General features: G+C 41.7%; 2 protein-coding genes and 1 long non-coding RNA gene across 6 annotated transcripts in view; 1 reads left to right on the forward strand and 2 right to left on the reverse strand.

Annotated features, from left to right (window-relative positions):
- Nucleotides 1–4,561: 4,561 nt before the first annotated feature.
- tln2b (talin 2b) lies at nt 4,562–98,281 on the reverse strand. 4 transcript variants are annotated; one of them, XM_084363187.1, is made up of 57 exons: nt 98,023–98,281; nt 61,917–62,090; nt 61,729–61,826; nt 61,402–61,531; nt 60,581–60,736; nt 59,910–60,052; nt 53,002–53,129; nt 52,636–52,699; nt 52,320–52,424; nt 50,070–50,225; nt 49,222–49,323; nt 49,046–49,122; nt 47,782–47,965; nt 47,205–47,318; nt 46,705–46,813; nt 45,831–46,039; nt 45,516–45,614; nt 43,641–43,808; nt 43,088–43,382; nt 41,058–41,224; nt 40,148–40,276; nt 38,864–38,977; nt 38,577–38,690; nt 38,330–38,464; nt 38,019–38,147; nt 37,557–37,659; nt 36,325–36,533; nt 35,776–35,895; nt 34,933–35,130; nt 34,270–34,409; nt 33,602–33,695; nt 33,067–33,156; nt 32,834–32,956; nt 31,405–31,548; nt 31,037–31,222; nt 30,780–30,920; nt 29,713–29,894; nt 28,380–28,512; nt 28,165–28,266; nt 27,871–28,041; nt 26,083–26,229; nt 24,029–24,130; nt 23,772–23,891; nt 22,974–23,120; nt 21,255–21,421; nt 20,741–20,924; nt 20,162–20,287; nt 17,521–17,637; nt 16,251–16,436; nt 15,670–15,777; nt 13,166–13,271; nt 11,763–11,887; nt 9,169–9,291; nt 9,003–9,065; nt 8,735–8,917; nt 8,529–8,654; nt 4,562–6,781 (listed from the first exon to the last, which is right to left on the reverse strand). In XM_084363187.1, the coding sequence occupies exons 2-57, from the start codon at nt 62,050–62,052 to the stop codon at nt 6,653–6,655; spliced, it is 7,656 nt and encodes a 2,551-aa protein (XP_084219313.1). In that variant the 5' UTR covers nt 62,053–62,090; nt 98,023–98,281; the 3' UTR covers nt 4,562–6,652. The 4 variants fall into 4 exon arrangements, with proteins under 4 accessions (XP_084219313.1, XP_084219314.1, XP_084219311.1 ...); XM_084363188.1 differs by having other exon boundaries at nt 9,169–9,294; nt 31,061–31,222; nt 98,023–98,280; XM_084363185.1 differs by having other exon boundaries at nt 9,169–9,294; nt 98,023–98,280.
- Nucleotides 98,282–101,044: 2,763 nt separating this feature from the next.
- Nucleotides 101,045–102,741, forward strand: c2cd4a (C2 calcium dependent domain containing 4A). Its single transcript, XM_084363825.1, has 2 exons — nt 101,045–101,156; nt 101,269–102,741. The coding sequence occupies exon 2, from the start codon at nt 101,296–101,298 to the stop codon at nt 102,637–102,639; it is 1,344 nt and encodes a 447-aa protein (XP_084219951.1). The 5' UTR covers nt 101,045–101,156; nt 101,269–101,295; the 3' UTR covers nt 102,640–102,741.
- A 32,889-nt stretch (nt 102,742–135,630) lies between these two features.
- The window catches only part of LOC311264020, a 21,640-nt gene continuing 13,091 nt past the window's right edge, over nt 135,631–144,179 (reverse strand). The window contains exon 3 of the long non-coding RNA XR_014623428.1: nt 135,631–135,890. This is a non-coding gene — a long non-coding RNA (uncharacterized lncRNA). The remainder of the gene's footprint in view (nt 135,891–144,179) is intronic.

A 144,179-nucleotide genomic window follows, 5' to 3' on the forward strand; every position in this document is an offset into this window, starting at 1 on the left:
AGGTTTGAGTCTCAGCTGAGACCCAATATAGCCCTGCTGTCACTGCTGACTGAGAAATACTGTGCCTTCCTTACGTGATAGCTAGAGGAGCTGCTGGGCTGTGCTGTGAGAGAAATAGACAGCGAACACTGTCACTCAGCCGAGGATGGACCCTCTAAAGGTGACCACAAGTAACTCGCATATTTCACATACAGCAAAAGCACCACCCCCCTGCTATCTCCTGGAAATGGGTCATTTCTGTCTGTTACATGAGAGCCCTAATGGGCGACACTTCCTGAAATTTGACACTCGAAATATCACTCTCATGACGTTTAGCCAGCCAGTTAAAGGTGCAATGTGTGGCATATTGCTGACTGTTTGTTTAATAAATTCAAAAAAGAACCAACTTTATCGACAGGATGTGAAGAAACAACAATGTTGACGTTTTTTCAAAGATGTCTTTGTATTATGTTGCAGAGATATCTACTAAAGTCAGCATGCTAACCAGTTAGCTGCAGCCCGTCTTGTCTCGTAATACCGCTTTGTATCTCAAGAAACACATCACGTGTAAACACATAATATGAGTTTAATAGCCTTGACTGCTCATCGTAAAACACACTTCATTCAAACTCATCAGAAAGACTGATCCAACAATCACCTCTCGTCGAAACTAATCCTTCATTCACAGAGTTCGATGTAGATTTATTCTGGCTGCTTTTCCACCCTGACGAGGACCACCCATCCTCTCGCTACTCTACCACCTCATGTTTCTCCCCTTCCCTCCCTCTATGTCTTCTCGTCCCCACAGTCAGAGTCCTGGTGGGAGCTGCTGGAAATCACCTCCATACTCCATACTCTATGCCCTGTCTTCAAACTAGCCTCCGTCGGTCTGGCCGTGTAAACACCAACTGTCCAACGTTGTTAAAAGCCAGTCAGCTAACAGGGCCACTTGCCGCACGGTTAACTGAGCTAACTAGCTAACGGCAGCTAGTAGGAAGAGCTAAAGATAGCTACAGCAAGAGTTTATTGGAGAGCAGTTGGCTTGTTTGGAGTGACCTTCAACAGGTGGCCAATCTTTAAAAATGTCACCTTTAAAGGCCAAAAGAAGGGCACCGACTTTGTTTGTCATTTTACTCTTCTCATTTCATTCTACTTTTCATTGAATAATCTGCCCAAATATGTCTCAGAAATTAACCACTAAATCATTTAGAGCAATATTTCTGTAACCTCTTGGGTTTTAACTTTTTACTGACATGACAGTAGACATGGACAATAACCAGTTCTGAGTTATGAAAGCAAAGGACTCATCTCTACAGACTCTGTTTACTATTCTCATTAAATCAGAGGCTTTACAGCGGATACGTCATGGAGCCAACATGAAGGGAGATCCCCACTGATGACCTAAAATAGTCATGTGCTCCAGACCTGAGTAAAGACTCTCTTAGATCCATCAGCTGCTGTCTCCCAGGTTTATGTTAGGGAGTGCTGCTTCTCAGGACAGGCAGAGGGGCGGTATGTGAGTATGGGTAAACAACAGGTAACTTTGTAACTTTTTTTTTAACATGATGATCAAAACACTGATATATTCTACTGTGTTTCTTTTCTTCAGCCCTTTCAGGGCATTTAATTAACACTTTACACTGACTGCTTCCCTTTAACATCAACTTCCTCAGTGTCTTGTTGAAGGCAACTTGGATAAAGACGGAGACAATAGCTGGTTCAGTCATCTTTACAGAAAAGGTAACATAAACAAAAAGAAAAAAGGTGGATGGAAATTACTGTGAGGTTTTGGTTACATCCTGTGCAATTTCTTAAGTTCCTTCTACCTTCTCCCTGCCATACCATCTTTGGGTCTGGGCTATGTGAAACTTCCTGACAAAATGGACTGAAGCCAAACATTCAACCCGTGAACAATGCTGGTTTCCACTGTTTTATCAGCTTGGGCAAGCTGGGCATATCTTGGCTTAACATGGCTGCTGAAACACTGCTAAACCCCCTTCATTGTCCTTCACTACACTGAACTGTCTACGTCAATCAATCTCAGTAGAATTATAAGCAAATAAAAATGTCAGTAAACTTTCAGGTGTTTTGTTCTAGTCGAGAAAGAAATACACTGTTGGATTGAGATGTTTCAGTAGCATTCAGTAGCATGCTTTGGACAAATGGCCCAGCCCAAAACCCAAAAGCCTTTCCTGATGTGCATTTTTTCCAAACCTCACTTCCTCTTCCATCAATTTTCTCTAGAAGTGGAGAAAACTGGCTCAGGGCAGTTTCCCTCTCTGTAAAAAGACCAGATGCCCTCTCAACCTGTTTTATAATTTTAGCCTTACTTGTACTGGATCCCAAACAAAGACTACACCGACAAGTCAGTTCACATATAGATTTCTTCTATAGTGAGATTCATGCAAGTGTTTTAAATAAAACAAGGAGTCACCTTTGTTTTACTGTAGTAATGTAAAATTAAAGTCAAATTAAGAAACTGATAAACACTGAAATTTCAAGGTTTATTATTAACATGCTATTACTGGCTACATAGCTCTCCAGTGTGACATCTCTCAATTTTCACTGAGGCTGTTCTTAGTACAAGCCATGACTCTATTCCTGCACAGTATCACTTCTAAGCATACAGTAACTGGCCTGTTGTCTACACAGGAAAATATGGATTTAGGAAGCCAACAACATTTGTCAATGCTCTGCCATGGTTTATTTAACATACTGTAGATTTGTGGTGAAACGATGAAAGTGGAGAGTTGACCCAGTGTCATTTGGTTTAGCCACGGGGTTAACGTGGCTTCGTTTTTGAGAACTTGAGCATGGAACAAAGCCTGAACTAAATGACTGCCAGGCTGTGGGGATTAGGCACGGCACAAGTCACAGTGACTGCAAAACAAACCTTCCAACACAGCAAATATAACACGTTTAGGATGCCAGAGATGTGCACTGTTGAGGCTAAGTCTGTGGGGCTGGGGGAAGTTAAAGGATCAGTTCACCCAAAAAGGAAAATTCAGTCAATATCACCCCGATGCCAATGGAAAGTCGGGCGAAGTTTCAAAGTGCAAAAAACATTTCTGGAGCTTCACAGCAAAACAGTGTTGCAGCCTTCTCTTAAACAACTGTGTTAGATGGAGAATACAACGTAAGAAAACAACTCCAGACAGCTTGTCCAGTGTAATCCACGTCTAGATCTAGCTGACTGATATGAAAAGACATCATTTACACCCTCCATGCATGGCCGAGCTCATTTACCCACTTCAGATGGGGTGCATGCTACTGCTTGTAGCTTAGCAGCTAAAGATTTCAGCTTAGAAAAAGGTGACGGATTTCACAGAACAAGCTGTATGGAGCCACTTTATGTTTTTTTGCGTGCTGCAGCGCTGGTTTGCTGTGAAGCTCCAGAAATGTTTTGTTACCCACGAAACAGAAAACCAGACTTTCTATCGGCATGGGGGTGAGTAGACCATGACTAAATTATCATTTTTGGGCGAACTTATCCTTTAAGAGGCAGGCCTAGGAACATGATTTGTGACATACCAAAATATAACTATACTATTACTTAATAGTTTTGCCTCACTGATGTGTTTCCCTATCACTGATCTTTGTTTTTGGCCCGATTACCACGTTACATAACCTAAATGTCAGTCCGATATTAGTCTGACATAACCATTTTAATATCAAGCTATTACCCTGTGATTTTAGTCCACTTTTACCATGTTACCACTGAGCTGGAATGAACAGTGCTACAAACCTCAAGCCTAAAATACACTGTATGTATTGTTTTTTGAATGAAGGACCTTTGTGGAAACTTGTTGTTTACTAACTGGTCTGAAATAATTAAGAGACAAGCTCGACCAGACCACACCTCTGCTTTACATCACAGGTTTTGATAGTTCCATACAAACACCAAAGTTAACCAGATAAACATCCTCCTGGTCTGACTGAAGCGAGAGAGAGAGGGTGAGAAGTAGATGGGCACTCCCAGTTAAACACATGGCTTCAGTTTCCCCTCTCCACTGTGTGGCCTGGCCTTGCATGAGACCAAAACACTCAAACAACCAAATATGGTGTTCATTAGGACGACTCAGTGTATTGTGCTGGGCACCTCTAACCATCCTTTACACACTCTGCCCCCCTAATGCAGCTGAGAGGATCAGCTTCATTAGAAATGAAGTAATACGTTAGAAATACGTTTTGTAGCACCTGAGGAGGAAATTCAAGTTCGAATCTGATTTTCACCAGCAGCAGCACCAACTAAAAGTCAAAATGAGGTACAAAAGGGTTTGTGCTGTGAAGCTGTGTAACATGTGAACCAAAATATCTAAATGGGAATCACTGCATACTTGAAGGTCTAGTCTGTGAACCAGGAGAAAAAAAAACACATCCACTATGTCCATATTTGGTCTGGCTAACTTTGCCAATCCTTCAACTAGAACATATTTCTCCAAACATCCACTGACCCCTCTGACTGAACTATGTAGTGTAACACTGACATCTGCTGGAAAGAATGCAGGATGAGCTTTTTTTCCTCTATCGGACATCATTCACCTGCATGCACTGATATGAAAAACACTCAAATAATCTGTACTGGTTGTTTGAAACTCTTTATTTTTGGTGAATACAAAAAATACTTTTGTGACCAGATAAATATTATACATACAGCATCAAATCATAAAACTAATGCAGTCTGTTAAAGAAAGCACAACACCTATTCATAACAGAGCTAGTAACTTTTTTCTATTTCCGTTAATACTCGCACAAATCAGTTAGACAATATATTTCAGGGTAATTCTCACATTTACTGATAAAAACATATTTTTTTTTAATAGTGGTTAGACAATGAAACAAGGTAGTCCAGCTTCTTCGAGGGACTTGGCATAACGATTTCAACAATTTCTCAACTTCAAACACAAATTGCCACATGCTCATGGAATGCAGTCTAGTGTTAGTCTTCCGATATGGTCTCTAAATCCTAAGGTATCCACAGATGCCCTTTTATATCAGCATTATAACATTGTAGGCAAGTGGGCCACCAGCCAAGGCATTGTATAGTATGGCAAAGGACTCGGTGACAGTTTATTAAGACCCCGATGGGGATTAGACTGGCATAATGTTCTGATCCAGAGAGGACAAGGCTCAGGCTCCCACCACTCAGCCTGATCTTCAGCTGCTCGCAGGGCAGACTCAAGTAAGGCACTAGTACACAATGTAGTTGTGACAGACTGAGGAGATGAACTGCTTCACGTTTCCAATATATTACACATGGAAAAAAATAAAAATCATTGAATTAGTTTCCTCAGTCAGAGCGTGAATCTGTTTCCTTCTAGTTTGTTAGGAGAACGTCCTACATTTAACATAATGGAAGCTTTAAATTGCCTTCTTCAGTGCGTGTGTTTACGAGCAACTTCAGTGCATAACGTATGCTTGTTTCATTCAAGAGCCCAAAGCCAAATATCATTGCACAAAACCAATCTTCTAACCAATAACAGCGCAGCGAGTCTCATTTTGTGAGACCATTCAGTGTGATGTATTGCTATAGACAGTCGGTCTAAAGTGAAAATGCCTTTACCATGACAGGGCAGTGACTGGTGGAGAATAACTGTATCTGCGAGTGTGTTTACAGTAAGTACAGTGGTACCCAAACACAATCTGGCCAGTGTTAATGGGGAGATGACTTAAAGCATGACGACAAGTGAGAACAAACATGACAAATAAATGTAAACATATATTCCTTACACAGCTCTGTGTATGCGAGGGAGCACTGGTGGGGTTACAAGAAGTTACATGATGTCCAAGCAGCATGACATATTTGGTCACATATAGTCCAGATTCTCTAAATAATGCAGATTACACCTTTCTTGAAAAAATAAGTCAAGAATAAATATCTTTATAGCTAGTGTTGGCCAGTGGTCTGGTTGTTTTTTTTTTTTTTTTTTTGTATTTTGATGTTTACTCCAATCAGAGCCCCTCATTGTTTGGCGTCAAGCTGAAAAACACAGTTCATCAGAATCTTTGATTTCTAAAGACTTGCCAGTTAAACAGCAAAACTCCCAGTTCACATTTTTATTAGTAAAATACAAGTGCCTTTCTGCTCTACACTACTCTATTGGTTAGTAGCTTCATTGATATGTATAGACATTATGGTGCATGCAAGCCAGTGGTGAAATGAGGCCCCCCCCTCCCATGGACCCTTAGATTTGTTCTGCCAGTTGCAGATATTTCATCAGTTCATTCCTATTTGCTCTAAACCTTCAACAATTATTGAACATTCAATTGTTATAGAGGATTTCTGCATTCGCAACATCTTCGATTCATGATTGTAACAGTCAGAAATGCTCATGATGCAGCAACACTCACAAAGCAATGATACGTTTATCATACATCTTCGCCGTACTGCCTCCACTTGCTTTTAAGTGACAACTGTAACAACCTTCTCCTTGAATGTCAATGCTGTTCACTCACAAATACATACTCACATCACACACACATACACGCATACACAAATACACTACAGAGCACAGGCACTTGTTTTTTTTCTCATCAAACAGGCCTGTTTCAAGTGCTGTATATTCCTCGGTTATATGAGAGTAAAGCAGCCAATCGTGCATCGGCAACAGCTCCCCCGTGACACGAGGCGTCTCGTCAGCGCGGCGGCGCACTTCCACATCCACTCAGCCGATCAGCCCTCATCCTCCCGCAGCTCGGTGGGCAGGAACTTGTACTGCTGCTGTCGGATCTGAGCCAGCTTCTTCCGCGCTTCCTCCAGCTCGCGCTCCTTCCTCAGCATCTCCTCCTGAGCCGCGATGATCTGAGGAGAACGGGAACAGCTGACATAAAAATGCGCCTTCGACTGATCATGATCCTATTCCTGTGGATCACTTGATATGAAGAACTGCTAGCTACACAGTACTCAGCTCACCCTTTACAGCCTGCTCACTCCACGCACAACACATTAGAGAAAAACATCTTTTAGGGGGAAATTATGGCTTAAAATGAACTTGCTAAAGGTATCTCTTCTGACCCCTCACATGTTCTTAACGGAGAATACCAACTTCTGCCCTCCAATAGGTGATTCAGAGTACCTCCATTTAAATGCAACAGGCTAAAGAATTATTTCAAACATCACTCCATCCTGTTGCTAAACTAGAACCAGTGTGCTGCGAAATGACATCTGGATCTCAGGATATTATGTTATATGCTTCATGGTTATGACTGCTCATGTGCTTTTATGAATATGTGCCATATGTGTAACTGTATGTCTAGTTTTTGTGTAAACATCTTGAGCAGAGATGCCTGAGGATGCAATAAATTTAAGCATAAACTGACAATAAAGTTGTATCGTATCGTATCGTATCGTATCGTATCGTATCATAAGCACTTAAACACTACAGCAAAAAATTGAAGATACTGTATAACTTTTGGACTATATTTGCAGTATGTGTGTGTTATTATTATGTGTGCTTTCAGAGAAAAATGAATAATAGTCGTGTGCGATATGATGATATGAAGATATGTTGATTCATTTTATGCCGTCGTTAATTTTATCGTTTTGCAAATCGTCAAAAAATCATTATAGCCATAATTTAGGTTATATGGACGACATTCTTCTGCAGAGCAAAGCTGCAGGCAGGACATTTGCATGAAGACACCCAAAACAAACATGGAGGAGAGTGATGCAGTTTTTTTGATACAGAACGGGGTGATTCAGAACACAAGAAGGACTCCTCCTCGACCAGCCAAGACAAAATGTCGAGCTTGTACCTAAAAGAGGGACTACGGCTGTCACAGGGATGTGGTTTGGGTATGAGAAGTCAACACAGATCAGAAAACCACACTTTGAAAAACTATTATTTGTTGAGTGCAAAATTCTGAATGTAATACAAAAAAATCGTTATCTGGAAATGAAATGTCCCATATGGGGATGAGTTTTTGTTCATATTACACAGTCCTAATAGTAGTAATAATAATAATAAGCATTTAGTTGTGACATTTTTAAAATAATGACATTAATAATGTTATTATGTGGGCAAATCACAGTCTCAAGTAGTAAAAGAAAAACCATTGTCTAAAGCTCCCCTCAGTGCGACAATGTTTAAATATCAATGAGACAGTGAGCCTCTCTGGTCAGATAGAAAGACTGACAAGCCGACGCCCTGCTGGGGTGCACCACCGACTGAGACAGGGATTCAGTCAATCAAGATGAAAAGTAAAGCTTCCCGTAGCACTCTGGAGTTTTGAAAAAGAGACGCTCGATCTTCAATTACTGTCAATTTTTTTTTTTTTGCAGCAAAGATGAAAAGGAAGCGAGTTCTCAAGTCGTGAAGAAATGTGATGTCTTGCAGCTTTGGGTGTCTGGTAAACCTGGTAAACAGCTTTGAAATGAAGCTGATGGGCTGTTTATCCACAGCGGCTCATCACAATTTCAGAAAAACAACATTTGGCATTTTGGCATATCAGCGAGAGGTGCAAACAGTCAGTGAAAAGGGCAAACCACACAATAGGCGCGATTTCTGTTCCAGGTCTCACATAAACATTATTCAGGGTTTTTATCTCACCTGAGCTATGCCTCCGACGAATTTGGTCTTCACCACGACACTGTCATCTTCAGTCTTGTCAAACGCCGCTTTCTGAGCCGCCTTCACCAGATTGTCTGAAGCTCGCTTCACTGCGTTGCCAGCAGCCTTCAAACAGATCATCTCGAAGTTAGCACGTAATCTGCATGTGCACAGCTTCCACGGATGAATTAAAAACTCTGTGTTACCTGTAGTCTCCTCATGGCTTCAGAATCCTGGTCAGCCTTCACCTTGCAGGCCACCAGCAGCTGAGCCGTGGAGGCCGCAACCTGTTTGGCCGAACAGATGAGCTTCTCCTCGCTGGCGTGGCCCTGCACTGAGGCGTTAGCCGCCTCACACAGATTACTGGTGGCTGCTGCTACCATACGCGCCTACATCAAGTCACAAATGTTGTTGGGTTAGGCTCACATTTTTCACATTTGCACAGTCATTAAAAACAGTGTTGAAGCAACTCACAGCTGATATGAGACCCTGAGACCACTGGCCGTCATCCACTGCATTGGCTAGATTGGATCCCACCTGAGGTAGACATTGGGAAAAAAAAATATTGTATATGTTTTTTCACCTTATTAGTGTAATGTATAGTATCTTGCTGAGTGTGGGAGTAGCTGTGTTGACTGACCTTGCCTTGTGCTACCAGTTCTCTCTGAGCAGCTGATGCAGATTTAACAAGAGCGCTTGTTGCGGCAGCGATGGACTTTGCTGCTTCTAAGATCTGCTCCTCAAAATCCAGGGTCTCATCTGCCTGCTGAACGGAAAACCACATGTCAATTTAGGCTTTAGATTAAAAAAAAAATTCATGTCATTACTGTGTCACCAGGTCAACTGGGGCCTTGACTGGAATTTATACCACTTTTTAATATATTTTATCACTATATGTTTGGATTTTGCTACACGTTCCCCAAGTTAGGGCTGAACTTGTAGAGAGTGCCTTAAATTTAAATGAACCTGACTCCTGGAAAAAAAACATACAGCACCTCCTTAAATTCAATACACATATACCTTTTGGCCATTTTATGCCGTGGTATTTACTTTGCACGGTAGAACAATGACATTATGTATCTTGATCTTGAATAAAAATAAAGATTAAAAAAACCCATATAGGTTAATTATTAATGGCTCGACTGTATTGCCTATACACTGTTTTGAGGCTATTCTACACTGCCAGGAATAAATGTGCGGTGGAGAAATATTGAAATATTTATTTCTCATTTATTAGTAAGCCTCAAAAAAGTGGAATTCACACACAGATAATATTAAAAATACTGGAATCAGCCTATAAAATATCCAGTTTCAATATTGATTTTTTAAATTGCAGCTGGTCACCCCCTCGAGCTTCCTAAATCTCCATTAAATTCTGAGTTGCAAAATGTTCGACTTCATCTTTCACAAAAACCAAAATCAAAAATCAAAAAGATTTTTTGCGACATCAGAGTGGCAGCTAGATATGATCCCCGATCCCCATTTCAAAGACAATTATGAAGATCACAGTGCATCAGTTCAGAGACAGTGAACAAATGGCCGTCAGCATGTGATTGACCTCCATAAAACACATAAGGCACACGTGGCTGGAGACAGGGCGGGACACTGTAGGAATATGTTTGATATATAGTTGGACTGAATAACAACCTAATATATCAAACATATCAGACAGAGCCCTGCAGAGAAGGCTTCCAGGTCTACAACGGCTCAGAGAGGACGGGGGTGGGAGGGTGGGTGGGCAGGACAAGGAGGCATGCTGGGAGCAGGAGAGCCCTCACTCCTTGTAGGGTGGGAAGGACGAAGGAGCAGAGAGGAGAGGGAGTAAAGAGGAGGAAGAAGGAGAATCCCAGCTGCTTCAGACAAAGAATTAAAACTGTTGGTGGTGTGGTGGGCTATTTTACAAACTTTGGGGTGGCTTCATGCCTCTTGAAATTATATGTGGTAGTTAGCTCTATCTCGGTAAAAAATAACTCACGGCAGAACATTATTCTAATTAAAAATAAAAAAATCATATGTGGGAAGCTCTGAAGCTATGAAGTTGTGCAACTTCAGAGATTTTGCAATATTTGGATGAGCTTTAAGACAGAAATAAATATTCGCTCTGCACAATAATCATGTGTATTTTTGTCCGCTATATCAGAAAAAGAACACACATTATGACTGGGCAACTATTTTAGCAAGTTTCTGAATATAGTGAGGCATAGTCATAAATAAAAACAGTCCTCACATGAATTAAAAAAAATAGTGAAGCTCTGAGGTGTTCCCCTTTTTAAATGGTTTTTGGTAAGACTTGCATCCTAAGAGATCACTAGAGGGAGACACTGACACCTAAAAGAGGAAAAGCCTTTTTACTCACTAATCCCCTTTCATAATAAACATAAAGGTTCTCATAAATGCAGTCTGTAGCTGTGGAATTGATGTATGCCACAGAGCATCATATGGTCAGGGGGTAACCTACATATGCTTTCCTTTGTATCACACAGGCAGAGGGTTAAACTGACGATTGCTCTGTATACAGGAAGAGGTAAAGACAAGGGGGAAAGCACTACAGGCACAGGAAGAAGAGCACTAGGATCCAACTATCCAGTCTCCAGAGACAGATAAACAAACAACACAATCATGCAGTAGCACACCACAAACACAACCTTGTATCACATACAGGACGACACAAAAGTCATTTCACTTTCCAAAAGCACTAACATCTTTGCCTATTTTCTTTGCCTATGATGAGGTTAAGATGTTTCTGATTTTTAGGCAATAGCGCAGCGTGGGGGAGATGAATAACAGGCAGAAAAAGCCTCCCTCAGTTTAGTTTAGAAATGACTGCAATAAAACAAAGGAAATAAGTTCAATAAGACAGAGGCCCTCCCTTTCAGGAAAGGGTCACAACAGTTCATCACACATTTGAACTCATTCCAACATAAGCCTGAGGACCCAGCGGTGTAATTGCGTCTCCTGGCAACACAACTCAAAATAATGTCCAGAAGCGTCTTTGAAGAAAGTTTTTTCCAGGCATCATCAGTTAGCCCACTGGACCAGCTGTCTGGTGTATGTGACGAAGACACATTTTTTTTTCCCTTTAATGACATGACATGAGATAGCCGCTCAGTCACTGAAAAAGATGACTCCACTTCAAAGTCACCTTTTCCTACCGTCGTCTCCCTGCTGATTAATGGCAAAAAAGCTCTGCGTGGGTTTGTGTGGGTGGAAAAAGGTTGAGAGGGGCACTTATACCTTGGGCTTGGCTCTGGGTTTCAGCTGCTCTAGTTTCTTGGCTGCGGCTTCAATGGACGCTGCTGCTCCGAGGAGCTCGATCTCGGCGATGACAGTGGGGTCCTCGGGGTCCACGCACTCTGATCCTGCACGGGAACATCGCACACCCAGACCCTGGTTATCACAGGCTTTTTATTTTTTGCACAAAAGAAACACGAGGAGAATAATTCTGGTGATTTTAAAAGGTCAACATTTTTCATGCACTCATTCTCAGCCTCGCGATGCAGGCGTCACAGAGATGCTAAATCTACTTCAGCTGCAACAAAGCTCATGAGCTCAATACGGGGAAGAATTGTTTGCAGTGTGACAGTAGTGCCTCAAAGTTAAATAAACTAAAAGTTAGAAGAAATGCACATTTGATGGATCATTGTCTTTTTATAGGTTTTTAAGTGCCCATAAAACGGAGCTGTTTGGGAACAGCTTGGTAAAGCAGATGGAACCGTGTTTTCATAGATTATGTCGAGCTCTGGGGAAATCTGTTCTTCGCCCCCACCTCCCCCCGATTCGTCTAACTCCTCCACCCCCTTCTGACTCTATGAAAGGTGATCTGGAGGAACAAAACACACCATATCCCACTTACCTCCATCTGAGGCAGCGAGGAGAGAGAGAGGGGGGAGAGAGAGAGGGAGGGAGAGAGCACATGGGACATTAGAGAGGTGAAGTGGATAGCCCCGCTGGGTCTCAGGCTATACGCTGAAATCTAATTCTCATCCAAACACAATCTATTACTCCTGTCAGATGCAGCCGTGCAGCTTCTAGAGGAAGCGCTGTGCTAAGTTTGTGTCATAACCATCCTGTAGAGCTTAATTTGGAACAATTTTCACGACAATCACACGCTGGTGCGATTTTCATGACCTATATTTAATGCGGATGCAGACAGGTTTGGTGGCTTGACTCAATAACACTATAATATTATTCATTCAAGGGGATTAGGAGTCCTTTGAATAATCTCTAACATCTCTACAATCCTATCATGTTTTTTTTTACATTTTATCAAATTGAGTTGGCTCCTGTTGGGAATCCCTCTGCTTCAAACTGTATTTCTGCAATTTCAGCTTACCCAGTTTTACACTACAGTGGCTATAATGTCTCACAGTCATTTTAAAATTGAAATCAGCTGCCAACAATTTTTGGACGGAACACAAGCTCCTAATAAAATAACACTGCTTCATAAAGTACCATAAACATTTGGAGTGCTAGATAAACAGAACCTTCATGTGTGTTAAATGGGCCATATAATCCCGACATCAGTCAGAATGGGGTCCCCGCTAACTAATGGTGGTCTAGCCTGATTTTTTTTTTTGTTTGCATGCGTTGTGTAAGAGTGTGTGGACAGTGTGTGTCGGCAGCATGTGTGGCCTCACCCTTCATGGCCTCAGCTGTCTGGACGAGCTCTGTCACACAGGCCGCCACATGCTTCGAGTGCGCGGCCAGCTGCTGCTTCTGCTCGGGCATGGGCTTCTGCAGCACCTGAGAACACAAGAACCCAACGCGTGCACACACACACACACACAATTGTTAAAGAGGCACAAGTAGGTGTAATGTAAAGGAGGATTGACAATTTAAATTATACTTAAGATGTTTTAAAGAGGCAATTTACATGTATTAATCCCTTTTTATTGGCCATATGTGAGCAGATTCCAACATAAATTGAAAAATTGGACCTTCCCCATCTCTCAGTGGACGATTTCTTTAAGTTGTTTAATGCTGCTGGACTGTGGATTTCTTTGGGAAAGACGTAGGTTGGATTTTCCACAACACTCCAAAAGATTTTACTTTACACAAGTTCTCGAGTGCCTTGTCTCAATGCCTCTCCGCTAAGAGAGAGCAACATTAGCTAACATTAGTTTAGAAATGGAGAACGCTAACAGAAACTAATGACTGCCTTTCAACACAACACAGAACTTCCAAAGAGCCCCTTTAAGGTCCATTGGGTAGGATTTCAGGGATTTCAGATCTAATGCAGCTATGGAATGCAATATTAATAATTATGTTTTCATTAGAATATAATCACCTGAACTAAGAATTATTGTAGTATTGTGACCTTAGAATGAGGCTTTAATGTCTACAGTGGGAGTGGGACCATGTTTCGAACATTGAAATGGCAGCCAGTGATAGCCGACAAAAAACAAAACAGGTATAACTGTTCGCTAACTGTTTCAGCCAACCAGACAACAATTCAGATTAAACTTGTAGTTGTATGCCTCTGTGTACCAGTCATGTGGCTGTTTCTGAGCAGTGGCGTTGAATAATGGCCAGAGCATTATTTGCAGAACATAATGCCGTCACAGTGAAGTTGACCTTTGACCTTTTGGATATAAAATGTCCTAACTTCATCATTTAAACCCATTTGTGTAAAATGTTGCCATAATTAACTGAATGAATTGTTTAGTAATAGCCAAAAAAATGTGTTTTGTGAGGTGATCTTTGATCTTTGACCACAATTCATTAACAATTCATCCTTGAGTCCGACCGGACATTTGTGCCAAATTCAAAGATATTCCCTCAAGACGTTCTTGAGATGTCACATTCGCAAGAATGGGACAGACAAAAGGACAACTGGGGAAAACTGTATCTACGACCATGGCTATCACCAGCGCGGAAGCCAGAAAATAACTTGGCAAGGGCAATAAATAATAATTGACTTGATAGAAGAGTCTTCACTTCCTCCCTGTAAGTCAGTCATTGTTTCTGTATTTTTCACATGTAGTTCTTTTGTTGCTTGAGCAGCTAGTTGATTGGAAAAGTAGCGACAGCACAGCCTTCATATTAGTTCATTTTAATAGAAGGTACTTTAAGTGACCTAGTGTCCTGCCAGAATCAACATGGTGTACCCGTAACTACTGTAATTATGCCAGTGAGATAATTATTGAAGATACTTAATACATTAATTAGCAGTTGTTACATGTCAACACACTTGTCTTCATAAACACACAGGGACTCTTATTATGAACAAAGGTACTTAATGAAAATAAGTTTTGCTGATTAATATGCGGATTTATGCGACAAGGTGCTCAGAAATTAAATCTGATCTTCTGCAGAGGTACACGGTGGTGTAAGATATAAAAGATACAGACAGCAGAATGTGTGAATAAAACAATTTAAGTCTTCAGATATGTCACTCATTGGTGAAGGCTGGAGTCATTCTGTATCTTTGTTATTGACAACACGCCTCAAGAAAAGACCAACTAACAACATGTGAGACTTCCTTCCCCCTCAACCACAAGAAAATATTTTATTTAAATTTTTAGAAAAGGCTGAACTGTGCACTAGTCTTTAGCAAACATAAACCAAATTGAGTAAATAGTCCCATTTGTTAGGGACCGTTTTCAGTCGTGGATTAATATACTTTTGGTGCATTTGTGAGTATTTACCGTACAGCAGCAGGACCTAGTACAGTATGTGGTATTGGTCGTAAATAAATAACAGTGCTAAAGTAACCCACTGAAACGGCGTGGCTCATTTCATTTAATTGATTTTTAGAGGGTCTATTGCACAGAACAATAAGCTACACAATCCTTTGGATGCACGGATAGTATTTGTTAGAAGAATCAATTTATTGTTGGTTTTAATATTTTGTGCAATTGTTGACAATAAGAAAAACACACACTATCAGCAGCCTTATTTGTTTAGTGACAGTGATGCTACAGTAAATACAAGCATTATTGACAGGAAGCCAGGAAGGTTTTTTTTCCTCAAGCAGCGGAGGATTTAATCCTGCAGATAAGACCTGTGAAACCTCACTTGGTAATAGTATATCAGGATCCACTCTTCCATCCTGTTGCTACAGGCATACATACACAGACACATACAAATGAAAGTCACTTTCATCCTTTATTTATGAGACATGTGACTGTCTCATTCTAACCTGCAGCACTTGCTCCAGAAGATTGATGTATCCGGTGGTGCACTCAGAGCTGTACTGCAGGGCCTTGCTCCTCAGCTCCTCGCTTACTTCTGGGTGGAAAGCTGCTTGCTGGAAAAAGGACACAAAAATGGTTCCCAGTGGCATGTTTAGATTTAAAGCAGGTCCTGATATAAATGTGAAAAATGTGCCATGTGGGGCTTGAATAGCTTTTATACAATTCTTCATGTGGATAAGTACATTATCTAGCGCCAATAGCAGATCAAATTCATAGCTAATTAATTCATGAATTATTCCAAATAACTCTTCACTAATTAGTTTGTACTGCATTGATTTTCAGAAGCACAGCCTGCAATGCTCTCTCTGTCTCATTACAAGTGCTCTATAGTCACCGAAGGACATCCTGACTGATGCTCCGCGGCACGACTTTGAAAAGTGACTGAGTCACTACCGGCGGGAGCAGCCATAAAGTAGACTAGACTCTAATGTCCTATCTGCTCTCTGCAGGCTGGCCTCACATGTTCCCTGGCAGCCCGGTGACGTCTGTGTGAGGCCTGTTCTGGCAGGGCGGTGTGGATTAGCACCTTGCAGGCAGTCAGCATATCGGAGATGGCTTTGCGGCTCAGGTTGGCAGTGGCGATCACGTCCTCCTGCTGAGCGGAGTTGCCTGCAGCCACGGCCTTGGCTGTTGCCATGGTGATGCCCTTTGTCATGCGGATGAACTCCTCGGGTGTGGTGGACTTGTCCGGGGCGTCCTTGGAATGGAACACCTGACAAGATGGAGATCAACAGACGCAGGTTGGATACGGGCGTGGCAGGGGCTCAGATATGCTAAAGTCACCCTCCAACTAAAAATGTGTTTTCCTTTTTGTTTTAACAGACTGACATGTGAGCTTCAATGTGCATGTATGTAGCTATTTTATTTATTAACTTTTGGTTGTTTATTTACATTTTAAATCAAGTCCCCATCAACTTCCGTTGTTTAGGAGATGCTGCAGCGCTGTTTTGCCGTGAAGCTCCAGAAACATTTTGCGGACTACAAAACTTCAGCTTACTTTCCGCATGGGGGTCAGTAGATCATCACACATTTTTTATTTTTGGTTGAGCTTAAAGATGCAAACCTATAAGCATGATTTGTGAACCAGTGCACATACACTGAGAATGGTCTTTACGGTGAAGAAGGCGATCTCTTGTGTCTAGCGGGCAAACTTTAAAATTAGCATATTTATCAATTCTGTAATTTTTAACGAGGTAAAAGGAGTAGCTGCTTTTTTAAGGACGCGGAAAAAAAGGCATTGTTGCTCCAAGCAGATTATTTGTAAATGTGTCTCAATACATGTCTGAAGGGGATCTTTAATATAGAGAAGAAACAAAGAAGTCCACATGGACTTGTACAGCAGCAGAAAGTGAAAAACAAGTGAGCAGGACAGGACGTCTTGTTATGGGTAGCAGTAAAATTAGGACTTAGGTAGAATGTTGGATTTGGCTTTGGACACAGCTCTCTGTAAAGCCTCCTCTAGGGTTGGGGGTCCTCTGATAAGGATTAGCAGCAAATTACAAAAAAAAAACAAGCTCTTGAAATCTTCTTCCTTTCTCACTCTGGCTGCACCTGCTACACAGAGTCTGATAAGAGCTGTGGGAAACCTGCAGGGGCTGAGAGGCAAGGAGGAAGGAAAGGAGCTGGACAGATAATAAAGGAAAAAAAGAACAAAAAGCTCCCCTGTTTTTGTTCAGAATAATAGACACAGATATCCCTGACCCTGTTTGAGCCAGCTTTGCAGAGAGGCTGTGTCTCATCAGCTGACTCTCGAAAGACCACAAAGACGAGGTTCGGAGCCTGTGAGGCGCTCTTACTGTCAGCTCCTGCTTGATGCACTCAATGGTGGCCTCCAGTGCCCTCGTCCCGCGAGTCGCTTCATCCTCCACTGCCTTCACTGTTTTTAGAAGAGACGTCACGTTGGTCACCATGACCTGTCAAATAAAGGGAGTCATAATGAGGCTCACAGTCAAACCAGGAGGTGGAGCTCTTTCTACCCAACTGCAAAACATTACTAAAATATTTTTGCTTCCTCCTTCTTCACCGATTCCATTACAGTGAATAATGGTTACACATGTAGAGGGTGCTTATCTAATGAACATTAAAGACATCAGCTGCTGAACAAAGACAAGACTGAGGGATGTATTTCGAATTGAAAGATGGTGATTTACTACTGCTAATACAGTTCATTCACTGACACCTAGAATGAAAAAAAAAATAAAAAATCAAGCTTTATTCACAGTGACGCAGTCTGTTCTGTCTGTGCTGCGTTCAAAGTGTACATTATTAAGTTAGGAATTTGAGCAACACGATCGCCAGGAGTTTGAGAGGGTCCCATTTGGAGGTCACCATATGTTGGAGGAACAGAACCAATCTGTCAACATAACCAAGTCCATGGGTGGCCCTAATTCCATTTAGATGAGAAAACATAAGAAACCTCATGCAACAGTTGAAGTTACACGCTGTGCCAGGGATGATAGTTGAGAGGAAAAGAAATAAACAATATAAGGAAGTTTGCTGAAGACGAGCAAACCTTTGGTTCAGAGGTGTCTGAGGCTCTGCGACTGATACAAATACTTTGATCTTTGTTTCTCTGTTGCAGTGACCGCAGCTGCACCAAGGTTGGATACAAAGGGTCTGATCTCTGCTTTTTGTTCTTCAGCAGTTGGCAGGTGTGACAGCAGTCACGACGATCAAGAGTAAAACTCTCCCCTCTGGTGTGTGTATGATGCAGATTCTCGTAGCTTTCAGTGGCACCTGGAGGTTGCTCAACATCTTTTCTCTGATGCAGTTTTCACCAGAAAAAAACTTGAACTGAAACTGAAATTTTTTTCACCTGATATTTACTTTATTTTTGACTGCATTTGCTTTACATTACACTTCCTGTGTACTTATATTATAACTTTACTTTTTATTTCAGATTGTAAATTTGTAACTCCATATGCCACCTATTGCATGTCTGTTCTAAAAGAGGACTCCCTCAAGTGTTTTTTTTTCTTAAAGATTATATGATTTTTTTAATGCAGAGTTTTTCCTTACCCACACCAAGGGTATGGCGGGCCCTTTTATCATTCAATCAGCAGGGCTGACTAGCAGCAATTTAGTTTTCACTGATGTCAAAATGTCATTCTAAGTAGTTAAAATGTATTTTCACAGGTAGAAATCACATTTTTCCAAGTCAAAACTGAATAAATCTTTAATTTAATCATTGGTTTCATTAACCTGTGAGAATAACGATTGCACATATCCACAATAGTATTTTTATATGTTGAAAGAAAGGACAGTGACTAGTGGAAACCTTAAGAGGACAAATTAAATTCCTAATTAAATTAGTTTTTAATTAAAACTGTGTATGCGCCTCATGCGGCTGACCTTGACACTAAAGTGATGTTAAATTGACACCCGCTGATGTCGTCATCAGTATCAGCTGTGATCTGCATGCAGTTTCAGGACGCCAAGAGCAGAAACAGCAGTTTTTTTTCTTTACAAAGTTACTTTTCATTTGATGAAGTTTCAGCCACACACACACACACATGCACACACACACACACACACACACACACACACACACACGCACGGTTATTTGTTCTTATTTCTATTCATCCATCAACTGGACATCAAGCTGTGAGTGCCTTGCTGAAAGAACTTAACTTCAGTGACTCAAACCTTTCTGTGTTATGCAAGGCAGCACAAGAAAACCACTCTGGATACATCGCCCTCATTAATTATGGATATGTGTATTCGTACAACTGGTACAAATTCCTTTCGTTAAATCTGAAATTCAATTCTGACTAGTTTCAAAAAGAATTGAAGATATCTTACGTATCATTTTTACTAGTACGAATGTAATTTTCACTAGTAACAGTTGTATATCAGATATCTCAAATTACATTCTTGCCAGTTACAATTCCAAACCGACATATCAATAATGTGTTTTTTTTTACATTCAGAGAAAACTTAGTAAAAGTAAAGTAAAACTCATTTGGCACTACAAATAGAATTGTGAGGCTGAGCTTTATCAGATCAGATCCTGACAGTTGATTCAAAAACATGCCCTCCTGTAGTCTCAGTGGTTATAATACCATAAAAAAAGCTCTGTGGTTGCAAACAGATCTCAGTAAAGCACACCAACCCTCTCTCAGACACACACACACACACACACACACACACACACACACACACGGGCTTCATCTCAAGTGATGCATCTAGTCCACATACAGGTATGACAGAAAAAGAGAATACCTTACAAAAACTGATAAGAAGTGTCATATCATTCTTTTGAAAAGCCTTACTTTGTGCTATCAGATACGTCAAGCTGAACATAGCAATTCTACAAAGAAAGCGTTTGTGGAATCGATGTCTGCGTGCATTCCTCTGAGTGAGGAAGCATAAGCTGAATAATAAATTACAGACTTGTGTTGCTGACATCAACACTTGTGTGAAAGTCTATTCCTTTACCTTGGCGGCGCCCTTCAGCTGATACATGGACGGGTCGTCAGCTGGCTTGCCGGCTGCACATTTGGTGGCACCGATGAGTTCGGCCAGCGCCTTGGCCACATCCCGCACGGCGTTTATCAGAACCACCTGAGGGGATAGAGTTTGTATCAATACGGCACAATGGTCAGAGTACAGGTTTATCAGTAACACCCCGGGGAAAGGATTTAACACCGCAGCTGTTATCACTCCCACCTAGTCATGATACTTCAGACTTAGTGGAGGGCAGAGATAGAGGCATGCACACAGGGGGGGAGAGAAGACACAATGTGTATCTGATGAAAATGCAATTGCACAGATAATCTAACCCTGGGTGTACAGAAAGATAGAGGACATTCATTGTGGATGACTAATGTTACAGAATTGCATAATGATAATGGGTTATAATAGGCGGTTAAAGCTCTGCGCAGCTGAATTAAAAAGTCATAACTGAGCTTTGCTAGAAAATAAAAGGCGTACATCTGTGACTACATATGGCTGAAACATCTGCGGTTGCATTAGACATTCTTTGGTGGAAAATGTGTTTTGGATTTTTTTCGTCACCTGTGTCTCAGGGTCCTCAGAACCCATACTGGTCGCTCCCAGTTTGACCACCTCAGTGAGCTGGGTGATGGTCTTGGCTGAGGACTGGGCGGCCTGGGCCAGTTTCTCCTGGCTGGACGCGGCTCCAGCGACCAGCAGCTTGGTGTCCTCCACCAGCGCCTTGGCTGTCTTCAAGATGCTCTCCCTGAAGGATGACGGGACACATTGTATCACAATCTGCTCCGCAGTCGCACTCAAGTACCAGCAATATGAAAGGAAGCTGTCGCTTTTCTAATAGAGTGTGTGTTGAGTAAGTAAATTCAGCTTTGTTGACAAACTGCACTTCTGATTGAGTCATCAGAAGAAAAAGAGAGATCAGTGTCAAAACCCAGCAACCGAAATCTAGTTATATTACCCTCTTGCTCATGAAACCTCTTAATCTACTGCCCGTTTCTAACCACCATCAAATATCTCTCCTCTTTGGTGATTTGAGCTATTCATCTCACATCATTTCTTTGCTTCAAGGTCATTGTACCTGTGGTCAGCAAAAGACTCTTCATTCTCAGGGTTCAGTGTTCCAGCTGAGGCGAACATGATGGTGGTGTCCAGGTCAGCAATGATGCCAGAAACAGCGCTGGCTGCTGTGATACAGGCCTGGGTGCCTTTGTTCCCCGCCTGCAATGCTGACAGCACCAAGGACACCTGGAACATGAAGCATGCTGTCTTCAGAGGTGTAAAAACAGCTAAAAAAAATAACACCAGTTTCTGTATGCACTGCACACGTTTAATGATTAAACAGCAGCTTTTCCTCTTGCTAGGATGTTGGCAGAGCCTTTATGAAGCAGTTGAGTGAGGTTGTAAACGTGAAAGATCTGGACGAGACGGATTAAAGGAGCACGCTGGGAGCAAGAAAAGAGAGCAAGGTTAAACATGCATTCAGAGTCTGCTGCACAATCACATTAAGTCAATGAGCCTGACTCTGCAAATCACACATCCCCATTGAGGACCGCACTCTGCCCATCCCTCACAAACAAATGGAAAGCCCTGAGAGGTAGTTATCAACAAGCTTCACATATCAGCAGGCATGAGACCCCAAATTATTCAAGTTTGATATAAGCCCTGAATCAAATCACGGCCTCAGAGCGCAGAGAAATGTTAATGTGCGAGCAGCTTGGCTAGTTGCTGCCAGGGTCACAGCAGGCAGACATTTGTATTATTATTAACTGCACAGTGTGAGGTTGGTCAGGAGAGCATGCTCTCATGACCCGCATGACTGCTAAAATAATAACAATATATCAGTAAAGCACCAGTCATTTCCACCTAAAATAACATACATTGTAATAATGCATAAGTTCAAAATTAAGCTAAAGCTAAACCTTACTAAAAATAAATTGAATAATAATTGAAATGCAAAGCAATCCTGTCAGCCACAGCATAGCAAACAATTATTCAATCTGAGCTGCTTCTTCTTACATGTCCTCTACCACTTTATTTAAATAAGTGTATATACAGCAACTGTATTGAGCAATGCATGAAATATATTTTCATAAAAATGCTAATGCTGAGCTGATGCTGCTTCCCAACTTCAAACAGCAGAGATGGCAAATTATGACAGCAGAAATAGACTTCCTTTAAAAAGTCAAGTTATATATATACACTGGAATAACTGTCTGCCTCCAGCAAACAATCAAGTGCACTTCACATTCATGTCAGTCCAGACTCACATGATATATGTAGTGTAACTTTAAAGACTGTTTTTACAGAGGAATGCAGAAGAGCCTGAAGCTCAATACCAGCAAAATCAATGAGCTTGCAGCAACAAAATTGGATGCTTAACACACATAACAAACTAAAGGTAAATAAAGTAACAATCTTTGTTCTTGAGTTATAGTGTTGAAGAAGTGTCAGAGAGAGAGAGTTATTGCAGAACATTATGATCAGGCATGGGGAGTAACAGAATACAGAATACTGCTCATGAATTATCATGAATGAGTCACGCTAAAATCCTGTTTTGTGAGGTCACAGTGACCTTTGACCTTTTGTCCATTAAAATCTACTCAGTTTATCCTGGACCTCCGACTGAACGTTTGTGCCAAATTTGAAGAATTCCCTGGAGGCGGTCCATGAGATGCCGTGTTCACGAGAACGGACTGATAACCTGGAAATATAATCACTCTGGCCATGACTTTCGCAAGCACGTAGGCATTAAGAGCTTTTTTCTCAAGAGTTTAAGCTCTCTGTCCACATAGCTTACCTTCTCTGTGACTGCCCGGGCACACTCAATGAGCTCCCTCTTGGAGAAGCTGTCAGTGGGGCTGAGCTGCAGGGCGCCAGCCTTCTGGACCAGGTAGATGCAGCCATGGCCCAGCTCCTGCACCCGGGACTTTATCTGGAAGCCAACCTGAAAGCACAACCAGGCACCGACTTACGCCGCATCCATAGTCTCATTTGAGTCACTGTACCGTAGAATTGCACTCATGTCCTAAACTGGCATGCCTCTTATCCAGCAGGTGGATAAAAAATTATTTCAAGCACCCTTACAGAGGCAGTGCTGGCACTACACCTTTAATTTCCAGACTGAGATTAACGGGTGGGTGGTACTTCATTATAAGCATCACTATAGGCTTTTAGACTTGTAGAGGCACAATGTCGCTATGGCAACCAGCCGGTTTTCCGGCTGCCTGCTATATGTGCGATATTGATAAGAGCTGTGTGTTTATTAGTGCGATGTTTCCACACATTGCAGGACTACACAGCAAAGCTTTAAGAAAGGATGTGGGTCTTGAGAGTGATGGATACTGCAGGGGTTTATTTCCGTTTGATCTCACACTGTCCGGAGCAGCCTTGAGGAAGGGGTGTCATATCAAAGAACAGAAAACATCAGTGTGTGAGTGGATATATCCGAAAGCATTTTTTGCTGTAACATGCAGACCTAGGCTGATATTTCAGTCTGACGTTTCAGGGGCACAACTGCAAAGAGATATACAGCGTGTAAATCTTTCATAAGAGTGTGTAATTTTCCCCCACATGTGACAGAGTGCACAGCTCTCACCTCCTCTGGCTCTGCAGTGGCTGCAGCGAGGCGTCCTTGGTGTGCTAGCTGTCCGTAGTCCACTGTCACCTGAGAGGCAAGGCCGCCAAGCTCTTCAGGGCAGGTTACCGACTTAGTCATCTGGCAGCGGAGAGAACATACGTAGGCACATTGATGCTTCTGTAGCTCTACTGACAAATATTGTCTTAGTAGATTGGATACTTAATGGAAAACACACAGAGCCAGGCATGTACATCCCAGTGCATTAGTGCACTCACCATCTCCTGAGCAGTGATAGCGATGGCCTTGGAGAACTTCACCATGGTGGTCTGGTAGTCCACAAAGGAGCCCTCAGGTTCAGGGGGTGTTCCTTCATCCACCTGTGAAGATATCAACCTGTTAGTACTTACATAGCTATATGTGTTTTTGCACTAGGTACTCCCATTTATATAAGATTTATGATATAGTTTGATACAACTTTACAAAAAAGCATACTATAATGAGTTTTATAGGTTTCAGTAACTTATCTTATGCATTGTTAATAAATTGAAGTTAAACCTTCAATAAGAAGCTGTGAATTCCTGTATAATATTATCCTTTATTCTGTATTATACTACAAATGCTTTATAGACTAGAGTATTAGGATGTTAATGTGCTAACCGTGAGTGCTATGCTTTTGGTTTGCCAAGTTGTCAGTGCAAAATGATGTGAAGGATTATCTTGGTTGATAACCTGCCAATGGAGATTTTGTTACCTCTAATTTTTGGAAGATGACTGCAAACCAAACCATGGCGTGACCATTAAAGGAGACCTATTCAGCTTTTTGCTTTTTTCCCCTTTTCTTCTTTTTTTTATACAGGTTCTTGAGCGTGTAAAAGATCTTGACAGTTAAAAAGCTCAAAGCGTGCACCAACAGAAGCTCCTTGTCGGAAGTCTCGCCTTTAATTCTGTGACTTTGTGACATCACACCTTTTCACAGAGTCACACATTTGCATCATTAATTAGCACAGCTGCTCTGTTGTTGTTGTTGTTAGTGATGCTGCAGCAGTGTATCGAGAAAACGGATTTGTTTCTTGAGCACGTAAACCAAGTAGTAAAATACCCAAAATAAAATTATGAACCTGAAAATGAGCATAATATGTCTCCTTCAAATCAGTCAGGACATCATATCGTCCAATATAAACTTTTTACAGATAGACCGTGTCTATCTATTCGAGATGTTGGCATAAGTAACAAGAAACTGCAGTACAGAAATACCCAAGATATGATTTATAGAGTGTCTCCATTATATAGAATCTCCACCAGAGAGCACTAACAATTTTATTTTTCACCCAGCTCAGAATAAATCCTGATCACAATCCTTTAATAACCAAATTCAAGGAATCTTTATCAAAACATTTGCTAATGTTATGCGTTTATGTCAAAAATATATGAATGTACTGATAAATTGTGAACAGATTTTTGAACTCTCAGTCAGTCGGGCTACAGTCCAAACCATTTAAGTTTCTTACATTTATGACTGCAGACCTGAAAGATGTCGCTGATGAAGGACTGTGAATTTTCTTGCATTATAGTAAACTATCACGTCTGCAACTGCGGGTGTAAACAAGTCATTTATAAACGTATGGTTTCTCTAGAAGGCACATTATTGTAGGGATTCAGATGGTCCAAACTCAGGGTGATTAATTCAAGAGGCTGTTTCGAAGATAAATCGAGCTTTGCCGGCTATACCAACATTTGATGCACCCCATTTGGCAACTCAAGATCTTTTAATAGAACAACGTGTTAATTGTTGTATAATTTCAAAACAATTAAAAAGCCATTAGTGAGAACATATAAACCTTTTTTATGTATGCATTTGTGTAAAGTGTTCCACTTTATATATGCTGATGGAGTTTTAATGAAGGTTGCCCCTTTATGTTTATATTGAGGGCAAAACAAAATAAAGGAAGATTTAGGATGAAATCTGAGCCGAGCATTTCTATCTGAGAATGTGCATATCATTATCAATTATCAACCGCGCCGTCAGCCCAGCGACATGTCCCCCAGCAGGAATAAATGACAGCTGACATCACCAGTGGGCTCAGGCTGTGGATTTAAAACTTGTCATCTACTGGACTAATGAGAGTCACTGACAAGGACACACTCAGCTCACCCGCAGTGGAATAACTCTTCCAGGGGAAAGCTCATTTTGCCTTCAGACAAATAAGATAGGGAATATGTGTCAACCTGAAATCTATGTAAACCACCTAAGCAGCCTTCTCATGAGGGAACGCATACATACTGTATGAGCATCTTCTAACAAAACACAAACAAACACACCCTTACTCACCCTGCCCATGGCCTCAGCGATGGACTCCACCATACCCCCGACCATGCCTCCTTCGCTGGCCGCCTCGTTCAAAGTCACCATGATGTCGTCCACAGCCTCCTTCATCAGCTGGGCTGCTTCAGAGATGGCATCGTGGGTGTGGGACGCCTGGGGACACAGTCAGCTGATTAACGCTGGTGTGACATTGTCTTAGTCGAGCCAGGAGGAGATTTATCAGCTTGACAACAGCTCGAGTGTGTCCCTTCAGCTGGTAGCTCTCACGATAGGACACGTCACCAGGGTGGATGCTTACTGCTGTTCGGACTTGTATCACCTAAGTAACTTGCTTGTAGGTCATCAGAATGTAGTTCTACATTCATATTTGCATTGTGGTCATTTTTTGTGTATTAAACAATGGTTTAGGGCCATAAAAGGAAATAAAAAATTGAATATATTAGGTGTCAATTAATACATAAATATTGATTATTGTTGTATCATGATATTTCAGAAGTTAACAGGCTAACTGACTAACTGCTTGGCGCAATATTTCCACCTAGACTCTAGTTCCTGGAAGGCAGGTATCTGACTGATGGACATTGTATGTGAAACCAAAGATGACATCCCCTTAATTTTCCCATGAATAAAGGGAACTTTTTTTTTTTGGTTTTTGTGAACAAGTGGGCAATAAACTCAATTGAGTGAAATTTTTCATTGCCACGTTCCTTTTTAGTGTTATTTTGTCAATTTGATCTTTTTGTTTGCAAGCAGTAGCTTTCTAAATTGCTTCATTTCACCAAACTAGATTTCCTCCCTAGCTTTTCCAACACTGTGTAAGACTGAAAAATGTAATATTTCCAGGGAAACACAGACTGATTTTTATGCCTTAAAGTGAGCAAACAGACTAACCTTTCAACACTACTGTGTCTTCACCAGAGTCAGATTTGTTAGCCAGTCTGCACAATTAAAGGCTGCAAATGTTGTTTATTTATAAGGCTCTACTACAAAAACTGCCAAGTTACCTCTCTCTGGTTGACTTCAAGTTCAGTTCACTTACAATGTCAGGTCATAGAACATTTGGACATTAGCTGTACCTCTTGTTCACACTGAAATTGGCAAAAGTGGGTTCAAATACTGTGCTGCATACTGTAAATGTTTTTCTTAATTGTGAAAATGTATATTTGTTTCTGAAATTCTGTGTGTCTTTCTTAAACTGTATTTGTTCACTTTAAACACAGGTCTCTCTTAAACAAGGTCCTGATCTCAATAAGACAACCTGACACCTGTTTAAATAAAATAAAAATTCAATTACTGCACTCCACGCCACTTTTTCCTTTTTAAGTTTGCTGTCCTCAAACTGAAAAGCATCTGATTCAGCTGCATACTGTTGGAAGATAACATACAGTATATCAGAATCTAGGCAGGACATATAAGCAACAATTATGTTTGAGGAATAGCATAATCACCTGAAAATGGGATCTGAAGTTGTGCAGTTAACAGGTTTTAAAAAAAATGATCACTTAAATCTTAAAATCAATTCTAACACTAATGGAAAGCCATAAAACCGAGCGAGAACTCCTGCGGCTTTGTTCTGTATGAGTTTAATACGAGCGAATGACTTACAACTGAAAGAAGAGCATATAATAGAGAATTACAGAAGCCGAGGCAGGAGAATATTTTTCATGCTCAGCAGTAACAAATGGCTCGATTCTCGGCTTGACCTGTTGAAATGTAGCTTACTATCAGAGGTCAGACTTGAAAAAGAGATCATGGTCAGCTAGACACACTGAAGCTATATGAACTGTCTGGTACCTTTGGGTTTCCCCCGCCTTCCTTGGCAGCATAGAGCATCTGTAGGGAAGACTCTGACAGGGTCTTGGTCTGGTCTAGGATGGTCATCTGCTGCTGGTGGTCGTGCAGCTTAGAGGCCAGACCCACCGAGGCCACAATGAGTGGCTCAAAGTAACTGGCCAGCTGGGTCACCTGAGGGAATGAGTGTAAGAGAGCTGTCTGAGGAAGGATTGGATCACAAGATAGAAAACAGACGGAATGGGTTTTTCTTTCTAAATCTAGTGGGGATGAGGGGATATACGGTCAGATCGGCACCTTGTGTCCTAGTTGAGCAGCCTCGCCTCGGGCCGCGGTGGAGACAGGATCAATCAGATGACCAATCTCCTGCACAGACGATGTCAGCTGCTCCTGGAGCGCCTGGTGAGTTACAACGGCAGAGAATTACGTTATAAGTTACAACGGAAAGACTACAGATCCCATTAAGTTCTTTCTCTCGGACAAGATAGAGCTGATGGGGTATTTGAACTCACTTCCATGGAGATATCATCTCTGCAGGGCAAGGTCTGCCCAACTGCAGCTAGGGAAGCTTGCTCAATGTCCCGGATGCACTTATTGATGTTATCAATTGAGTAATCGCACTCCCTCTGTCCTGGTGCCTTGTCCCTGTTATCAGAGAGGTTGAAAACACATGTATGCTGTAAATACATCTCTACATTATTGAGCAAAGAAACATAAAAAAAACATTCACATCAACTAATAACTAATGCAAAATTTAATTGAAAGAAAAAAATTTTTTTTATAAACATGAAGCTAGAACCAGCAGCAGATGAGCTTAGCATAGCATAAACTGGCTATCGCCAAAGCCCCTTGTATGCTCACTAACTAACACATTATACTTGTTTGTTTAATCTGTCTAAGAAAGTTTTACAGGCCGTTTGTGCAGGACTATTTATTTTTTTTGACTGGGAGCAGTGACTCCCTGGATAAGTCCAGCTAATTAACTGCTGGCTTTAGTTCATATTCAGTATGCAGACATAGGGCGTATGAATCATGTCATCGAACTCTTGACAAAAGACACATTTTCTGGTGAAGCATACTATCAGTTATAATAAAATGCAATCTATTCTGGGACTTGGTTGCTGAAGGGAAAAGCCAAAGATGCTCTATAGTCAAAATCTGTGCTCATGTGGCACAGATACAGGAAGTGACTCTGTGTGCGCCGTCTTTTTTCTGATCCATCTCTGGAATAGTGTACGCATGTACAGAGGCGGGCAGGTAATAGAACAAAGAAGTTGAGCTTTAATGCAACTGACACTGTAGTACATAAAATCCAAAGTCCAAACATGTAAATCAAAAACCAGGCCAGGCAAAAAGGCTGGCCACCAAACTAAACTAAGACACAGGATCGCTGGATGAAAACAGATGAACCAACAAAGAGTGAGGGGGAAAACGGGCTTAAATACACAGGGAGTGATGAACTAATGAGCCACGGGTAAGCAGGAAAAATAGGGCTGGAGGACAGACAGTGAAGTGGAAAGTAAAACACGACACACGCGGATAAACTTTCAACATAAAACAGGAAATCAAAAAATGGATGATGAGGGTGGGGCACTCCCTTTGATAAAATGTGTCTCATCAATGCTCTACAATGCTCACTTACTGTATCTATTATAAGACAGCGGGAATCTCAGCAGATGCAAAGCAATGTGGCAATTTATTGCTTAGCTGAGCAGGTATCATTGAATAAGCCCTCTGGTTTCAGAAACAATTTTCTTTCCACCAACTGTGAGCAAACAATTATACACTTTGATTCAGTGTAATCCTGTAGAGACAGATGTGGCAGTCGGTGGGATTAATACCAACCTGATGGACGTGATGAGGCTCTTGATGGAGTCGGATACAGTTCTGGAGTGGCCGGCAAGTATGGACCAGGTGGGAGGATCTTTGGGGTTGAGGACAAGCGATCGGGCTGTTTCTAAAAGGTAAGTCGAACTATCGAGCATGGAACGGGCTGAACGCACAATAGGCTCCTGGGCTGCTGAACCCTGTGGAAATTACGAAAGGTTAGCGCAGGTGAAACAACAAGTCAGGTAACAGAGCTAGCCACATTGGTATGACAGAGCTGTTAATATTCCTTGACTACCTTGGAGAGATCAAAGGTGCAATCAAAGGGGGGGATGAGATTAGAAAGACAGCTTTACACACATGCAGGAAGAAACACCTTCAGTCTTTATGATCCGAGCCAAAGCCTCCCTCGACAATTAGATTAACAAGCTGGAGATTAGAGCAGCTGTGCTGAGAGAGAGTGCCGTTAAACACTGCCCTCCACAAGATTACAGCCATAAAGCTTTTAGAGGACTGCGCGAGAACTTGTTCCGCTTTAGATTGAAAAATAAAAATCCATCTTTCTCTTCGAGTCTTTTCTTGACTTTTAAAAGAAAAAGGAAAATTTGACCTCAATCCAATTCCCCCCATGTTCGCTGTACAAATCTGTCTGTGTTGGCTCACATAAGAGTGCTTGTTTAAAGTGGATTGAGCGCAGAAGTCACAAACATATTCATTAAATCTCTCGAAAGAGTTGTTGGAAGATCCTCCGTAGGACGAGTGGAAATACTAATAGGATGTTTTCGAGAACAGAGAACAATCTAAACGGGGCACAACAAACAAGTAGAGCTGCAGTGATTCTCTGATTCCAGCTTCTTAAATATGAATATGGTCTGGTTTCTTTAGTCCTCTATGACAATAAACTGAATATCTTCGGGTTGTGGACAAAACAAGACATTTGAGGACGTCATCTTGGGCTGTAGGAAACCTTCTCTTTTTTAAAACCATTTTCTGACATACTATAAACCTAAAGACTAACCAATTAATGAAGGAAAATAATCAATTAAGATCCAGCTCTACGAACAAGCATGAAAATGGATGAATACCTCATTGCTGATCTGAGCTGGGATGCTTGCAAACTCAGGGTTGTTGGCAAAGGTTGACAGGTTTTCAACAGCCTCAAGGAGTGGTGTCGTAGCAACACGGCACCTGTTTCTATTCTCTTCTGAAAAATCCCCATCCAAGGCCTGAAACAAGACAATGGTGTATGAATATTTTACCATGTTTTTGTGAGGACTGAATTCGACGCACATCCACAGCTTCTCACACGACGAAAAAATTCTGTAACAAATTTACACTCAACGTTTTGATCAGTTGGGGAGTTGACCTTGATGGTTTTGACAAGGTTGGCTGTGGTGTTGGCCACCTCTTTGGCTGACTGGACAAACTGTCTCCTAGCCACAGGGTTGGAGGTCTTGGAGGACGCCAGGCGGCAGGCGTTACAGAGAGCTGAGGTGTGCTTGGCAACAATTGTTGCTGCCGACAAGACCTGACATACAAAGATACACCAACAAATAGGAAGCAGAGTTGTATAGATGGAATTTTCTGTCAATTTTAAGATTTTCAAACTTAATGAGCCATTTGACTAGAGTCACAAGAGATCTATATGCACGACTGTCCCAAATGCAGTCCCCATATGCCAGGTAATCGTCCCCGCATGGACCCTCTTACCTGTGATGGACTACTGGCAGGGTCCACTAAGTTCTGACACGCCATCTGTATAGCCTGGTGGGCTCTTGCAAACTGGATGGGATCCACCAGCCCCTCGTGGCCTGATTGGCTATTGGGATCAGACACACCTACAAGATAAGAGGCCTACAAGGCAGAAAACATAAAAGTTATTTCATGAATTTCTTTTCTTCCTTAATTGACTGATTCATCAGTTTGCCCCTGGACAAGATCTTTATTGTCCCCCAAGATAGCATTTTTTGTCACACACAAGCTAATCAGCTCCACACACAGTCCAAGTGGATGAACAGATACATAGGTAGATTCAACTATAGTAATAGTTTTCATTGAAATAATTTCAAAAATATTTTTACACAACCTTTGTCATTCAAGTGCAAAGCAAAATGAAAAAATGGAAACGTGGGGGATCGTAAAGGACTATCTTATCGTACCTTATCTGATAAACTTTACGATTGCTTAGTAAATGATTTATAAAAAAATGTACCGTCTGTTAACGGTCAAATAACTGCTAATTACGTTTAATAACTATATATTTAACATTTATTAATGATGGTTACTCTACTAATTAAATCCTCTAGATGCAAATTACACCTCAAGAAATGATAGGATAGAACAGCCATGCTCAATGGCACTAAAGCATTGGGCCCATTAAATGCAATATGACTCAAACCTGCTTGCTTGCAGCTTTAAAGAAAGGGTCAATTTTTCCATTACATAAAGATCCTTCATCCTCTGATTAACAAACGCGTTTCACGCTGTAAACATTTTCTTGTTATGGTTGTCTGACTACTAAAATCATGTGTGTGGATAATCGGCCGAGGCATAACACATCAAACCTAAACATAATCTTAATATCAAGTACGCCCTCTTTTACCTTATGTAAGTCCTGCCAAAAGGAGTAAAATATATATGATATGACTGGCATTTAGAAAAAACACACTGTCTCCAGCTAGTTGAGTCCTCCGAGAAATGTTTTCTGAGCTGGTGTAATAAAGAAGATACATACATGGATTCATATTGTATTCATGGGGGAGCGTTCTGAAGGCAGGTAAGCACGAGAAGCAAAAGATCTGTCAGAGTGTGCCCTTTTCAAGACAGGGGACCTGAATGTTGTGTGGAGGCGAGAATGTTATTTTACAGCTCTAAGGTTGAAGTCTGTAAAACCTCCAATGAAACCTGACTCATCCTGCCTCTCTGTCATGACTTCCAATCGAAGTGTCCTGCTAAGGTTTAAATGCTATTTATGAATGGCTCCCACTTTGTGATGACGTTTGAACTTCTTCTCATGTATTGTTTAGAGGGCTGTAACAACCTTGAAAATGACAGACATTTTGTTTTTGCGTTATCTAAATGTAATGGCACTCGTAGCTGAGATGAGAGCAGACGAGTTGGTACCATGCGGTGGTCTCACCTGTCCTGCAGCCTCCGTCAGTCCACACAGAGCTTTGGACGCCACGCCCACGCTCTCCCCGAAGGCTACCACATCGCCCGTCTTACAGTGCTGAGAAATGCCAGCCATTGACTCTCCCAAGACCTGAGGCGTTTGGAAATGGAGGACAAATTAGATCTTCAGCTGCCTGCTACGTAAAATATCTCTGACAGTTAAAGCATACAGTTCACGCAATTATTTTTGAAAGCCTGCACCTTCGAATTCTCCATGACGCTCTCGATGCAGTCAAAGTAGGAGAGTTCGTTGACAGGCTCGTTGGGGTTATCCAGGAGGCCTCTGACAGCCTGTAGACAGACAGACATGATAATGGTATAAACTACTGTGGACACACTGAACTTTCCTGCTGTGATTTCACACTTTTATCAGCCGCTTAACTTAAGATTAGAAAAAGGAAACTCTTTAAATGTTAATCAAGCTGATTAGAATATACTGTCTTGATAAAAAACGAGTCTTAAATATGTCACTTTCAGTTACTTGAGATTAAGCGAACATAGGCTTCTGTATGCAAAATGCTCTTCTTCAACCAGTGTCACTAATTCAGTTATGGTAGCTCTGGATTGAATGTCCATTCACATATAAATCAAATGCAAAAAAGACGGAAGCAAAGGGTGAAAAAATGCACCTAGCTTCCCTGATGAAAAACATACAGGCATGTACAGGCAACAGAAAACAGGCCTGAAGAGGAGGAGGTCTGTGTGTGTGTGGTACAGTGTATGCGAGGACGGCTACCTCCAGCTCCCTCAAGGCGTTGTCACACTCCCTTTGTCCTGCTGCTTGCTGGGTACAGAGCGTGATCAGCTGGTTAATACTCTCTGTCACTGCCCTGAAACACACAGGCAGCCACACAGGCTTTTTAGCTCTCACATGTGCCCTGTGCATGCACGCACAGCCTGGCCGCACTCACACTCACACTCACTCACTCACACATGCTTTTAGCTGCCCTATTCAAGCATGCCACTGCTGGCCCCTCAGTGCGATAGGCTAACACGGCACACAGGAGTGCAGAGATTGTCTGGAGTTTGTGTTAAGCTTTGCTGAGCACAGACAGGACCTAGCCAAGGCTTCCATCTTCCTAATTAGACAGAGAGAAGTCAGTCAGGCCCAAAGCCCTGCGGGACCAGCTGCTTGGCTTTGCACTGGGGGAAGGATTCAAACTCCTTCTAGCAATGCCGCACAGATACAGCTTTAGCAGTGGAATACAGATGCAGCAGGGAGACATGTTCTGTCACATTTAAGCATAGAATCAAATTTTTTAAAACTTTCAACAGGCTTAAACTCTGGATAAGGATTCATATCGAGGACTACTGGTTCAGTTTACTGGCAAATACTGTGTGGTATTCACAAGACAAACAAAGAATACAAGATTCACATCAGGTGTTATCTGCGTCTTATCACACCTTGCTGCCACAGCTAGGAGATTCTTGGCGTTGGCTGCACCTGGATCCACAGACAGAGACTTGGCAGCCAGCAGCAGCTTGCTGGATGCCATGGAGATGTTCTTCAGATTACCGATAACTTGGATTTGGTCATCCTGGCTCTGCACATGCACAGAGGTAGAAACATACAGGTGATTTTTAAGATGGATTCAGAGTTCTGTTACATATAACAAAAAAAAGACACAGTATTCACTGTATCAGCAACAGCTGTCAAGGGATGAAGCATTGTGAATGATGTACTTAGTGTGCCCCTACTACCTATATCCTCTTACCTCACTCAGCAGGCCTCTTTGAGCTTGATAAAAGCTTGGGTGTCATGCTACATCAACTCCAATCCCACAATCTTTTCAAATTAATGAGCAAAATAACCAGAACAAGAACATCACAAGATCTCATTACATCCGACTGTGTTAGTGCTCTTGGGGACAATCATGTGCCTAAGTGAATTAGATTAAAAGCTCTAATTAACAAATGACTTAAATAGCTTAGGTAATAAAGTGACACAGAAATAGGAGCTCGGCCACTCAGCAGTTAAGACTTTTATGTTTTTGAAGGTTTGACTTCTCTTCTACCACTGAACTGCTTCAATGGAGCACACTGGGGGTGTATGATCATCAAACCTACTTGGGTGTGTCCGGCCATTTCAATGCCAGCATCCAGGAACTCATCAAAGTCTTGGCTGAACTTTCCGGAGGCCGCAGCCAGCTGGCTGCTCGTTCCACGAGAGGAGTGGACGACCTCGCCTGCAGAGTGGTTGAGTTCAGCTGCCGTGTGGTTCAGATCAGTCTGGGCCTCCTGGAATGCCTTTTTGCAGGGAGGTAGCTTCAAAGACAAGACACGCATCAATTAGGGCATACTGTAGAGCTCATATCAGAAAATGACGTCAAATGGAAATTACCTGTTCAGTTACTTTGATGTATGTGTTCAAGGGCTGCTTAGGTTAACTGGGGACTCGGTTGCCTGTAGGTTTGAATGTGAGCATAAATGGGCTCCAGCCCCCCAGCAAACCTTTTTATATTTCAATTTCAATTTCAATTTCTATATTTCACTATTCAGCCTCTGTCTGAACACCCCGTGTTAGTGCCTGTCTCTTTAAGGCCCTCCTTCTGAAAAGCCCAGTCTGCTCTGATTGGTCGGCTCTCACAGGCCTGAGCAGGTACTGACAACCGTGTTTCCGTATCAGCTCTGCCGGTGTTTTTCTGGCTGAGGGCGGAAGGCCTGCTGGCTCATTTAAAGGCACAGTTTCTGTATATGAGCTGTGCTCACTTCTCTATGGGTTGAGCGTTTTGAGGCTTACACAGCATTTAAATGGCACCTAGAGCTGCTTTATAATCAAAAAAGACATGGAAATCTAACTTTCTACAATATGGGACCTTTAATTGGTTAACGCTAATGTGTTCAGTACGGATGTTTTGGTGTAAACACAAATACACTATATGGAGGAATCCCCAGGTGACCCCGACTCACAACGTCCACCAGGAGCTTCTTGCTGGCCTCTCCGATGCTCCTGAGGGCCATGTCAACATCCTTCTGGCCTGGCAGGCAATTCACACAATTATTCAGGGAGTGCGACACTGCTTTGGCCACCTGAAACGCAGCACAACGCCCAGTCAACGGACTGCCATTAGTCATTCTAACAATGCTCTGCACTATACAAAGTCCCATAGCGAAGCTATAAGGGGAAATACATCTCAAATGCAAATTGGGCTCACAGCGGTGCACAGGAATCCGTGTCACTAATTTATGCTGCTGTCACAGATATAAGCCAAACAATATGTTTATCCCCCGAAGGGCTGCAGGAGAATGAGCAGTTTCACTCTGGCACTCCTGAGAGAGGAATACCAGGCGAGAGACAGAGCAGAGAGAAAATAGCAGCGCTTAGAGGGGATGATTGTTATGGGAAGAAAAAATGTTTACAAATCAGTAGAGGGGAGAGAGAGAGAGAGAGAGAGAGGGCCCGAGTGGAACAATGTGATCTCCACATGAATATCATTGTCCCCGGGGTATCTACCCTACCTGTGCCAGTCTCTGCTGACTCTCAGCATCTCCTGGATGTACCAGAGCCTGATGGGCCTCATGGATCAGCATGGCCGAGCCCTCCATGACATACTGGGCTGAGTCCAGCATTGCAGCTGCAGCCTGAGGCTCCCTGGTGCTGGCTGCCACTCCTCTGGCTGCTTGAGCCAACGTCCTTAAAGCCTGGGCTGTTTCTCTGGCAGCCACACCTGCAAACGAAAATAAGTAGTTTGGAAACATCACTTCTGCTTCACAGATTAAATCCTGAAGCAAAACATATTATATCAGTATGATAACAGTATCAGTAAATATAGCCTGAATGTTTCATGTGCATAACAGACATCTACTGTAGCAAAAGTGTATGTTACACAGGTAATATTCAACAGATAATGAGGGAATATGACTCTGACATTCTTATGATATTATGTAGTGACAGTAAGTAACCATGTTTCTGTAGAAATGGAAACGTTTTACTAAACTCATTAATTTCAATCTCATTATCTGTTGCAGCTGTCTGGCTTAAGCAACAGAAACAGAGGTATGTCTATTTTCTGATTTAACTATAATTGCACTAGCACTGTGCAGATCAGCTGGTAGGGGCTGGCGATACCACACGGAGACCAAACTGTGATACTGAAATGCCCTCATTGTTTAAATGAACGAGTTAATATAATAAATATGGCCCCCGCCTGGGAGGTGCCCTTAAATTATTATACACAGAGCTGAGAAGAAAAGCAGCAAATTGCGTCAAATTGCATTAACCAGCCAAGTGAAGCCATTTGCTGATGGAATGTTAAATCTGGTGAAAATAAGATTAATGAGAAACGAGCAGCACCCTGGGCCACAGCGTGAAGTGCTGCCTCGGAGCGTTCATTGTTAAAAACGCTTTTCTCTATCTGTCTTCATCTCTCCTCCCCCGAGATCCCCAATTGAGACAGAATTGACAGCCAAACAGTCGAGCCATGCTGGATTCAGAGGGTTTGGTTTAAGGCAATAGTGATGGCACAAATAAAGGAGTGATACTTCTCTCTGCCTGCTTTAATCCTCACTTGGCACAGTTTAAAGAAACAACTTTTTTTCAATACAATTACAGTCTGCCATAAATATACAGTATATTTATTATTTCTAATGGCTCGGATCATAACTATACTCTAAACACAAGTAAAATATTGAACTTAATGGCTACTTAAGCTTCAAAGACGGGCTCTCTGTGCACAATATGTCTTACTTACCTGTATAATGTTCATTGCCCTGCGCAGCACATGTGAGCAACTGCGCCATGGAGGAGCCAACGGCCTTAGATGTACTTCCCAAATCCTGTGCACACTTTTCCAGCTGCAAGCAACAGAACACACAAATAAACCACTGGATTTACAGATGTGATCTTTGGGGCGGATGCCAATGCCAACATTAAGTTCAAAATTCAGACATTGACATTGATATGGATATTTTACAGTTTAATAGTACATTTCATTTTCCAAAATGCAATTGGTGCACTTTAATAATAACAAATTACCCCCATCTTTTCTTTCTGCATTATGTTCTGAAAAAAGGTTTCATATCAGTGCATATTGGACAACATATGCGATAGCAAACCTGACAAACCGATATGTCAGGTTTGAATATCTACAGTTTGATTTCTACACTAAAATGTTTCATTTAAACTTGGACAGTTAACGTTGCTCTGTACTGACCGTTTCCCCAGGAAGAGGTCTGAGCTGGGCGTCAATGACAGACATCCTGGCATCCTGAAGCTCACTCTTGAGGGTCTGTACGGTTTTGAGGGCTGAATCGATCTCCAGAGGACCGCAAGCTTCATGGGCCTTCAAACAGCACACACGCGTAAATGTTACTCGCATGCATCCAAATATTATGCAACACGGACAGGATGTCAGCTTATATGCTGTGCTTTATATCTCTGAAGGAGATCAAAGAGCAGAGCTTTACAGCAAACAACATCCGTGAGATGAATCCTGCTATCTCTAATGTTGTTATGTAAAGATACCTTCTGGGTGGCAGTCCTGAGCTCGGCCAGGCAGGTAGCCAAGTTCTTGGCACACTGGCCCAGTTGCATGGCAGCGGCCTGATCAGCCACCGTCGGCACTGCTGACTTTGCAGACACCACCATCTTACTTCCAGGCTGAGAGTTGTTGACAGAAAAAAAAACAATACATTCACACAGTAGCAGTTTTTGTTTGTGTATCTGAAGAGAATCTGATGGCTGTTAGCTCTGTCAGGGTGAAAGGTCTGACCTGTAAGAAGCTCTGGCTGGCCATGATGAGGGCAAGCTGGGCCCCGAGCTCCTCAGGCTGGGCCTGGCTGCTCCTCATGCCCTGCACCAGCTGGGGGATGCTATCTGCTACTGCCTGCATTTAAACATGTCCAATAATGTATGCTTTACATCCACATCATCATGTCTGAAAAATAAAAGCACTGCCAAGACTATCAAAAAGCCTATTTTATAACAATATATAATGTAGTGGACATGACTTCACATCATTTTGCTTAATACAACAGTGAAACCAGTACACGTTTTTACCTTGCAGCTGTGTACTAGCTGTTGGTGTGAAACAGTATTTTTGTTGGAAGCAGCAGCATTCTGAGCCGCTGCGATGGTCTGAGTAGCAGCAGCCGCCGCCTGCTTAGCAGCTATCTGTTCAGGAGACACAAATGGAAATCATTTAGACTAAAGTAAGAGAGTGGCGCCTGGCTGAGAACTACATTCTTTTACTCTGCGCAGTATCAAGCTGTCATGTTCTGTACTCGGACAGAGTTGTTCTCATCAAAACTAAGAGGGGTCGCAAACCAGCTGTTTTGTAAGAAGAGGGAAGCGGGTGTGATCGCACTGCTCAATCTCAGTTCATGAGATGATCATCATGGCTTTCCCCTTGCTATGTTTCCAAAACTGAAGCACTAAAAATACACTGCTTAACTCATATTAAGACGTACGAGATTGTCTAAAAAGGGAGAAGAAATTCCCTGTTGACTAAAAAAGGAAGTAAAGTGGAAAAAAGAGAAGCCAGAATACATGACATCATTACACTAGGAGATGAAAAAACAACAACTGAACCACATGTGGAATTGACATGAGAGAGAGGAGAAGCATTTCCTACCTGTGGTGCAGTGAGCGCTCTATATTTGTATTATTCTATACATTTTATTTACTTCAAGATAAAAGCATGTCTGTGTGAGGAGACAGCAGGTAAGATTAAAGGGATCTCAACGGGCCTAAATGTGGCTGTAGACTCATGACACTTTGACACTATTGGCTTACACGTTTCCATGATGGAGGCGACCATTAGCACCATTACTGTGACCATCTGATGCAGGGAGGCGGACCGAGATATAAGTCTGATAGCATTCCGATCCCAGCCCTGGGTAATGCATAGTTTATGTGCTTGGGAAATTGAACATTGGGTGCTCTGAAGCAGAGGAGGGCTAGTCATTAGGGGGCAAACTGATACCAAAGGCTAAACACAGATCTTTACACTCAGATAGTTCACTCTCAGCACTAATGGGGTTTATAGCTCACTGCTACAGGAAAAGAGAAATAATGCAGACGAATATACTCAATGGGCCGTATTTGTACAAATGACCGCAGAGGCGTTTCATTGATCGCATTATGTCATGCTTTCTTTTATCCTAATTTCCAGACTCGCCATTTATTTCTATGATGTTTGTTCTAGGGGGCTACAGAATGTGGGAGGGAAAAAGATTTTTACGTGACGTTATTGCTGGTAGAGACAAACAAGGAGGAGATTTGTGTTTCCATCAAGGTCAAAAAACAGGTAGAAGATGGGACATGTTGACTTTCATGACTCACCTCCAGCCTGTTGACCAGTTTTTTCTTGATGGCGTTCTGAGCTGCAGCATTCGTGGCCACACGTAGCCCCTCAGCCGCCTCTCTGAGCCTCTGCTGCTGGTCCTCGTTCTCTGGGTAGGCAGCTGCCCCCTGAGAGCACATAAACACACACATATGACCATGACACATGCATACAATATGTACTGTAACAATAGCTATCAGAGCTCGGCAGTTGAAGTTTAACCACTTACACACATTGTAGAATAGATACAAAAAGGCATTTAGCCCTGTCTGCTTTCTGATAGTTTCCAAGGAAACTGTGAGCGCCAGATTCCCACTTCCTCTTTGATAATGGCAGTGATGTGGTGATTAATGTGTCACAGATCAAAAACATCTCCCGTGCCATGAGCAGCATTACACTTGCCTGGTATTTCACACTGATAATATCCTGCTAGACTGTGCCAGGGGCTTATTAAGAGCCACGGATGCGGCACCCTTTTATTTTGGATGTGAAATGGATGCTGGTAGTTGCAAACAGTAATGCCAACATGGGAATTCTATCAAATCAAAGTATTTCAGCTCAGTTCATCTTTTAACGCTGCATTCAAAATGACATTAGTCATGCAAAGTCATCATGGGGTGCTGATGGGAAAAGAGAAAAGCTGAGGAGAACACAAAATATCAACAGTTGTGGATCAAACTGTTTATAATGGGGTTAAACTAATGAGAAATATGTCTCGTCTTATTTGAATTTGGAGTGAAGGATGAATTAAACTACAGAAAAAAATTAAGCAATAATGACAGAAAGCAATTAGATTAGGTTATCAAGCTCAAGTCTTTTAGCAAATTACATTACAAGTTACATGCTTAAGCAAATAATCAATCATTTTTGTTGCATCACATCGGGAGAGTAAACGCGTTCCATGTTTACCTTAGCAGCCTCCACCATCCGAGCTGTGGCGTCGGCCAGGAGTTTAGCTGCAGCCAGCAGTTTCTTGGAGTTGTCGACATCGACTTCAGCCTCTGCATCAGATCTCATGGCATTGACCAAGTCAGAGGTGGCCTGGGCTAACACCCTGGCCTGACGCACCATCTCACCTGTGAAAACAAACACACATATACAGTAGTGTAAAAGAACAGAAAGGAGGACAGACACCTCACATAAACAACTAGATTACCAACTAGGACAACAGCACAAAGCCCATGTTACAGCTGAAATTCAGTTTGTGCTGTAAAGCTGATTCGGCTTCTTTTTCCATTTACATTTGTTTTTTGTTGTTTTCGTTTTTGAGGGCTGTCCGTTTGTCGTGTAGATTTTTGAGGATCTGCATCCATTTCGACAGTAAGAACTATTTGTAAGTGATGATCAAGCTTCGGAGTTGTCGTCATCCGTTCAGCCATCAGAATCGAGCTTTTGCTTCTTACAGTATCACAGAGGAATTCTCAACCAAACCAAGACAAACAGCAACACTTTTCAAGTTTGTGTCAGGTCAGTAATGTGTGGCTGGCCCCAACACATGCTTATATTTAAACTGCCAATAACACTTCATTAGTATTGACATGTGCAGTAGTGAAAAAGGTGGTTGACCTGATTTTGAATATTTCAAGTCAATTTAAATTAACATCTGTATCGAAATAAGACCAAGTATGGCACTCGAATCCTGAAAAACTGATTTTAGAGCATTCTGAAATTAGTTAAAACATTCAAAGAACAAGAACAATTAAAACTTTGATTCAGTTTGAAATGATAAATGGAAAACTTGTTCATCAAAGGAGTGTGTGATAAGAATAAAATCTTCTATGGGTAATTTTCTATTGCAACGCCAGTATATGTGCATCGTTAAATATTGTATTTTCTGGATGTTCTGTCGAGATAAAATAACCAATGAAGATATCTATTTTTGGCTAACTGACGCAAAAAATCCTATTCATCCAATAGCAGTCTAGTTCCCTGATGTGCAACAGTGCTCATAACGGTCCAACACAACCATAGATATTAAAAGGATGGTTATTCCAGCCGAACGGTGTGACAGCATGTCTGACAGTTGACAAATGAATATAATCTCATGGTATATAATCATCATATCACCCAACCTGAGTGCACCACTGAGGCATTTCTGTAAGTGTCCTCGTCTTGCGGAGACACATCATTGTTTTCACCTTCATGAACTTTTATAGCTGAAGGTTTCCAGTGAGTCATCCTCTCTCACACAAATGAAAGTCTTTGGAATATATGTAACATCTCCCCACACACCTGCTATAAAAAGCTGTGTTTCCCAAACACCCACCTCCAGCTTGAAATAACTCACCCAGAGAAGTGTATGAAAGACAAGACATCTAGGTGCTTTACAACCTCCATCCAGCTGTCTTGGGAATTAAACAACACACTATATGTAGAATGAAGTGAATCACTGAATACTGATCCGCTGCTACAGATTTTCTTTTTTTTTGTTCCTGTTGATTTATAGAAGGTAAAAAGTTTGTCCTTCCAAAAAATGCCCAGGTCATGTGTTTCCTTTTAAGTTTCAAAGCCTCGCTGACGCTGATTGAGACCAGATTGAGAGCTCTGTAGTGGTTTTGGATGACATGTTCCCTACAACCCCTTGAGAACTGGCTGGGGTTGGAAATTCTTCAGCCTTATGACTCGAACCATAACAAATAGCATGAGCTTTGAAAATGTTTCAACAGGGTTTCTCAGATCACCTAACATGGACACAAATACCGATAATATCTTTAGGGCCTCTGATGCTGCCAAAACTCATGAGAACAATTCAAGTGAAAGCATGTATTCATCACATATCACCAGATTTACTGATTATTATCATTGATTTATTTATATTTTGTGGAAATACTAATGAACTGAAGAGACACCACAGACAACAACTTAAATTGAAAGCTTTTTTAAGTGCACTTAACCCCCAACACTCACAAGTACCCTTGAGTACTTCTTTTTGCACTCACCGGCATCACCCATGGAGGTGAAAATGTTTTCTGTCACGTTCATGATCGTGTCCGTGGCCTGGTCGTAACGCCCGATGGGCTCGCCGCAGCTGGCGTAGTGGCGGACATGCTGCAGCAGGTCACTCAGGGCCTGGCTCACCACGCCAGCTGCCGCACCGACTTGCTTCAACAGCTCGCCATCGTCGCTGGCCGAGCGGCAAGCCTTGACACAGGTTTCTACGGAGCGGTCCACCAGCTTCCCAGCCTCGACAAGCTGCTCCTGACACACTGGGGAGCTGATGGTTGGGCTCACCACCTGCAACACACGTTGTTGTTGGCAGAAATACAGAGGAATTAGAAAAGCTGAAAACTGTTGTGATATTAGACAGGCTGTTATTCATTAGTTTTTAATAAAAGAAAATCAATTCAATCAGCTCAATTTTGCACTTTCAAATCTTAAGTTGTAAAAAGTAAACAATAGCTAGTGTCATACATTCTGCTTGGATGATTTCCAGTATGCTGGTATGTCCTTTACCTACTTGGCTTCTGAGATGAACAAGTTTTAGACCAGTACCTTGGTGCAAGCCACCAGCTGCGAGGTTGACAGGGCACACTGAGTGGCAGCTGCGATCACCCGGTTCTGCAATATGGTGTCCTCGGCCACCTGGGCCACGTTCTTGGCCTTTAGGACCAACATAGCAGCTGCATTGGCCACTGCTTTGGCCAGATTCATCAGGGTGTCCTGCAACACATTAATCAATGTCCTTCACTGAAACACAGCACAGCTGCGCACATGTGACTGAGGGGACCAGGAAAGTAAATGTTTGTGACTCATTTTGTTCGGCTGATGTAGTGTGAATACTGGACATCTAATGCACAAACAATAGTGTAATAGTATTGTAGTGATGATGAATTTTGGGAGGTGAGTAATAATTTATATCTGCATTATGAAGTAAAGCAAATAGGAGGAGAGGAGCATCGGATTTGGATGATAAATAAGGAATCAACACAGTAACACTTTATATTAAGCCCCTTGTGATAAGAGTTAGTTAATAGGTAATAAGGCCCTTATACTATAAGTCTTTTTATAAGGACTTATAGGGGCCTTTCTGCCTATCAACTAACTATAGCCATGACCTTAATATAAAGGGTTACCATTAACATTAATGGTGCCCGTCAGACAGGACTTTTTCAGTTAAAGTTCAAAATTATGCCTCATCAACTGAGTCTTTGTTCTGTGGGGTTCCCCAAGGGTCTGTTCTCATCCCAGTACTGTTTGCACTGCATTTGCTTCTTGAAGATATCCCTTACCATTGTTATGCAGATTATATTTGTTCATGCATTTAATTTCAGCCTCAATATGTTTAAATATCTCTGCTTTTCTAAATTGCCTTAACTCTATAAAATATTTGACTACAGCTCAACACAAACAAAACAGAAGGTCTTATTTCTTGCCGAGATGGCATTGTCCCAAACATTTTGGTTCTTTATCCTCCCTTGTTCAAACTATAGTCCATAATCTTGATGTTTTTATGGCTCAGGCCTTGAGTCTTAAACAGCACTTTAGCTGTTTGGTTCATTCCTGTTTCTACCTGCTGAGAAATATAGCTAAACTAATGCCCATTGTGCCATGACTTCGGTTGGAGATGATAATTCACACGTTTACTTCCCTCTCGTCTCGACTGTTGCAACTCTCTTTTCACGTGTCTTAGCAAGATTTCCATAAAAATTTTGCTGCCAAGCTTTTGACGAAGACCACCAAAAGGTCTCATGTAACACCAATCCTCATGTCTTTAAACTGGCTGTCCATCAAATTCCGTTATCAAGTTATCTGTAATCACACTGAAGAGCTACTACTGCCATAACACATAAACAACCCTGCTCCTACACTCAGAGCTCTCTCCCACTGGACTTCGGCTCTGCGGACACTGTTGACACCTTCAAGAAGCAGCTAAAAAAAACCCTTTTGTTCTGACTTGCTTTTGCTTAATTTTTGTTTTGTCTCATGGTTTAGCTGGTTGTTTGCTTCTATTGTCTGGTGCTCTGTTTCTTTTGTTTTCCTGATTCTTTTGTGAAGCACTTTGCGACGACGGTTCTTGAAAGGAGCTATATAAATAAACGTATTATTAATATTATCATCACGATTAAAGAGAGTGGAAACAAGGCTGTGATACTCTAGAACTGAAAGACGTGTATGCAGAGAGTAAATGACGCAGTTAATGAAGTCTACATATTGTGTTAATGGAAGTCTGAGGCACTGCATTGCCATTTTCCTCCTAAATCCTCTCCTCCTGACACTCTGTTATAAAAATCAGTCTAATAATAAAGCCAGACATGATTACTTAAGTGCGTATTGACATTTTTAAAGGGGGGCTTAGAATGTGAATGTATGTGTGTCTTCCTGTTTGGCCTGAAGTGTCATAGAAACAGTGAGTGGGCGGCGTCCAACCTGGAACTTCTCATCGGTCTCGCCCTCCCCCATGTGACGGAGCAGATCCCCGCTGGCCTGTCCGATGCTTCCTGCCGCAGTCAGCACCGTCTGTCTGGGCTGTACGAGGATGACATCACCACATTCATTACACTGGCCTGGCCTGTTTTCACACAGGCCCCCATGAATTATCTAAAACAGACTTCTGGATCAAAAATCCTCAACACTGGGACACTGATAAAAAGAGAAGCATGCAATCCAACACTGTATGTGGCTTTGTGGCTACTGGGATTACATTGGAGGATGAAACAGTAGAATAATCAGTGGGCGCCTCACCTCAGCGGCTGCGGGCTCAACAGATCGGAGCAGATCTGACACAGCCCCTGCCAGCATCCTGGCAGCACCCATGAGCTTGTGTCCACTGCCCACTTCATCGTCCATTAGCGCCGCTAGAAGCTTGACACCCTTAGACATTTCGGTGAGGTTGGAGGAGATGGTGGTGATGGCGCAGCCCACCGCTGTGTAGTCGGTTTCTGTGGGTTCACCTGCGGAGGATGGATCGCCATCGTTACAAACTACACCTCTGCTGCGCATCTTAATTCGCTCTGCTGCTGCCACGTCTGTTTAGCTAATCCGTGAGGCAGCTTGCGTGTCACATGCTGTAACACACACATCAGTGTCAGTGTCATAATTAGAGCCCATTTGAAATGGTTCCACGGGGATGAGCACGCTGATGGAGCAAGTGGCCGTGAAGAAGAAAAACTTTGTAATAGACGGTGAGGGGAGAATAAGTGCAACCACACAGATGGCGAGGTAAGATTAAAACCCTGAAAAAGGCTGGCAGGAGCTTGACTGGCGCTGGGCCAAGCAACACGGGGAGCGGAGAGAGACACAGGCAGTAGGTTGAGCTTCAGGACAGCAAGTTCAAGATTTACTTATCAGTAGACATATTTATCAGGGAAAAATATCAGGTGAACGCACCTCTGTTTAAAAGAGATTCATCAGTGAGTGCTTAACAACGACTGGGAAATGTTTTTATTGATTCCCTCCTTGGAGTTGCAATAACAACATAGATAAACAATATTTCTAAAACAGAGCAATTTCCTTCGGAGCCTAGACCAGCCGAGGCTTCATAAACTCAAATATATGAAAGCTGAAAACAACAGCTTGTTGCATCCTTTAACTGTTTAGTATTCTCCTGGGCACTCACCTGCAGTGAGATTGACCACAGATGCTGTTCCAGCGGTGATGGCATCAACTTGAGAGTGGATTTCATGTTTGGATTCGTCCACTTTGTTCTGAACCCAGACCCTGGATGCCTTTCAGTGGAGGAGGAATACAAGAGCGATTGGCTTTCATCACAGTGGGTGATTTTCAGCTCATATAAACTTTCTTGTGCAGGATTAAAGGACTAGGGTTGAACAACACCTACAGCTCTGGAAACACTCGAGCATTAAATACAGCCTCCATATTTACAGTCCGCTGCATATCCTAATTATATTTGAGAAATATGATGGACTTTGATGTGATGCAAATGCTTAATTAGATCTAAGCAATCTTTGCTTTGAAAAGCAGAGGCTGTAATATCAGAAAGCAGTTAGGAAAGTCGAACTGGAGCTGCTGTTAATGATGGGATTTGGAGGAGTACTGTATCTATCCTTGCTGCATCTATCCTTAAAAAACTGTGTGGTAAGTAGGGAGAAGACTTACCAAGTCGTGGCCCAGAGGAGGCGGATTATCTACATATCCTAGGTCAGCCTGAGCCTGCTGCACAGCCTGCATACTGCTGTTGATGGTCCCCATCAGGGCCTGCTGGGCATGACTCTGACAACAACAAACAATAGAGACACTCACTGAGCAGATAACTAAACAAAAGCAATCTAAATACACTGGTTGTGCTGTAAGTGGGAGAAACTCTCAGTCTTGCAAACAAATGTGTAGAAACCACAGGAGACAGATGGGCTTTTAGAGTGTGTATGATGACTTTTCATTCTCTATCTCACTCACAGCCCTCTTCATATTGTTTATTGTGGTTCTTTGTTGACAGCGGGGACCACAAGCAATACTTCAAGCACTGCAGGTCAGATTTACATAAAAAAATGTGGGAATGATCTCAACACTGTGTTTTGACAGTTTAAAAAATTGAGAATTGAGCACGAAACCAGTGCTACATCATTTTCTTATCCATTCAGTACATTTTTTTTTGTTGAACACTACAGTATTTTAAGCTCAAGGTTTTTTTTCCAGGACACCATAATTGCTTGCGAGTGAAAATGCTCTCACTCACCAGCGGGGGCATGTGTCCTCTGTGCATCTGCCCTGTGGTGATTTGCTGCTGTGCGGAGGGCATAGTGCCCATATTGAAGGTGTCGGGCCCGCCGATAGACCCCGACCGAATTATACCTGGCAGTGCGACTGAGCCGTGCTCCACACGGCCCACCCGGTTAAACTGCTGCTGCAAAATTGTGGATCTGAAACAGGAGAAAAAGAGATAGATGTTGAATTGAAAAAGCTGCAAGCACAGGGGGCATGCAGATGCGTTCAAACATGTGACCTTTGTCATATAATCTTATATCCTTCGCAGTAATAAATGACCATATTTTAAGTTAATTGTCTGTAATTGTAAAAATGACATAATCCTTTGCAAACTGACTCATGGAGGTGTTTTAGCCATGACTATTTTCTCTTGTTTTTACTCGTGTGTGTATCTTTAAATGCTGATAATTGTTTTGGATGATAACTGTTACAAAATCATAATTAAAACAATTATCACGCTAACAACTGCTCCCACAGTGCAGAGGCATTGTCAGAAAAAAAAATATTGTACGGAGCATCATTTTTCTGCCCAGCTCAACAGATGCTCCTGACTTCATTGGTTAATTATGGCTTGTTTTGAGAGGCAGCAATTATGTTTTTGTGCTGAGAACGACAACATGAGTCAATTGGCCCATAAGCAGCAGGAATATGATGCCCCATTCTGCCAGCGAGTGGTTTCAGGAAGAGCCATGTGGATTTCCAGCGACAACAAATTTTACAAGCTCCGTGTGACAGAGCCCTAGTCCATCAGCATTACCTTAATTACTAAAAGTTACTAAGCTAGATTAGGAAACTCAGGATGACAGTATCCAACTGAGAGATAAGAATTACTGAATAAATCAGCTTCCAATGAGACGATATCTTAACCTGCGTGATGTCTTAACATCCAAATGATGCAGCTTCCTTTTGGGAAATAAGATGATAATTTAGTTGCGTTACCCTGAGGCATGTTTTGTTAAGGTTTGCAAAAACAACAATTGTCCAAGGAAGCAATACAATGAATTGTACTCTGGAATATCGAGGACTGTGTTAGTGTTATTTTAAAATTCATAGTGGCGTTTTGTGTTTAATTCAAACATTACTTCTCTTGGGGGCTCTGTGCTGGTCAGGCAGATATGTAATTACATGCACAATTAAACAGTGAGGTTTACATTCATGAAGAATAACTAGGATGTGTTCATTGAATCAGGACCATCAGCGTAAAATACGGTAGATAGCACACGAGTACTACTCACTTCTTAGGGGAGACCGACTCCTCCAGCATGGTGGATTCTTCATCTCCCTCAAGGCCAAAACGATCCTTACTCTGCTTCTGCAGAGAGAAGAGCCGCAGACACGCTGTATGTAATGTAGGCTAAATGTACGGAGAGATTTATGTTGTAGTCTTTACATTCAATTATTAATTACTTGCCTTCTTAAGGATGATATCAATGTATCCAGCAATTAGTTGGGATATCTGCTCTCCCTCTGTAGTCTGGACTGAGTAGTAACTCTCCTGATACTCTCCGAAATCCTTTGTAATGCATCGAAGAGAGCAGAGAATCAGGGCCAACTATTTTAAATGTATCTATCTTGCATTGATAAAAGACTCTTTACCTAATAAGATCCTTCCAGACTGCTCACAGACAAAGAAATGCCTTACTGGGTTGAGGTTCTGAATTAAAATTGGCAGCATCTTCATTATTTCTACCCTTAATAAAAAAGAAAAAATGACTAGCTTCTGTGGTGCATCCTATTTCTCAAAAGAGATGATTAAAAATTTGATGTAGTGAGCCATCTCACTTCAAAGCCTCCTACAGAAACGCAGGTGAGAATTTTTGGTTTGAATCAATGCTGGAAAATATACCTTGGAGTATTTTTTTTTGATTTGCATAATCTATTAATCTTTAAATGCAGTGCTCCTTTCCAATACAGGAGGAAAACAGACAGCACTGTTGCCAACGTTTGGTAAAAGAAAATTGAAAAAGCTTTCAGATAAATAATACATCCAAATACTGCACATTCTTCCCTGGGCATCTATTGTTAACTCAGATGAAATAGCTGGCTACCACGCTGAAAACATTCAATATTGGGAGTCTGAGGTCGCAATGATTTCCAGGCTGCTGTTTGTGTGGGAAAATGAAAACCGGGGGAAAGACTGAATATGTGGTGCAGAGCTGTGCAAATCACACTATGTGTAGAATAACCGAATGTGAGCAAAGGATTAGGAGTGTATGACTCTTTAAGAAAGAGGACTTGGTGCAGAGAGTCGCACAGTACCAGGGTGAAGCTCTTGGGGGAGGCAGCCCATCTCTTGACTGTTGTCAGCGGCCATTCCTGCACCACATCCTTCGTCTTCTCATCCACTCGCATCACTGACTCTTTGGTTATCCCCAGAAGCCGTGGGACCAGCTTATTTTTACCCTTCATCTTTTCCTGTCGGATAGGGAAACATCAGACAGCGTTTATGTCGGCGCTAAACACCTACACAGATGATTCATTCAAGGCGCGGATACAAAATCATTGTGCCATTCTGCTGGTGCTGTCGCTGTGTCCGCGGCTTAAAGGCCCGAATGGAAGAGGAGGAGGAGGAGAAGGGGGGCAGCTGTGAACTGACCCAGCTGAGTCCGGGCTTGTTTAACTGCTGCTTTATTGAACGGGGTCTCCACAGGCTTTAGTCACTGTCAGCACACCAGCATGGTGCTTCCACAGGCTCTCTGCCTGACCAGCTCCAGTGCCCTCCACTCGCTGCCCACTGAAAATCTATTACAGCTCACTTCAGAGACTGAGCCTACACTTGGCTCCCCTCCAGGGGTGCAGAGGACGACACAAAAATTAGCGGTTCGTAGAGACGGGGGTGTTCAAAACACGTATATCTTACGTCTCCAGGCTATTGTTCCTTTATCACTAGGTCACAATGAAGAGCTGTGAGAATCACACCAAGGCCAATAAGTAGAAAAGCCTCTATGTTCAGGGCTCTTAAACACAAGGACAGATAACATTATCCGAGTGTTCAAGATATTCTCATGCATAGGTTTATTAAAAACCTTCATTGTTTTAGGTTACGTTATTTGAACGCCATAATTATCAAGCAGGAAGTTTGATTTTCTAATCTGAAGTGGCCATCTGAGGTCTTACATTATTTCAAACCGTTTAACCTCGAATATTGTGTGGAAATGTGCTCATGCAAAAGAGCACAATAGATGTGGGGCCTTTATATTTTACACACCTGCACGCATGGCTCCAGCAAACACACACATAGAGGGATATTTACTTTCCATGTACAGTATTTCCATATCTGTGAAGTCTGCAGCCATGGAGGGCTTGCCATCCTACAACCTTCAGTGATTAAAGACTGACAGATGAAAAATGGGGGGTTACAACAAACTCTCAGATGTGCCTCAACAAAGCCTGGTCTGTGCTTTTGCCTTTGCTAGCATCAAGAGGAGAGTGCAGCTGGAGTGAATTATTTAACAGAGTCTCGAAATCTCCATCACTACATCCCCTCATCGAACACTGACAGTGCTCGTGCGCGCACACACACAAAGATAATCTGAACCCCGCAGTCTGCTTTAACTACAGGCCAAACATTCCATTTATCGTCCATTAAGACCACAGCAGACGACTGCACTCTTCCTCTTTTTTCCCCTCACTACTTTCCTGCAAGTTCGTAACCAAATGGGCTGCTGTCAGAGAGCTTTCATAATACCTGCTGGTGCGACTTCATCCCATTCGCATGCTGCACTTCCATTCCACTTTTGTGTTCGCCAAAGCAGAACAGAACAGAATTGCTATTGTCACAAGTATTTCGCAGCACCGAGTGTGCTGCTGAACCTCCAGCTTCCACGCTGGAGCTCCTGATTTTGTCGTGATAATGTTTTTTTTTTTGGTGTTTTCAACTTGCCTTCGTACTGTACCTGTTTGACAGAGCGGTGCCTGTCAGAGCAGCTTCCCAATCACCCCTGCCACTCATTACACACAAAAGTATCTCATGCACATGCCATGTTTTCTTTAACCAGATGTATTATTAATTGACATTGCTCAATAATGAAAAGAACATTCTGATTTTATTTTAATGTGTCCCTCATTTGTATCAGTTATGGTGACATCTGCTGCATTTTAAGATCTCATGCCTTAAACTTGAGCACAGTGTTACCCTAACAACTGATAGAAAGGACAGGCATATGTGGAGATCACAGGGGAGACAGGAATCCCCTTTCCTTGGAAAATGAACCTGGATTGGAACATTCGCGAGGTTAAAAGGTTCATTGGTAACAGGTTTTACTATCATGATTGGGTATGAAAGGGACGTCCTCAAAAGGCTCAGTCATTCACAAGAAAGGATGGGGCGAGGATCACCACTTCGTGAAACACATCCTTACATAACGGAGATTACTACATGAGCTGCGGAGCACTGCGTAAAACTGTTTATGTGCTGCACAGTGTCTAAACCTTTTTTCTGGAACCAGGGATGTAAATCCTGTACATGCACCTCTTTACTGTGTAGATTCGTATGGTTTGAGCTCTTACCTTCACGAGGAAGAAGGACACTCCGTACGTCTGCAGGGACCTGGCGAGCTTCACATACTTCACTTTGGCCTCGATCTCCGTCATCTCTCCACAGCTTGCATGGTCCTGGACAAACAACATAATTCACTTCTCCACCTCCTTATACTGATCACTACATGTGTTGCACATATGTTCCATTTTGTGATCTACATGTTTTGTAGTTTCTCAATTTATGCCTCAACAGAGAACAAATTACTATAATTTCCCATGGGCTGCCCACAGTTTCAAACACATCATTTTCTTTAAATGCACCATTTGAGTGATGTAATGTACATACTTGGAATATTTTCTTCTCCGACCCTCTCTGCTTGATGTACTCCTTTGGTAGGAACTCCTTCAGGCTACGGAGATAAATGACATTTTTACATGGTTACCCTTTGGAGCTACAGGCATTTCCTTTTCTGCTAACATACCTCTACATATGAGGTCATTCTTGACCTACTGCCTGCATATCAGAAAACAGTTGTAACAGCTGACATCACCCCAGAGCTTTCCACTGGAGGAAATCCCTGAAGCAACAGCCTGTGCTGAAGCTGGAGATAACCACTGTATACTGTATGCACAGCTGTGAACTAAACATATGAAAGTACAAAGTTGCTGTGATGTTGGTGTAAATGCATGATTATGAACAGAAAAGGCTTACTCCAGGAATCCGGGCTTGTGTTTGTGCTCCACATGGGGTCCGAACTGGATCTGAGCCTGGATCCCTGCAAACTCACAGGCTTTATCAAAGGAGACCGGGTGGGATCCATTCAATATATCATCCCTGGCCTGGAGGAGACACGATGAGAGGCAGGGGGGGTAAGTAAGAAGCAGAAACACACACACATCCAGGAAAGGGATAGAACTACAAAGGCACAAGTATTATCCAAAATTCACCCAACAGAGAGGGCACTTTATTGTGAGCTTTGAATGCAGCGTGGCTTCAGAGAGGATGTCTTCTGAGAGAATGACTAAGTGTATCTGTACTGCAGGGACATCATAACGGAGACTCATCCACACAGGGGAGCCAAATAAGATTTGTTTGTGACAATAAAAGCCATTCTGCTGGCGTTCAAATGTGGCAGTGCCAACAATTTGTCATCACAGCCCATTACGTGTTATTAAAAAGGAAAACACATTACAGAGATGCACCAGTCTTTCGCAATATCCCATCTGCATTACAGAACGGCCCTCAATATGTTGGTAAGAAATCTAATGAATGCTTTGTTTCCCACTTAGAAAGACAAAAACACCGTTTGGTGCTGCTGAGACATCACTTATGTTTCCCTGCATTTTCAGCCAGGCTGTCTACATTATCTTCACCATTTAGGTAGATGGAAAGGGAGAAGCCTTTGTTGACATCTTTCAAATGATTGTCAGTGTGTGCGGTTTTCTCCAGGGGGCAGTCAGCTCTCTCTCTCTCTCTCTCTCTCTCTGTCTGTCTGTCTCCTCTCACTCCCTCTTTCTAGTTCACTGCTGCAAAATTAATGGCTCCAAAAGCTGAGAGGCCTAGCCGATAGTGAGAAAGGCTCCATCAGTGCTTTTAGCATTAGCATATCGGTGGGCGCCGTGGACTCTACTCATTCTTACGTCCCATTACATCAATGAAAAACTAAGCAGCAGCTTATTGCTGTAATGAGGGCAACAATCTCCTCCACTCACAATCAAGTCCTTTCCCCCAGTGCCATTCACAGTGGAGTACATAAGCTCTTACTGAATGCAAGAAGATACTCTAAAATTAGCCCTTACACATGCCATTCACCCTGCTACACACTGTTCACAAGATGGTTTTATTGTGAAGTTAGATGCTAGAAATTGCTTGGTGGATGCAGACTGGTTATGATGAGTTAACAAGAGGGCCGCAGTTATTTAGAAAAATTAATTAGTACATAAAAGCCCGAGTGTGGGTTTGCAATTTGAAATCTGAGACATAGAGTGTAGCAAAGCTACCACAGATACAGAGGCTTTAACATCTTTAAATATTAAGGTAAGTGTGTTATATACAAGGCTACAGGTTTTGTATATTGACAGTGGGGACAGTATTACTGTCCATACAATATCTGAGCAAACTTGTTTCCATTGTCTTTGGCGTGAAGTCATATTTTTCCGATGTGCCCTCCCAAAAGGCTGCAAGATTGCTTATGTAAATACGTTGTTAGACATACCTAGAAAAGACTATCCTGCCTTTGAGCAACTAAAATGTGCTGGAGCCCTCTCATACTGCTGGATGTTAACACTTTATGCAGTTTTTGCAGACATTAACTCAGCTGGAGTAACAGAACATTGTCAGTTAAACAAGAAACATGACGAGAACCGATTTAATGATGATCAACACCCTAAAATTAAAGTGAAAGTATGACAACAGTAATGAAAAGGATGCATGTTATCGCTTGCTGCTCTATTCTTTCATTACTGGTAATGAGGTAAGGGAGCCGATATCCAGCAGTGGTAAATACAACAGTTGCCAAGCAGCCAGAAACCCAAAAAAGGTTCAATCTCTCAACCGCTGAGTTAACTCAGTCTGCCTGGAAATGATGGTGGCTCGACAGAAAGATGGTCAACAACCTGAATACTATTCTGAGACAGGATAGTAAACACAAAATTAATATCCATTTTACCACAAGGAATAGAAATTGTTAAGCAAATGGCTATGCAGGCAGAAAAGGCTCTTCTCTTTGATGAGGCAGAAAACCTTTGGGAGTAAAACTGCAACGACTACTGAATTAATTGATTTATTGTTCAAAAGAAAATTAATCACCTACTCTTAAGATGAACAAGTTAAGTCTTTGGGTTATGGACTCTTGATTACAAAAGCAGCAATCTCAAGACGTCATTTTAGGTTCTGGGAAATTGTGATGAGCATTTTTCACAATTTCTCGACATTTTCTGACTTCAACTAATCAGTTAATCATGACAATAATCATTAGTTGCAGCCCTCGTTAGTAGGAGTGTATCAGCAGAGTAAAGTGAGTTGATGTCAAGTTATAATGTCAATGCTGTACACCTGCATGAATATAATTCAAAGTTAATAGTCAGCTGAATGCTACATAGACATAATAATGGTATACTTGGCACATTTAAAACCTCATTCGGTGATAATCCCATAAAGTTTACCAGCGACATTAAATTATTCATTGGCTGGGTCATTCCGAATCAATCAGCCTCAGATTAAGCAGCCAATTTACAGGTACAAGTCTCGTCTTGGTCAAACGACTCTTACCATGACTGTCAACAGAAAAGACAACGAGGACAGACCCTGAATTTCTTATAGCGGATATGACAAGGCAAACAGGCGCTGGTTCTGGGACATTTTAATAGAGCTGCATGGGTGGAAGTGAAGCACAAGACATCAGAAGCTGTGACACATACAGCCTGAGGCTGCAACACTGAGGTCAGTCAGTCGACCACGGATCAGCAGAGCACACAGAGTATAATACAGCCTTAAAAATAAATGCTGACATAGGGGTACAACATCGCAGCTAAATGCACGCAGAGTTCGATCAGGACGGCTGCTAATAAATCAGTGAATAGAGGAATATCGACCAGCTTCATGAGCTAGAGAGAACACAGTTTTATTTATTTGTATTTTAACAAAAAAATCTTGTGTATGTTTCAATTAAAAAAGATTAATTAGGGGCTTCATGGTGGGTAAGTTAGCTTCAGTATCTGAGCTGGCCATGGTTCAGATCCAACCTTTAACCCATCTTTCTCTTCTATCTCTCTGTAATGTTGTTTTTTAATAAAGCAGAGATGCTTCATAAGCTCTTAAAGTGCACAAGCTCTTACAGAACTACTGCTGGAAAGAATAGAAAATGATGATGTAATGATGTTACATTCTGTAGGATAGCAAATTCATCATCTGTCCCCGCTTTGGGCGATGCGATGGTACAAAGACTATACTTTCTTTTAGAATCAGCTAAAGTGAGCAAAGGCAAAAGCAAAGGAGCAGGACACACAGAGAGATGTTATTGCTGCGGAGGTTTATCCTGGCCTTAGCACAAATACATGACAGAGAGGGAGTGGCTGAGTAGTAAAGGAGATTAGTCGGTTACTGGCAGAGCTCCCATTATGTGTGTGTGTGTGTGTGTGTGTGCGCATTAGTGTGTGTGTGTATGTGGGTGGGTTAGAAATCATGGAAGCTTCAAATCATTAATAAACATTTGAGATCATCGCCGATTCGCAGGGATGCTCTGTCAAAGAAACACCAGCAATAATGTCATCATCGGCACCATCTGAATTAAATTACTCAACGCGGCTGAGTTTCTGAGAATTACGGGAATTGTGAATGATGAAGGATGTTAAAGAGGAAAATGAAAGGACAAAAAAAAAAAAAGGAAAGAATAAAAAGTGGAGAGTTAGCCTGGGGTATGTTCCACTCTGCCAAAGATCTCTCTTCTGGCTCTGTTTGGCCTTTTTAACACAGTGACAAATTAGAGCCGCTGCCATGTGAAGAGTCTCTGTGATCTGCCCGTGTAACAATCTGAGTGTGTGTCACAGAGAGAACAAGGGAAAGACAGATGAGGAAGGGCAGCGAAGAGGCAAAAGGAGGCGGGGGCAGGGGGCGGGGTCGTTACCGCGAGAGGAAATATGAGTCTGTGCGGAGAGGAGAGCATGATATGCACTGCGCTGTAATGTGTGCCAGGGTAACAGGGTGGGGATGTGCGCGATTATGTCAGAATGTGTAGGAGATGGAGAGGGAGTGGAGACAGGCGAGCTGGAAGGGAAGGAAACGGAGGGGTAAGAAAAATAGAGGCAAAAACAGGAACAGACAGATAGGAGGGAGGAGAGCAGCGGGAACAGACAGAGAGGGTGGGTGGCTGGGTGCCTTTCATGAACAGATTCAGGAACTCCCAACGCAGCAGGGACTGAAAAGATGAAAAGAGTCAAATATGAACAACTACACATAAGTGTAGAGATTTTTTTTTTTGCAGAGATTATGTGAGGGAGAGCAGGCAACAATCTTATTGTTAGCGTATATCTTTTGAATATGTTACATCAGTTTCTGTGAGTATTTTAACTCGCTCCCATGCTCTCAAGAGGTACATCCGTGTGTGTGTGTGTGTGTGTGTTTGAGTCCAGGTGTCAGTGGGGAGCTCCCCTCCTGCGGCTGGATGGACTAATGTGAATGCAGTGATGTGTGCAGCGAGCAAACCCTGACTAGTGCCGTACTGGACTCAGCTGACCCCCCTCAGGGAACTCCCCGGGAACAGCAGGGCTCCCTCGCTTCATAAAACTGGTCAAACTACCGCTGCTTAGCTCACACACACACACACACACCACACACACACACTCACAGGGAGAGAAAGAAACTAACTAATAAAATAAACATCCAGTTATATCCCCATCAAGTCAAACTACATCTCGCCCCAACCAGATGTATGCCGAGTGTTCAGTATTGATGTGACTCACGGCCTCTGAAAACTCCCAAACCACACATGCAACCACTATATCACAATACAGATAACCTCTTCAGCCACTTGAATCACTGTTTGGTCAGTCAGTGCAAACTCAAACCTTATTTGAAATTCCAGTGGGGATCCTGAAGTCACCAAGGACACCAAATATGTCAAGCTGAATTTTGAAGAAAATGAGAAGTCGTGAAGACATCTAGAATATTTCCCTTTGAAAGAATGGTGCGGCCACGCAAAGCATGTTCAGAGCTGGAATACTTCTTTCAGTCGAAGCATTGTGAGTTGGAATGAGCCAATTTGAAATGGTGTTGAATAAGATAGTATCCCATCTGCTTAAAATAAAAATTTCAAAATGGAAGCCATGCTCTGAAGGTTAAAAATCAGAAGAAAGAAACACTGAGTAGTGTGCTCGTTTAATCAGCCGTGCAATTGTCAATCATGTATTGCACAGTCTACTTGAAGGGATATCTGTCTCGAGCAATATCTTACTGAGTCTGCCAGAGCACAAAGAACAGAGGGATGGTGTTCCCCACATTAAAATATCTGGCTTACTCAGAGTGACGGGCCCAACAATGATCAGTACAAACAGCAGTGGTGCTGATAGCTGCATGTATGTATGGAGAAGATAGTGGCCATGCAATCTCCATTTACATTACATTGATGTGAAAACAGTAGTGTGACGGTGGGAATCAAATAGGAACTTAAAGCTGCACGAATCAATAATTATATATCAATGTCAATCAATTTAAAATAAATAATGTGAAAGTGGTTGCTTGTCGTGACAAATCAGAGAATTAGCACCAGCGTCTGCAGTTCTGCTCCGCTCTATGAGGCGTTTTAGCTTCCTTCAGCAGCTTGTTTTGCTTATACAGCCCACACATTCACTGTTTTGATCCACTCTTGTGTCAGTCTCGTGTTTAGCCACAGCAGCAGCAGCGGCAGTTTTTCAGTGAAAAGGTTCTCATATACCCGCTGTAGGATACCTATCTAAAGTTAGCCACTAGCTTGTGAATCTATGTGGAGCATATAGCATTTAAAGAGCCAGATACTTTTCTGAGGAGTTGTCAGTGTTGTGTTAAGCGCTTGTTTTGCTGCACTCAGCAGCCAGACAGAACGCAGCTTTATCTGCAACTAAAGCTTTGCCTCCATGTTCAAGGATTTATAGCGCTCTTCTCATTTCCCTAATTAATACCTCCTCGTTTCCTCTCTCCTCTGTGCGCCAGCCTGCGACCCAGAAATCGATCTCAGCGAGCCACATTGAAAGATGTCTCAATTCCTGAAATGCATCTTGAGGAGAGGGGAATGAGCAGGCGTGACGCACAGGGGGCCTCAAAATGTTTCTTTTGTGGTGACAGGTTGTATTACTTATTTAAGATGATTGAACGCCTTTCGTCGTTTGTGTAGTGCCTCGTTAGGTGCTGTTCTAACCATAATCCCCGATGATATTTCACCTTGATAACACTCATGTCACAATATGCCCTGTTGTGAAATGACTGTAAGTAAGTATATAAGTTGACAGCAACACTGTTAAGCTAATCTGACAGAGAACATTAAATATAGCAGTGGGCGATAACAAAACAATGGACAGATGATGCTGATGTGCCACACGTCATATTTGATTGACATCGCTTTAAAATATGGTTTTGAAGCGCGGACGTCTCATTTTGTTAAATGCCTGTTGCCTCGACTCCTCTCTCCTCCCGTCTCTTCTCTGCCGCCTCCGCTCTCCTGTCAGGGAGGAGGGACTAAGACACCAGGAGAGGTGGCGGGGAAAGGAATCAAGGATGTAAAAACTGAGAAATGAGAAGATAGTGTACAGTGTGAATTTAGTCAAACCTATCTGGATCACATCTAAGCTATATACATTTCATCCTTTCCAGACCTGGACAGAAGTAAGTTGTACACTACAACATAGTTATTGAGTCTAATTGCATGTTGCGTTTCTTTTCACAACACGCACAAAAAAACATGCAGGGTAAACCATATGTTGGGCCTGCTTGGGCCTCATTTTGCAGGTTGGCCTTTTAACAGCAAAAAATGTGTACAGCGTTCACATTGTGTACCAGCACAGCGTGTACAAAATGGGTACAGTAGGCCATCCTGCCTCCCTCTGTTTTCTTGCTGCACCAGCATAAAAAGGTGTGTGTAATTGGCTTACCTGAACATAGAGCAGGTTCAGCTGGACGGGGTCCCTCGAGTCCACGTTCTGGTCCGAATAGAAGAACTTGCGCCTGAGCAGCAGAATCTCGCTCTCCTCCACCCCTTGCTCCCTGAACGTCCTGCTGTGGTCCAGCCAGTTCACTGCCCAATCAATACACACGCCGCGTTATCACATGCACTGAAATGAATAGACGTTCACTTTGAGATGTTACCAGAGGAGGGATACTGGTGGTGAAATTAACCAGGCAGTTCAAAGACGTCAGACAGGCATCAGACGGATGAGCTCAGGCAGACGAGCTCAGGCAGACAATCTAGCAAATTATTCACAGGGGGAAGTGAAAATCTTGACAGGGCATAAACAGTGTCATTTACATTATTTTCTGCTGAGACGAAAAAGCTAGTTCCCAGCCAAAGTTGGAGGGTGATTTATATATTCGAATGTTTCAAAATTTAATTGGTGTCCTCTGGGGGGGAAAGATAACAGTGGAAATTTCATTAAACTTTGATATGTCCATGCAATAAATTAGACTCTGGTGATAAAGCACATGTCCACATGATGGCGTTGAGTCAGATTCATTAATGTGAAAATAAAAAAAGGGTGTGAAGCCATCAAGATACCAACAACGCTCCTGGAGGCTCTTTTTTTTTTTTTTGCACGCTCGCACTCACAGTCATCATCCGTGTGGAGTTTGGCTTTGAGCTTTTCCATCTTCCTCTCGTCTCGTTGCAGCAGAGTTCTGTCTTTCTTCAGCGTCCCCATCCCATCCTCCTTCTTCTCCTCCGTCAGTTCTTGAATGAGGGAGTATTCCTCGTAGTTGGTGATTCCTGAAAAGGGGCACAAGTTAGCCAGGAGATTCTCAGAGGAGGGGACGATAACTACTGATGTGATAGTGAAAGCGTTTCCTCGATTCCCTTGCACTCTCTCTTTTTTTTTTTTTTTTTATCTCTGGGCTCTGAAACAGAAGTGAAGGAAAGCTGGAAGAGAGCCAGCAAAAACTAAAATGGAAGCCGAGGAGGAGAAGAAGCCAAGCAGAAAGACCTACTCCAAACAAACATTTTCCAATAACGCTATCTGCCAGACACACATCCCTCTCCTCCTCACCCAATTGAGCTTGATAGCAGCCCATTATAATTGAAATGTACTGCTTAGGGAACACCTCAGTGACAGGCGAGGATGGCACCGTCTGGCCCTTAGGAAGAACACTTCAGCATTTATTAGAAACGAGCTTGTTTGAGCTTGATAAATCATGCCCACTGCACCCTAAACAAAAAGTGATTAGGGTTTTATCAAGCGTACATGAATGCTCCAAAGTGCTTAACAAATGCGGCTGTTTAAATATGAATTTCATAGCACAGAATTGTACAGTAATGTACATTAATATATGAAGTCAAGTTGTATGGCTTGGTCTAAAAATAAAATAGATGATGAATAATTCAAGCCTCGGACGATGGCTTGACAAGATTCATATTAGCGGCTCGTGGAGACTTACCGATTCTGCTGCATATGGTGACGAGCAGCTCCCCGACTGTTTTCGAGTCGTCCACCATGATGGTTTTAATCGCGCCGTCCAGCATTTTGATCTTTTGCGGCCTTTGTTTCTTCTTGTACTCCAAAACATCCTAAAAAAAACGGGAGAGGAAGCAAAAATGACACCATTAAACTGATCCTTCTGGATATTAAACTGCAGTCGCTCCGAGCAAGCAAGGGAGGCATAAACACAAGCATAAACAGGTCCCACTGGAAACTTTACATCACTTAAAGAGATGATAATTCACACTGACAGCTCCCCACCCCAAACTATATGACTTAATCTTACTCCATTTCGCAGCATGTAGTAATCCAGGGTTCTTCCAGACTCCAGCCAGATTCCTTTCCTGGGATCATCGTCAGACAGGAAGAGGCCATAATCTGACGCTGACACACAAAAAGTGAAACATGTGAATGTAGCTGCCTATAGATTTCCCTGATGTAAATTTAAAGACATTTTCTAAATCATCCACTGACCTTGTCCTGTCTGGGCTTCCGGGACTCTCTCTCTGATGATCCTGCAGGCATCGTACACCGGCGTGGATGGCTCAAACTGCATCGTCTTCACCACATTGCACTGGCGCACGCAGATCTTTAGTGACAAAGCCACCATCTTGGTGGGTAGTTTAATGGCCTCACCGACCTACACAGCTGGAAAACACAGAAGAAACACAATGTAAGGGTCAGAGCGTGTAGAGTCACGCTGCTACCGAGGGGTGGACAATATCATGACGTCTTAGATTTTGGATATCATTATATTGTGATATGGCTCAAGTGTTGTCTTTTCCCTGTTTTAAAGGCTGCATTACAGTAAAGTCATGTAATTTTCTGAGCTTACCAGACTGTTGTACTCGTTCTAATACTCTTTACATTTTTATCAAAAACCTCACTGTATTTTGTTTTCCTTTCCTTCAGTGTGCATGTAAAAGGTCTTGAGAGTTAAAAAATTCAGTCTGGGCCAATGGGAGGGCCTCTCTTCCACAGAAAACGCCGCTCCTGAAACGCCTCATCAGCAGTCCTGCCTTTAATTCTGTGACTTCCTGACATCGCACTGCATCCCAGTGTCACACGTTTGCATAATTTGTGCCTATATTCACGATAGCAGTGAAGCTAATTTGAAGCTGAAAACAGGACAGAGCCGAACGGAAACACGGTGAGCGGTGCTGCTGGCTCAGGCGTGTGTAAAGACAGAGGGGCTGAAACAGAGCGTTTCAGACAGAGGCGGAATAAAGGGCTGCTGCACTGGACAGTATGAGAGAAGTGATGTGTTTATGAGCATTAAAGCATGTAAACCATTCTTGCAGTAACCCAAAATTAAATTATGAACCTGAAAATGGGCAGAAGATGAAATGCTTAAGAATATATATATATATATATATATATATATATATATATATATATATATATATATAGAAAGAGAGAGAGAGATTGTGAGAGAGAGAGAGAGAGATTGTGTATGGGGATATAACCATTTTGAGGCCATATCAGCCAGCCCAACCGCTGTCTGACATCTCAAATAGATGGTCTGCATCATGACTAGTATCAACAGGCGGTTATTAAAATGTCCTCTCTAAAAAACAGTCAAGCTCGGGAGTGTGAAGAGGGAGAGTCACAGGCAATATACAACACCACAAGGCACAGAACAAATCCTCGCAATTATCTCCTCGGGGACACTTTTTACCTGTGAATCAGTGTTGTGCCGTACGGCAGCTCCTCATTCTCCCCTGCTGTTCTGATATTAAAGGGTTGCGCGTCTGAAAGGTTCTGCCTGATTGCAGTGTGTGTAGAATTAGCTGAACGAAGGCAAGAGACATAACCTTGCAGCGGAAAAAGAGAAATAAGTGCAAATCTCTCTAATCGTCAGGAATAACACGAGCCGAGTCAAAACACAGAAAATGACATTCCACCGCCGCATCATTATCCGCTCCTCTCCTGGCTCGCACTCTCCCCCAGAAGCATCCGACTAGACTGCGAGACAAATTAGTGGGTGTTTTGTCACATACTGCAATTAGGGTGAATCAATTCAGGTATTCTGAGATTCTCATATGCACAAAAAAGGAGAGAGACTAATACTGCAGAGGGTTTCTCCTTTTCCTTGACCTTGGCTTCAGCAGGGAGAGGGATGAACGTGATGAATAGGGCCATCTACACCCGGGAGGCTCTCATTCAAACACATTCAGACCAAAAATCGAGTCGTTACTTTTTTGCCAACAAGAATTAGTCTGTGACATATTCAAAGCCAACAATCTCTCCTAGAGAAGATGGGGCATACCGGCACGGATTCAAGTTCCCGAGTACTGGTGTTACTTTCTTCTAGTGCAGATACAAAAAATGCACTGCAGAATTATTGCATTTTAGGGGTTATATGTATTTTATTCAATTCTTTATTAAAAATGTGCATATATGTTTTATGTGTGCGTGGCCTGCAGGGAAAAAAACGAATATTTCATTGCGCAACCAAACCCTGTGTTGTAAAATGACAAAAGATTATCTTATTTTCTTGATTCAAATGTCTTGTTTTCTCCAACCAACTGTCCAAAACACAAAGACTGTTAGTTTAATATCATGTAAGACTGCAAAAAAAACAAATATTGACATTTGATAAACTGTAAGCAAGGAATTTCTGGTGTTTTTGCTTTAAAAAAATGAACTGAAACAATCAATCGATTATCAAATGACTTGCAGATACATCGTCTGGCAGTCGACTCATTCATCAGTTCTGCTCCACTATTCCAAATTCTACTTCATCACTAAAAGAATTCTGGTATTTGTCTCCACGTCTGGATATGAAGGCAAAAGTTCAAATCTTCACACTGACACGATTCAGATCTCAGCCACACTCGGAAACAAAGGCTTGTTTTGTGCTCAGGATTCACAGCTCATCCACAGGCCCCTCTTTGAACCAGAGCAGAGAAAGTCTGAGAAGTAAATTTTCTGTAATGATGGAGTTGTGAATGAGCCTGCCTGTGACTGTGGCTCCGTCGTGGCCATGTGTTCCTTTCCAATAGCCCCACTCCTTCCCTGAGCTTTTCTTCATACAAAGTGGGAAAGACAAGCACAAAGAGGAAGGGGTAATGGCGCGGCATGAGCTCTCCTCTATACGGGCTAGCAGGGGAGCCCCACCGAGTTTTTGTCATCCAGCTCTTCCACAGATACTCTCTTCTTGACAACACGGCAGGCTCAGGATGTAGACTCACAGGTAACAACACGCACGTGCCAAATATACAGATTGTGGCGAGGTTTCTCAAGGATTTCGGACAGGTTGCGTCTGACAACAGCTGCTTTCGTCTGTTGTGAGTAGCATCAGTCACTTCAGAGAGAAAGTGCTGCAGAAACCGCATGATGAAACCCAGGAGGATAATGATAATCCCTGAGCTTACAGTAGTGTGAGAGCACACAGTTTTCACTAGGATCCTCGTGCAAACACTCCAACGCAGCCAGCTCCTCATTAGCTCTGCTTACAAGCACGTATGGATCCACATCTGAGCGACAAGGAGCAACTCCCTTTCTGTTAAATCTTTTTTATTTTATTACCCTTTCTGGATCAGTAGGTAGACCTCGAAATGTAATTTCAAAACACTATCTCCCGTGACGATCAGAAAAACGTCCTGCTTTGAATTCGATTTCTTGGCTACTCTAAATATTAAGACATGAAAATGGCCAAAGAGCAGCTTGCTGGAGGAGTCTAAACATGGACAATTCAATAGAGACCAGGGGAGGCAGGAGCCATCTGGAGAGGATACAGCTCTAATGATTGACTGTAATACCAGCAGCAGTGCACAGCCCGAGAGCAACAACTGCTGCGATTACTGCACCAGTCTGTCACACAACGACCAAGGAGGAAATTTAAACAGTGTTGGTCCGTGGCCTGAGCCGTTTGTCTGGACCAGTCCTCCTTAAAACGCTTCTGATAGAACTACAAATTTGAAGCAGAATGACCCTTGAGAGCAGAACAGGGTGGGGATGGGAATGAATAACATTCCTTCAAGGACACCGTACAACAACGCTGTACAGGGGTGCTTCAATTTTGTGGTTTTTATTCAATCAATACCAGAGCACACGCCTGCGTGTTTCTCATGCAGTTTGAAAATGAAGATGCAGGGCATGCAGAGTGCAACAAAGATAGCAGGCTGATACCACGGCCATTATTTCCTACTGTGAAGAGCATACGAGCGCTTCACAGCTGCTTTGAACAATGCAGATAACAACTGTGCAGCATTGTCCCCTGCATTTTACACCAGATTACAGCAGACGTCATATTATTTCAACCAATTTTGTCCTTATAGTTTGTGTAATACGAGATATATTTTCTGAGGATCCAGGAGTACACAGTGCAAACACTTGACATTGTGCTCTGAAGACATTAATTACAGTAGGAATCTTAAACCCTTCCTGACCTTCAGCGCACTGCGAGCAAAAATAATAACGAGAGCAACTTGAGTTCAATTGGAATGAAAAACAACTAATTTATAGCGTGTGTAATTCCTTTTTTCTCTAAACCAACAAAATCTAAACCATCCCCCCTCATTGCATTGCTGCAGGAATTTCAAGGTCAGCCTAATAAACTGAGAACACGGGACAAACAGTAATGATTCCCTGGTAAACAAGATGTTTTTCGACTCTTTCTGCTTAAGCAGCATTCGGGAGTAGAAACAGAAACATCTCTAGTTTTACTTAAACCATCAGCGGCGATTATTGCGAGGATAAAACAGCCACTCTAGGAATAAAAGGTAGATCAGTAAGGCGACTCTACTATAGTATTGCAAAGGATGCCGATTCGATTTTAACAAGCTGTGATGCAATTGAAAATAACCCCAAAGGTCAAACGAAATAGCCAGTTAAGCGGCAGGAAAATACTGTGGCTGCCTCCCTCACTAACCTAACAAATGCACTGAAGTGGCATTTACTATAGCATATTATCTCCAGCCCGGTGGACCATTATTTTTGTTTAATTTAAGCGTGTAGTGTGTCAGTGGCATTGAATGGAGGGCTGAGAGTAATCCAGACCTCAGCAGTTCTCAGGACTGTTAAGAACAGCAGGATTAAAGCATGTGTGCATTGAGAAAATGCTAATTGGCTAAACCGCTGCACACCACACCTCCTCGTCTCTCCTCTTTACATCCCCGCACCGACACTCTGAGCACAACATCAGCCTTTTATATCCCCCGTCTGAATGAAAGGCAAGGTCAGTCATCTGCAGGACCGTAGCAGGTCTCTGGAGACCACTGTGTTTTCCTGGAACACAGTTAGTCCGAGGGCGACGGTGGGTCACACAGCAGCCAACATCTGTGTATTCAAATCCAATGTTCCTGCAAACGCAGACGCTATATTTCTGTTCAACTCATGCGCCAAGGTCAGGTGTGTTATTCCCACTAGATGTGAAAGCTGTTTCTAGATTTAATGATTGCTATATAATCACTCTGAACGCTTCACCTTCTAATTTGAATTTGGTAAATCAGAGCCCTAACTATACACAAGAGGTAAGCATTAATCAATCACCATAAATACATCTTTATGTGTGTGAGGCATACTTGATTTACAACTAACACATAGCAAATTATTATACATCTATTTAACAGCCCGGGGCTGTAATCTGAGCAGCATATGAAGCCGGAGAGACATCATTCTGCCAGCTCGCTTTCACTACATTAATAACATGAGGAGAATATGATTACGGTACACTGATGCAAAAAGTCACATGTTTGTAAGCTGCCAAAAGAATGATGGATGGAGCATGGTTATGCTTTTTTAGAGAGTCCAGAGATTGTAAAAATATACGACACAAAAGACTTTAGGGTGCACATATTAATGATTAACTAGTTCAGCATGAAGATTAGTAGCATATTGGCTCTTTAGTAGTCATTATAAAGGCCTTATTAATGTCTTATTCTACATGACTATTCTAATCATTGCTTATTGATAGTAAGTAAGAAAGTTGTAACACATGAATTACAATGCTTTGCTCAGACCGAGCCTGATAAGGTGGTATTACCATGTGAATAGCCATTCTCCCTTCTAATAGCACTTCATAAACATGGTCTACTCTTATGTAAGAAACCACCAAACTACAGTGTTAACAGTGTCCAAATAAATCTAATCACTTCCTTACTTGCTATTATTATGCAGTAATTATTAAGTCAAGCGTGTAATAGACCATCGACCCAGTATAGGATAGCGCGTGTCGATGTTTGCGTATAAAGGTGCAGCAGGGGGTGATAACGACAGGAGCAAAAGACTAACTTAGTGTAAAGAGCCAGAAGGTTTCTGAAGGCAGGAGATTAAGGTGGATGGGTGGGTTTGCTGTGATACTGACTTGGGTTGGGTTATTGAGGGAAAACTCCTAGTTTAAAGGGCACTATGTAGTTTCAAAGAAGAAATTTAGACCCAGATTTATAATATTCACAATATTAATGAGGCAATAAACAAACTCAGAAATATTTTATTACTGAATAAACAAGCTGTTCCCCAGAACACCGTTTGAAGCTAGAAAGGCGGCAGGGTCCGCCAAATATAAACAAAGTAAAACAGCATGAAATTGTGTTGTCCTTTTAAGGTCAGTTTGTTTATTCAGTTTATTCAGTCATGAAAACTAAGAGTTTGTTTATTTAGTTTGTCCGATTAAAATTACTTCCCCAAAACAACGTAGTGCACCTTTAATGGCCAAGTAGTAACAGAATATAGTCACGCAGGATAAGGAATTAAAAAATGCTTTACATGACTAATATAGAGCCAGTATGCTACTAATAAGCATGCTAATAAGTAACTAGTTAATAAATGTACCCTTAAAAAAAAAGGGTTACTGAATCTTCTTTTCAGACAGTAGATATAAAACTAACCATGCCCTCTGTTACATGTATTTCAAAATGTCCGCTTTCTTATGCCATGTAGAAACTACTCTCCTTTTTAATCAAGATGTCCTTGTGCTCATTTCCTTGCAAAGAATAGTGACTGAAACTGGAGTCCACCTGAATACGATTCAAATAATTAATAAGTCAAAGGGCCTTCGCCTCCACCCTTATCACTTCCTCCATACGTTTCATAAATTAATTAAACCTTGCTCCAGCAAGAACACACGTCCGGACGTTATTATGAAGGAGAACTGACCCTTGCTATTTTTAAGTTCACCAGGACTACCAAGAACAAGCTGTCATTTTGTAAGTGGCTTGCTTGTTATTATTTCACTTAATAGAGTATTAGTTAGGGAGTGGTTGTCGAGACAAAATAAATAAATAAATACTCCAGATAAAAAAATTACAAAAAGGTACAAACCCCCGCTCTATATTCAGAGCCACTCACAGTTACACTGACTTATTGTACAAAAAATGAACCTTGCTGCTGCTGTGACCCACTCTTTGTACCACAGGCTGTGCTCCTGGGCGACACACTCCGCTGTAATGCAATTTGAGGGTATAGATACTGACAGAAATTATGATTCTTGCCCTTGTCGCAGGGAGGGAGAGAGCAGCTCCTCTTACACTAAAAATATCCTGCAAAGTAGAGCGTCCTCCAGCAGCGCCGTTTCAAAAGCATCCACAGCAGAAGCGGTTCAATACATGTTACCGTTTCTTCCTCATTGTAATTCACACACACCCATTTTCTTTTTATCTGATCTGTTAATTCTCAAACTGAATTTCTTTCAAATTAGACTACAAATCCTTCATAAAATTGAGACATTATAAGAGTGGGTGATTGTACCATTTAGACTGTCCAGCAGTCCTGGAGTATCGCAGAATTAACAATATATACCAGCCGTCATTGAGAGATGTGAAGAATGAGCGAAGAATGAGCTTTGTAATAGATGGAGACAGAAACAGCTACTAGAGGAGGAGAGCTCCACCCAGCAGCTGCAGTCAGTCAACCAATGTACTGGTCTCTCAGTCGGCAAGCCAGTGCGGGGTCGACCTGGTGTCTGAGTCAGTCCCTCAGTGGGAGTGGTGGTTAATGGTGGGCCCAGACAGATGTTGCCCAAACATTTTTATTTCATTACACGCCCTGATGGATGCAGAGCAGCAGAAAACAACAGAAAGGACCGAGCCCATGATGATTTTATTTCCAGTATCGACCACATTTTTAACCATGAATCTCTTTCAGAGCATTTACAGTAAGCAGCCTCTGGTCCACTAGCCTACATCTGGTTTTGACTGATAACTATGCCAGACTGAGTGATGTAATGATGCGAAATAGGGAACAGGTTTGGAGTCAGTAGCCACTATTAGTTCATTTCCATTTTATTAACACTGTGAGCATAAAATATTTGGGTATGTACTGTACTTTCTGTATATATGACTATCATGAGCATAAAATACTGAACAGGTGCTTGTGAAGTGGCTTCCACCACTCAACCCACACAGCTCTGCTTGTTATGTACTGTTCACTGCATACCATATGGATGGTTTGATCTTGAAATACTACAGCAGGTTTAAAAGCAGGAGGGAATTTTTCAGCACGATTACTTCCAGAGTAAACTGTAGTTTCATATCAGCAGAAAATCCAACAGATTTCCTATTTTTGTTAAAGGTGCAATATGTAAGATTTTTATATTAGAACATTGAAAAAGAAAAATAAGATCATCAACAGAAAATGAAGAAATGACAGTGTCAATAGTAGGACACAGACGTCTCTGTGCTGTGTTGAAGAGATACCTACTGGAGTTAGCATGCTAACCAGCTAGCCTTAGCAGTTCCAGCCTCCTGTGCTATTGCTTTAAACGGCAAAACTTCCCCATTGCTCCGAACCCCCTGTCGAGGCATACTCGAGTCAGCTCATGGGACCGCTAGCTACACAGCTAACTCAGCTAACTAACTAGCTAGCAGCAGTTATCAGTTACTCTGGTGATGTATTGCCCCATATTTGTTCAGAGTATGAATTCAATAAGTGTGCCAAGTCTTACAAAGTGCACATTTAATATTTATATTAGCTTACTTACTGAAATCAGTATAAAAGTAAAAAAGGCATCTTCACCTGTCAAATAAAATACATCAGCGCTCACACAAATACAACAGATGAAAAACCAAAACAGGTTGTTGCTCACAGGAACACGACTGTTCCCTCTCAGTTCTCACAAAAACTGTAAAGCATAAACTGTAACATTAGCTGCTTGCAGTGCATTCAAACATTATGGGTCGGTGGACCATAACTCCTTATTCAGGGACCAGCATCCCCAGAATGAGCATGTGATTGACAGCAGGCAGAATGGGTTGTCGTTTACAACGTCTCTGTCGAACAAAAGCACGGCTTCATCTATACCAGATTTTCATAGGGACCCCTAAACAATCCGAGGTGATTGAGAGTTTTGGCATTTGGCACCCTGGGTATGATTTATTTAACTTTCTCCAACTCCGAGATGCATTTTTCACCCGCAGACATCCATGTTGTTTACCGACCTGGGAGCTCAGTTTGCTTGTCATTTGAGATGCAACCTGCGTGCAATCAGTGAAGTGTACTCAGCTCCTTTATGCATACACAAATCACAAGAGGAGTTGTGATGAAGTGCGCTGACTGCACATTCTGCTGTATTTACTGAGGTTCACTTGATTTGTAAGGGTCAGTTTAGCAAGGAAATGAACCCACCTCTCAGAAGCAGGTGCAGATTTGTGGACAGATAAAGAAATGTTGAGATATACCCACGGCTTAGCTCCCTATCATGTTCACACTCACAGCCTCTTTTCTAGGGCTGCGTCTAAAGATTATTATTTTTTGTAGATTCATCTCTCGATTGTTTTTTAAACGATCCGATCAGTTCTTGATCTGTAAAATATCAAAAAATGCTGAAGTGTTTTTCATGGCGTTCTCAAATGTCTTGTTTTGTACACAACCCAACGATACGATTTACTGTCAAAGAGGGGTGAAGATGGAGGAAAACATTGACATCTAAGAAGCTGGAATCAAACAACTTAGATGTTTTTTCCTTAAAAAAATTACTATTTTAGTTAACAACTAATCCATTAATTGTTGCAGTTCTATTCTTTTCTACACTTATGTTACAGGGATTTAATTTTTCTCTTATACTTGTTAATATCTCAGTCCTAAAATAAGCTGCACGCTGTACTGTATATACTGTGCTGTATATACTGACTTGTCCTTTTCTGTTTTTCCGTCTCTATAAAATTCAATACAACCTCAATCACTAAAGAAAGAAGATTTACACAAACTGGCTGCAGCTCTTCCACACGAAGAGAAGTGTGGAAGAGCTGCACTAAATTATTTCAATAAAACATTATAGAATAATAAAACAGTAATAATAAAAAAAATACAGTTTCTCGCCTGCTCCACAAAGTGGGAGGAGGTATGTGCACTTCTCAGTTACCATTTAGCAGCTATAGTGAATGTTCCTGAATTATATTATTTCATTTGATGATTATTTCTAATTCAGCATTACTACTACATCCTCATTGAACCTTGATCTTAATTTCAATGTCTTATAGAGCAGAGTTGCCCAAAGTGGGACTTGGGATCTATGGAAGACCGAAGAGGCTAGTGGAAAAAAAACAATTAGGAACTTGGAAAGATTATCATGTACCCTATTATTTTTGTCTTAATAAACACATAAGAGCCTCTCAGGGCTCCATACAGTACCATTTTGCATCTTAACACAAGAGGTGTTTGCTTTATTGCCCGTTGGCCAACATTAACTTTCAGTTTTGTCCCACCAATGGAAAAAGTTTGGGCACCCCTGTTATAGAGGATACATGAGGTAATCTCAGACAAATCTCACTCCTCCAGTGTGACTTTTTGACCTCTCCTTGCTTCACAAGACACGCTCGGAAGGCAGTTTCGAAATGTATAAACTGATGCTATCTTAGTACACCGAGTCAAATGTTGCACACTTTATTCAACGGTGCACGCTGAATAAAAAGTGGCAGAGCTAGTACATTTAAACTTTCATGTGCTAAAATGTATGATTTCCCATGAGCAGCACAATACACAAATCAGAAAATGATTGAGCATATTGCAAAATCAACTCAAATAAAAGACGGTATCCTTCTAATATCCTTTCAGCCACGTCCCTCAAACAAACTGGGAGACTTGCAGTCAGACGCCCTCTGTTTCTCCTCTCAACAACACTACACAATGTGATCGAAGGACCACTGTGTGTGCCGGCAATACAGTGTGACATAACTGAAAAGTTATTTTATCAAATGCAGACGGACAGGCACAGCGAGATTAAGGAGTATCAAGTCGACTTCTCAGATGTGACAGTAATTAGTGCAAGAATATGTAAGTACAAGGCAGAGCCGGCTCGTGAAATCATTGCATCACAATTAGAAAGGTCACAGTTAAGATGCCAGCCCAGCTCCCACAGTATCTCAACGCTCATCTGTCTCCCGGCAATTTGCAACAAAATCAAAACTGATGCGGCCTTTCCTTATGAGAAGCAGCAGCTTGCGAGAGCGGCCTGCCAAACATGACTTCATTACACAACACACGTGAAAAATGAGCAACACAATCTTTTATTAACAAACCATGTGGGAGTCGATGCCTAAGATTGTAGCGCAAGCAAAGACAGCACAATAGGTAGAGGGTGAGGTGAATGTGGGTGTTTGTGAGCATGACCACGCGCACACACACACACACACACACACAAATATGTTTCATTGACTTGAATATCCATAATGGATCATCCTGCCGTGGGCTGTGAGCAGGAGTATCAGACGACGCTCTCACACCTCTGGCTCCCACGATCACTATATTCTGCCCCGGAGTGTCATGTCCTGTAAATCAGGCAACTCCAATCTCCGGTCTGCGCTGCCTCCCTCCCCAGCTCTGAGCCTCTCTCTCATACTTCAGTGGCTGACTGCCTAGCACCACTTGCATGCTGATTACAGTATCAAGAGCAGTGGAACGGAACATACACTGGCTTCTCTCCAAAGTGTGATACAGCGAGCGGCTCTATCGGCATTTAATGTCCTCTGGCATGCTGCAGAGGAAGGAACCTGACACACAAAGGTGGAGATTCATTGTTCTGGCTCTTTAAGCAAATCAAACATTTAGCTGGGAAGACCACAAGCAGACATATCACTTAAATCGTGAAGCGCCGTTCTGATTAGTTTTCCTGCACAACGTCTTCAGGAGCTACACTTACCAACATGGTTGCCTATTACCGTGTCAAAGTGGTAACTTTAACAATAAAATCCCCTGTTGATGAAGAGTGAAACCATGTTGCTGCATGAGAGGAGGTTCAGGGAGAGGCCATGTTGTTGGCCCATTGTTTCCAGATCAGCAACTCTGCCCACAGTTGCCATGGCTGCTGCTGTACCCACCTTTTCCTGGACATATAAGGCCGGACAGCAGCAGCAGCAGCAGCCACGTCCACTCTGCCCTCGGGTGCACAGTCGCAACTGCTTCCAGGGTCATCTGGATGTAGGTTATACGCGGTGATTTCAGCTCAGGTCAGCTTTTAAATGTCAAGCAGGCAAGGTCAAAGAGAGAGCTTTGACAATGTTAAGGCCTGATTTATCATGACTATACAACCCCAGTGTGATCCAGCAGGCCTCTCAGCTATCCTGTCACTAGTACATGGAAGTGTTCAGCAGAAAAAGAAATTGAGAGAGTTGACTTTGATTCCCTTTGATAGAGCGTGTCTGAAAAATGAAAATACCTCTGTGTGAAAGTGTCACTTCAGCTTCAATGCTTTGGAGGCTCTGCACAGAAACATAATGTAGCACTTTGAGTGGAGAGCTGCACTGTGAGAATGAGAAACTGTCTGTGATATCGTCTGCTGGTACATTGATCCCCACAGTGTCGTCAAGAAGACAAACGTGCACAAAGACGGGCAGATTTTTTACAGAGAACACATAAGCAAGAACCCTTTTCCCTCCACTCAATTAACGAAAAATGCTTTCGAGAGCGCCTACCCTCCCAAAAATGATGGATGATGGGTCAACATCTCGAGCGCACAATAAAAGTTAAAAGCAAACTTGTGCGAGGCCAAGGCAAACGAAAGAACTCCATTATTCAGTTAACTTGGGAGTACATTCCAAGCACAGTATCATTGTGCGACTCCTTGCAGCTTTGTTTTTCTCTCAGCGAGGACTAAAAGCACTGGAGAATCAAATGTTTAAATTGGCCAGAGAAGGCGTATACAACAACTTTCCCTCTGACAAATGCTGTACACTTCAGAAAGTTCTTCAAGTGGAGGCTGAGCACAGGAGGTCTGCAGAGAAATTTGGGAGGCTTCTCCTAGGAATAAGAAGAGAATACATGTTTGTAACTAGATTCTTCTGGTACTGGCTACAATCTCCAGGTGAGGAGAGGCACTGTACAAAATAAATGTATTTCTCATTTCACTTGCCTACACGGAAAGGCATACCCCCTTTGAGAAAATGGAAAATTTAGGTTTTTAAATTACAAACACTCGGAGTAATGAAAAATGCGTAAACATAAATATATCCTGATTTGAAGTCAAACGTTCAGTCGCAGAAACTGATATCTCTGGTTGTTTAATTTATTTTCCTCAATCATGTTTTCGCACTGCAAACGATATCAATCAAACGGGTGTGGGTTTGTTGCGATAAGGTGACTCATTTTCTTCAAATTTTCAGAAATCATGTTTTTTGTTGTGGACTAAAGGGAACTGCAATCAAACTGGTGCCGTTTTATTCATTTTAAGAGTAGCTCTTATCTGTTTTTGCTATTGAAATCTGATATTCTTGTTGATGGAAATGCCTTGTTGACAATAAACTTCATGCAGACTAAATTTCTCGGTTTATGGGTAAAAACACACAAATTATATCAACAACAGCCCTTGTCGTCAGTTACTTTCCACCCCTGGGATCTAGGACAAGCAAAACAAACAATAAATTATCTTCAACACAGGGACACATGAATTATATATTGTAGAAGTCTTGAGCCATAGAATGATTTCTCACACTAGCTTTCTTACTGGATTTCCACGCCTAAACTACATCCAAGTGTTCCTGATTACTAGAAACAAACATCTCTGGCTTAAATCCCCCCTCATAAACATCTGGTCAACTAACCACGCACCCACACTCAGCATGCATACCCCCCTCGCATATTGTGTAACAACAGGGTCAACTGACGAGAACCATGCTGACTACTTGAAATTCTTTTTGCGCACGCTTTCAGCTCGGAGCCGAGGGGACGGACGGGGAACACAGCGAGAAAACCTCCGCTGGACACATCTTGCAGCTGGACCTATACCGACACAGAAGAGAGCATCGCGATATACTGAGCGGAGCATGTGAGGGATGCTGCCATGCTTAGTTAAGGACTCACAGGCTCACTATTTCATGCTCCACATCTGCTGGTTACCATAGCAACCCCGGTTTTTGGGCAATTCCCAGGTCAGGTGGCTTCTGTCAGCTCCGAAGGAAGAAAAAAATAGGGCCTTTTCTGAGCAGTGCAGCTTGCAAGCGAAGCCAGTGAATGCGAAAAAAAAAAAAAAAAGCTTCATTACTTGATCTTAAGATGGTCACTGAAGATTCTTCGAAGGCTACACACATCCAGTGTTTACAGAGCCCAAGCTGTCACCATCGCAGATCAACTGAAGCATGCCTGAATCCCGTTTACTGTCTTGCTCTGTAGTTTTCTCATGAGGCTGGATAAAAAGACTCAGCCGTAAGCATCCAAGAATTTCACTATGTACTGAAAGAAGCAAAATAAAACTAAGGCACAAACAGGAGGGGCATTATGCAAGGCCGACACTATGATTACTGCTGAATCACAGCTTTTGTGACTCAACAAAATATAAGCTACAAAAACCAAAAGCAACAAAAGTGACCGAAAAACCTCTCTCATAGACAGTCCTGCTACATTTGTAAATACAGTCACTGTTCTATGTTGTTTCACTGTGCTACTTTTGCAGTCTCGTGAAGACAAACTAATGGGAAGACTCATCTGTTTTCCATCTGCGCTTCAATGTTTATGCTTCATCTGTGCAAAATCACGGTAAACTGTAATAAGCAGGATTTTGCTATATACTAAATGTGTTAGTGTGGACCACAATAAATGGATTAGAAACTCGGAGAAGAATGGAAGCATATCAGAAGGGCTTTACAATTACAAGCCGGTCATTATGACAGCATGGGTGCAGTTGAATGCCCCAGTGTGGGTTTCATACAAACAGAAGCAGCGGGAGCCGATCATTAGGTGCGGGCGTCTGCAGCGTCGGGTCCCAGTAGCTCAGCCGGAGCCTGTGTGAGAGGTTCGCCGTCTCACTGGGGAAGTCCAGAGGAAACATGCCGCAGGCCAAGCGTTCCCCGGTTCCCCTCTTTTTAACCTGATTACTGTAATGAGCTTAGAGACTGTTGGATGCACAGCAACTAATGTGGATGCAGACAAACACACTGCACTCACACTCACTGGCAGCTGAATGCAAAGCGCATCATCAGGCTCAAACCCGGCATCGCTAGATGGCTCATTGACCACAGAAATCGTTTGAGTAATGGATGAGAACAGGAAACTGAAATCTGGTCGAAGGTGGAGCAGGTTTAAGGGGTAGCTCAGAGAAAAGCTGTCAAAATGCCAAGGGAATGATGCCAGCCAAGAAATATATGTGAATATTTTGTGAATAAAGAAGCCGCAGTTACTAACACTTCTTTTGAATTATATATGCCTGACTCTTAGACCTTGATTTAAGCAGAACGCACCCCACAGCCAATTCAATTCATAGTGCGCCTCCTGCACACAGGTAAGAAATACTTAAATCAAGGCGTGTCCATATAAGTTACCGTCATAAAGAGATTCTGTCCGTGTGTCTGCATACTAATAAATGTTAAGGATATATCATCAGATCGTCGGAGTCATATAAACTAGAAAGTATTGCCTTGCAACCATGAATAGTTGGTTGGCATTTAAAGCAATCTGACAAACCTCAACAACACAAACACCAAGATGCAGCCAACCCTTCATGTTCATAAGAGATAAGTGAACATCTGCAGAGGAGAAAAGCATATGGAAGATACCAATATAACACTGTCTGAAACATGAGTCCTGTGCATTTAGTCTTTGTCTACATAATATACCTTATTTTCCTGTTAACACCACTGCCAGACATGAGGACACAGAATTTGATTAATCCCTAAAACATCCACGGACATCGCGCCAGGCTGAAGCACCTGTTGGTACTAACGAGTATCAGCCGAGGTAACATGGGATCAACTCTGCCAGACACAATGTGAAGTTGTTTTTGTAATATGTCCGCCTCTTGCTGCCAGGTGCAGCTCTTAATTATGATTAACAGTCTCATTATAGTACTGTTTGTTCATGATTGTGTATGTTGACTGAACACCAATGTGCAAATGCACAGTAATTAACAGATTCTCTCTAGTTGCAGGCTGTCACGCTAGCCAGTTTGTCGTGGCGCACACAACCGCTTAAAGGTACAAGAAAATAAAAGATTCTGTCAACACTATGGTGTGCATATTTGGCAAATATGCAAAGTTTAAATGCAAAAATAAGCAATGCAACTGCACAAAAAATTATTATTGCGTTGCCGATGGAAAGTTGGGTCAAGTGTCGTAGTCCACCAAAAATTCTGGAGCTTCACAGCGAACCAGCACTGCAGCATTTTCCAAAACAACTGAAGGAGATGATATTATATACAATAATATTAAAAAACAACCAAACTAAAATGGCTCCATAGAGCTCGTCCTGTGTAATCCAAGTGTCCCAAGCCCCAAAATCCTAAATTTCAAATTTATTTGAAAAGAGATTACTTTCACCCCTTTCAAAGCCAAAATCTTCACAGTAGCAACTACGCTAAAAGTGTTAGTGCACACCTCGAATTAAGCTCGACCGCACATCAATTTGGGATCTTGAGGCTTCGGTAGATTATGCTGGACAAGATGTATGGAGCCATTTTATGTTGTTTTTCTTCGGTTGCTTTTTTCACGTTTCAAAACATGTCCCCATCTACTTTAGTTTTTTTAGGAGAATGCACTAACGCTGCTTTGCTGCGCAGCCCCAGAAATGTTTTGTCAACAACAAAACTTCATCGGACTTTCTATCGCCATGAGGGAGAGTAGACAGTGAGTGAATTTTAAGTTTTTGGCTGAACTCTTCCTTTAATGTCCAAGAAGCCTTTAGCCAATTCAGTGATCATGCAGCTCTTCAGCAAAAAACTCAATTCAAAGGGTGCATATTTAACTGCATTGCTTCAGCAAAAACACATGAACACACTTTACTGAGAAAAGATGAAGAATGCAAGCTTAAGGCACTACTGGTCATTTTCAGAGTCACTGTGCACATCAACAAGAATGTGGGAGGTCTTCTACAATCACTGTATTTACACATAACTTTCATTATATTCTTACACACTACATTTTATGGCATATAATGCAGTAGTTAGTGACCCTGATTCCAAGGATATTACCCAATATGTTTGGAAGATCAACAAATAAACAACATCAACAACCATTTTGCAACCCAGGCAAGGTATTTAGATGGTTCAGTGACCAAACTATACTTTACATGGGCAGTTATTTTCCTCCCTGCAATCTGAGTGTAATTAAGACTGTTACCCTGCCTGTGAAAGACAGGGCATTTGGTGAAGGACACGACGAATGCAATAGTTCTGCCTCAAATGGACAGAAACTGTTAGAGTATCATGTCCTTGAAGAAAATACATTTTTATGGCTTTCAGTGTGCTGATTAAAAATCCATGAAACTGCAATAATTCAGACAAGAGTGCAGTAAGTCCTGGTAAGGAGCTATATACAGATACACATAGTACTTCCTGAAGGGGCTATTAGAGGATGATGGTGTTTGATTGATGCTAACAAGCAGAAAGAGAACTTGTAAGTGACTGAATCTACAAATTTCTCATCAGTGTCCAGGGTATAATAGTCAGTATCTCACAGTTCTGCAGGTTTATCCTCCTACTGGCCTCTAAAGAAGAGCAGGATTGCCTTAAATGGCACAAAAACACTTCCCATTTAGGGCTCTTGTGCTGGTGTGACTAATGTATATGTGTCCACAGCCAGCATGTGACATCATGAGGTTAGTGAAACTCAAGCCCATTAGAACAAAAGAAAGCTTTTCTCTGTGTTGATTAACCTAAAGTCCATTCAGTGATCGGTAAAGCACACATATCCTGAGGGAAAGAAAAGATCCTTAATGCACAGTGCAGACTCCACAACGAAAAAGACATTCTACCTCAGAGATTTTACAGTAACTACTATGAGGGCCATAACTGTCCTATTTGCATTAAAAATACACTTACAGTAGCATCACAATACATACACCATAGTGTTTCTTTAATTATGAAACTTGCATCTACTGTAGTTATAATCCTCCCTGTTGGAGATGTACCCTTACTGTACGAGCACAAAAATAAAGCATCTACCTGCTACGATTGTCATTCTAATCTCAGCTTCCTTTTATCACCCCATGTCCACAGGAGAACAGGCTTCACTGTTAGACACTGCAGCTTGGCTAAATTATTTGAAGCCTCACGTCATTCATAGCTTTCTCTGACTGATACTATTCAGCCAAAGAAATTCAATTGTAGGAGAGACAGTCTTATCATTTCTGTCTCAGAACCAGTTCTCAACCAATGAGACTGTTAGGCTCTATACATGCTACGGAGGAAACGTAGAGCACAAAGAAAATATTATGGGATTTGACAGTTAACATTTACAATACAGAGGGTGTAAAGTGAAAGAATATATGTTCTAGTCTACCTTTAGTCATGCTAGGAGCGTGACTCTAGGGAGTCGGTCTGTTGGTCCGACATTTGGTCCAGACTGAAATATCTCAACAATTACTGGTTGTACCGTGGTGATTCCCTGACTTTGATTTTGTCTGATTAGGTTAGGACACAAAAACAACTTTGATAGGGTTAGGAAAACATCATGTGTTAGCTGAAAATATCCGTTTTGGTTGGCACAAACACGGCTGTCCCAACGTTTGATCAAAAATATCTACCAATTTTGAAACACTGTGGTCCCTTGTCAAAAACGTGATAACACATGTGCTGTGAACACGATATGACACGTTTTGTACAAATGTCTATATGGTATGTTTATATGGTATTTGGACATTTGTGGTTTGCAGAAACGTCGACTGCTGACATTTTATCCTGGCGACTGGGCTGTGCTATCACTCTTAACAAAGATGGTGACCACAGTAGGCAAACATTATACCTGAGTAACATCAGCATGTTAGCATTGTCATTGTGAGCATAAGCATTTAGCTCAAAGCGCTGCTGTGCCTAAATAAAGCCTCACAGAGCATCTAGCATAGCCGTAGACTCCTAGTCTTGCTACGTATTTTGGGACAGTGCAGCAAAAATGGCAAAATGCATTTTCTCCTTTGCATCTCGACTGTTGGTTTACAGAAAAAATCTGTCTTAGATGTCGACCCTTTTGAACCATATGTTCTGAACAGCTCATTCAAGGTCCAAATACTTCACATAACTGAATCTGACTTTGATGTTGAGGACTATAAAAGTCTCTTTCATTGTTTATTCTCATCATCTGCTCCTGATTTCTGGCTATGCCAAGTTAAATGCTCACTCAGCTGAACAGTTTTTCCCACCACACACGCAGCAAAACAAGACTTTACACTACATAATATCATTTCATGGCAACACAAATGCATCAGCATAGCGGTAAATTAAACATTTTCATGGAGCTGATTGTCACAGTCCGTACCCCAGAGGTCATTCTCAGAGCTGCGTATTGCTGATTGCTGTCAGTTATGAGTGACCCAGCTACTGTGTAGCTCAGCGATTTGCCGTGGAGTGTCATGCTTTCTGAGATTCACTAATTGCCTCAATGAATTCTGCCACCATAGCACACAACTCATTAATGCTGACACAGACTTCTAATTAGTTAAGTGGGGGCATTCAGCCAGCTAATAACTTGAATTCTTATTATTTCTGCTTTTTAAGTAACGATAATAACATTTCATTATCTACACTAAACACAACACCTACACAACTTATTATCAACACCCTATTCAAATGACAGCTTCGGCAATTTGTCATTAATTGGTGACGATGGTGACGATCCAAACACGGTAATCATCTGTCACAGCGTGCGGGTTTGAATTCCAAGTAAAGACAACATGAGGTGAAAACAAAGAATCAGGACGTCAAACCAAATTAAAAAACTCGACATACAGTACCAAGGACATCAAAGAGGTGGAACCTTATGAACATCAGCTTCTTATCCTACACATACTTGTTATCCTCATATCAGTTAATGTCCTCGTTAAAAACCCTAACAACTACGTGTCTCTTGATCTATTCTGAGGAACATCTGGGCATTATCCACCCATCATTTCAAGTTTTTACCCCTTGGGGATCAATAAAGTTAGCAATTAATAGAATGACTAAGGATCCAGCATCGATTAAAAAATACTTTTACAAACTTTTATGTTCATTAAATAACAGAACATTTGTTCAAGACTTGCAGGAACAAAAACAGGATCATAGCGCATAGCGCTGACAATCTTCTATCTGAGGTTTGAACATGAGCAAGTTTTAAATATTTGAATTTCAAATTCATCAGTTCAACAGGCCGCGGCTTGTATTCCAGCTGGGGAAAATGTGTTAAGTGCCCTGACACTTGGATCTATTGCATGAAGTAAATTAGGCTATTTTAGGCTGCACAGGTTCTCTTCACTGACACAAAATCAAGGAAAGTTGTATGTCGTGTCGAACAGATCAAACAGGATGTACTGTAAGCATTTTCCACCATTGAAAATCACAATAAAGGTAAGCCCTTTTTTGACGTTTTTGACTTACAGTAGCATTAAGCTGAAGAGTCAGCTGTTGGCTTGAAACCCAGGTGAGGGGGCAGAGGTACTAATTAGGAGAACAGCATCATTTCTAAAGCGTAGTTTAGGATTATAGGTTAAGCTGATTAATCCAAACCAATGATGTGTTACTTTTCATTCATTCTAACTTGTTCTTTTGAAACGAAGACAAACCCGGTGGAGATCATGAGGTCATTTCAGCAGTCAGGAGGCAGACGCTGACTCTCGGTTTGGCTGCAAGTCCTTTTAAAGGCCAGCACATATATTTAAAACAGTTTAGTCGGCTAAAGGTTAGAATTACACAAGTAAAGACAGTACAATTCCAAAATTGAGCAGTACGTCATGGCAGACAAAAATAGTGGCACTGTGATAGAAGATGGCAGTTTCAAAAGCCTTGAAGGATCTGCAATGCTTTAACCCAGTAATGTGCTTGGAGCATGAGAGTGTGGAGTCTTCAAATGCCAATCCCAATTGTTTTCAGTGCCTTAACATAGAAATACAATTAAGGCATGTCAGTGCATCTGCTCCAAACTTGATTGGATGAATGAATCAGAACTGTGGTGTTGATGCTTCAAATGTCCTGCCTGCAGTGTGCCACAGAAATGTGGAACGAGGCGTATCAAATGCTGCGCTGGAAAAATATGTGAGAGTATCTGGTCCTCAAAAATCCAACAAAACAGCACCTTGAGGGGAAATACAATGTGAGAAAGTTATTTCAACTGATAAAGCCACAAAACCGACACATTTGTGAGACTGAGCACGGCAATGTTCTTGCAGACAATCCAATCTATTGATAGTAAAACTGTGCTCTAAAATTAGAACGACTCTTAAGGGACTTTGCACGCAATTTGCTTTTTGATTGTAATGGGCTGCAACTAATGATTTTTTTTTATGACTATGCTGATTATTTTCTGGATCAATCATAAAACATTAGTCCATTAAAAGGTCAGAAAAAAGTGATAAATACCCACAATGCCATAAATGTGGATAAAAGCAGTGAATCTTCACATTTTGACAGTAGATAATGATTTTGCATCAATTTTCCTGCAGCTCAACAAAAATCTAAATATAGCCTCAACAGCGGAATGTGACAAGCTGCACACAGTTAACAACACACTGTCTCTGTGACCTTTTCTTGGCAGTTGGCATATTGTAATAATGCACCAAAGAAAGGCTAATAATATAGGAAAAATGATGACATTTCTGTCCGTATGAGAGAACAATCAACGATGCGATATGATACGATACGATGCAATGCAACTTGATTCAATGCGATATGATACGATACGATACGATACGATACCATTTATCTTGGACTAAACTAGTAACTAAACTACATATAAAGAAAGTATTAACAACGTGCCAGCAAATACTTTTTTAACGGTTAAGAATAAGGTTGAATAATCAAATTAGTTTGAAATGGCACCAATCATTCATTAACAGTCATATTCACATTCGGTCTTGCCTTGTTTCCTCATTCTACAACTGATATGAAAGACAGGCAGACAAACTGTGGGCACTGGGTGAGCACATGTGTATGAAGGCAGACAATGAATTGTTCCCTCCTCTGTTCTCTAATAACCGGACAACCCATCCATTTCATCGTTGCCTCTCCGCAGATCTCTGACAGGGGTACCATCATCCGATTCATTGGCAGAGATGTGTGGGAGTGAAAAGAACCTGCCATCCTCCACATCCAGCTCGGGTTAACAAGACAAAAAGTTACGCTCCGAAGATCTGTGGGGAAAAAGGGAAGGAAGCCCATGGTACTACCGAGTGCCATCTCTATCGCTCTCTCTTAAACTTCTGCATCTAATTGTGAGGCTGAGCACACAGCTGTGACTCTCCGGTTGGATACAGATTCTTTAATCTATCCTTTTATACGACATCGTCATGTAATCTCCATCTAGCTACCCAGGGAGCAGCCACAGAGGCAGGAAATGAAATCAATGCCGTGTCTCTGCACTGGGTGTTACTTCATTAGCATGGGCACTACAGATGTAGCAGTAAATCTGATTTATGAAAAGGGAGACAACGAAAGCACCCCAGACAGAGGGAGGGATTCATAATAGCAGATGACAGGGACAACCAAAGTCCGACGTTTCACCACAGCTTTGCCAATATTTGACAGAGGGCAAGGACAGCTGAAACATTTCTCTCTGACTTACAGCATATTTTCCCAGCATTTAGACCCAGGGTCATGTTGTATGAAATACTATTAGAGTCTGATTTTCTAGGCGTATAAGTAATTCACATTACCTGACAAAAAGTGAAGCAATTAGAAAATCAATTTACTGTAAATGGAAAAAGGCAGGTAAAGTATGACCTCCAGTGATAATCACGAGGCTTACATTTCACAGAAATCAATTATATTTTCAGTGCATTCATTTTCCTCTGCACTTAACGTGTTAATTTGTTATGTGTAATTTTTGCTCTCTATACATCACTTTCCTAATACTGGCCATAAATTGCGTTGCGGATATCTGTGACAATGCTTTACAACAGCCGGTGCAGTTAAGTGAACTGGGTTTAATTGGGTTCAGTGTTAATCTTCACTACAGCCTTTGTCACATTATTAAGCTGTGAGCTCAGGATTTCTGGCAGGTTTGACATTTAACGCTTTTGGGCTTCGGCGCACACCTCTCCTCCGAAGTACAGGTGCAGGGAAAGGTCCATTATCCTAATAACTAGCTGGCAATATTTCAGTTTATAATGTCCTCAAAATGTCAAATAAAATATATACAGACCCACCTAAGACTTGTACTCTGGGGAAAAGTCAGCTGCCATGATTTTCCTTTTAATCAATTTGTCATTCAATAGAAAATTAATTGCTAACTATTTTTGATACGCGAATAATCGTTTCAATCATTTTTCAAGCTAAAATGTCAAATGCTTGATGGTTCCAGCTTCTTAAATATAACAATGTTCTGCTTTTCTTTGTCGTTTAAGTATCTAGTCCATTTAATCGACTCGTCATTCAAAAGAAAGTCAGTTTGCAACTATTGTGACGACCAATTAAATTAACCACTCAAATTTATGGATTTGCTGGTTTTCATTATCATTTATGATAGGAAATGAAGAGTCTTTGGGTTTTGGACTCTTTGTTCGACAAAAGAAGCAAATTTAAGGCGTCTCTTTGGTTTCTTGAGAATTGCGATGAGCACCTTTCATGATTTGTGGACATTTAATCTGAAGATTACTTAATAATGACAATAACTGTTAGTTGCTTTGGAGAAAAGCCGTCAGCGAACCTCCTACATTGAGCTCATTTTATTTTCATTAACGAGCAACACAACTTTGTGGGGTACATCTGGGTACCAGCTGTGGCGGCACCGCAGCCTTTAGAGGTCAAAAGGTCAAGATCCATCAGGAGTGACGACATCTGAACCTATGGTAGCTATGGAGATGTTATGGAGACAGTAAAGGACAGAGGCTCACAGGAGGACCATTGATACACTCGCCCTACCCCATTTCTGAAAAACAGAGATTCCAAACGATTAGCTGTGCACTCCCATGGGACCGAGAAGCTAAGGAGGGGGATGTGTAATTCAATTAGTCCCACGGTTCTGCACCAAAGGGAGGCAGACAGACTCATCTCATTGAGACATCCAGGATGTGCAGGCCTGGTGTATGCGCAAAAGATATTGGCAGCGCATCATTAGTGCCGTTACTTTGAATTAAAGATAGTCTCACTCACTAAAAGACTGCTGGGAATAAGTAAACCCAGAAATCTCGGCATTAGAAACACCAAGCAGTACCTTCCAAAATACCCTTAACAATCCTTATCTACACTTAGAGTTGCTAAGTGAGGAGGGCTAGCAGAGAGCAGTGTGAGCCGCCCATAAATGACAAGCCAGCCACGTTCGAAGCAATGTCTCTGAGCTCGTGCCATGTGTCAAGGATGCTGTCTCCCACTGAAGTTGCATACAGATCGGCCTTTCAGAGCACAGCCTCCTCCACCGTCTCTTTGTCCCTACTCCCAGTGGGGAATTTATAAAGCTTCACAGTGCCTCGCTCCATGAGATTCCTGTAATTTATGACAGCCTTTTCCCAGGCTCAGTGAAATCAAATCAAACTGTAAATATAGTGCATGTTTCCCAGTATGAGCTCTTCACATCCGTCGGCCGTATATCACAAATAAACGCCAGAGATCCTGACAGTCATTAAATAACAGCATCAATAATCCCACATGTGGCAGCGCTACATTTGATTTTGGATTATGAAAAGGGCACAAAGCATGGATAATGAATGAGACGCGGCAGAAACAAATCAGAGGAAATGAGGAATTACCAGAGGCAGCAAGCTGCACGTCAGCCACTTAATGCTGTCTTTTAAAAAGGGAGGATCGCCAGCCGTGGTCATTAGTACTAGAATGACCCTTGACCTCAGGCTGGCACACACACCTGGCGATGTTATACGACTCCTTCCAAGCCAGAGATGGGAGAGAGGGTGTCATCTTGTGGGTGATATAGCCTCGCTGGGGTAGCATGTCCACTGCGGGTGGGCAGCTACCCTCCATTGGCTGCGGGCTCATCAATTTCCTGTCTGAGGAGAAACTAAAGACTCGACGGAGAGAGAAGCAAACAGCTGCCATATAGTGGACTGAACAGATGGTGATGGTGGCAAGAAATTAACACCGTATCATTTTAAATTTACACACATCATCTCTATTTGGGCAAAAAACAGATTCAACACTTTTCTAATATTAGATTACAAAGAAAAGCACTTCTCAGACTGTGCCATGTATTGTTGCTTGTTGTTTGATTTTTTTTTTTTTCCATTACATATTCTTTTAGAAATATTTGGAACAACACACTGCATGCACCCCTAGCAATTTGCTCACATCCATCAGTCTGAGAAGATGTTTTGATACTTTCTTGATTAAAGTGAATACTGCAGCAGCCCTCTAGTAATGACAATGATGAGTGTGTGCAGTAGCTGAGACATGGTCAGTCTAACTCAGTGATGGAGAGTTGTCATGAATGTGCGTACGGACGTAAAGACAGACAACATCCACAGAATGATGCAGCATTTCCTGTCCTAAAACACATACAAAATATTCTATGCTTTCATACATTCCCCGTATTGTATTTACAGACTGAACAGAAGATGAAAAGAGAGTTTGTGTGTCCATTGTCGACTCGCGTGTGTGACAGAAGGAGAGAGAAGACGCTTTGATCCATGTGTGCTGGGCCTGCAAGTCATCCTCAAATGCCATGGAATTAGGCACTATGTGACTGCACAAGTGTCCTCAGTAATCCAAAATCAACAGCATCCTCTTCACCTATGCCAACTGCATTGACAGAAATATGGCGCATACTTCAGTACTTCATGGAGATGTTAACAAATCTACCGAGGTGCCAGCAGCACTCTATGGAGCCAAATTGGGGCCAAAAGGTTTGTTTATTTGGAAAAGACATTGCAATCCGTGGATACTACGCTGCGTTCACAGTGTTATCTGGAAATGAGAAACGTCATTTCTCAAAGCACGGCTGTTAAACTTCACAATCTGGCATATTTTACTGCTCCTATATATCAATTGTTGCCAAAAGCAGTCTAAAACAGCTTGCTAAGCGGAGTTTTTTCACTACCAATCACGTGATATAGAAAGTGTTGAGTCAAACTTATCAAAGTACCCATATTTCCTGAAGGCAACCTAATTGAGGAAGGCCCTGAGCCTTCCTCTGGTGCCTTCCGATGCCCACATTCATGCCAAATTTAACAGTCACATATCATGATTAACCTTAAATTTGCTTAAAAATATCCCTTTTTTCACTCGGACCAGATTTTTCCTTATAGTTTTCTTCCCTATAGTCTTAACATCAGCTGTATTGGTAGCACACAGGGCTGTTTTATTGTTACAGAACTCCCGTCTGTTCATACAGAAAAGCTCATAAGGGGTTTTGAATCAAAGCTCCTCAGCTGTCACTTTGTTTAAGTACCCACTGCTTTAACCAATTAATACTGCACACAGTTATTAACAGTCCAGATATGATGCTTTCAAGAAATGAAAAGGAGCAACTCTTACAGCTTGAGAGCTGGGGAAGCTGTCTCTGACAACATGCAAGCAAATGAAAAGAGTAAGCATATAATGGTTGCCCTATTTAGGGCATTTTTCAACATAATGTCTCATCTTACATAAAGCACTGTCCATTCATTTTTATGCTGTACTGAACAAGCAAGGCATCAACCAAACAATGGCCGCCTGTTTTGATGTCTTTGACGACATGAGTCAGAGCTGTGGATTAAATTTGACAATGCTTCTATAAATAACATAATTATTCTACTGAATGGCTTTTTTTTTCTTTTTTTAAATCGTACCGCACATGTTTGCAAGCAGGTTGAGCCAGTGTCACGACAGAATAGCCACAGGGAAGAAATTAGAGAGCATAATGGAGGGGAAACAATCAAACAGACAATGTACACATGATATGGTAGTTTTGTTGCCTGTGCCGACAGCTCCTGTAGCCTGGAGTCGCTCTATTTCCTCCCCTGTACAGGCCAGATGATGTTATGATTCATATGTTAAAGAGATGAATGAATGCTAGTTTGTCCTTATTCCTGTTCTGTGTAATTATACGCAAACTCTCACAAGATCCAGAAGACATACCAAGGAAGCAAAGGTATCAATCCACAGCTTCTCTGCATGGTAATCTCATCCAGCGTTAGATGTCATGCAATGTCACTGACAGACCACGATGTACGGGCATAAAGATGTAGAGATGAGGGGTGGTATTAGAATCTGCTTCAGGAGGATGTTGATTTGTCCCTCACTTCAGTGGCTGCCGACATGGTAACAGGAAATTGAACACAAACTCAAGTCGGCTCGTAGGTTCTGATTTGCCAGACAATTCATGTTCTGGAGAAAGTCAGCATTAATATTCCACTCTCGCTCAGCCCGGAGAACAACAGCGTACCGACAAACAAGGTTACAGTATGAAACATCAGGACTTTGTATAATCAATGTCCGACTTGAATTAAAATTTCCTCCTCTGCTAATGATTTTGTGCCATCAGGCCGGGTGACCTTAGTCCCAGAGAGACCATTTAGAATTTATGTCGCACTCGCCCCAGAGGATCAGCATAACAACTAAGGTTGATTTAACGCATTAAGAGAGCAGATGAATCCTAGAGTTTTAAAGTTAACAGATGTTAGATGCTGTACTTTTGATCCCAAGTAATTAGTCACTAGAGTATCATGTAAAACTTTCTCATACTACTTTGTTTCAATACCTGACTTTTAAAGGTCCAGTGTGCAAGTTTTAGCAGAATTGTGATGAGGCTGCAACAGCAAAATACCCCTCATCTCAGCCCCCCACAGTGTCCGCGTTTGGTTTGTCCATTCTGGGCCTGCTGCCATGGACATATAATGAGAAGTTGATACAGCAGAAGTTGTTCGTTACTCTGAAAGTTTCTCAGTGGCGTATGAAGACAAAAAACTTTGACTTCATGTGTATAAAATTCTGCATCTACCCCATAGCTTTCGCACTGTGGGGCCTATACAACGTGCACACTGGAGATTCTGCTTCTAGCTAACTTCCAGCGTAGCCCCCTGAAAACATGATTGGAGTTAAAATGGTTTAATCGTGCAGCTCTTCTAGACTATCCAAATGTTATCAGACCGAATGGATCAAATTCTTAGAGTGATGTTGTGACACTTCAAAAATATGATCTACCTTTGTACAGCCAATTCTTTCACAATATAAGCTCATGGGAAAAATCTTTTTGGGCACCTGCGCATCACAAGTCATTGTAATTACACGGTTTGGCCACTATGTCCAATTGACTTAAAAGCCTGCTGCTGCTCTTCCTGGGGGCTTGCCCACTGCCGCTGCAGATACAAAAGACTAATTTTAAGGGAACAAACACACAACAGTTCTTATTTCAAGGTGAATATTATACACTAATGAAAACATAATTAAGAATATTATCGACCAATAGATCCTCCTAAATCCTACACACTGGACTTTATATAAATATAATTTTGTTCTATAAAAACCCTTTTCACTTTACAAAAGAAGCCAAAGCCTTTTCTGTCAATTATTTTTTTCCTATAACTAAGCTGTCAGTAAAGTTGCCGATTAGTATTTCCGGTTTTGCGTTTCCTGCTACATTTCGGACCAATGTGAGCCAAATACTGGAATAAATGTGGCTCTTTAGTGGCAAAATGCTCTGCTAGGGACACCAGCTAAGTGGTAACTCGCCAAAACCAATTGTCTGCTGCTACAACAGACTTATTTGGTTTTGTCATTATAAACAAACACTTTCACGTTCACGTACTCATTTATTTATAGCCGGAAAATGACAAGAATCCTTAATAAGCACTAGATTGTGAGATATCCCTCTGCATGACTGCATTGATTAATTAGAGATTTTTTTTAATCATGTAGCAGCCTCTAGCTTTGTGCACCACAGCGCAGTATATCTTGGCTGCACTGGCTCTCCCAGGGACAGCTTCCCCATCCAAGTTCAAAATGAACACCGTCAGAAAGGTCTTTATGAAGAGCACCAATCATGTCATCGACTCCTGAGTCAACTTTATCATTCCATCTCCAAAACCAGGGCGACGAATGTAATCCTATATATCGCCTTCCACTGAGGGTAACCAGAGCGTCCCTCTGCCCTTAACACAAGGTCACTGCACTGCTGATGAGCAGAATACACGAGGCTAAAGTAACACAATCACTTATACAGTACAGCTTCCAGTTGCTAAAAGCTCTTTCGCCAGGCCAATATGAAATCATTTCGACAAGAGTGTGTCAGAGCGGTCCACAGCTCTTCTTTGAGACTCAAGGTGCTGACACTACACAGCCGTGAGCCGAGAGACACACACAGTGAGAAAGAGAGATCTCACTCGGTCAGCAACCATGGCAGCCGGCAGAGGATCAGAGCAGAGGATAGCGGTAATTTCAGTGCTGCTCTTCAGACAGGAGAGTCCTTTCCCCTGGGCAGTCACAAAAACAGCCTGACAGCTGCTGTACACACAAAGGACCTGATGGCCCTCAATTAACCTTGATGTGAGACTACTGCCTTGTCAATCCTCCCTTAAACAAGATCAACGGTGCCGTTCAGCTGCAATATCATTTTGTTTACCTCATCTGTCTGTTATTCCATCTCGCCTCTGTCCCAGTGCTGCTAGCCTTTGCTCCCTCTGTCCGAAAATTGGACGAGCCTCTCAACCTCTGGATGTCTCCCATCATGTGCAATTTACAGGCTGGGATAACTTCACATGGTGCTCCTTGATTTTTATCAATATGTGTCATGGGTGTAAAAAAAAACTCATTGTCTCATCAAGAGATTAATGTCTGAAATGTACTATGTTGCAGGACCCCTACCACTCAGCTGTATTTGGCTGTGATGTATCATTGATGCAGATCGATGGCAAGTGGCTCGATCTCGAGGATCTCTGCCCCACTGTCATTGACCTCTGGCTCCTGTGGCGCTCCTCAGAGACCCCCTGCCAGTGAAAAACACTCCCAGCATGCTGATGAAACCCATCAGAGCCTTTGAGAGTGCGCCTCTAATGTGCTTTCTTTGAGAAGCTGGCCAAAAAAAACACTCCCAAAATAATAACAACATAGTCTAATGAAGCTCTGAACATATACAGCGTACTGTATGTACATAGAGGGGGAATTACGTTTCTTTGATTATGCCGTAAAACACAGTCATTTAGAAGACACAAGAACACTTAAAGCAGAATCTTGTTTTGAGTGTAACTTCGAATACACTTCTCAACAAAGAGATGGTTCCTGGCAGTTAGATGCTCCGAGCATTGTACCTACAATAGAGTGAAAGGAAGCTGGGCATGTTACAACGAGGTGACTATCGGCTGGGCACAAGCAGCCATTATACCTCAACAAAGACTACCAGGTGATAAACTGTCCTCTTAAAGCCCAAAGCAGCAGTTAGCATCGTGAGAACAGAAAGGAAAATACTGGCTTTAACGTAATAATGTACATGTGCTCCTTTAGTACTTTCCAAATTCTTCATTTTATTCACTCATACATAGAAACAGACACGTTGGAGACAAAAGAGTTTTCATTCCACCACTCTCCCCTTTTTAGAGGAGGCTATACATCACATGATGTTTAGCACATGTATCACATGATCTGTACCACTGATAATCAGTTCGCCTCAGCCAGAGTGGGTCATGTTCCTGATCATTCCTCTGTAACACCAGAACAGAGTAGTTCCACTTTAAAACCACACAGACTCTGTGTGTATCTGCAGCAGTAGCACCTTTCCCAGCTAAATTAAGAAGCATTAATTGCACACCTATTCATTGACTCTTCAGTACAATTGAATGCTGATAAAGTGCAATCTGCACAAAAGCTATTTTAAACCTAAGCACAAATGCTCACTCACTGCTAAATTAAACTTCAGCAAAATAATAGACCTATCTCAAAAGAGATTACGTGAAGGAGCATTAATTGAATTAAGCACAATTGACAAAATGCACGTACATTTACTAACATGGACATATAAAAGCAGCCAGGCAGCCAAAAGGTAAGTCGACAGCTATTTACTTAAGCTGACAGCTGGTGCTCAGGGAACCCTCACATCTTTTATTTTATGCCGCTAACCCAATTTTGGGACCATGCGTGCACGACTGAGAGTCAGACCTGTCGTCCGCCGCTTCAAACTGACATCGCATTTGACCCGCTGATGAGAAGTGCCACGGGCTGTGCCACTGCCTTCTGACCTGAAACACACCACGGCGGCATCTACTGACCTACTTCTTGAGTCTGCTTACACATCGCTAGCACAGACCCGTCGGTTTAGACCACATGGACAGTAAATACTTGGTAAGTACTCTATGAGCCTCCAGTGCCAGCTTTGTGAGGATCGTGTTAAATGTATAGTGCCACTTTTTGTTTCATGCTTACGTTTAATAAATGACGCTGCATACATCAGATGATCTGATCACAAATGGAAAGAAGAAATAACAATTAATTGCTTTCTACCTTCGGTAAAACAAAACAAAACATTTATATTGTATATTTACAAGTTATAAACAGTAAAACAAAACTGTAATACATGAAACTGCTACACATCAAGAGGATCAACAATTGAGTGACCTGTGGATATACTGGCATTGAATGCATTGACATAATAATGGCTGACAATCATTAATCAAGCGTGCAGTAAATTTCATCTTGATCCTTAATTACAAGTGAGATCAACCTTCCTCTGAATCTGAAAGCACATTGGGAATGTGGTCAAGTGTTCGCTAATGGAAAAAAAAGGCCCATCTGCATTAAAGCTCTCACATATTGACTGCCTGCCACATTCATCTGTTGGGAAAAATACCGGAAATTATGAATTCAGATTGACGTACTAGAATGGCAGCGAGCTTATACATCCGACTCTCGTTCTATAGAAACAGATCTGGACGCGAGCCAGGCCCTAAAGAGGCTGTGATCACAGCGACGACAGAGAGAAAATGCATAGCAGAGAGCGATCTGTTTCCACTGCTAGACATGAAACACAAAGGCTGGGTCACAGCGACAGCATGGGGTGTGTTTTAGTTTCCACCTCCTACACACTCATGCATTAAATATGGTTCAACAATCACACTCTCGGGTGACTCTCAATACCCTTACTTCCCAGCCTCTCGACCGAACATTTCCTGGGGAATTCCGACCAGGAACGTATTCTTGATGACGGAGCAACTGCAACAGCTGAGAGGAAAATCACTTTCTAATGAGCAGCGCAGAAATACAGTCGAGCCACTGTCCTTAACAAATCTTTCTCACACTTAGTGGATTTAAATACATGGGAATGTGTGGCCTCGTTGGTGTTATGTATGGAATGCTAACTGAAAGCACTGTACTTTTCATAAGACCATGTTTGAGACCTGCGATTCCCAGTAAATTAAGTGTTAAGTTGAAAGCATGAAGTAAAGTTGTTGTAGCGGAGACACCCTTAATAGCTGCCCATAATACAGAATCACTGTGGTAATGGCCTCTTCAATAGCTGGCAATCAGTGGGAAAAGGCACCATTTAAATAGTGCTTGGTTTTAATTACCGCTGCGAAGCCAAATTGCAGTATTTAATATTTTAAAAGCTTCGACAGGGGGGAAATGTAGAATCTTGACTATATCTACTCATTTGTACTACTTTTTTGTGCTTCTAGTTGAAAATGTTTCAGATTTCTTTAGCCACAAGCTTACAAACGGACACACATTGCCTTTCTAACCTTGGGTCTTGTGAATAGCATCTAGTGTTTTGTTTGATGGAACACTGAGCCTCTATCAGATGCCGCTGGCAGACGCATGCTGCATATGAGCTTGTGACACTGGTGTTGCTGTGATCTAATTATAACTGTGTAGTGGGAAAGAGTACAGTACTCATTGTAGATCTCCGACGGAGGATGTCTCCACCTCTGTATTTAAGATCAGCCAGCAAACAGCTCATATTGTGAGTCAATAGATGCACTGCTTAAATTTACATAGCTCCGGTATTTGCACAAAATGACATACCTGAATGCAAAATGTTATTTGCTCTTACTGCTGCAAACATTGTGTCCTTCCATTGACACAAAAAACAATCACATATATGCACACACAATGAGCAAATCTGTTATGGCTAGTCTCAACGTAAATACATTAATCCTACAGACAATCCTGCTCAATTCCATTTTAAGGAAAGGGTCTTTGTGATTCATAAAGCCTTTCCAGCACTATGTAATCTGGAGATTATTCTCTATTGGCACATTTTGACAATCTGCCATTCAACAAAGCTTTTTTCTAGACAATAGAAGTGATGCACATTTGATTTAATCATGTACCCCCTTTGAAAATATGTTACCATATATTCCAGATATAGATCAAATATATCTAAAAATCCCAAAAATGTGTAATTCGACATTCTTATCATTATGGATCATTGATAAGGTACTCAAGACGTAAGTCAGAACATGTAAGCATGAACGCCAGCTGTCATTATTTCTTATAGCAGAAACAGTTCATGGCTGTAGTTTTTCTGTTGAGGCAAAGCAAGTCGCTGAGACTTCTATCCTATCACGCATGAAGCAGACGTCAGCGCCAAAGCAAAACTGGTGATGCTTGACACCTCCAACTGTCAGAATCCAACCCGTTTAGTCTGGAGACACCTTATATACACTTTAGGGACTGCACACTTTTCAAAAAGACAGAAAATAGCAAAGCAAGAAGCAGCCATCTAGTATTTAATTGGCACTTTACACACATGAAGGTAAGACTGAGGAATTCTGTGTAGAAATTAAGGCTAAAGCAAAGAAGTCTGATATCAATATATTGTCCAATGTTGCTTATTGTGACAAAGATATGTGATGGAGGCAGGATATTTTACAGTTAGCAATAAACTTTGTGGCCTAAATAATATTAGTGCTCTGAAACACCAAACTTAAAGATCGCATATTATAGAAACTGAGCCTTCCATGTGCTTTTTAATTGTAGAGCAGGTCCAGGTGCTGTATAAATACTGTTACAGTATCAAAATTCTTCAATCCACAGAGAAATGCACCTGGCCCGTTTGTAAAAACTGCCCTCAGAGCTGATGCAGAAACATGGACTGCAGTGCCTGCTCAGGCCTGTGAGAACTGACCAATCAGAGAAGACTGGGCTTTTCGGGAGGAGGGCCTTAAAGAGACAGGAACGTACAGACAGAGTGAATAGAGACGCTGCAGCAATGAACAGTATGAGAAAAATGATGTTTTTCTTAAACATTAAATCATGTAAACATTTTCTGGTATTCACCCAAAACAACATAAACTCTACAAATTTGCATAATATGGTAATGATAACTGTGAATTGGATAATTATAAATTATCGTAAATATCTTACCGTAAACATCGCCTACTGATATATCGGTCAGGCTCTGCTTAGGGCTGCACAATTAATCGCAATATAATCCAAAACGCAATATTGCTAAATGCAATATGCAAATCACAAATGACCTTATGATTGGTTAGCTATCATCAGTTAGGAAAGAGCTCCACACACTCATCCAAATATTGCCACTACTGGCTCCAAACCCTTAAGGCATCAAAACTGCACTCCACAAACTAGTGGGTTACGTCACGATAGGCTGTAGGGCTGCACAATTAATTAACAATATAATTGAGATCATGATATGGTCTAGTGCAATATCCATATCGCAAGACGTTGCAGTTTTTTTTGACAAAACAGGAATTTAAAGAAGTACTGAGATGTTCTCCAGATGTGAGAAAACATCTCTGTTTGATACAGACCCCAACAAATGTCACATCACCATGATTTTAATGGCCTCGGTAGAGAAAATGAAAACTGTGATGCAAAAATGATCGCCCTCACGCAAAACCTGGCAAAATAATTGAATTGCAATAGGATTTTTTTTCACCATATCGTGCAGCTCTAGTAGAAATGATGAAACGAGGAGCCCATATTCCTACAGTATGGCTGGTGGATGCTTTCATCCTTGTGCCTTACAGTACCACCAGGGAGTATTTTTAGTATGGGTGCTCCCATTAGGAATCAAATCCCTAGCACCCTCAGTGGTGCCTTCCTGTATAAAGCCATCCCGAATCACAGCTGTCTGCATCATGCTGATACAGCTCGACTTTTTGAGTGCCATCACTCGGGCAAAACATGTCACTCCTCAACACTGGCTTGAAACCCCTCTCACGGCATGAGTATCCTTGAATTGACCCTTAATATACAAGATGCCTCTCGTGGAAAATGCTCAGCTGCTCTACGCTGAGGAAGGGTGGGGTGACATTTTTCAAACAGTTGCTTCATCAGTAAATGAGAACATGAAGAGAACAGACCATGGAAAAAGCAGGTTTACTGTGCGGTTAGATCACCTCACACTCACTGTGCTCTCCGAACAGTTAATGCCCTGTACCTGTGTGAAACCACCACATGGTCACAGCTCATAAAATGCCTCTTCGCAAGTGCAGCACACACACATCTGTGTGAGGCAGCAGGGGCGGCCTAGCAGGTTAAGGAGACATGTCCTTCAGTGGACACCCTGCCCGCCCCTCCCTGCTGGTGGAGAAAGCAACACATCCAGGTGAGCATGACCTCTGCAGGTGTCAGGTAAGAAAAAAAAGGAGGAATTCTTCTACTGGGATTCATGAAATAGCAGATTTTTATCACTGAGGCAGAGCAGGATTACTGAGCTCAACAAACTTGACCAAACTGACCATCATAGAGTATCTCTCTGCTGTAAAAATCATCAGTGGGCACATCCATGCATGCGCACTACAGCCTCACATCGTGAATGTGGCTCTGATGTTGAGCCGATCCAGATAACATTCAGGTCAAGTCCAAGTTACAGTACAGAGCAGCAGGGATGCTGGAGCTGAGCAGCATTAGTTGCCTATTTAGCCCACTTCTGAGCACCAAATACGAGCAACCCCGATTGTTCAACATGCAGCAAGATCGCCAAACAAGTAGGTCAATGAAAAAACGTTCATCTCATTACCTCTGATACTGTCAATGTCAAAAAGCTGGCAGTCACATATTAGGCGAAGAAATTAGATTTGACAGGCTCGTAACAGCGCGCCACATGAGGCAAATCGACAGATGTTAAATCCCAAAAAAAGAGGAGAGGAGCAGGGGAGATGGAGAAGTGGAGCACATCACACCGATCATGTGAAAAAAAAAAGAAAAAAAAAAAAAAAAAAGGGTCGACCCGCAGGCTGTTAATGTGAAATGTTTTCAGCGCTTCTGCTGAGCCAACATCGAGCGGTCCGCCTCCGTGTAGTGAGAGCCCCGTTTGGGAGGAACAAGCACCTTCAAGCACGGCGCCAGGGGTTTTTTTAAAACACAAGCAGCTTATTTCAAAAAGAAAAGAAAAAGAAAAGAAAGAAAAGAAGGATGAAGGCGAGATCCTACCTGATGTCTGTCACTCGTTAATGCATGCGACCCGGCTTGGATGTAGGCTAGGCGACACACACCGCAAGCGGGTCAGCTCAGCCTGCCTGCCTGCCTGCCTGCCTCCTCCACGGCATCAAGCCCCTCCTCGTTTATCGTACAGTGGAGAGAGGGATGAGGGAGAGAGAAGAGAAAAAAAAACCGACCGCATATCTATGCGCCGAAAAGAGGAAGCGGCGTCACACACTCACCCGTGATTTTCTGATCGTCATGCATGTAAGCCACGTCGAGGATTGAACGGCTCAAGAGCAGATTCAAGAGATAATCCTGCGAGATAAAAAATAAATAAATAAATAAAATAAAAAAATACACCCGACAAGATGAGCGCACGAAAAGATTCCGATGACTCTTATTTTGAAAGTGCTTTGAATGTGAGCAGTCAAGTACACCTGCCGAAAGCGTGTCAGCAGGGCGACCATCAGTGGAGGGACGGGCAGTGTGGCTGTGCTTTATTATCCCACGTTGACACTTCAACCGATGGCACATGGGAGATGATGTTTAAATAGATAAGTGGGATCCTGTCTACGGGGAGACACCATGCAGTACATGTCAAACTAATGGCTTCCCAGACGAGAACATGTTTATTTTAGGGATTTTCTGAAAGAATGCATGGCTGTTGGAGAGGGGATTTAGCCCAGCTGACTTATGGATTCATACACTCTGTACTCCAGTTCAGCACCCGAGGAGATACTCTTCCAGTTTTGCAACTATTTTCTTTATTAATTGGAGTATATTTAATGTTTCAGTCAGACTAACATCTCCCTCTCAGTTCATCATCTTTAGTGGGTGTGCTGTTGTTTGTTTTTACCTGAGCATGTACTGCCCCCTAATGGAGATGTTCAAGTATCCATGCAACTGAGATACTTGAGGGTTTGAATTGAAGTGTATGTGAATGTATCAACTACATATTTAAAGGGGCAACATGTAGTTTTAGAGAAGAAATTTAAACTCTGAATTAAAAAAAATGTAAAGTTAATAGTAATGAGGTAATAATAATACAAACTAAGAAATGTTTTTTTTTTCCATAACTGAATAAACAAGCTGTTCTCAGAGGAAAATAAGGTCCCCAGAACACTGTTCGAAGCTAGAAACGTGGCAGGGTCCGCCACATATAAACAAAGTAAAACAGTAAGACTTAAGGTCAGATTGTTTATTTAGTTTGTTTAGGCATAAAAAAAAAAAAAAAAAAAGAGATCTTTCTCTTCAGATTAAAATTTCTTCCCCAAAACTACACAGTGCTCCTTTAATCATCATAGCAGGATTGATCATCTGCCTCTCTGGCCTGTGAGGATATTGGAGCTAGATTCATACTTCCCTTCTTCTAAATCCCAGAAAGTGCTGAGCTACTTCCTAAAACCTATTATTGATAGCAACCAGACGACAGAGAACTTCTCCTCCTGCCGATTACTATGCATGTTGTATTCAGTTAGGTGAAACTGCAAAGCCACAGAGCAGACTCACACCGAGACCCACAGTATGAGTACTGTGTGTCTGATCATGTGCATGTTCTGATCAAAGTCACCTCAAAGTCACCTCAGCTCATTATATCCTTGACTTGGTTTTGAGAGGTACAAAATCTTCACGAGGTACGCTTGAATCGCTTGAACATTTTGGTCAACATTTCTGAGAAGTAGCCCCATTTAGGGCACTTTTCCTGGTATTTTGTAAGCAGTGACATCATGCTGTTCTTCAGTGCCTGGTTACACAGGGTAACCAAGCCACCCCACTTGAACTTTGGCCAGGGCAGAGCAGAGTGGAGCGTGTTAACAGAAGGTCTCACTGCTTTTCAGTGGAGAGCGGAGAAAAGCCAAGGGACAAAAGTTAAAGTGACTGAAGGGATGTGCTTGATGTTTTAGCATTTTATTGTAAATATGCAAAAACAAGCTGCTTTTTTCAGTTCAACTACTTAAGTGTGTCAAAAAGTTATTTGTTTGTCTGTTTATTGGGGAGGATGATATACAGTGACTGCCAAGTTACAGCAGATTGAGTGCAGACGAGCCACAAATCCAGCTTTCTGTCGTGCATCATCATCACTTTGGTGATCGTTCATACTACAGCTGCTTCGTGTCCCACCACAAGATGGTAGCACTGACATGGCAATGTTTCAATAAAGGTTAAAGGCCTAAGGCGCAATGCTCAGTGTGGTCGTATATAAATCAATGCTCTCATTGTCCTTTTTAACACGGATGTTGACCTTTCAGGAACCGTATCTCTGATAAAGAGACATTGTGGTCTGCCCTGCCTTCAGCGGCTCTTCAGCAAGGGTGACGTGTTGGTTCATGAATAGATACACTGTACTCACTATACTCCATATACTATACAAATATTATATCCAGCTGAATGATTGGGACATGTGTGGTGATATAAATTCTGTGTAGAAAGTGAAGTGATGATGGCATTAAAATGTGTCCAGAGTTTAAATATTTATTTTAAAAGTGAGTTCGATAGTGCAATGAAGTACCAGGATAAACTAATACAGACCAGTTCAACCAATAGGACTTGCCATATTTATTTAAATACCCGAAGGACTAAGTTGTAACTTTCAATAAAACACATTTTAGGCAGATGCCTGATTGACCTGTAGCTCTCAGCAAAAGCTAGGTCGGCTGTATTCCTTGAACTCGTGCCTCTAAAAGGTACACGTAAAATTGTCCAGAATCATTATCTTATCAGATCACCTTGTTTATGTTCACACAAGAAGGTCACACACACCATCTAATTTAAATAAATGGAAAAACAAACATGTGAATTAACAGCCATTTGCCATTTGTTTGTGAACACTTGTTCTGCACTTGTAGTAAGCTTATCTTGCTAAAACAGCACAGTGGCTACAACAGTGGGCACCGAGATCTGTTGTGGTTTGGATATTTCCATGGGAACCGGTGGCCAAGGCGGGAGGGAGGATCCTGTTGGAGCAGCGCAGGGGGCGTGTGTTAGATTCACTGATTTCCTGCTTCATTTAAACTGTCTTGGTCTCTCAAACAGCCACAGATGTGCAGGTCTTGACAAGAGAGAACCTCCGTCTGCTCCGTCTGAACCTCAGTCCATTCTGTTCAGGACAGCCTTGTGGATTATTCATATCTTCAGAATAAAAGGTAAGAAAGTTAATGCTTGTAGGTACTATAATACAATTTTCTTTTATAGACTTTCTGTGTGTTTGATTTTAAACACAATGCAGCATCTGAAATGTCCTTTCGTTTTTTTCAGAGCTTCCTAATTTCTACCAGAGGACCCATGTGGGTGGTGGAGAAGATCCGTGTGTCAGTGGAGAGATCTAACCTACCTATCCCATCAGCAGAACTCAGCTTTAAAATCGGCGACATCATGTTCGGAGAAAAAGGTGACAAACTCAAAAGGATTTCCCTTTGTCCCAACGTCATCACCCCTGACAACATCCCTGAGTTCTGCATCCCGCCAACGATCCCATCCCTGCAGGAGATGAGGAATACGGAGCAGAGCCGAGCTGCTCGCATCAAGGTGTCTCTCTGTGAGAGGGCTGGCCCTGAGATAGAGATAACACGTCATGAGCCCATCAACCCACACATTATCCAGGTGGAGAGTGTGGATGAGAACCCCTGCGATGGCTGCAGTGATGAAGAGACGACCAATGCAGATCCCCATAGCCAGGCCGCCTTGTCCCTTCCACACCTGGCCAAAGCTCAGACCTGCTACGGCTTTTGCACCTTACTGGAGAGCCCCCACACGAGGAGGAAGGAGTCGCTCTTCCACTCTGATCCTGGCTCCTCTCCCCTGCTGCTGCCCAAGAGTCGATCCAGCATGTGCTCCAAACTCTCCTCCTCCACCTCGCCCTCCTCTTCGCCTTCCTCTTTCAGCCTTAACTCCCTGACCTCCAGGCTTTCCCCGAGAGGATACACCCTGAACTGGCAGACCACTCTGGACAGCGATACGACTTCCTCTACCGAATCCTCTCCTTTCAGCTCGCCGCTGCTGACCAGGTGCCCTGCCAAGTCTTCCCTGTTCAAAGCACTCAGCCATGAACTGCTGTTGTCAAGGAACATGAGGAAGGCGATGGTGTCCAGGAACAATTCCCTGTCCACGGATGAAGGCAGCTCCACAGACAATAGCCCCAATGTCATGAGGAGGGCATCAGAGGGGTTAGTTGAAGGCCTGCCCAGCAGCTACAGCCTGGCACCGCCAACCATCTTCCCTATGGACTTGACTCTGCACAGAGAGAGGGTAATGAAGGAGAGAATGGTACCCATAGGGAAAGACGGCAGCCTGAGACTCTCAGCAGAGTACTGCTCGGATAACCAAAGACTACGGGTTCGACTGATCAGCGCTGAGGGCCTCTATCCTCTCTCTGTAGACCCAAAGATTATCAACTGCAGCGTTAGCCTCTCTCTGGTTCCCGGAAAAGTGCAGAAGCAGCGCAGCACAGTCATCAGAAAGAGCCGTAATCCAATCTTCAATGAGGATTTCTTCTTTGATAGTATCTCAGAGGAAGACCTCAGCCAGCGGTCCCTTCGCTTCAAAGTGGTGAACAAAATGTCCACCCTGAAAAGAGATTATCTCCTGGGTGACTGTGATTTGCCTCTTTCTAGCATTGTGACATTATAAACCTAAGTACTTCCTTCACTGTTTATTTATGTATTTGAATATTTATTTGATTTTTTTGTATTGTCAAATGAGATTTTGTTATGATTAAATTATGGGAAACACTGAGGTTGTCTGTCTTTAATACATTCCAAAAATAAACCTATGCGTTCAAGTTTCGTTGTAACATCATATTTGTTGTGTCTGTGCAGAGGAACAGCCCACTCAATACTCTCAATATTTTCAGATGCCTAGAATAAGTTTACTTTCAGAAAAAAAAAAGCACCAACAAAAAGCATCCTCGCCTCACAACTGCTTAAAAACAAACACAAAAATGTCAATACAGTGATTTACAGCCTTTTATTTCCTTGGTGTATTAACGTGGATGCAGCATCGGCTGGCGTCAGACACCCACCTTCTCTAATTTCTCCTAAGCCTGTTGTTTTCCTCCTGACCTTTTCAATGATTAAAAATATCACTAGAAACCAGAAACCTTCGAGGGGAATTTTCACTGTTGAGTATGCATAATTTTAATCGGTGCACAAAAGAAGCTCTATCTGCTCTTTTTCTGAAATTATACATCCCACTTAGTGTTAAATATCAGGAAGAATGAATAACAACAAAAGCTGTTAGTGAAACCTGCAAGCTGAAGAGCAGGTATTTTTCATCTGATTTTTAATAAAGGGAGGCAATGTTGTAGCTGACAATTATCAGTAAAACTAATACAGATTTCCAAATAAAGATTATTTCTTCCTTTACCTTGGTCATGCACTTGACCTTTCAAGATGATATTTTTTACTTACAGATTACAAAAAAAAGAAATGAATGATTGAACTGTGTAATTCTAGGATAAACTGCACATCTCGGCTTGTAATATAAAGTATGAACTCCACTCTTTTCAGAAACCACAGAACAAAACATCCTCTTTTCATGCCGAAGACAAAAAACAGCATTTCTCCATGCGATATAGATGCATGTTTACCCAACTAAACACATCAGCAGCTCCTAATGTAGACTTCAGGCGAGTATATCCTGCTGCTTTCAGCAATAAAGATCAGGCTTAAAAGCACCGGCTGCCACTATAGCTCCTAGTTAAAGATTAATAGGTTTCTCAGGGCTGAGAAAAGCTCTGATAGGGGACTGACAACTGCTGGTTATACAGTGTATGACAAAACATACATACAGTAATGTGGAGACATGGGAAGCATCCACAAATGCATATAAATAGCTATTGCAGCTAAAGCGTTAATAATAATCTGCTGGGAGACTGGTTTTTAAAGCTCCACGGCTGTAATGACGCACGCTTTATAATGCAAATATTTTACTAGATCTAACCGTTTGGTTTGAGCCAATAAGAAAAGCCTCTGGACAAATATAGCTCATGATCCACTTTCAGTTTGAACTACAGATTCGGCATCGCCACAAAAACCTGCAATCCCTCCTCTATTGTCTTGATGGAAATAAGGGTTTTGTGTTGCTACAATACATGGCCTAACACGCAGGCTTTTGTGCTTCCGTGATACATAGGAGCACCTCGTTTGCGACAAAGAAACCTATAAACATCCCACATAGACAAACTACATTTTTCAACAATATCTCTCTACGCAGAATGTCATTCCTGATACTGTGGAGAGCCTGACGCTGTTGGCCACTTTTGTATTGAGTGTTGACTCAGCTGTGAAATACCCTGTAATAAATGAGAATTACCCGTGATTCCCCTTGCTGGTAAACCACTGATAGGATTCGGAGGGCTTTCCACCGATCTATCTCCATTCAAAAGCGCGGAAGCGTTGGTTTTATATAGCACAGTGGTTACAGCAGCATTAGGGCCTTGATCCAAGCTGGTGCCGCCCATACAAAAATGTCCTCTATCAATGGTAGCGAATAAAAGTATTGAATAACAGCTTATTGTCAATTCATAACAACTGTCAGGTCACATCAAACAGGCATTTTAACATTGTAGAAAAATAAAACATCCTGGAAAACAGTACATTTCCAATGCTGACCTCAAGTGGTACCAGTTAAACGCACAACATGTAATTTCTGCCGCTAGGGGAAAATTTTAGGATAATGTAAGTACACAACTCAACAAAATATATGACAAAGGTTTAGTTGTTCTTCGACTATTTAATGTGGAAATGTTGCACATCATATCTTTAATTCAAACTACAAACAAACTGCCTTTCTCTCCATAACAAATAGCTCCATGGTATGAATACCAATACATACATACATAAATACATCACCATGAGAAATATGACAGACACGCTGTAATACTTCCCTCATATGATTTTATATTTGCCTTTTGAACATAACACAAGAAAAACGTACTGCAATGCAAATATGAGAGGCTGTTTGTACAGGATTTGCAGTGTTTTCTACTTAGTACTGAGCACTGATTGCTAGAAGTCATTTCATATTATCTGTAGGAAACATCTGCCTCCCTAAGAGCTGTGCATCATGAATCTAAACACACAACAGGGGAAGTGCATTGGCTTAATCTCAAGAGTCTGAAAAGAGTTGCCTGGTTACCCCTCATTCACCAGGATGCCTTTGCCCAGCTAATGCACATTTACAATTTCAAAGTAATGAGCTGGAATTGACAACAACTACATCCAGACATCGATAGGTATAGTATTGTATTTGCGGTCGAACCTATTGAGTGTTTCTTGAAATGGAAAGAAAATGTTTTCATACCAAGACATGCAAAGTATACCCTTCCCCCTGCCATATCTCACTCGACTGTTTTAGCTTCCTAAGTAAATGAGTCTGTTCAAACCAGTTTCCTTATCTTGTTTTTCTGTTTTACCAGGCTCTTATATTGTGCCAAAATAGATAATATACACCTTAAAATGTCACTGGAAAGATGTCTGACCGATGACCAATGCTTTACTCCACCTTCTCATGTTCTCAGGATGAGAACGGCTTTGGAATTAGACTGACGAAGGCTAGTGGACGTCCATTGTAACGACCTATTCACCTTCCTCGGCAATCGGTTGTCATTGGCATGATGTTCTCAGGACAAAGCATTCTGACGTTTAACAGATACGATAGTCAAAGGGGTGACACAGATGAACAATGAGGGAGAATGCTTTTGACCTCTATTTTGACATTATCTAAATGAGATACAAGAAAGACAAATTCTTTCAAAAACCGAAAATGTTATCTTACACAACTTTCATCAAATAACCTGATTAAAGGGGGTTAAGATATTCCATGATGTCAGCGGTGGCACTGTCTGTTATTCAGTGAGGTGACATCACTGTTTATGGCCCACTGTTCAATTTGGTAAACACCGGCAATGTTCAGCTTTGCAGCACATCAGTGGAAGTAATGAGCAGGCTTTACGCTATATTTCAGCTGCGTCAGTAGTTTGTGTGAGGACACATCACGTAAGATGAAACCAGATCTGACAGACTGTAACAGACACACAGACACGTGCACACACACGCGCTGGCAATGCCTGACTCAAACTCACAGGAGTCTTCAGTATTTAACTGAGGTGGGACATGGTAAAAAAAAAAATGCTATTAAAATGAATTGCTTCTCAGTTCAGTTCAATTAAAATCGTAATTTAAGCCTCGAAAATCATGGAAGTTCCCCTCATTTGCAATGATGTCGAGATCAACAAAAATATGCAGAGTTAAAGGATTCAAAGTGTCAATCTTGAGAATGTAGACCTGCAAAACTTGAAGCATAAGACAGTTGGTGGAGCGTCTTTGAAAGGGTCCTGCGGTCCAGTCCAGCATAGATGTTGTTTAGTTTGGTGAATGTCTAATAAGGAATTTATAAATGAAAACATTCAGGTGTTTAACACGTCTCTGAGCCAGAGGACCAACCATCTTTGTCATACAGAATACAGTGGTGAGTATCATAAGGATCATTAGGCTTTGCCTTAAAATGCCACACTTGTTTGTTGAGATGATTGGGGGAAAAAAGCTACTTTATGGTTTGATTACTCTGAATATTTGATTTACTAAATATATCCCACTTTATTGATATTTCCAGCGCCGCTCTGAACATTCAGGTCATTAACTTTGCCTCTGTTTTCTCAATTACACCATCTATTTAACAACGGCGCCAAATTAACTCGATGCAACCTCCTAACCTATTGTTATCTGTATAGACATTCCCAATTTACGATAAATCCGAGAACAAATATGCTGTATCCGCACGTAGCAGACTCATCACTTAGCCTGTGCACCTGCCCTGCGTGACGCCACCCACTCAATCACCTCAGGCACTGCATGGAGCTGAGTCCAAGCGTGACCTGCTCAGTACATAACAACCAAACATAGTGTAGGTTGGACTTCCTCACATCTGATCAGACTTATATAAACAGAACCAAGGTGTTTGGTCTGGCTCGGGCAAACAATTACTCACAAGTACGGCTGTTTGGTTATTGGGTAAATTGACAGGCCTTGTGTAACATCAGTTGTGTGTGTGTCATTTCTCGGTTGCCTCCGGGGGTCTGATCACACTTGTGAACAGGCACATGCTGATGGGATGCTTAAATGCATTAGGACAATCAGGACAGGGCTTGCACAATATTGTCTGAATAGCCATTAAACAGTTAGGCAAACAGTCTGCCAGGGCACACGTCATGTGTCAGGTGAGGTGGACTGGATTTAAACTGAACACAAATATTTTACATGATTAAATACACAAAGTACAACGTAAAGTTAGAATTACTTTTAAAAAAAAATTGTGACATCAGCAGCAAAATGGCAAAATAAACTGTGCATGATTAGGTTTTGTACATGGAAAGACGACACTGTCTTCGTGCCTCGTCTTTCTGTGTTTTTCCTCCTCCAATAGCGCCTTCCACTCCCATGGCAACGAGGCCTGGCTCCAAGGGAAACCATGGAGATCCTGCCTTTCATGTGTGAGATGCTTTTATTTCGACACATAAGTTGATAGAGGCTGTCCCTGTCTGTTTGATTCAGATGCATCTCAGCTTCAGTCATGCTGCTGCTTGCATCCGAAGCCAAGCGTCAATAGATCTTTTCTGCGCATCGAAAATGTAGCGAGGGGGCAAAGCAGGAATCATGTGTTGCGAATATGCCAACACTGTTCTGGAAAAGATATTTCTACAGATATAATTATACAGACTTTGTCTAGGCGGATAGAACATATTCAGAATAGAGTTAATGATTTGATACAGATAAAGAGCAGTGCCAAAAGTGGCATTATTTCATTAACCCTGGGTGTGATTCATCTGCTGTCCTTTTTAGATAAAATAACATTATATTATTTCATTTTAAAGGATTTAAAGGACAGTTTCACGTAATTTCAAATGGCTGAGATCTCTCTTTGGATCAAACTAAAGTTGTCAAGAAACCAGAATTTATAACTTTGATATAATACTAGTGTAAAAATGATTCTCGTTACCTCTTTCAAACACACAGCAGAAAGAAAAAGCAAATAAAACAGGACAGTCAACCCAGCCTTGGTTTGCAAATGTGATTGTAGCTCTGTAGCTGTAGTTTTTTTTTGTAACTTCGGTACTTTTAATACTAGTGATGGAGATTGTTTCTTTTTAAAAAGGTGATATTAAAAAAAAGTACTGATATTGTTCACAGCCTCAGATCAAAGCTCTTTTCATTGACACGTTTTGGTCATTAGCCAGTATGCTTTGTCTGCCCACTTTACACACACTCTGGTACTTGACCAGGTTTCCTAGGAGGAAGAGGCAGTGAGACACATCTAGGTCTGTCTGTGTCATCTTAGCTGTCCTACTTACTGTGATCCACTTATAAAACCAACATCCAAACCGCAGAGGGGTTTCACAGTCCCGATTCCCTCGACTTTGTTCGTCCTTGACTTTGCGAGAATATCAAAGTTGTGAACCGTAGAGCCAATTGTTTATTTGGGGAGAGTCGATTTATGGTCTCATCCTGTGTCATTTGTCAACTTAATTATCATAATTTAGGGGAGAAATCCAATGTCATTGTAGTTCAACAAACAGCAAATTCATTGAATTGCCATTTTCATTATAAAGAAACAAGGAGGCAGATAAAAGTCTCAGTTATTTTAAAGCAACTGGAAAGTAAAATTGAAACCTGCTCCCTTATTCACAGATTTGAAGAATTTCTTTTGCTCATTTGCTACCAGAACTGTTGCACAACCCAAATTGGTAACTGGTATGGTAATTTAATAATATTTAACTGTTTTGAATGGACTTGTTGCTTACTTTGGTGTACATTTAATAACAATACCTTAAGTTCTAGGCTATGATTTTCAGATCTTCAGTGCTGTGTAGTTTGAAGTGCACAGACTTCACAGAAAATCAATTCCCACTGGTACATGCACATACTGTATCGTCATAGGATTCATAAAAGGGCTGTAAATATAACAGTGCATCAGGGGCAAGAGATAACAAATGGCCCACGGCCTCTAGTCGTGTTATTTAAGTGAGGGTAAACATGGAAGCTAGGTGATGGGTCTCTGTTTGCCAATTTGGTTTACTGGGCAACCGACTGATACAGGCCAGGGTAAATCACAGTGTCATTTTGTACGAGTGTTTCACAGCGCAGGGCACTATAGGAAAGAGTTTGCCTCGGGAAAGATGGCCGAGTTCTACCATGAAACATTCACGCTTCAAGCTCAGAGACTGCACTTTCAAGTTGGCATAAGCCTCATTCTCCATGGTAGTCAAAGTGAGAGACCACAGCCGCAATAAATTTGATGTGGGAAGAATTGGCTGCTTTTGAGGCAGTGATACTGGCTTAATAAATGCCTCAACCTTGGTTGTAAGCAAGGTTTTGCCTCTCGTGTTGATGTTAAGACCGCAGAGTCTGCAGTGTTCGAGGGGCGGGTTATAAAAATTAAAGCTCAGAGCTTGTAGGTGCAGCTTTCTCCTCACAATCCAAGTTTTGTTTCAATTAGGTACCTTTAGACATGTATTCTTGTCACAAAGGGTTAGAATTAAGTCTTGCCCCATGGGATTAATAACATGGGACTAATAAAATAACACCTTTTCACATTAAATCCTCTACACTTTATTATGAATCTAAAAAGGTTTCCCATTTTGGAGCAGAAATGTTTGCTTGTGCCTGTACTATGCTGTACACTGTCAAAGTACAGTGCCTCAAAATGTCATTAACCATACATACGCACATAGATTAAACCATCTCAAATCTCTTTCTCAACAGGTGATAGTATAACAGTGTGTACAGGCCGTGAAGAGAGTTTAGTTTTTCATATCGAGGGTGAAGAATTGCAAAAATTATGCTGGATTGACGATGGTTGTCAAAACTGTGGGACCCTTATTAGATATAGTATTCAAAGTCTGGGAGGCACACACTGTGCAGTTTTTCTGATAAACAAGGTAGTTTTTATGCACTCCATGCTTTGTGAAAGGTGAGAGAGGGTTAGAAGTGTGTAGGTAATCCAAAGGAGTGAGAGGTGGAAGCCAGACTGACATTTTTATCAGCTTTGTTTAATTACAACTGACTCCAAGTACATTTAAGCAGCCACTCTTATATTTATGCATATTTTTTCGACACGATATTGTATTACCAGTAAAATTCTAAAATTAAAATGAACTGGAGCTAGGTTCAATTCTTTAGTGTATCTGCAATTTGTTTTGCAAATATAGTGCTAAATTGAAGAGTAAAAACAACTGTAGTAGCGCTGTCGGTGAGCCCTTTGAAGCAGGGCGGTCTTTTTAAGCTTTGATCCTCTGCTCACCCTTTTGCTATGCGAGCTGCTGCCTAGCTTTCATGCTAGCCTCATATTAACATTAAAACTTTGTGCTGCTGCTGCACATTTAGCGTTTCATAGCGAGCCTGCTACCTCAACCATGTAAGAAGCGTTTTTTGGAAGTATAACGTGGTTGGGGCCAACATTCCTAGATGTGTATGTCTTGTCTGTAGCTTGTCACGCCAGGTGTAACTTCAGGTGTACACTTCAGGACCAAAGAAAAGTAAGCTAGCTTCTGTTAGCTTCGGAGCATGGTACCTCTTCTCCACTGAGACGCTGGATATCACTGCTCCAATTGACGAAGGTAGGCATTAAACTTAAACATATTGAGTTAAGTTTTAGCTTTATTTTATGGGTGGCTCAGTGGTTGGCTAACGTTAAATTAGGCTGCTAATGCTGCTAGCTTATCTGCCTATCAAACAGGAAAAGACAGCACTTTATCATGATATAACAATACAGCATCTATATATTACCCAGCCCTAGTTCCATATAATTTGGTTGACAAGCTGTTTCTTTAATAGATTGATAAAAGTTTTTAATATCAACAGGTTTAGAGCTGAGCTGCTTGAAAATATAGGGTCAATAAGGTTACCTAATCATAATTACACGGTTATTGTAATAATGATATAATCATCATAATTACACTCATAATTGAGACTTCAATCAGTGACATTTATTATGGATGGTAGTTTTATGATGTTTTATTGCTAGGCTTGTATTTATATCCAGTATTTTGCAACAGTGAGCTGGCAGAGAAAGTTTAAACCCAAAGACTTCTGAAGAAGCTGTGACCATAGACTGATTTACAGTAGTGCGACAAAGCCTCCATACCACATTGTCTCCCACACCAGTGTTTCTGTGAAGTGTTGGATAATTATTTGCCTAATTTGCTGTTTTTCCCCACTGTCACAATGCACAATGGAAAGAAAACTGTGTTATGATCAGCATGCAGGCATCCAAATCTGCTGGAAGCTTAGTGAATCACTGCTTTTCCACTCTGATCAAAACCTTAATTGATTCAATTGGTGAATCATTGCCCCTAGTATCTCCCTGAGAGCTACAATACGGCATGTTTTCCACAGCTGGGCATCCTTTGCTTCATGCAGCGTGTTGAAAGCGAGAGTTTCAAAGGCCACAAAGCTCAGATCTCAGCAGGGCACATGTTTCTCACCATGTGAGGCTGCATGTGTTGGTACACATGTCAGTGCTGCAGTGCAGATAAAGGGCGCGTGTGTGTTTGTGTTTGTGTGTTGCTGCATGCAGAAATGTGTCCGTGCTGTTTGCGCCCTGGGGTGCAAGGAGTGGTGAAAGGGAGTTTTGTTGAGAAAAATGCAGATGAGATGTCTGAAGCTTATCATAAAAATTGGTATTGCATCTAATCAAAATTAAGATCCCTTTACTGAACTGTACTATGTAATCTGTCTACTGGTGTTGCAGATCCTTTATGTCAGTCTACAGTACAAGACTTTCAAGCAGTGTATAATGTAAATGTACATGGGCTGAGTGACTAAGTTTCGACAGAGGTCTAGAAAACACATGTATTCACTAAACTCTGATGCCAACAAATCTGTTATCTGTCCTCTCTCTTTCTTATAAGCAAAGTGTACAAAGCATTCAAGTCGTACCTTGTCATTTTAAGCCGGCACTGACCATCACTTCCACTGGATGAAATGACAAATTGTGCAATATGCTCGTCACTGGAGCGCTCGAGTAGAACAGAGCCACCGTTAATGTTATTAGTAACACCTGTGTGTTTTGTGCTGTGACAAGTCAAAATGTCTGCTGGGAAAAAGGCCTAATCAGCTTACAGTACAGATGAGGCTCTCACAGCGCACCTGCGGCTGACAAAATAAAGTTTGTCAACCTAGACTGATGGCAGCCGGGACTAACATGTCCTAAAATGGCCACCATATACAGGATACGCTTTATACTCAGGTAAATCATTGTATTTTTGCCCTACTATTGGTATGGAAGCACTTGGTATAGTACAGCGTTCTTCAGTCCTCATCCTCAGTGACCCCTGCCCTGCATGTTTTAGATGTCTCCAGCCCCAACACACCTGATTCAAATGAATGGGTCGTTATCAGACTTAAGCAGAGCTTGATGACCAACTAACCCTGTATGGATGCGATATGCTCTCATTGTTGTCCGGCCTGGCTCAGGTTAAACCCTATTGTAAAAACATTAACAAAAACATGCAGAGAATGAATGCCATTGAACTTTATTTTATTAATTAAAATCTGTCATATCTGAAAAAGAAGAGAAATATAAATGTGAGTTTGCTGACACGTGCTTGAAGTTACATACCTGTAAGTCGCTTGCCGCTTATGGGTGTTGGCTACATGTGGAGTAAAAAATCTGTTAGTTGCATACAGGTGTTTGTAATGCTGTTTGGAAACGATAGGGTCCTGTGTCGGGGCTAATCAATTACATGTAGACTCTATACTTGCCGATACTCGGTCCAGCATTATAGGCTGTATCAGGGGGATTTCCAATGCTGGTATTTGTATTAAACAACAATGTAAGCCCAATATTCATTGTCTTCGAGCTCTGTTTTTTTCTCCCCTGAGGGAAATATCTGGCTCTTCAGCTTCTAAATGCTTCACTACCTGGTCTGTTATTTGGTGCCGAGCGGTTAGGTTTTTAGACCTTTTTTTATGATAATAGCTGCCTGTTGCACCTGAAAAACATGCTGTGAGACAAAACCATAACAGTAAAAATCATGGGCTGAACAACCAAACAATGAAAGCAATAATCTATAAAGCTCTGTAAAGCAAAGGGGAGCTACGGATTCGATTGATAAATCTCTTTACCGTCGTTACTACAAAGTCCCCTTTTGCATTGCTGTCCATTGTTGTTTTGGGCTACATAAATAAAAATCATTTGATTTGACTTTAGTCCTATATCCATTAATAGCTCATTAAGTTGACTAATTTATGTTTCAGTTCAAATGGTCAGAAGGAAAAAACATATGGGGGATGATCTGTGGCAGGGAATTTGGAGATTTATACAAGGTCTCATAAGGACACTCGGGAAGGAGTGAATCTCATCATTTCCGAATAAAAACACCAAAGGGATCAGTAAATCCCCGACTGTCTGGATGAAATAAAGATCAGGCGTTATCTGATATAAGTCATCCTAGTATGGCCCAGTGGGGTGAAACCTCCTGCAGCTGGCCTTTTGTGAGGAGGATATGATTATCATTTTACCACATTTGTGTTCTGTGCAAGTGAGAATGACATTAACAGCAATATGAATGCCTACTCATTTCAGTATAGAACTTAAAAGAGTTCAATATAATTGAATAGATCTGGTCCTTCTCAGGTCTGATTGGTCCTTATCTGCTATATATACACACCCACACAGCTGCCTCGTTATTCTCCCAGGCACAGAGACACAATGTCAGAGTTTCCATGTCCGGTTTTAGTGAAGTCAGAGTATATCCTCAGGCAACACAGACTTTTTTTTTTCCTTTAAAGAGGAAATGACCTGCATCTTTGGCACATTAGTACAGGCCTGCATACACTTGTAACACACTTCCTTTTGGTCCAAGAAAATCTGTATGTAAAGTATTCGGCTCAGAATAGCAAACTACCTCCAAAGTGGCTCTGAATGTTCCATTACACATTGCTACCGGTAATTAGCCGTGTGATTAGTTACGTTTGAGTACATTTGACTGATCAAGAGCAAAGCTAAAAGTAGAATATGATGCTTACTGGTGGGAAACATTATTGATCCACCAACTGCTGTGATTTAAATACACTTAAAATGTAATGGTTTACTTTGATTTGGCATTTAATGTGAAGACTTTTAATTACCCAGAAGTGTATGATGAGATAATTATTTCAATAATGGTGATTTGTAGCTAATGGCAATACTTAATTGTCAGTATAGTCACCTTTTGGTGAAACCTACTGTGAAGACCAGTAAAATGTTGTAACCAGGGAGTTTGTACTTCAACAGCAGCTTGATGTGTGCTGCCATCTGCTGGTGATTTGACTTCAACTCAGTCTGAGCCAGAACCAATTTGTCTTTGTGGAAACCCAGTGCACAAGACGCTGGATTGCAGTTTTAAATGTACACTCGCTGCCCACTTAACATATTTTAAAAGGGTTGAATGCGATCAGTCTTTCTCAGCTCAACTTGCTAATTTCCCTTCTACACAAAACTAACCCTGTGTGCAGGCACATCTGCGCTTGGGCTCACACATATACTACATAGAAAGGCACAAACACACACACTCACACACACAGGCAGGAATGGACATGTACCAGCTTCCCCCTTGCACACAAATGCACCGACTATCCAGAGATCTCTCCATTCACGTGCGCAAACAAATGAAAGAAAATTGAGGAATGCCAGGCAATGACTCTGTTGATTTACACCACGCACCTCAAAAATCTCTTTATTCTGGCCCACAGCAATTATTTACAAGTGTTTACTCAACAACATGAAGTATGGTCTCAGCAAAGCAACACGCGTTTACAACCAATCACAGTTACCAGGCTCATGAATGTTAGGATACACAGTGTGAGACCCTTTCTCTCACCATGCTATTTTTAGTAGACACCAATGCCTTCCGGCAAAAATCACATGAATATGGATAGTGTGCTCGGCTGTACAGAGTGGTTTGCTGCAAGAGAGCAATGATTCAGACAGACAGCCTGCACGTACTCTGTGTGTGTTCAATAAATACTGGACCAGTGCTGTAGTAGTATCAGAAGGCTTTCAAGGAATAAAGAATGGAAGGATTACTGGACTCTAAACATGTTTTTCTAAGAGGAGACACAGTTTAAGATGTACAGTAGTGTAGAAGCCAGGATTTATTTCATATTTTTAAAGCATATTATTATATATTGCGATATCTCTTTATTTCTTTTATTACTGATTTAAAAATTACATTAGTCTTGCTGGTTACATTACCAGATTTCTTGCATCCGTACCCATATTGCAGGCAAAGACAATGAACTCACTTAATTCTTAATTAATGAAGAAAGTGTCAAATATAAAAATCTCATTTAGTGTCACAAAAGACATCCACGACCACATAAAACAGCAGATTCCTCAGTCGGTGTCATATTTGGGTTTCGCGGCTTGCTGCAATATTTTTATCCTCCTCTAAAGCACATAATTCTTGTGATCATTAAAGCTCGCAAAAATAGCACCAGCACACAATGAAAGTAATAGATTCATGATGCAGAAATGTACTGTAAAAAGAAAAAAGAAAAAAAAAAGTTGGAGCACTAATTTGCTTTAAAATTTAATTAATTTTCAAACATGGCAAGTAAGCATTAGAGTATTGATTGAATTTTCCTACAGAATACTACCACACTTTCATAAATAATGTTTTTTGTTTTTCCTCTGAGCTTATTTTCCTCACAGCAGATACAAATCCAATCCGGTCATTCATTATTTGTAAAAATAGCAGACTACTTGACTTTTTATTTTGCGCCGGTCCTAAATGTATCTGGTTTACTTTCCATCACTCTTGTGCCAACTAACATGGTCTAGCTTCCCTGTCCTTGACCCGAGTGCAGTTTGCAAGTCAATATTATTCAAAGGCTGTCTATGGTTATGCCTTTAAATAGGCCAATTTAGGCTTGGAGCACATGCATCTTGGAAGACAGGTTTATTTTGGTGTAACTCAATTTTTCTCAAGTCTCCTTGGACGTCGGAATATATCCTTGAGAAAGAGGCCACCGGCATCTGTACTTTTCTAAACATCTAAAACCAAGTAGTACCCAGCGAAGCAAAAAATACCCCACAGTGTCTACCTTTATTAGATTTCTGGTCTTGCAAGTTCAGCAATGTCCAGCAGAGAGTGCCCTGACTCTGTTTAACACTGGATTGCTTAGCACCAACCACTGGCTGAAACTGGCAAGGCACATCCTACAATGCACAAGTCAGTGGATCAGATATCTGTAGTGAGACCCTTGGTGTTACTTGTATTGTGAGCATGTAAAGAAGAGAAATGAAATACAAGGAGCAGTTTGCTTATTGATGCACTGCAAGTACTTGTTGTGTGTCTAATTATTTTCTTTCACACTTAGACTACATGTTGTGTACTCTGGGGATTACATATTCACTTAGCAAATCTAAATGATTCATTTGTCATGCAGTTTAAAGCCCAAGGCAATGACAAATCATCTGGCTAAAACATTTTACAGAAACCAGTATCATGGCTCTGTTAGTTAATAATGTTTCAATTCCACTGATTATCACTGACTTCACCTAGGGAACACCAAAGTGTCATAAAGCCTCAACACTCTCCTCTCCTCTCCTCTCCTCTCTTCTCTTCTCTTCTCTTCTCTTCTCTTCTCTTCTCTTCTCTTCTCTTCTCACCCTCCTCCTCCCCACGCCTCTCCAGCATTTCTTATCTCCTTTATTCTTATCTGCCTCGTTCTCTTCAACTGTCCTTTCCCTACGGAGCGGTCTTGTTCTCCTCACTTGCAGATGATGTGGTTTGGAGGGCTGGAGCTGATGCAAAGTGACGTGTCTCCCCATCACAGGAGTGGAGCTGAGGCTGGGCCTCACTTCCCCCGCACTGGGCTGTTTTTGTTCGCCGCAGCTCATGCGGATAATTTGCCGGGATGCAGTGGAGGGCTGTCACAAGGACTTGGCTCAAGGGGTGTGGGAAAATAGCAGAAGCGTCTTCCATGCTCAAACCCTGCCTTAATGATGGGCATTAAATATGAACATCTTCTTTGTGTAAGCGATGCATTAGGCGCCCTACATGTCCCTCTCCTTGCTTTTGCTTTTTCTCTCTTTTGGCCCCCTTCTTACCCTCCCTGATTCTTCGCAGCCTTGTCGAGAGTCTTGTTTGAGAATCAGTTGAATAATCCGACTGACAAGCAGCCTTTAGGTCATGGCATCTCTGTTCAGAAAATATTCTCAATTCTTTGTGAAAGCACAGCACAAACACAGCTCTGTGCGACTGAGCTAATGCTCCTCTACGAATGCGACTGGGTGACTCGGGAAACAACAGTGGCTTTGTCTTGGCATCCTTTACCATTCTCTTTACAGTATCTCTTTGAGGGCTTTTAATATGATTGCCTGATGTATTGTACTGTAACTGCTGCTGTGTTTCGCTACTACATAGTACATCGTCATCGCATTGCTACCATATACTGGTACCATTTGATAAATTAACAGGCAGAAAGCTCCTTCATACTTTACTGATCAGAGACAGCAGTCCCAGTTCAGTTGAACAAGTCTACCTAGAATTCTTTACAATGACAGTTACAGATAAAGTGATCTCAGGGAAGTAAGGAAGAAAACACACCACCCTCCCTTAAAATAGACCTCCCTGGGTACCGAAGCAAAGGACAGAGTGACATTGTGAATGCTAACATCTGTGCAGAACCTTGCAGTACCAAATGCCCCAACCCCAAGTTTGAGCAGACTCTACCGTCATCCTCTAAGGAGCAGCCATTTTGGAAGGCTCTCCCGGCACAGATGTTGCATATTAAAATGTAGGGCTGTTTTAGCAGAGGAAACGCTGTGGAGAGAGGGGGCTGCTCCTCTGTGGGCCTCACCTGTGCCTTCATCCGAGAAGCCAATCCAAGAGAGGGTACTGTCTAACCAACCAAAAACAAAGTGACATTCAAGATAAAGTCACCCTGCCGCCTCTTTGACCCTGGGAGGCTGTGGACAAATGATTTCACACATGAACATACCTTGTTTACAACAGAGATTGGCTCACATGATAAATTCAAGAAAATAATTGCTGTTACCGTGTAGATGCACTGATATTCCTCGTTTTTTATGTGTTGCTGCAGCCTATATGAAGAGTAGACCTGTATTAAAGTATTTTGGTGCTCTGACCTTCCCTGACCAGACAATAAAACATTTGCCCCTCAACATGTCTCATATTAAACAAACATTGTCCACAAGATGGAGATATTCACCAGTTTAACGCTGAGCTCCACCTGGCTCCACATGAAACAGACAGACAGAGGGGAGAGACAGAGCCTGAGTGAGTGAGTGAGAGAGACACAGAGGGAGAGATGCACTACATGGCTGTGTGTGACAGATTGTGTTTGCATGAGGCAGTATGCGATGCCTGTATAATGTTTGAGTGTGACTCTTTGTTTATGTGTACAGTGTACGCGCCTGAGTGGGTGTGTGTTTTTTGAATAGTGCAGCACTGTCTGGCTGAGGTGCTGAGGGGGCAGAGTGTGCTAACAGAGAGGTTGCGAGTGGTCCCTGAGCTTATTGTCGGGGGTCCCAGGGGGCCCCAGAGCAGAGGAGAGGTCAAAGCGGGTCGGCTGTCCTGTGTGTTGCTGGGCCCCGCGGCCCACTCTGTGTTGGGGAAGGGTTCAGGTGTGTGTCGACCTCTTGCTCCAGCGGGCTGTAAGTAAAGAGACCGGGGTCTGCTGCTCTTATCCAGGAGGCAAGCTGCTGCTGCAGGAGGCCTGACCCAGACCTGGAGAGGCCTTTATCCTCTTCATCACACCTTTACGTCCACCTTTAGTGCCTGTGGAGGGTTTAGCAAACGCACAGTCAGTTTCAAAGTTCAGCATCCAAAAAAAACAAGCCAATAATTGAATGGCCTTGTGTCTAAAAATCCTCCAACACTTGTACTAAAGATTACCAGCTATGGGTGATATAAGATAAAACATTGATATTTACAGTGGCTGTAATATGTACCAATTTTTGTAAAAATGTGTTTTCAATCAATTGGTTCATTGTTTATTCTATTAAATGTATAAAAAGAAAAAAAGACTCTGGAAACGGAAAATGTTTGACGTTTTTGATGGAAAAATGAAAAAAATGAATCGATTATCAAAATATTTAATTTTCTTTCAGTCGACTAATTACTAATTAATTGACAAATCTTTTTAGCTCTATTTATCATGAAAAATGCTAAACATAATCCAGTTTCAACTTGTGAAATGTGAGGATTTGCGTTTTTCCCTGATATATCGGATAAATCATTGCATTTGCAGCCATCATACATGCAGTGTGATTATTCACTTGTTTCAAAGAAACCAATAAACTTGCTTCATTAGTGTGCACTATCACTGGATTGGCATCACTGGGTTCTCGTTTAAATTGGATACAAACAGGGACACAATTGTTCTGTTATGACATAAAGTGCAGAACATTTTGATGCTTTATGTCATACTTTGTTGAAAATAGAGGACCCATTTAAAAAATGAAAGAAAGACTGAATGTCAAAAATACCAATCAAATTCATTCTTGTCAGTGAACACTAAGCTCCAAAACATCATTAAGGAGGCTGGCTTGATCGCCAAGAATATCTCTGCAAAAATCGGCCATTTCTTTCATGCAGCATAATGATGAAAAGCCATCGTAATGATGCTACAACGATGCTACTCGTATTCTTTTATGTGGGATGTAGTCATATTTCTCCTCTCTGTCATTGTGTCTTTATATGAGTCATTCAAGGATGCCAACTAGCTAATCCAGAGAACAGTCATAATAGCTTCTGTGGACAGTTGAGTGCACACACCTTGTCCATGGGTGCATTAATTAAGATGGTTGCTTGAAACCACTAGCAATTAATGTACTGTATCAACAGGCACAGTGCACCACAATAGTGAATGCTAGCCAAATGGTATTACTGCAATGGCACCTGGTCCTCAATAGGCATTGTTTGGCTACCTTTTGTGCCCATGTAGTGTGACATATTGCCCTCAAGCGTTGACCATCTGACCAGGGAGAGGGCTTAAACGCTAGGCTAATAATAGAGGAGCATAGCCAGGCAAAGGATTCTAGTAATTATGCCCCACTGTGGGACATGATGGGTGAAAAGAGGAGACGATAGGGCTAAGAGAGAGAAGACAATAGAGGAAAAAATAACAGCACAAGTGAGAGCATCAGTTGAGTTGGTATTACACACTCCCAACTCAAGAAACTAACACTTTTTCTGATGCAAGAGGATGACAGTCAGAACAATTAGTGGTGGTTTAGACTTAGAGGTTAAGATGGCAAGGACAGTCCAAGTACCTGAACTGGATCTGCACACCTAGGTCTGATGTGGGAGAGCTGGGGCTCCTGGTCAGTGCGGCGTACGCGTTCAAATCAGGCATGAAACACGCTGCTAGGCCATTTCCAGGATCCAAAGCCAAGGTCTTGGCAAGAGTCTGTCTCTCTGGGTTACAGAGACCTGCCCTTGAACTCAGTTCCCAGGGAATAGACTCATTCTCTCTTGAAAAGTGGAGAAAGGAAGCTATTATCTGACACAGCCTGTGGAGGAGACGCTGGGCGATGATAGAGAACTCAGCCAGGAAAATGAGGCCGAAGCAGACCACCAGACCAAAGTTTGTTTGCACAGTGACTTTCATATTGTTTGTGTTTGCGTGTGTGTGTGTGTGTCCGCGTGCGCTCCGCTGTGCATGTGAACGTGTGTGTGCGTGCTTAATTTGCAGTATCACAGTGTATGTGAGCCCCACACTGAGAGCAAAGGAAGGATGCAATTTACATTTTTGTGCACATGTACAGGAGCAGCAACAAATAAAAACCCGTGCCTAAAAATAAAATGACTTGAGAATTAATTAAAGTCAGAGAGTGTGCAGCAACAAACAGATGTGTCCTATTTAGGGCTAATATCAACTTTAGCTAACTAGTGTAGGGAACTTGTGATTGATGGCGTCTGTCACTGTTACAGCTCCAACATGCCTTAATCCTATCCAGCGGTTGCACAGCACCCAGATACACAATGCCTGATCTTTTATTCCTTTATTCAAATCCCATCGATTGAATAGAGTGATCAGAGGCGTTGCCCTCTCTGGAAGAGCTTAATCTCTCCCTGACACATGGAAGACTTGCTGGACTTTGATGATGCAGCCGCATATCCTTTTGGGCTTTCAAACAACTCTGCGTGCGCCGCTACCTCCGTCAGCTGTCTGGAGAACAATCATTCAGTACAAAGCACTGTCAAGGCTTCAGCAAGCAGAAGCTTCACCCCGCCAGCCTCTAATTCACCCCCCTGCTCCTCGCCCGGCTGCAATGCACTGTGGGATTGGATAACCAAATCCCAGATGCAATTAGTGGTGCTTTCAGAGGCCATGGTTTAAGCAATATGCTGGAATACTCCATTGTGCCCCCGTGCACTGGTTACTGGCAAATTGGAGTTTCATCAGATCTACTGTGCTAAAGACGTTTACAAAAAGCTGAAATCATGGTGGACAATTCACTTTGTTACACTCATGGCGTTAAACAAGAGCAGTCCTGAGGATTTTTAATTGATGGGTCTATTGTTTCTTTGTACTCACTAAGGATAACATAATTACCCTGTTCATTATCCCTCTGCGGTTATGCTAAAGAGTTTATCTGAGCCTGTGCAAATGGTTCTACAGCTCGCTTCTCCTTGTTAACTTGATGTTTTTTATGCTATGGGGCCTATTGCATCTATGTATGTTATATCTTAAGGCATTCGTCTTGAAAGAGTTAGTCAGGGGCACAATGACACTCGGTCGATACCGAACGAACAGACGATGATATATTTATCCCTCAAATAATCCTCAGGTCTGACTACTTCTCCATTAAAATGATAGATTTGACTTGAATAACACCCACACAGCAACGGATGTCAGAGCAGAAAAATGAGCCCGTGTTGTCACAGCAGGGATAGAATGTCATCTGTGTATCAAATGTGATCATCTTCATGGGCTTGCGGTGTGTGTGTGTGTGTGGAGCTGTATGTGCCGTCTGGTAATGTCTAGTGACAGCCACACAGAGCCCATCCCTCACGGTGTGCCCAGATCTACCTGGGAAATGACCATCCCCATCAGACCGGGCCTGTCATCTACTACATGTCAATGTAAGGCAGCCTCATATGGTCAGAAAGGCTGTGTGTGTAAACAAAGACACAAACATTCCCAGACTTGCATGCCTATACACAAAAAGCAGGCACTCGTAAACACGTGGGCAAGCGAGTACACAAGCACTCTTATACAAACAGAGACGCATATAGAAAAGTCAGAACAATCCAAACAAAGAGTTTTGCACAGATATGACTTCATATTATAAATGTAAACATAAATATGCTCAATGTACTAAATGTAGAAATGCTATCATGTGAATTGAAGCTGTAGAACATCCCTGTACAACTGTGGAAATGCCCCTTCTCATAGCTTTTACTGGTAGCTTTAAATAAATAGACTTTAATAAATAATAAGACGAATGCCTCATGAAATCAAAATGTCACTGTTAACTACTGTTTCTTAGCGACTTAACTGATTTGTTCATGAATTTTGAAAACCCCCATGCAGTTGGCATTAACAGTGGTTCATTTTCACATAATTTAATATGATCATTAATAAATAACATTTACAGTGACAGTGTTCATTTGCATTTGTACAAGCAAAGTTTTCAAACTGCTAAATTCTCATCACTTCATTGGTCCTTCTTTCATTATGACATTGCATAGCTGGATTTTAATAGTATGACAGTGGCATGCTGGTAGTGACAGACTGATAGAATCCCATTACATTCCAGTACATGGCAGCGGCAGCTAACAAGTATTTTCATTATTGATTAATCTGCCGATCGTTTTTCAGAATTAACTGATTAAATCGTTTAGTCTACAAAATGTAACAAAGCATGTGAAAACATTTTCCCAGAGCCCAAAGTGACATCTTCAGATTTCAATTTTTTTGTCCAAACAACAGTCAAAACCCAAGGACATTAATGACAAAGAAAAGCAGAAAATCCTTAAATTTAAGTGCACAGAACCAACAAAGATATGACATTTTTGCTTAAAAAAAATGACTGAAATGACGAGTTGGTCATCAAAATAGTTAATAAATAATTTTCTATTGATTAACTAATTGATTCATTGCTGCAGCTCTACTTTCTATTAAGTATTTATTAATCAGAAACTCAATTCAAACAAAAAACAAACAAACAGAAAAACAGTCAGAAAAGGGTGAAATGGATAATGTCTTATATGTAATTAAAGTTTATAACCTAAATGTAAGAGCAGTTTATAATATCTGATTACCCCCTGACCCCTGTGGAATGTTTGTTAATGCGTGGGCAATGGCTTTGCTTTGAATTACCATCTGACAGATAATATGGAATAAACAAAAGTATAGATTATAGGCATGTGAATCACTCTCAAATAGATAGTGAATGTTATAATAATATAATAATACAACTGAGAACTAGAAATCCTATTTCCTGTAATGCACAAGAAAGCTCGAAGTCATAATTGTAGGTTCTTTGTCCAGCGTTTGTCGTTTTTTTTTTTGCATGGTTTATTTTCTGATAGCACATCTTTGAAGGCTCTTCATTTGTTTCACAACAAAAGAATGTTTTTCAGCTAGTAAAAGAGGAAGAAAGGCCACCTTGCTATTCCCTCCCCGACGAATGACATAAAATTGCAAGTGCAAAAATATTCATATTTATCTTGCTGTTTGCATTTTGCAATGCTGATCATATTTAAACAGGTCTTCGAACAATCTGCACTTTTATTCTGTCAAATAACTTTTGAGCATTGTGTTGGATCATGCGAAACTAAAACCCCGTCCTGATTGTGTGCTGTCTACTTGGGTTGAGGGGGCTTTACAAAATAAACTAGCTCCTCTTGGCTGCATTAGGGAGACAGAAACCTTGCTGACTTGCACACTTTTGAAGAGAATTCTACATTTGTATGGCTGAATCGATACAATTAAAATTGCCTTTTGCGTTAAGCAGTTCGCCTTCCAGCTCAAAGTGGGGACCTCAGCAAAGTTGTTGTTTTCTCAGTCTACACCATTTACCTCAATTCTATCATCACTGACAACCTGCTTGCAAACTTCAAGGCCAAGTGTGCATAAAACAAATCATTTCTGGGTGTCAGCAGATAATGTGGGGTAGTGATGCAAATCTGTTTACCACTTTTCTTCCAATACATTAAAGGTGCTTTTGTGTTGCAAGCTTTGACGGCATGTCATAGAGCAAAGAATATGTGTGTGTGATGATGTGTGCATGTTTGTGTGAGAGACAGAAAAGGCAGAGAGGGTTGATTAAGTGGGAGCTTGTTTAAGTGTGAGCAGGTGGATTTTGAGGAAGCATCTGCTTCCTTTAAGTGGTTTTGAAGTTTAACTGCATCACATTTCAGACTGTGAAGTGAATATGGGGACTAATTATGATTAATCTTAATATTGTGTGTATAGCACCACAGCATAACAAGTCTTTACCCATTATAAAAGCTCTATAAACTGAGGGTTTGTCACTGTTGCTGTCTTAACTTGCTCTCTACTTCAGAGCAGTTTTTTCAGAAATGCCATGGTGGGTGATTGTAGCCTGGATCTTTTTAATTTTGTCTCTGATGTAAGTTCAGACAACAACACAGCAAAGTTGTAACAAAGCTTGCCTTGTGGTGCAGCCTTCTCTTGCTGACACTGTTTATCTTTCAGAGCCTTAGTTCACCCTCACGTTCAGCAGCTCCCGCTCTTTAATTATGATTAGGCTGTTCACACTTCTCACCCTCCTCATCGCTCAATTACAGCACAATATTGATTTGTTCCTGGAGAAACCATCAAGGATGCACAGCCAGGAAATCACTGATATGCTCTCTAATATGATAAATGTGTTTTAATCCGACGTTACATTAAAATGCCATCTTACACCGCTATTAGTCACTAAATTAATGATCAGAATTAAGTAGTTTGGCAGTTGGAACGAGACTGGCCCCCGATCCCCCTGTTGTTGGTCATTTTGCTCCAAAACTTTTGTCCTCGTATCTAATGAACTAATTTCTTTAAATGGAACTTATGGTAAAACAACAATTTATCATCACTCTTAGCAGGGGTTTGTTTGGGATCTTTTGTTCCTTTAAGTTTAAACATCCTCCCCTGAGGTGCACATACAGTATAAATAGTGTCCTACAGTGCACTACATTTAATAACAGTCAGTCGGTTATAGATAGTATCTGCAGTGGCACCTTAACTTGAGTCTATCATATAGACAGAGTACACAGGCTTGCAGGCTCTCCCGGCCACAGAAAGAGAGCATGTGGCAGTGTCAGCAGCCTAGTGCGGCGTGGCCAGGTTTCCTGGGGCGAGGGCTGTGCTGCACTCCATACGGAGGGCCTGTGCTGGGAGCCCGGGGGCCATGCAGTCCCAGGTCAGCAGATGGGCCTGTGATTATTATTTCCAGGCCTGTCTTACCTGACCACTTCCTCACTCCGTGAACAGCTGTTTCACTCGCTTCACTGAGACGCCACTTGAACAGCCATTTTTCTTCTGTTCTTTACTTTGTACATAGTATAAATCTTTACTGTGACCCTGCTCTGGGCTCCATCCACCTGTGTCTTACCTCGGGCAAAAGCTCCCCTGGAGGATTGTTTTCCTTTTTTTCTTAGTCTTTACAAACCCAGGAAAAAAAGACTATTAGGATTGTTTTCCAGACAATGGAACATGAGAGAGTAAACTTGTCTTAATTTTAGCACCAAAGCCCCCTTTCTGTTTGTGGCTTTGGCACGATGTCGCTTAAAGAAACAAGATGCATTTCAGTGACATCCCATCATCCATAACTGTTATTTATGGATGGTGGGACTATTTTCTGATGATTCTGAACACTTACTGTGACAATCATGAGGATTGTTGATATTTGATAGAAAATATGATTTGTTCGTTCTTGACATTGTGAAATAGATGTGTCATTATAATCTTTCAGAATACAGTAGATGTATCACAGGTTGTAAGAACATGCCATTTTTCTTCGACTTTGTCAGGTTTAGCAATCACATATTGCAGACTATGGTGCTTTTGGATGAATACCCTCTTTAGTCAACCAATTCATCACACTGCAGGGAATATTGTTCTACAGCACCTGGTGTTCAGACTATTTCTGTGTTCTAAACACTGTTGGTACAAACCATTTGTTCTCCATCCAACAATGCTTGCAAAGCCTCATTACTGCTCTATTATGGGTAGAGGATTTTGGACCAATCTTAAAAAATATTGTTATAGAAGAAATTATTACTTTTTTGTATGCATTCTGTTTGAATGTCTATAAAGAATAATTCTCTTTCAGCATTATTTAACATTATTTTTGTCTGGATTCTGGATGAATAGTAATAATCCACGAACAAAGAGTTAGGGACCGCTACACTTCTGAGGGATCATAAACTTGAAATGGCCTTTTATGAAATATTTTTTCTGAACTTTTTGAGCAGAGAGTAATATTGGACATCTCAGGCTTTGGTTCAATATACCAACAGACACAAACAGCCTTTGGTCTGAGAGAACAACATCAAAAGTAATATCTTCATTGCTCTGCCATCCAAGAGAGAATTATTTTTTCCCGAGAACAAATGGTTTTAGTAAGTAGTTTAACAGCAACAAAAACAAACTGGAGGGAAACATTTAACCAGGAACACAAAGAGAACTGCTGAAGCAGTTTTAAGCCCCTCAAATCATTCAACATAGATTCAAGCGCTGAATGAAAGAGCAGAATCTGGCTTATTTATTGATGAAAATGAAATGGCTGAGAAAGGGGATTTCTTTGAAATGCACAACATAAAATAATAGATTTTCTCAACTGTGTAAACTCTAAATCCAAAGAGATTGGGGGAGGAGGCAAAGCACATTTCGACTATAGAAACCCTGTCTGCACTCTGATGGAAAAAAGAAAACGCTCCTTGTTAGAAAGATAGGGAATACACCTGTAAGGTCAGGTGGCTGGCTTTCACCATAAGGCCCCAGCCACTGAGCTGTTGATCAGACACTCTTTTCACACAGCTGGTACATTTAGATTCCCAGCCCCTCCCTCAAATCCCACAGTGTGCTCTCAAGGAAATGTGTGGAAATGAATTATGGAAATTTCTGATGGGAAACTTGGTGCATTAGTGTTTCATTTAGCTTGCTCGTGTCCTGAAGCGCTGCTCCAACCTACGAGGGACAGAGCTGGAAATATAACTCTCAGCGGCAGGGAAGCCCACAGGGGTGCGTCTCCCAGTCAGGGCACGGGCCAGTCGATTTATCTGCCAGTGGCCTGGGCCTGTCTGATACAAGCTCTCTCACAGGTGGATTTATCACCGTTGCCTGGAGCTGCAGGCCTACAAACTCAATACAGGCCTCCATTTTTTATACTGGCTAAGCACAGCAACCTCTGCTAACTCTCCTCAACCTCTGAAACTCAGGGTGCACTCCTCTAGACATGTTTTATTTGTGTCAGTGTTCCATTTCGAAGGTAGTCCAGGAACTTAAAAGGGAAGAAATATTTATCGGGCTTACGTATCTTTCAGTTTATTCCTGTACAGTGGTGGAAATGTTTCCGTTTTAATTAATATACAAGATCTCATTTTACCCCCTTATCTGTGAAGCACTATTTCTCTGTAAATTTTCTTTAAAAATACTTCCACCCTGCTCTTATACTCCAATCTGATCTACTCCAATTCAAAATTTTTGACGGTCATACGTTGCGTGCCTCTACCAGCATGCTGATTCAATGCAAAACAAACATGGTCAACCAACTACTGCGTTGAATTGATGCAAGTTTGTAGTGGAGTGGGCCTGTCTCAGCAACCTGCCAATGGCAGCTGACTTATTTATTTTATTTACCAGCATAATTTTTACTGGCAAACAGCGGGTAGTAATTTTAGACCCAGCTTACAGTTGAGACATGACAGGAAATGAGGGGAAAAGGTGATGGGGAGTGACATGCAACAAAGACCTCTTGGGGCGATTGCAGTAAAAGGCTGGAACCTTAATCATTTAGGCTACCAGGGTGCCCCTCTTTGTACCATTTTTATCCTTTTGATTTTTAAATGTGTCTTTTTATGAAGCACTTCTTCAGTTGAAGTTTAGTTTATTTCTGCTGGTTAAATGAGCAAGGAGTGCCAACACATACATGCAGCTGAATAACCTGCATGCACGGTGACATCTTTCCGAAATAGACCTTTCGTCAATAGATGACATATTTGTTTCAAAATAAACTACACTAGCCTATATATTATGAGCATTGTTAGTCTACTAACCCTTGTGTATTTCCTATCATGAGAGCTGCACAGATGATAAATAAATTAAGACAATTAAAATATTCCTTGTATAATTCAATATTAAAGAAAACTTAACAACAAAAACAACTCTACAAATGCTGTTTTTACCAAAACTGCACTGTCTTTGGGCTGTTATGAGTGAAGTATTAAATCTACTGGCTTCCAGAAAGGAATTGCAGAATAGCAGCACCAACGCCAACTAATCTTTATTGAGTGACCATTTACATGTTTAATAGACTAGATGTCCTCCATGAATTTATGAGTAAGCACCGGAAATCCTGCCTTATGTGGTGGCTTGGCACAATAGCAACACTGTGGAATGGTGATGAGAATTCATGACTGTTGGACTTGTCATGCCATTACACAGATTGCTCGCAGATCTGGGTAGAACAAGAAAGTCATGCACAATGAGAGTAACAGTGGTTTTATGAGTCTGCTCATAAATTCATTTTAACATTAGTAGCTCAGAAATATGATAATTTACAGTTGAGACACAGTTCTTAGTAACTGAGGAAAGCCTGCAAGTTTGAAGTGAAGATGGTTCGCTGCTTTTTCAACAAACATTACCATATACCACTGAGGGCTCTGTTGTGCCCCTTATGTAAGTGTAATAGAGGAGAGCAGAGAATGAATTCGCCACAGGTGTGAGTTTTCCCCGAGAGGTTTGGAAATTTAAGGCTACATAGACGGTGTGGGTGTGAGGGTGTGTGTGCAAGAAAGGCCAGTGCACATAGACCACTTTGAGGCGTCACTAGTGCAGTTTTGTTTTTAACTAGAGTGACACAAGACAACAAGAAATTGACAGAAAGGCTGTTTTTGTTTGAAATGTTGTCCCATGGAAAAATGACTATTGTCCCTGTCAATCGTCTGCGCTTTCAGTGGTTTGTCATTGTATTATTGTTTGTGGTTGAACAAGTAAATTAGCATGAATAGTACAATTCATATCGTTGGATATAATTATAGTTTCTAAGACATTTACTGCTAGTGTCATGGTTTATTTATGTGTCTTTCAGAAAAGAAAAAAGCTTAAATGGTCATGCCATCATTCACTCTGGATGCAATACACAACACATTTAGCATTATACTGTTTACAATTCCAATACCAGTACCAATTCCAATACCCTTAAAGTGATACTGATACCAACAGAGAGCTTTATTTGATCCCTTTTTAAAACTTATTTTCTACCTAATAAAAGGCTACAACAGTAGGGTTGCTGAATAAGGCAAAGTAAGCGGGGAATCCATAACAGATTGTGAAACCTAGCACACATGCGTACTACAGAGAGCGATTTTTCATTTTAATAAAATGTAAACCAAGTTTAAACACACAAAAGATGATTAATTTAGCCAAGGAACTATTGATCTTACTTGAAGTAATCGGCAGTTGCAGCGTGTCCTCATGAAGAGGAGACGCTGGTGTCGAAGAAGCCGTTGGCCACTCTGAGGTTTTCTCCATGCTTGATGAGGTGCTTTATCACGTTACTCTAATTCCCAGTTTTTCCTGAAATAATTCAAGCACATTTGATGCATTTATTTTTATCTAATGCCTCAGTATAACCATAACTGCCAACTGTATGGGTTGGAGCTGCTACTTGGAACTGGTTTATTTCAGTCGCTAGCTTAAGGGTATCAAGTGTCGGTACTGGGTTTCGATTTTGTATGAGCTGATGTCATCAAAGTATTTAGACTAAATTAATTTGCTGATCAGCTGGCTAGCTAAATCAGCAGAATTCGAAAATCACTGTCAACGGAAAGTTTGTAGAAAAGGCTGCTTAAAAAAAAGCAATGAACATTTTTAAAAAGGTTTTACTGCAGTAAATGAGTATCCTCACTCCGTATTCTGTGGTGAGCTCTGTAGGATTTTAAATCACGCTGGAGATTCACCTCTTCGAAGCATTTAAATTCTTTCCTGCAGCACTGTGCATTACAATTATTTAATGGACTCATTGTTATATTATTACCTTGAGAGGGCAGGACCTCTCTGTCTGCAGTAAAACTTCAAAGGTCAAAATCGATTGCTGTAGTGTTAAAAAGACTGTATAACTATGATAAAAGCTTTATGGCCATGCCAGTTACTCATTTTATCATATCAAGGGCTGTCTATAAAAAGGAAGTCATAACCTTGACCTTACTCCTACTAATACAGCATAGGTGAAAAATGCATACATTATGTTTTTAGGAGTTTGAGTTTCCTGAAACTTTTGAATTCGTGTTCACCACGGCCTTTACAGCAACGCTATATTCTCACCTGTTCATATAAATGCACCGTCAGCCGGATTCTGATAACAAATATCTGTTTTCAGAAACACATTGTAGCAGCCAACTGGTCCCCATGTAGGAGGCAAACCCTTCGGCCAGCGGCAAGCTGGTCTCAGCCTGCTGGCAGCAGCAACAGCGTGCCCACTTCATGCTTCAGCCACACCTCCACTCACAGTCCGTCACGCCAGCCTGCAGTGCATACCTGGCAAACGCCGCAGCGGCTTGCCAAGGAAGATTTATACCTGGTGTTTGACCTACTTGAGTTTGCATCTATATTAGTGAAGGAAAGGGCTTGGTTGTGGGGGAGAGAAAGGTCACAGAGATCCCAGGTCTTCCTCTGATGCATCAGGATGATGGAACTGGCTAATTTAATGAGCAACAGTTGTCCCCTTGGCCGCTACAGATGGTGCACTGCAGCTCAGCTCAAAGCCGTCTGGAAACATAGCCTTCACAGCACACATATCATCCCCGTACATAGGCAGGAGCTAATGCTGCACAGCTGCAAAGTGAATTTACTCTAAATTGGTCTCAAACTGAAACAAAACAGTATACTTTATTTTACCACTACATTTAAAAATCATTATTTATACAACTCTTTCTTTTTGTTCAGAGCAACAACAACAACCAGCCTTGCCTAACATCTGTTTCTGATTTAATTGCTGATGTTATCAATACTTTCCTCAACTTCCCCTGAAACCCCTGAGTCCCTCAAGCCGTATAAGCAGCTTTAAAGAAAGAAAAGTAGTATATTATTTCTCTGTGTGTTCAAACACTTTAATGCTACTATAACAAGTTAAATCTATGCTGCTTCAAAGGAAAACAACCTATATGACCTGTGTTTGATTTTATATACATTTGCCTTTGATTTAACATGACACATAGTGACTTTTGATCTTGACTGAGATTTAAAAAGAACGTTCTTTGGATTTCAAAATGACTTTTCCACATATCAGCTTATAGTTTGAGTTTATAATGCTACTCATCAAACAGAGGAAAGAAAAGGAGAGGAAATTCCATCAACCATTAAAAGTTTTTTTAATTCAGCAGCTGCAGCGTTTCGTGGTCCCAAGTCCCAAACCTAGTCCCAAACATTCTGCCGTTGCCTTTAGTGGCAGTCGTCCTCACTGCAAGTACACCTTAGAAATGTACTGAACCTAATTATTTGAAAAATAATTACTTCCCCATATGCTCCACTTGGATGTATGTGTGTTTGCATACAGAAATAGATGATCACATGGGATGCACACTAGTCACACCAGGACATACTGTATATCATCTCAGATAAAAACTGCATACCGTGCAGACGCTGAGTCCTGGCACTTTTCTTTTTGTCGCAATTCAAGCACTGGTTAAAGGGCTTTAAAATGAAATTGTCTAACCTCCATATTGAGGTTTTTGAGCTCTGTTAAGGCCCAATACAGAACACTGTATCAGTATAAATAAATGCCTTACTACAAGGGCATGACAGCCATGCTTTGAAAGTAGTTGTTGCTGTTACTATAGTCTCTTGTTGTTACAGATGTTTCTTTTGAAGTTGAGATGAGTTCAGACCCTTTTGTGGTCTAAACTCTAATTGGCTTCTTAAGAGGTGCACCGATCCACTTTTTTATGTTATGATCCAATTCCGATACTTGAATTTGTATACCTGCCAATACAGATAGGAGTTGCTGCCTTGCTTCTCTGTGTTTGGAGACTAAATCATCTCCAAACTAAGGAGATGTTGATTAAGCCATATACTACCAGCTCACTCAGTTGCACACTGTCTCATTATGGCAGGTTCATGGTCCAGCACAAGCTCCACTCTGACTGATTTCTGTGAGACAAAAAACATTTGTTATCTATGTAGAGTAATTTAATTACTAATTTATTTTTTTGTTCCACAACATTTTGGCTATGAGCTTCAAATTGCATTATTACATATTAATAATTCATAAAAACATTGGACGATGGATTCGGGATTGATGAGAGGATTGATGATGTTACTCTGATTTGCAATGAGTGAATTACGTCAGTAACGGCGCCCGATATGGATATTGGATCAGATCAGTTTTGCAGGTGTTACAATATCTGTCAAGAAACTCGTCTCAGCTTTAAATCAAATTCCAAATTGAGAGAATGAGATTGTAATTACATTCTCTCCATCTAAAACCTTTGTTTTAGTGTTTTACATTATCACCAAACCAAATAGGCTTTCAGAGAGAAATAGTAATGAATATTACAATAAGAAGTTATTTCTGTGTATTTAAATTAAATTGGTAAATAGATCATTCTTATGTCATCATTTGTCAAGTCAAAAGTTGAAACATTGCAGTAAATAAGTCAAAAGAAATTACATTAGTTGAATTTATTTTTAACTGCACCTGGGACATTGTATCACCTTAGCATCAGGGTTTTTCTTCATTTTAAAGTGTTTACTTTCTCCCCTGTATATTACATTAATCCTCACTGAAAAGTTCATGGCACTGAATGTTTTTCAAATAGTTTCAGCTGCCACAACAACAGCAGTATTTTTTCTTTCAATGGCAACATTAAAACACTACAGGTAAGTCACCTGGCACTAAACCTAAAATAATTTGATGTCTGTGGAATGAGACGCAAGAGAAATGTGTTGGTGCGCTGGGTAATTTGCATGATAGAATAACCTTCCTTGTGTTTGGTAGGGAAAAAAGAGCTAATGTATTCAGTGTATTTGTGGTCATGCTCTTCAGTTTTTTATCACCTAGAGACTAGCATTAAATCACCTCACTGGGGGAATGAGTCGCAGGAAAGGAGAAAAAAAATGAAGCAGCTTCTGGATCTAATGAATTCCTGGGAGAATAAACACGCCTTTGAATAAAGCCCTAATCACGAATTAAGTGGTTGTTGCCATCGTACCTTTGTAGAACATACCCACAGACACGGACCTGTGAATGTGTGTGTTCAAATTATTTCCTCAGCTCCGGCAACAATGAAGAAAAGATAAGAGGTAAGCTACCCAGTCCTCAGCCAGTCCGTGTTTAAAGATAGGGCAGGGCTCATTTCCAAACTAATCCCTTGTTTCAATCCCCGCTTCATTTGCTCGGTGCAGACCGCAGCTTCAAGGGTCAAACTGAAATAACAGGGAGGCTGTCCACGCTGTACGAAGGTCACCTCTGGCTTTCTCTCTTTGCAGTTTAGATCCTCCAAATAAACTCTGTGATGTAGCATTATGATAAATTACCTGATATACAGTATGAAAATATACCAGTCACAAAGGGCCTCTTCATAAACAAGTTTTTTCTGTACCAATATTGGCCCACAGACTTGCCTCATCGAACAAGGTAGAGCAACCAGTAGAACAAAGACTGGGGTAAGTTTTTCTCAGTGAATAATCCCACTGAGCCTTCTTTGAAGGAGTTCTTACACCAGGAAGGTGGATAGGGCAGATTTTAATCAATACAGGAAAACAAGGAGCTCAGGGGACGTGAGGAGCCTACCAGTCAGGATGAAGATTAAACACCTCTGTCTAAAACACACTCAGCTCATGTCAGAAAGCCCGGGTAACTTCAAATCCATCTATCAAAGTGGTATCAAACTGTGTTTTTCTAACAAAGCAATGTTATATGACATGTATTCTCCCCTACAGCTGTAGGTGAGCAAGTGGATCATAAATCATTGCAGACAAAGCTCAGCTTGACCTCTAAACGGTTGTATATCAGGCTATTCTGATTCAGTGTGGATGTCTTTTGGCCTCAATAGGTACACTTACTTTATGTGAGCTTTGAACAATGCAGACTTAATCCCAGAGGGCTGATTCTGCATAGCAAACAATCTCTGGTTCTGTCCGACGGCTCTTGCTGTACTTTTTCCGACGGACCTGAAAAGTGAGGGTGCGCTGCACAATTTCTCAAGTCCTACAGTGTACACAATAATAGCTCCTTTTTTTATTTAAATGAGCTCATGACTGATTTTTAACAAACCAAGCCTTCACTGCAATGTTTGTTGTCCGCATAGAAAGCTTTGAGTTATGCTCAACATGCTAAAATAGCCACAGTGGAAACATTCATCAGACTGTGAAAAACAGCGTTCTCGGGGAATGTAAGGCTATCTCAGATTCAGTGATGGAGGATGCTGTTTTGAGGGACTTTGCCCAAGCAGAGTGTTTTTCTTTTGTGTTAATTAGACACTCCCAGTCATGTTGGCTGCGAGGCTGGTTTTGCTGTGAAATAATGTCTTTGATTAAAAGACCCAGCGCTCATGAGAAGGCCTGTGTGATAAAGCCACGCTCAGTCGGGGGACCCCCCAGCTCTCTAAAAGCAACACCCCCCCCTCCCCTCCTCCTCCTTTTTCACCTCTTTCCCCAGACTAGAGGAGAACAAGGAAAGAACAGAGTTGCCTGAAGTGGCCATGCTGCTCATTTCATAAGCAGCCTCGCCACTTTGACTCATTTAAGAAGATGAAAGACAGTTACTGTAATATTTGAAGCGCAGGCCACCGCAGCTGAACAACATAAGAGCGTTTCAGAGAGAAGTTGAGAGTGTGTTTCATGAGATACACTGCGTAAGAGTATGCTGGCTGCAGCATGAAATGTAGCACAATAAGAGGAGCTAACGCTGTCACAGACCCGTCTTAGGCTGCGAAGACTCGGGCCCTCTTCTCAGAACTGAGGGTCACAGTCAGAGGGCCCGGCTGAATAATTGATCAATGAATGTGCAGTGAAAACAGAAACACAGCTTAGCACTATATTTCCCCTCTCCCCCTGTAATGTGCATTGAATCCCACAGATCCATCAGCTACATGCAAAGCTCCGCTGAGCTGAAAGGCCTCCAAGTTCACTTCAATTATTCAGCATCCCTCCAAGATTATGAATTATTGAGCTAAAAGTATGTTCCATATACGGCTATGCACTGGTAGCTTGCTGTAGACAGCGCCCACTCTGTGGATGTGTGGGAGATCTTTGTTTGTGCGAAACAGCGGACAGACAGGAACTATTAAAGCCTTGGACAGTCACAACCAGAGATGATAGCTGTAATGCCATATTTCACTGGCTGGATTAAGGAATGATGAAATCAAGATGACTGTTTGCAGTGTCAGCCATTACAGTTTTATGGGGAGGGAGCAGGCATGAGGAAGCACCCTTCCTTCCAGTTTATTTAATTAGGTAAGCAGTATCTAGAGTGGTAGATTCACAAGTAGACTATTAATTGTTTCCTCCACACCTTGGCAAAGTTCTGGGCTCATGAGTCTCTGTTCTCTTCAGGGCCTGAGAGGGAAGTTGTGTAGTTTTAGCCGCCATCTGCTGACAGCTTGCACAGCCAGCTTCGGTCCAATCACCCTCTCTGATGGTATGAATTGTGCCCAGGCCTCTGATGAAGAGTTGGGGTTCGCTTTTTCTTGGCTTGAGTGGAGGAGGAAACAGATGATACAATTAATTATCAATAGGTCCCTCAGTAAATCAAAGCCATTTTGGCAGCCTATGACAAAAAACCCACTGAACTGCCTGCGAGTCTTCGCCATCTCTTCATTGCCCATTCTCAACAACTGCTCTCTGGCCGCCTGCCTCCAGTACAATCCACAAGGTGTTTGAATAGATTGTTCAAATATTTTTACTGTTGATTCTTTCTCTCTGTATCGTTTTGGATATGAAGGCTGTTTTGTCTGTTGAAGAGTGGAGAACCACTTGACTGAGTGCATTCAACTCTCCTGCCCATCACCCAGGCTCTAATGAGCATTGGCTGTGGCCGAGGCAGGGAGGCTGATAGGAGCTCATTATCTCCCTGCCCATGCTGGCCCCTGTATTCTTGTTTGTGGTGAGCCTCTTCTTTTCACATTGTAGGGTAAACATTTACCCAGTGGAGATGGGCCTCGACCATTAGGCGCTGGGGAGCTGTGGTAATGGAAAGAGGGCCCGCTGGAGTTCTGCCCACCACCTTCCTTAACAGAATAACTCACTCACGCTCACTTTGGCATGAACCTTTTATTGGAATTTACAACTGTCTGGGGAGTATTCCTCTGCAGAGGTTGAACTATGGCTTTGGCCTTACAAAGCAAAGGCCATTAAGCAGCGTTTTTACAAGCCCAAGAAAGCTAGATGGACTTCACGGACAAGCCATGAATTTTAAAACTGCCAAGGAAAATGTGTTCACAGTGTTGTAAAACATCAAGCAGCAACCACCTTTGCCACAGTGGTGTTGGTGGTCATTAGTAATGACATTATGGTCCTTTTATTGTAAAACAAGATCCCCTGAGTATATTTCACGACACAGTCCCGATGAAAGCTAACACAGAAGAAAACACATGATTAAAAAATGGCCCATTTGTAATATTTGTGTTGATATGTATCTTCGTTCCTCCTGTGGTTTAAGACAGTACGATCGTGCTGCTAACTGGTGAGCAAGTAGCCGTTTTATAGATGAAGATTGTGTTTTCATCGGCTCCCCTGCTGTGTGTTGGAAAAGCAACACATGTGATAGTGATGGAGTGTGTGCAGTCCTTCATCCTTATATTAGGGACTCTAGGGGGAGGAGTGGGGTGAGCTCTCTAGGGTAAGAGAGGCTCATTAGGCAGCCACTGCCTCCCCATAACCCAGCTGGGTCTGAGTGCCAGCAGATTGGGCAGCCATCTCTCTCTTCATCTCTCCCCTCTTTATCCATCCACATTACACACACTGAACTGAACACAATTTTTGGGGGATTCAAAACTGATGCAATCATATTAGACTATACTGATTTGGTTAATTACAGTAGGTGTGAATATACGTTTACGATGGAGGTCGTCTTTGGATAAAGGAAAGAGCGAAAACTGATAGATAATGTTCTAATTCACCTGGAAATGTGGCAGCTGTAGCCCCGTGTCTGAACTCTCTAGCTGAATTCATTATATATTTTCGTAAGACATCCAAATACAATTTTTATGATCGTGCATAAAATATTATGTTTAGACCCTGTTTTCTGTTCTTTTTGCTTCCCTTCACAGGCACCATTAGGAGGCAGTCACTTCCAGGGCAAGTGTAGGGAATGATTTCTCAAGAAACCACTGGTCACATGCTTGTTAGTGAGCTGATGAGCCACTTTTCCTCCCTTCATGTTCTGGTAATTATACACTCAATTAGCAGCCTCTTTGTGTCTGTTGCCTTAAAGCTAATATTTTATTATTGATGCCCTTGCTATTACAGCTTAAGTGTGCACTCTTATTGGACTTCGCTGTGCTGAGTGAATTACAATACTCTGAAGTTAGACGTTCTGTCATCTGCTAGACTGTCCTTCATCCAGAAGGTCTGAGTTCAGACCCTATGACAGAATACATCCATCCTTTTTGAAGTGTCCTTGAGCATATGTGTGAATCTCGACCAACCTCGGCCCCGCTGTTCTGTTGCTGACCCTGTACCTTGACCACTCTGCAGGGGGGGAGGCAAGCAAACAGATGAACTTCCCATATCACAAGACAATACAGTTTAATCTTACAGAATGGATGTGAAAACAGTGAAAAACAGTGTTATTTCATTTGTAGCCTTCAAAGAGCCTTAACTGGGAATTATGCTTTATGCAGCAGTGGTAATGCTTGGGGGGTCTGCTCAAATTACTGCCTTCTACTTTCCAAGGCCGTGGACAGCCTGTCTTCAAATTTAGGCTGCTAAGCGGGAGAGTCAAATTGGAATTCCGATTCTATTAAGAAGTCATGCCCAGCAGCAAATAATGCCAAATGGGCCCAGTGCAATGGGAAAGAAGACCATTATAGAGCAAAAAATATTAAAGCACTGCTGATCTATTTGCTGAAGATAAACTTAGCATATGTCTCGCAGTGCTGTCTGGCCAGGGCCTGCAACAATGAAGACGTCTCTTTTGGAACTTGATTAAAAAGACACGTTAAGATCAAAGTCAAACAGCTCCCGAGCTCTGCAGATGTGATGAAATCTTTTTTAGCGAGAAGAGAAGAATAATACATTTCTTTGATAATAGCTGTGCAACATGAAACAATGCATAGTCTGTTTCAGCAGTTTTATAATTAACAAGACACTGAGATGGAAATATGGCCAGTTGCAGCTAAGTAGAGAGGGTGCAAGACACTGTCTGGATATATTGTTAGTGTTGCACAGCATTGTGCCGTATGTTCAAAGGAGACACAGAGAAGCCATCATATTACCACCTGCAAGGAGATGCCCAAGCATCCCAATGTGTCTATTATGTTCCCTATATGCAGCTCTTGTCTGTCGATTTCTCATTTAAAGCTGTTTGGCTCCTGACAGTTCATCAGGTTCTCATCTCCGGGCCAGGGATGAGCCATCATCAGACCACATCAGGCATGGAGAGGCAATCACAGCTGGGCCTTTTTTAGTCATGGTGTGTTCTCCCAATGACAAGCCCACTGGCTGTGTGTTGGTTCTGGCTGCGTTTGTCTGCCTTCCTCCACTGTGGAACTTCTCCGAGGTACACAGATAGAGACGGGCGGAGACAGAGGGCGAGTCAGATACATCGGGGTCATTCATCTGTAACAGTAACCAAGCAGTGTATCACACCAGTCCCGCTACACTATCAGCATGCGCCATGCTGAGAGATATACCTGAGGAGTGTCATACTGTCCGCAAAGCAGCCCAGCACCGGGACCCACAGATGGCTCATTCTGAGCAGACACAGACTGGTCTATCATTGCCTTGTCAGAGAGATATGCTACAGCTACAGTTTATTGCGCCACAGATCTGGTCAATCATGTAGAGAGCTGAAAAGATGCACGGGACGCCTAATCATTTGGCCTGTGAATGAGACGCAGGGAATGATTTATACAGTGAGGTGCATTTATCTGTAGGCATTTTCTCCCCCAAGTGCATTTGCCTATTTCTAGATAACTGTTATCATATGGAAGCCATTCCATTTGTGTTTTCAACCTGTAGCGAGAGTCGAAAGAAATACAGTAATAGAGCTGTAAGGAAGGCTTTTTACGTCTTTGATGTTAAACTGCCAATTCCAGTTGATCGGACCTTACTTGATCTGCAAAGATAAGTTGATTAATTGATTGGTTAATTGAAAGAAAATTGATTGCCAACTATTTTTGATAATCGATCCATGGTTTCAGTCCTTTTTAAAATACAAGTGTCAAACACTTGCAGGTTCCAGCCTCTTAAATGTAAGAATTTGCTGATTTTCTTTGGCAGTTATGATAGTAAATGAAGAATCTTTGGGTTTTGGACTGTTGTTTGAACAAAGCAAACACAAGTGAATAATCATGCTGCACATGTTATGACTGCAAAAGTAATGATTATTTTCTTTCTTATATTTTAATTCAGTGATTCATCATTAAAAAAAACAAAATTCTCATACATCAGAAAAAAGCAAACCCTCACACAAGACAAGTTGAAACCAGAATATGTTCAGCATTTTTCTTGATAAATAGAGCTGAAATGATTCGTCAACGATTTTGTAATGGATTAATCATTTTAATCATTTTTCAAGCAAAAATGTCAAACATTTGCTGCTTTGCAGTATTTGGACTGGAGTGTTGGTTTGACAAAAGAAGCCATTTGAAGACTTTACTTTGGGCTTTGGGAAATTGTGAGGAGCATTTCTTTTCAACTAAATGATTAATCAATTAATCTATTATTTCAATTGATTCATTCAATGAAAATAATTTAATTCAAAGCAATTTAATTGGACATACATAGATGTATAAAGTTGTTTTACACCAGTATGAATGAATAGCTAAAATATTTTTACTGTATTCACTTTTGATACTTTATCATCTATAGAAACTTGGATGCATAGTATGTACTGGTATATTCTGTGGTGAGCTTTTTATTACTACCACAAGGTTTTTCATTTCTTTTCCTTGTAACAGAAGAATTCTACTAGAGCTGAGTCAAAGAGGGAAGCTGTAGCTGGCGGCTGTGTCTTTTTGCTGGCAGACCATTCTATCTGGGGCACTACAGGTGTAAAGGAATATTCTTTTAACTGGCTTATTCATGGCAACAGGAATACACGTTTGCAGGGTATCAAAGGTTTGTGTAAACAGCTAAAGCCAAAGTAAGATTTTTAGCTGAGTGTGGCTGATAGCCAGCTTCCTCTGTGTGCGTGTAAACACAGTTTTTATCTACTGGGTTGTAGATACCTTGTATACCACCTGGTGCAAAAGAGGATCAAGATTTACCTGGTCAGGCAGAGGGAAGAGGCAGAGTTGAGGGACACAAATGTTGTCTGCTGTTATTTGAGAACTATAATGTAACCCAGCTTCTCTAAATTGGGGGGTTGCATTTCAGGGCCTAGTTATAATGGAAATGTAATGAATCACCATTATCTGGTGCTCTGAACAGTCTGTGTTGACTTTTTATTTGGGGTTTCATGCAATTTGGGGTTCTCAAATGACAGAGTAGTACTGTGGTACTATTCAGGTAATTTCTTCTCCAACTATCACAGTATTTAACTGAAGAGTCCTGGTAGCCTGTAGAGAAAAAGAAATACAGACTGAAGGAAAAGCAGTCAACAGAAATCCTGGCTGTATGGTATTTATTGCTGTTGCTGTGTCATAAAAATATATATAAAAAAAATCTGTATTGTGTATGGTTCGATTAGAGAGCATAATGGGTAACTGTTAAATAGTAGACAATATCTGTAATGCAGACTGAATAGTGTGGCTGTCTCTCTCTCTACAAATTATACTTCAAATAACTCTAATCATATGCTTTACCTATAATTAAATACTTAAAACTAGACTCAAACATTATTTCTCTGTCATAAACCAAACATATAATTTTCTAATTTATAAAACATTACTGGTGCAATACATCCGTTTAACAGACTGATTTAATTTAATGGCGATGTGCTCTGGAGCCTGTCTGGCAGCACTCTGTTAACACATATATACGCTTCCTTAATTTTCACTCCTAACCTTATCATACCTGCAGGGACCTAACAAAATCATAATTTAATTGGTCAGTTATCTTGTCAGGTAACAATGCTATTACATCCACCCATTCTCATTACGTCTCCGGTCTCATAAAAGCTGGCACAACTGAGTAAACTTGGACACTAAATAGTCTCATTTCCAAGCGGAGAGACACTTCCAAACAGAGTTCCACTTTCAGAAGCCACCCATTACTTGTAGAGTGACTTCTTTGTGTAGCTACCTGGGCTCCGGGTTTATTTTTACCCTCCCTACGTCCCTCCTCATTCTTTAGCAGCTTCAGGAGATGGCGTTAGTTTGGCTTCATCTCTGACAAAAGATAAATGAGCTCTGGGTCTGTGGTGATCCACTATGGCTGCCAGGGGGTTCCAAAATAGCAAACTATTTTTCATATGGAGCGAAGTGATATGGAGTGCGATGCAGCAGGCGCTAACATTTACCATATCGTAGTATGCAGGAATACATTTCATTCTTTCTTTTTTCTCACTTGTACTTTCAACTTTCTGTTTACATTGGAGCGGTGGGAACAGTGGCAATTAAAATTGATCAAGTACATGCTGGGTGCAAGCTCACGATGTTTTTTTTTATAGAGATCGTGGGTTTTTAAAAAGGGAAAATCATCACTAAAGGAAAAGATTAAGTGATTATCTAGGTAGAAATGATTCAGCATTGTTAAAAGTGTTTTTAAATGTATATTTCAAGCACAAAAAGTCATTCGTTTCTCTGGTCTCAGCATTCATGTGATATTCTCTTTCTCCTACGCTTGTAACAATGTGTAGTAATTAGGGTGGATTTGCAGAGCAGCGCAGTCGCTTTGATAGAATCTCAAAATTGGTCATTAATCACCTTCTCACCACGAGGCAGAAAAACAACAGTGATGTGTTTTCACAGGGAAAAAATGTCCTGTGTCAACAGGAGATCCACCAGCGCTCGCTATCAGCTGAAAGAAACTTTCCCATTTAAATGAGGAGCTACAGAGCTTCCGAGGCTCTTTGAAGAGATGTGCTTGGCACAAACAAGAGCGGCAGCCTCTCCTGTGTTTTTAACAGCCGAAACATCGCTGACACCTGATGGGTGATCAAACACGAGCCATCTCTCCCTGAATCCTCATGGGGGCTCATCTTTGTACTCCTCTCTCTACAGATAAACCTGCAGACCACGCTGCTGGGACACCCCTCCACTCAATATTTACTAAAGGCACGATCACCTGACTGGATGCTCTGTATTTGTAAAGGCAAATACATTTGTTGGTTTTGCAGCATTTGCACTCTGACTACAAGCTTGTCAGTGCTTTGGATGTAACGCCACCCACAATGTTTCAAGTCCCACTATAGATTTTTTTTCTGAAGGGATGAGTTGCCGGCTAAATCACCTCTGGGTAGAAACAAGCCTTGATGCCTCACGGGAACAGCGAGGGTTTGTCGGATGAACTCTTAGTGGTGCTCATAGAGAGGTCAAAGTTATTCCTGCTAGTGGGATTCAAGGCTTTCCTTCCACATCTACGTCTCAGTCCTTCTCCTTAATGATCAGTCCGTGGTGTGGTGCGTGCATACTCGTTAGAGCTGTATTAGCAAGAGTATTTCAGGAGCGGGCGATCAGACGAAGTCAGACTGGCCACACAGGAGATGTGCTCTGTGAGAACCTTTTCTTGTCACAGAGGTGACATGATTTATGATTTATTTTCCAATAAATCCCAGCCTGCTCCGTGCACTGGGCCCTCCTGTCAACAAACGGCGAGCACGACTATCCCCCTACACCTTCCCTCCCACATCCACTCGTGGAAGCTTCTCCTGTGCTTCCTACCTTCCTCCGTTGAGCCAAATTGGGAAGGGCTTGCATGGTTATTAATACAGCTTATTTGTACACGTGCATGTCTGGTAATTGGAACAAGGGAAGGGATGGTGGCGAGATTAAAAAGCCATGAATGACAGAGCTCCAGTGGTGTTGGATTCGGATGGAGGCTGGCAGGCTCTGCACACCTGGGCCTCCAGGCAGATGGTGAGGGTTGAGGGTTACATAACACCAGGCTAAGCCATATGTCTCGCTACCACACAGAACCTTTAGGAAGCCCATAGTTTGCCTCTGAATGCGGTCCATGTGAGACCGGAGGGCAAATGTGTTCTGCTCCCTGATCCCAGACCAGGTGTTGAGTGAGTTGCCTCTCTGTGCTTCTGTTGTGCACATTGGCAGAAAAACAGCTAATAATTGGATGCTGGTGTATCATAAAGGTAATGATCATGACTCTTATGTCCAGAGGACTGTTGGACTGTAAATAGTGGTGTAGTAAAGAGTTTGATTACATATACGGTAGCTCAGGTCTGATACTGATAATTGTTTAGATGAAGCACAGATTCATGGGAATTGATCTGTGCAGTACTTTTGGTCTAGGCTAATTTCAGTTAATGTGAGTGCCTTTTTAACATTCAGTGTTTACTAAAGTAAAAAGAAAGGCTTAAGAGGTCTGTTTAGGAAAAAAACAAAAACTTAAAGCAATCTCCTGGCTTCTCCGTACCTTATTCTCAACTAATTATCCATGGTAGATTTCCTCATTGTGATAGAACTGCTTGACAATGCGAGGCTTAAAAAAACACAAATGCAGTGGCAAGTGCACCGTATCTCACACACAAACACTTTGGGAGTGACATTTGAGACATTTTGGGATAGTTATAATGCAGAGATGAAGCATCCAGAGGAGATTAGCGAGCTAAATGGGAAACAATAGACGCTGCAGCGGGACAGGAGGATATGATTCTTCATTGTGTTAATCACAGCGGAACAGCCCTGTCGTCTTCACCAA

This window comes from Pagrus pagrus, assembly GCF_965226575.1.
Source record: "Pagrus pagrus genome assembly, chromosome: 10".
Classification (NCBI taxonomy): domain Eukaryota; kingdom Metazoa; phylum Chordata; class Actinopteri; order Spariformes; family Sparidae; genus Pagrus; species Pagrus pagrus.

What these genes read in the sequence shown, in the direction of transcription:
- tln2b (XM_084363185.1), bottom strand. Translation starts at nt 62,052, where the DNA reads ATGGTGGCTTTGTCACTAAAGATCTGCGTGCGCCAGTGCAATGTGGTG. An exon ending in CTCCTAGCTGTGGCAGCAAG is followed by an intron (nt 33,696 to 34,269) that starts GTGTGATAAGAC and finishes TGTGTGTTTCAG; the next exon opens with GGCAGTGACAGAGAGTATTA. An exon ending in GAGTCTTTTGCTGACCACAG is followed by an intron (nt 20,925 to 21,254) that starts GTACAATGACCT and finishes GTCATCCTTCAG; the next exon opens with GGAGAGCATCTTGAAGACAG.
- c2cd4a (XM_084363825.1), top strand. Translation starts at nt 101,296, where the DNA reads ATGTGGGTGGTGGAGAAGATCCGTGTGTCAGTGGAGAGATCTAACCTA.